Source organism: Sus scrofa, chromosome 13 (assembly GCF_000003025.6).
Source record: "Sus scrofa isolate TJ Tabasco breed Duroc chromosome 13, Sscrofa11.1, whole genome shotgun sequence".
Taxonomy (NCBI): Eukaryota; Metazoa; Chordata; class Mammalia; order Artiodactyla; family Suidae; genus Sus; species Sus scrofa.
In genome coordinates this window covers 78511770-78655948 of record NC_010455.5, presented here as the reverse complement: position 1 = coordinate 78655948, position 144179 = coordinate 78511770, and the positions used below count along the sequence as shown (strand labels likewise).

The 144179-nt window shown below is 42.0% G+C and overlaps 1 protein-coding gene across 1 annotated transcript; it reads right to left on the bottom strand.

The window, feature by feature from the left end:
• Positions 34247 to 35131, bottom strand: SOX14 (SRY-box 14). Its single transcript, XM_021071382.1, is given in 5 exon segments — positions 34247 to 34281; positions 34284 to 34559; positions 34562 to 34633; positions 34636 to 34734; positions 34737 to 35131. Coding segments are annotated over 5 exon segments (711 nt in total). The 5' UTR covers positions 34966 to 35131.

The window sequence follows — 144179 nt, the reverse complement described above, 5'->3', positions numbered from 1 at the left end:
AGCTCCCACTTGAAAGGCAGGATAATATCTAATTCTTTCCCATTACTTACAAATTTTACAAGGAAGGAATTGAGGTGATAGTCTTCTCTGATGGTGACAAATCACTTTTTTTTTTTTTTTTTTTGGTCTTTTCTCTTTTAAGTATCATTACAGACTGATGGATTTTTATATATTCAATTTACAGTTATCATGCATTTGATGCTTAAATTTCCCCAACTTTGACCAGTAGGAAATCCTTCAAGATGAAGCCTGTATCCTTTTGACATGATCCCATTTTTCTTTGAAAGCTTGCTTGATTTTTGGCTCAAGAGACCTGGTTTTTAGGGATTAAATTCCATTCATACCCCTCCCAAAGTATCAAGAGAAGAAGCGTACTCAAACAGGTATATCTAATACACACCATTTACACAGTTAGCCCAAACCTGAGTACTGGGAACAAGCCTAAAGAAATGTGTGTTGCTTAAGAACTGGTGAGAAGTTTTTACTCTGCTGCATAGATGAATGACCCCAGCACAGTTAGGGCAAAGTGGAGGGAGGAGTTGTTCTGGGTTGACTGTCAAGCAAGCACATGGGTCCAGTCATAAGCAGGAGGGAGGGAGGAACTCTGACTCTGGTTCCAGGGTATCAGCCCAGGGCAGGGAGACACAGGCTCTCTCCTGCTTCAGTGAAACCCAGGCTAACACCCAGTGTTTATCTGGTTCCGGGAGTGCTCACCTCAAACACTACCACTGAAATAGCACTCCTGGCAGGTGCTGGGTTTTTTGTTTTGTTTTGTTGTTGTTTTGTTTGTTTGTTTTTGGAGACCTTGGCTCTGGAGGGAAGCATATGGTTTCCAGGATGGGGAATCTAGAGTTGGGGGGACAAAGGGTGAGATGGTGGGACACTTTCCCTAGAATTTCACATAAGAGAAGAGGGTGTGTTCTTAGCAGCTGCAGATTGGTTTATATCACGTTTGTCTGCCAGCGGGCAGCAGCCTGCCCAGCTCATCTTCCTGTGCTCAGAGCCTGCCACCATGCCAGTTTAGTACATCAACAGCTACCAGATGCAAGTAACAACTAAAACCCATTGAGTTTAGTATTTGAAGGAGTCAAGAGAAGAGACAGATTTTAGGCAGAAGATTACAAGCTTGACATTGCAGTAGGCTCAAGGTTAGATCTGAGAGGAGAAGATATAACACAAGATAATTGGATAATAAATAAGAAACTTGGCTTTGTGCCCAGCAGGTAGTAAGAGTGAATCTGTCTTTGCATGTACTGGCTTGTATAATATTGGACAAATTATTTCAACTCCCTGAGATTCAGTCTCCTCATCTGTAAAATGGGGACCCATAACAGAATGAGCTTCATAGAGTCATTGTGAGGATTAAATGAGATAATGTACATAAAGTGTTGAATCCAGAACCTGGCACCAAGTCTCTGTCCCACATGTGTCAGTTGCTAGTATTATTACTGGCAAGAGGCAAAGTTGCATGCAGTCCCCAGTGTCAGAAGCTGCAGAGAATTTCAGAAAGTGAGAAACAGGAAAGCACCTTTAAAGTAGGAGCAGATGTGCTGGGTACATCTGAGGAAAGTAGTTCATTATAGTGATAAACAAATACATGAGGTCATAAGGTCATGAAAATGAAAGAAAAATGGAAACGGCAATTAGGATGCTCATTGGATAAGTCTTGTTGGGTGTAAGAAAGATTTAAACTGGTAGGTACAGCAAACATAAACTGAGGGATCATGTTGGTTTTAATAAAGGGATGACCTTTATCTATGAGAAGGAAGAAAGGAAGACTCAAGAACAGGAAAAGAAAATAAAAATGGGAAAGAGAGGAAACAAATGTGAGTTCAGTTAGTATTTGACACAGACCCATCTACTCTTCCTACTGTTTAATCACTGAGCTAATAAGAGAGAGAACAGACTTTCCTCCCCAACTACTGTCACAGTGTATTTATCAAGACTCAGCAAGGCAGTCAGTCACCCAAGTCTTAGGTTCTGCCTGTGCTCTGCTGGCCCAGTGACCTTACTTTGGTTACTTAGGCTCCCTGAAGTGCTTCTTCTCCAAGACATGGGAGATAATACTGCTAACCTGACAAGTTTGCCCCAAAAGTTAGAGATAATGCCAGCAAAACACCTGCCACTTAGTACTTGATCAGTCAATGGTAGTCTACATTATTATTTACAACTCCCAATTTTATAAGGCATTTTCTCAAAAATTTTGTACTTGTTATCAAACTTGTATTTGAAAAATTATTTAAAGGGGTCTTGTAAGGGAAATTTTTTTATGGCAACAAGATATATTCCATACTGGAAAACAGAAGAAGGCAATTCTAAGTTCAGGCTGGGTATCACCGCCAAGTAACTTGTGCCAAGTAATAGGTACATCAAGCACAGGGTGATTCCTCAATAAAGTGGGGACAGTTGGGTGGGAGCCAGAATGAATTCTCCACTTCTCCCTTTTTTCTCCTCCTTCTCATCTTCCTCTCCCCTTCCTCTCCTCCTTTTTCCTCTCCCCTCCCTCTTCTCCTTTTCCTTCTCACCATCATCTTGATGGAATATTATCAGATCTGGTGTTCTATTTAACTAAAGTTTTGGATTAACTGAGGTGGATTGTCATTTCCACATTTGTCAAAACATCTTTCTGTAAGACATGAACCCAGTCTGTTATAATAAGTGTCACCTAAAAACATACATAGGGCCTTCCCCCTGACCAATGGTTCAATTTACCATTTATCGACTTTATGATGGTGTGAAAGAAATATGCATTTGGTAGAGATTCTATGTCAAATTTTATGGTTTTTTTTTTTTTTTTTTTTTTTGCTTTTTAGGGCTGCGCCTGTAGTCTATGGAGGTTCCCAGGCTAGGGGTTGAATCAGAGCTGCAGCTGCTGGCCTACGCCACAGCCAGAGCAACTCAAGATCTGAGCTGCCTCTGTGACCTACACCACAGCTCACCACAACACCAGATTCTTAACCCACTGAGCAAAGAGGCCAGGGATTGAACCCAAGTCCTCATGGATACTAGTTGGGTTTGTTACTGCTGAGCCACTAAGGGAACTCACAAATTTTGAATTATACTCTTGTCCAGGGCCAGTGATCTGCTGTATGATACTCTCTTGTGATGCTGGGCAGCAGCAACTGTCTCAGCGCCTGGTCAGTCATGAGATCACGAGGGTAAACAATTGATACGACCATTCTGTACTCTTATGACTGTTCTGCTTTTCATTTTCAGTGTGGTATTCAATAGACTACATGAGCTATTCAACACTTTATCATAAAGTAGATTTTGTGTTAGGGGATTCTGCCCAACCATAGGCTAATGTAAATGTTCTGGACACTTTGGGGTAGGCTAGGCTGTGAAGTTTGGTAGGTTGGATGTGTTAAATGCATTTTCCACTTACAATATTTTCAGCTCAGAATGGGTTTATCAGGACATAACCCCATCGTAAGTGGAGGAAGATCTGTAATTTGATCTTTCTTTGATGATTCCGGAATCTACAGTGCCACAGGGTGGTTATTACAAACATTAGCAAGAAGTACAGTTCTGTAGGCAAAATGAAGAAGGTTGAAGGAATTGGACTGAATTTGTATTAACCCCAGGATGTAACCTCTTCCTAAATCCTCATTTTCGCATTTTTCTTCCAAAAGCAATTCAGGCTTACAACAGTACTTTGTTGGGTTCTGGTTAATTTAATTTAGCCAGTGAGTGAAGAGGGTGCCATAAGTACAGTAGTGTTTATTTCTCTTGGGCCCCGTGGTGAGTCCCTGAAAGCTGATCCTGTTTTCTGCCCAGCTGTAGGGTCTGACATTTGGTGCTATTGGCTATTTTGTTCCCTAATGTATCACCTTATCCCATTCTGCCTCATTATTGAATATACATCATTGTGATGAAGCAAAATTAAAATATCAGCACAGCATTCATGTTTAGGTACCTAATTAAGTGACAATGATTTTTTTTTCCTTGTGAGATATTTTGCCATTTTTGCAAGCTTGTAGGAAGAAGAATTTATTTGCATTTCAAAATAGAATCTTACTCATGGAGAATTCACACCAAGAAGACAGAATCACAGATCATTTTCTGATAGTGACAACACTGCAAGAACTGCACATGTTAGTTGAACAAACAGTTTTTATTGCAGTAACTTAGGTGCACACCCATTTTTTTCTTCCCAAGGGATAATAACAGGCATTCAGTCTTTAGTTAAACTGTACAAGAGGGAGGTTCATCAGACAGAATATTTATAGTCTTTTTTAATAAAATAATTTTATCGCAAGATTTTTTTTTTTTTTTGTGGCCGAACCTGTGGCATGTAGAAGTCCCTGGGCTAGGAGTCGAATCAGAGCTGCAGCTGAAGGCCCATGCCACAGCCACAGCAATGCCAGATCCTAGCCACATCTTCGACCTATGCTGCAGCTTGCAGCAATGCCAGATCTTTTACCCACTGTGTGAGGCCAGGGTTCAAACCTACTATTCACGGATGCTATGTCGCATTCTTAACCCACTGAGCCACAACAGGAACTCCAAATTTTTTTATTATTAACATATTGCTAAACTATATAAATTCTGCGCTGATTCAAACATTTCCCCAAATACTATTTGGTCTTTTAAAAATCATTATTGAAATCCTGCGTCTTCTATCCCAAACTCTAATACATGTCAACTGGAACAGCTATAATTATAAGAGGTTCACAAAGTTGATGAGCTTTCAATAGTGGAAATGTTGCCCTTTAAAAAGTTAAATCACAGAGCCTATTCTGTCTGGAGACAGCATGTTCATTAAAGTAATTTTTTCCCAAGGGTAAATCAAGTCACACAGCATGCCAAATCACCCAGAGTACAATGTTGCCACCTTATTGTATAACTGGAAAAAATTTTCTATTAGATCTCATATATTAATGATGCATCTTATAAACAGTTTTGCAATTAATTCTCACAAGTTCCCAAGATTTATTCAAGACTTCAAAAGACATGAAAAGCAAGCACTGCAACTTATCTACCCTCTTGACATCTTCAGGCATGTGGGAACCCTCTCAGCCTAGAAGTAAAAGAGCAGTAAAAAGACAAATTCTCATTTGTGCCTGGAGTTGGGAAAATGCAACTTTACTTTGGGTTGAAGCCACAGCATCTCAAGTGCCCACAAGATGGCACCATTTCCCTGGGCAATTAATGCAACCATTTTGGTGCATGTGGGGCAGCTGTAGCAGTGCCCAAAGAAGGGAACATTTTGGATACTGGTAAAAAGTGAAAAGCCAAGGGAAGGACACCCTGCACAGGAGGGAAGAGCATTGCACAGGAAATTAGAAAGCTTAGGAGTAGAAATTTGGGTCAGCTTCCAATTCAAGAATTGTGTTTGGAGTTCCCATCCTGACTCAGGGGTAACAAATCCGATTAGCATCCATGATGACTTGGGTGCGATCCCTGGCCTTGCTCAGTGGGTTAAGGATCTGGCTTTGCTGTGAGCTGTGATGTAGGTTGCAGAAGAGGTTCAGATCCCACCTTGCTGTGGCTGTGGCTACAGCTCTGATTTGACCCCTAGCCTGGGAACCTCCATATGCTTTGGGTGTGACCTCCCCACCCCCGCCCAAAGATTTGTGTTTATAGCCATACTACATACATATAAGTGCTGATTATTTCTTGAGAAAGAGAAGAGTGAAACATATAGGCCCTTTTGATTTTGAATTAAGTTTTCTTATGGATTATCCCTTTTATCACTTGCCTAGAAAGCCAACTGGAGGCAGAGATTTCTTTTAGGAAAAAAGTTTGGGGCAAACCTATATATAGCCAACATATCTTATCTGACCCCTAAAGACTTAATTACTGGAAGACAATTTTATTTTTATTTTTATTTATTTATTTATTTACTTGTCTTTTTGCCTTTTCTAGGGCCGCTCCCGCGGCTTATGGAGTTCCTAGGCTAGGGTCGAATTGGAGCTGTAGCTGCCAGCCTACACCACAGCCACAGCAATGCTGGATCCGAGCCGAGTCTGCAACCTACACCACAGGTCACGGCAACGCCGGATCCTTAATCCACTGAGCAAGGTCAGGGATTGAACCCACAGCTTCATGTTCCTAGTCAGATTCGCTAACCAGTGAGCCATGACGGGAACTCCCAAAATTGGAAAAATTAAACGTTAAACACTATATAAGATTAGTGATTAGATAGATCAAGGTACACCTAGCTACTGGATGAAGTTTTAAGTAGCATTAAAAATAAATAAATAAATACCATTTGAAAATGCTAATTTCAGGAGGTATCAGGGAAAGCAATAATTTGCAATAGGACAAGGAGCACAGTTCCTGTCCTGTGAGGCCAGGGCTATTCCAATTGGAGCAATGGGGCATCTCTCCAAACAGTGCCCAGTACCCAGTGTGTTCACAGGAAGAGTAAACAGATTGAGCCTGAGTCTGTGTCTCTAGAGCCAGTCCTGCAATCAGCAGCTGTGTGCCCAATCAGCAGACTTTTTCTTTGCTTCAGAGGTGAGCTTAGTATTAGGATGTCCCTGACAGTGGACTTGGCTTCTAAGTGATTGGCCACGTGGTCTCACAGACTCTCATGGTCTAGAAGGCCTCTCCTGTATTGCTGAATACGACCTGCAAAATGGGAACAGAGAAATCACAACTGCTCCCCACTGCCCCATCTCCTTACCCCCACCAGACACAGATCTGAGTTAGCCAAACAAAAGACGCTTTAAACAAGCAAAGGAACATCAACTTTTTCCTTATTACAAAGCAACATCCACTTTGCAGATTATCAACCCTGGGGATTATACAAGGTGATGATTTGATTTCCCCATGACTAACTACCCTCCCCCAGCCATCTAACCCAGTGCTCCCCTCCTCCCCTCCCTATCTACACAGACTACAACCAGATTTTCATAGGCGTCCAAATCATACACAACTAGAGAGGGAAACTGGTCGAAATATGAATCACATTACATATTCCAAAGACAAATATTAATGATTTATGGCTAGATTTATAAGTTCTCTGGGAGGGATTGTTTTCTGTTCTTCTCTTCAGAAGTCCAAATCATTGATAGTTAATTGTATATTGATTTTTGTGCAGATACAATATAATAAAGCTGATCAAGTTCCAGGATCCTAACTAACCACATGGCCATCAGCTTTAAAGCACTAGGACAGGGAGAAGTCCCCCTGACTCAGCAAGTTCCTTTCAATATTAGTTTTTTACCATGAGAAACAAAATGGCTCGGACAACTTTATTTCCCAATGATCTGACTGTAGCCACGCACCCTCCATCTGAAGTGAACAGTTAGTGTGAAGAAATTCAAGTCAATTGTGATTAACTCTAAGTGTCAGGGAGAGAAGCCGCCATTGTTTTGTGAATTATTTCCAGCGTAAGTTGGGACAAATACTATAAATTAGCTGGAAAAGGTTAATTCTGTCTTTGTAACCAATTTGGATGCAAAGAGGCTTACTGATGCGTTGTTAAAAATAATTTTAAGTACCATCTGACTTTGATCTAGAGGCTTTTATTTTTCTTTCCACTTTCAATGTAAGAGGTACTAGCATTCTGAATTGTCCTTTAGGTGCTGGCCGGCTTTTATCTTTGTCAAGTTTTGAGGTTTGAATAGAAAAATAATAGAGGTGCAGGCTGTGAATTAAGTACTATTTCAATTAAAAGTGACATAGAGGCCCTCTGCTACTTATCTGCACATGGTTTGCTCGTGGGGGAATAGATTGGAGATGGATGGGGGGATATTGGGCTGAACTTGAGAGGGTCACTGTCCAGGGACTGGTAGTATCATGTTGTTCTCTGAGGGCCTGGCTTCACACAGAAGCCAAGTTCCCAGCAATGAGGTGAGCACCTAGAAAGGAAGGAACGTTAAAACAAAACCCAAATCAGGTGTCACTTTTCTAGATGAACTTCCTTTTCCTTTTACTGCAATGGTTTTATACATGAATGGGCTACATCAGGCCTTTGTAGCCAAAATAATTTCCATCCAATATTATGCCTAAGGTGAATGAATTGGAACTCAAGCCTTCAGAGTTTAAAGAGCTGTTCTAGCTCTGTGTGGGAGCAAGGATTGAGGGCTGCATGCACTGTTTCATCACCACTGGGTTCTGGTCTGGTCCAAGACCGAGAATGTGACCAGCTTCCAGAAGGCAACAGAAGAGTCCAAGCAGTCTGACCTATCAGCAAGTTCAGGACACAAAAGTCGTGTACATTAAAAAGAAAAAAAGTCAGGAGTTCCCATCGTGGCGCAGTGGTTAATGAATCCGACTAGGAACCATGAGGTTGCAGGTTCGGTCCCTGCCCTTGCTCAGTGGGTTAAGGATCCAGCGTTGCCGTGAACTGTGGTGTAGGTCGCAGACGCGGCTCGGATCCCGAAAGTTGCTGTGGCTCTGGCATAGCCTCCAATTCGACCCCTAGCCTGGGAACCTCCATATGCCACGGGAGTGGCCCAAGAAATAGCAAAAAGACAAAAAAAAAAAAAAAAAAAAAAAAAAGAAAAAAAGTCAGATTCAAGAAAGAAACAAAAAGCATCACTCTGGACACTAGATGCATAATGTGTCTTCCTGTGCCTGCCAGATGATAAGCTAATGGTCTGTACATAACCTCTGCTCACTAATACCAAAACAACTTACTCCAGGCCTCACTGCCATGTCTCCCATGTTGGCAAATACAATCTTTCTTTTCTTTTCTTTTTTTTTTTTTTTTTTTGTTGTTGTTGTTGCTATTTCTTGGGCCGCTCCCGCGGCACATGGAGGTCCCCAGGCTAGGGTTCGAATCGGAGCTTTAGCCACAGGCCTACGCCAGAGCCACAGCAACGCGGGAGCCGAGCCGCGTCTGCAACCTACACCACAGCTCACGGCAACGCTGGATCCTTAACCCACTGAGCAAGGGCAGGGACCGAACCTGCAACCTCATGGTTCCTAGTCGGATTCGTTAACCACTGCGCCACGACGGGAACTCCCAATCTTTCTTTTTAAGCATCTTGTTCAAAGAAACATGGGGGTGGGGCAGGACTCAACTCTGCATCCTCACCACATTTTATTTTTCTTCTTTGGAAATTGCTTTTGGAATGGAGGCATAGTGGGAGACATGGCTGGATTATCTTATTCAAATTAGGAGGATTTAAAAAAAGTTAAACAACTATGGGAGTTCCCCGGTGGCCTAGAGGGTTAGGGATCTAGTGTTGTCATTACAGTGGTGCAGGTTCAATCTTTGGCCTGGGAACTTCCAAGTGTCAAAAAAAAATTTAAATTTAAACAAGTATGTAATCACTGAGAACAATATATCAAACTCATGTATTTAATAAATAGCATTTTTCTAAGAAATAAAAGATTTAGGAGTTCCCGTTGTGGCTCAGTGGTAACCAATCCAACTAGCATCCATGATGATGTGGGTTCGCTCCTTGGCCCCGCTCAGTGGATTAAGGATCTGGTATTTCCATGAGCTGTGGTGTAGGTCACAGATTCGGCTCAGATCTGGTGTGGCTGTGGCAGATGCAGCTCTGATTTGACCCCTAGCCTGGAAACTTCCCTATGCTGTGGGTGCGGCTTTGAAAAAAAAAAAATATATATATATATAAGATTTAAAATAAATATAAATTTCTCCATTTTCCTCCTCCTGGGCCCATTCTCTCTCCTTCCCTAAATAAAATGACTGTTGTGGACTTGGCGTATGCCTTGTCAAAGTTTCTTCTTTTTTTTTTTTGCTTTATAGGGCCGCACTCATGGCACATGGAGGCTCCCAGGCTAAGGGTCCAATTGGAGCTACAGCTGCCGGCCAACACCACAGTCACAGCCCCCAGGGATCCAAGCTGCATCTGCAACCTACACCACAGTTCATGGCAATGCCGGATCCTTAACCCACTGAGCAAGGCCAGGGATCGAACTTGCAACCTCATGGTTCCTGGTCAGATTCCTTTCTGCTGTGCCGCGATGGGAATTCCCAAAATTTCTTTATGGCAGCCAAAAATGTATCTGTAGTGAATTTTGTGGAATAAAATCATATAGATGGATGTCTTTATACCTTGTGTAATGCCCTCCAGTTTTAATTTTTTCTCACCCTTGTTTTTGATCTCCTCCATGTCCCTATGGCTTTGGTCAATACATTTATTCTAGCCTATGAACTCTGCCATAATCTATTCCATTACCTATTCCTGGACTTTGAATTATTTCCATTGTTTTTTTCACCTTTACAATTCTGTTTAAATGGACATTCTTATTCAAGTTTCCATGTACAACTACCCAGGGCTGGCTATGTAATTTGCTGGCCCAGTGCAAAATAAAACTGTAGGGCTGGCCCCTCCCCCTTTTCAAAACAGAGGGGGAAAATACTGTTAAAGGAACTAAAATATAAAACTTCTTTTCTTCCATGGTCTCCCTCTCTCTCAACCTGTCACAGTGTTTTCTATTTTCCATCCTGATATTGCTCTAAGAAAAATGAGAAATGTAGATTATTATTGGGAATTTTCCCTTTCATTGGTGTTATCATGCAATGCCAGTTTTAAAAGCAAAGCATATTTAACCCTAATAGGGAAGCACTGAAATCACACAACTCTAATGCTGTGGCTCCTATAGGTACATGTATTTCATTTGTACCAGAAACAGTGGAAACACTGTACAAAATGAATTGAACTGTCTTTTGTTTTTGTTTTTGTTTGCTTTTTAGGGCCACACCTGCAGCATATGGAGATTCCCAGGCTAGGAGTTGAATCAGAGCTGTAGCTGCCAGTCTGCACAACAGCCACAGCAACTGAGGATTTGAGCCACGTCTTTGACCTATACCATAACTCACGGCAACACCAGATCTTTAACCCACTGATCGAGGCCAGGGATCTAACCCGCATCCTCATAGATGCTAGTCAGATTTGTTAACCACTGAGCCGTGACGGGAACTCCTGAACTGTTTTTATTTCACTTCTTGACTCAGGCACCTTCTACCCACACTCTCTGCCTTCAGCTTACTGATGAGTAAGGAGGTACTAAGAAAAAAATGATCTGAGTTGCTCTGTCCTTCCCTTTCCTTCTGTGTCATCATTTTCAGGGTAAGTAGTTGGTTAATACAGGAAAGTAACTTGAATAAGAAAGGCTAAGACAGAGGTCCTTGGTTGCCCATGCCTTCTTTCTGCATTTGAAGCAAGTTCTTATTCAGGAGAAATGTGGCCTCTTGGGGCTGTCAGTATCACTCCCTTACCTGTATACATCATATGCTTACCTTGTTCTGGCTCTGAGCCTCCCTGAACTCCCCCACATCCTGGGTTCACTGGATTGCTGTGCTCAGGGGGCATCCTGGTTGCTGGATGTGAAGGTGGAGCAAAGAAGGGGGAGGCAAGTGTATTACGGCTTCTCCTCTGCCCAGGACGTGCTCCATCAGCCCACAGACCCTCACTTAAAAGCACAAGTTCAAAACTATTATGACATTCAAGATGGTGAAAGCAGAAGATTAAACCACACACAGGGCTCTCTGTGAGTGCCCTCAAAGCTGGTCGGATATTGTCTGCAAATGGGTTTCTGAGTGGTCATGTGCATTGTCCATCTTAAGCTGAAATGACCAAAATGGCTTCCATAACGGCCATACAAAATCACACAAAAACCAATGGTCTGTGAAAGTTTCTGTTGACTCATACTCTCACTCATACTTAATAATGAAAAAGAACTTACTTTTTGCCAAGTATTTTATTTTGTTGTTATTTCCCTGTGAGATTGAACATCTCTTCATTTGTTTGTTTATTCTGAGGGGTGTGCATTTCTCTTCTGTGAACTTCTTGCTCTATAATCTTCACCCATTTATTTCCTTCTTCTTCTTCTTCTTCTTTTTTTTTTTGTGGTCTTTTTAGGGCCACACACATGGCATGTGGAGGTTCCCAGGTTAGGGGTCAAATCGGAGCTGTAGCCACTGGCCTACGCCACAGCCACAGCAACACCAGATCTGAGCTGCGTCTGTGACCTACACCACAGCTCATGGCAACGCTGGATCCTTAACCCACTGAGAAAGGCCAGGGATTGAACCTGCGTCCTCATGAATGCTAGTTAGATTTGTTTCCGCTGAGCCATGACGGGAATTCTTACCCTTATATTTATTGGGTTCTTTGTCTTGGGGTATGGTTTGCCGTTTTTAAAAATACCTCGGAGTTCCGTCATGGGTATCATTTAAGGATTTGGTGTCATTGCTGTGGCTTGTGTTTGATCCCTGGCCCAGACACTTCCACATGCTGTGGAGTAGCCAAACAAAACAAAACAAAACCAAACAAAACAAAACCTTTCCTTCAGGAATTCACTGGTTGCTCAGTGGGTTAAAGATCTGGCATTGTCATTGCTGTGGTGTGAGTTCAGTCCCTGGCCCAGGAACATCTGTATGCCAAAAGCAAGGCCAATAAATAAATAAATAAATAAATAATAAATGTTAGGAGAAAATTCTCAACAGTTAAAAAAAGAATTCTCAATACATGATGTGTATCTTGTCAATATAGTCTCTCAGCCTGCCTCTTATCTCTTAACTTTGTTAAGTGAGGTGTTTCATTCTACAAAAATGTTTAAATTTATGCTAGCCTCATTTACCAATATTTCTCATTATTATTTCTATTTTTTGTTTTTTCCCTGCCTTAAGATCATAAAGATATTCTCCTATATATATTTCTTTCTTGTTTATACTTTCCAATATTTAAGCCACCTAGAGTTTGTTTTTATGTACAAGATGAGGTATGAATTTAACTTTAACATGGGAAGTCAGTTGCTCCAACACCATTTATTAAATAGCCTATCACCTCCTCCACTAATTTCTGATTTGAGCTATTTCTCAGATCCATATATGATTCCACTGGTCTATTTATATTTCCCACTTACTAGCAGAGCTTTTAGTGAGTATTCATATCTGATAGAGTGACAGCCTAGTACCATTAAGTAATATATCTTCTTAATTCAAAAACACAGAAACAATAAAACAAAAACAAACAAGTTTTCTCACTTTTCTGCCTGCAGTAAGAAGTTGTCCAATCTCCAAGCCTGTGAACACAATGGCTTTGAAATCAGACAGATTGGAGTTTTTATCCCAGGCTTGTCATTTTCTGGCTGTTTGAATGTGGGGGCACATTTCTTAACCTCAGAGGCTAGACTCTGTAATCTGTAAAATGGGGATAATAAGATCTACGACCTAAAGCTATTGAGAGGATTAAGTGAGTTAAGTGCCTGGCACAACCTAAACACTCAGAAAATATTACCTTTCTTCCCCTTTCCTGTCCTTGAAAAGAGCCGAGTGTTTCTTGGTTATTCTATTCACTGGTGGACTCTACAAAACAAAGGCCGTCCAGAGCTTGCTTAAAGGCAAATCAAAATCCATCCTAGGCCAATGATCTGATTCAGTCACCTTCCTAAAACCCAAATAATTTCCTGTGTTTTGGAACAGCAGAAGTTGCAAGGATGTCTTAATGTGGCTCGTCAGCTGGCTGCTGCTCTTATTAATTAAATGACACAAATAGGTCATAATCAAGCTGGAGCCAATCAGCCACCCCTCCAAGTTAAACAAAACTCAACTCTCCTGACAAGTGCTGAAAAGATCAAAAGGACAAGGAATCAATAGGATTAAGAGTTTGAAATTCTGACATCTCACCCATAGTGAGTCTGGAACCTCTGGACTCTCAGCTCCACTCAGACCAATATCATTTCCTCGGATGGAGAAAAATTCTTTAAACTAATACACCTTGAAACTTGGGATGGAGTTGAGAACATGCTTGGAATTTCATCATGTCCAGGTAGAAACCAAAATTGAAGTGGCTGTTCTGGAAGATCAAAGGGGGGAAAAATAAGTGCATCAAGGATAAATACATGACTAATCTCACAGCAGCAAAAGGAGGAGGCTAATGGGCCTAATGAAGTGGGTGGTCAGGCCTCTCCAGGAGCTTCGGGAGAAACAAGCCAGCAGGGGCAGCACAGAGCAGGCTGCGTCTGTGCAGCTGATGCTCTGGGACATCATCTGATGGGGTGAGTGGAGAGGCCCAGCTGAGAGGATGCTGAGAGCAGATGCTATGAAGAAAGGAGCCTATGGCTGCAATTGTGGAAGGCAGTGACCAGTCTCTCCAGGAACAACCATGGTGCTTTGGCACCTTCCATAAATACATGCATCTGTAGAGTGACACACACAGAAGAGAAGGCTTGGCACAGACCTGTGTTGAGATCCTGACTCAGGACTTGAAGTTATATGACCTCAGGCAAGTTCCTCTGCCCTTTCTGAGCCTCAGGTTCCTCATCTACTAGGTGGGAGAAAGGATTTCAAATTTAAAGCATCCTTTGAGAATAAACTGAAATAATATATCATCTATAGAGTTCTTAATACAAGAAGGGTTCAATAAATGGACCCATGATCGTGGATAAGATGTGACTGCCTTTGGTGGGCCTGGGGGACAAGCAGCCCTGAGTTTTGCTCCTTCCCCTCAGGTGCACCAAGCTTCCATTTTCCCAGGTTCTCTGCTCCCTTGATGAGTTCTCCATCCCTCTGATCCCTTCCCCTCCAGCTTCTCTGCAGAGCCACCCATTCTTGGCTCATCTCCACTAACAAGGCCAGGGTAAAATCTGAACTTATAGAAGGTCTCCCCCAAAGTTTGTAAAAGGGATGTTTGTGATTCAGAACACAGGACACCTTGGTCACATTGTTCCAAATCAATGTCTCCCTTGGACCTTCTGAATCAGTAGGTTGAGAGAGGGTCCAGGAGGGTCCAGGAGTCTGTATTTAACAAGTAACTCTAGATCCCTGCTATCAGCATGGTTTGGCTGCTCTGGCATCACCTGGGAGTTTGTTAGAAATGCAAAATCTCAGGAGTTCCTGCTGTTGTGCAGTGAGTTTAGAATCTGACTGCACAGTCTCTGTGGAGGCATGGGTTCTAGCCCTAGCCTGACACAGTGGGTTAAAGGATCTGGGATTGCTGCAGCTGTGACCTAGGTCAAAGCTATGGCTCCAATTCACTCCCTGGCCCGGGAACCTCCATATGCCATGGGTGTGACCATAAATTTAAAAACATTAAAAAATAAAAAAGAAATGCAGAATCTCAGGCTTCATGTCAGAACCACTGAGCCAGAGGCTGTACATTAAAAAGATACAGAGGCCAGATAAAATACAGGATGCCCTGTTAAATTTCCATTTCAGATAAACAGAGACAAGTTTTTTAGCATAAGTATGTCCCACAAATGTACATATAAAATATACAATATTTGCTAAATCTGGCAAACCTATCTTCAGGTGAATTTTAGGCACCTTAAAGTTTGAGAAGCACTGGTCTCCATCAGTAGATCTCAAACTTCCACATGTTTCAGAATCAGCTCGAGGCCTTGTCGACCAGATTGCTGGCCTCCACCTCCAGAGTTTCAGATTCACTAAGTCTGGGCAGGGGCTTGAGATTTTGCATTTCTAACAAGATCCCAGTTGATGCAAATGCATGTACTTTGAGTACCCGTAGCTCTACATGGCTAGCTTCCTAGGTCAACCCACAAGATTCTCTGCAGTCCTAGAGCTTAGGAGGAGATCAGGGCTGAGACTTCCTCCAACATTCATATCTGTCAATAAAGAGACAGAGAGATTAATAGTCTCTGATTCCAAGCCAACCGTCTATAAAACTTGACCACTATTTATAACAAAATCTATAAGGACAAGCACGGAGGACCAGCGGGAATAAGTGCCAGGAGGAGCTCATCGTCTTCTGACTTTGTGTGATCCTTCCCTGTTTCCAAGTTACTGGTTCCCAGAGCACAACAGGGAAGGATGGAGAGCTGGAAATGGATGGACTCAAAGCAGGGACAAATCTTTTAGGAGCAAGGACAAGAGTGGGGACAGATTTAGGGTGGGGGGAGACCAGCTAGGCAGAGTGGGAAATGGGGCTACCAGTGGTGGGCCGTGAGGAGGAGGAGGTGGAGGGATGGGGCAGGGCTGGCTCCTTGTTGGGACTGGGGGGCTCCCTTGCTGGAGTGACTACTGGAACTCAAAGGAAGGATCCCAGCTCCTGGGGTCTGAGACCTGCACAAAAGCCCAGCCCTGCCAGGGATCGGCCTTGTGATCTCAGGCAGGTGGTTCCATCCCTCTGAGGTTTAATTTCCTCAGGTGAGCAATGGTTCTCCTCCCTCGAAGGATGACTGTGAGGGATAAAGGAGACAATACCGAGAGAGAAAATTTCTGATCCCTTGAGTAGGCACTCGCTACCCGTATCAGTTGCTATTATAGCTGCAAGAGGTTTTAATGCTACTTTAGAGTAACATTCTATTTTAGAGGATCTCTTTATCTATATTTAATTTCCTAAGATAATAGGTTTAGGGGAAATGTCATGCATACTCTGTGGTGACAGAGGCTTCTTGTGAAAATTGTACTTTGTGAGAGGCAACTTCCTATCTGACTGTGATTTCCCTTTAGATGGAACATCAGGGCCCATGGAAGAGTTGGAGGCTGGACTTATGTGGAACAGACCCCTGGCCCTCAGCTGGTACCACAGGAAGTTCAGCTGGAAGGCAGTACAGTGAGAGGCCTTGGATGACAGACCAAAGAGTGGGCCAGTTTAACCAGATCCCTTTGTTTCCTGGTAAACACAGCCCAGGTGTTCTTCAGTGGGTTTCTGTGCATTGCTTTGTAACATTTTTGTTTTACTTTCCATAGGAATGTACAAGTACAATTGCCTTTTTGGAGGTAGAGCTCTATGCTGGTAATAGTGTATGAATGGGTGTGACCTCTCACACCTCCAGGACACAGAACAGTCCCACCACGTGGAAGTGTCCCTTGCTGCCACTTTGTTAATCACAATTCCCCGTACCCTCGACCCTGAACAACTGTACCTTTGTCTTTTCAAGAATGTCATGTAAGAAAAAGAAATTACCGGAGTTCCCATTATGGCTCAGCAGGTTAAGAACCTGACATAGTCTCCGTGAGGATGCGGATTCTGTCCCTGGCCTCATTCAGTGGGTTAAGGATCCGTTGTTGTCACAAGCTTTGGAGTAGGTCACAGATGCTGCCTGGATCTGGCGTCACTGTGGCTGTGGCCTAGGCCAGCAACTGCAACTCCAATTTGACCCCTGGCCCAGGAACTTGCTGCAGGTATGGCCCTAAAGAAGAAATTACAAGGCGATCCCTTGTGGCGCAGTGGGTTAAGGATGTGGCACTGTCACTGCAGCAGCCTGGGTGGCTGCTATGGTGGGGGTTTAATCCCTGGCTCAGGAACTTTCACACTGCCACAGACAAAATTATGCTGAGTGAAAAAAAACCAGTCTTGCCTTATTTTATATTCCTAAAACACACACAAAAAAAAAGACAGCAAACCTTATTATTAGACACAAAAAATAAATATAAGAAAATCCATTCTTAAATAAGTGTCACCCTCCCACCTCCCCGCCCCAACACACTTCCCCTCAATTCTTTACAGACTTACATCTTCCATGAAGGTTTCTTGTACTGGTTTTCCAGAACTTCCTTATCCTCTCCCTCTGGACATTTTCCTTCACATGCTGTACCTGTCTTTGGTCACTTTCTCAAAGAGTCCCTTCGGAGCACAAATTAAGCAGGACACAGGAAAAACCACATATTCTTTGAAGACGTGTAGACCTCAGGCCCAACCTGGGTCCTCTAGGACCATGGGCATATTTCACCTCCTTGAGCATCAGTTTCCTCAGGGCAGAATAACATCTACCCTGAAGAGTGGAGTGAGGATGAAACGAGAGGACCGACACAAAGCACCTGGCACAAAGCCGTCCAAGAGGCAGGCAGTTAGTGTTCGGCACCATCAGTAGTAAGAGTGCTCATTACTGTAAGCATTTACATCTGCTTGTCCATCACAGAAGCTCATTGATCATTCCTCCATAAATGCACAAGTACAAAAAAAAAAAAAAAAAAAAGCATTTGGTGGCAGAAAGGCTCAGAACAATGGACTACATGTTTCATTTTTTTTCATCTGTCATTCTGGTCACATAATCAAATGGTGCTCACAGAAGGGTAGGCATCAAAAGGTCTTGCTCTGCCATGACCTCCCTGTGTGACCTTGACTGTGGCACCTTGGCCTTCTTGGCCCTTGATTTTTTTTTTAATATAAAAATGTGAGGCTGACCTCAAAGCTCTCAGAGGTTTCTCTCAGCTCTGAACTTCTAAAACCCCCCACACACATAGACCACAGATTTTGAAATTAGTAAGTTCTTATATGCTCTTTCCCCATCCTATCTAGGTTGAAATTGTTTGCTGATCCTGAAGGTAAGGACCAACCCCTCTCCTTCTGTTTATTATTCTGACATTTCACTGGGTCTATACAGAAACACGAAGGATTATCAAGTGAATATAGGTTGTATAGAAACAATGATTTGATAACTGATTTAAAAATATACAGTGCTTTCCTGCCTGAATATGGTGGGAAAGGGGAAAAAAGAGAAGAAAAAGCCTGGATTAGTAAAGTAGTATACCTCATTGGTATCTGCCATCTAGATACAGTTTGATAATAACATATAACAGTCCTGACACTTCCGGGGCATTTTAGGATGTGCCAGGCACCAGACTGGGCACCCTGCATGTTCTCTCATTTAAACTTGATAACATATATGGACAAGGCATTGGGATTTCTGTTTTAATCCCCCTTTTAATCGATGAATAAGCCCACCCCGAGATGTATAGTCAGTAGCTCATAGTTACAGTAAGGACAGAAAACTAGACAGAGCTAAATAAAGTATAGGCAATTTCAGAACAGGAATTACATTCACTTTCATCACTAAAGGGAGGGGAGTAGCCTCCAAGAGTTGGCCTCTTCCACCTCTGATTCCTTAGCACCAAAAAGCACTCGAACTCAAAGGCAACAAACAAGATTTGTCCATTGAAACATTCCTAGGATTTCCTGCTGTGGTGTAACAGGATCTATGGCATCTTGAGAGTGCTGGGATGCAGGTCTGATCCCTGGCTTATCCCAGTGGGTTAAGGATCCAGCGTTGCCACATCTGTGGCTTAGGTCGCAGCTGCAGCTCAGATCAGATCCCTGGCTGGGGAACTTCGTGGGGCAGCCAAAAAAGGAAAAATAAAAGTCCTAAACCATGTCTCTACCCCTGATTGTGCTATGAGCAAAAGGAATAACCTGTAGAACAATGGACAAACTGAGGCTAGGTGGGATGGGGTTTTAAGCTGGGGATTCTCTTTGTGTCATTTTAGAAAGAAAAAGTATGACAGCCACTTTGAAAAGATGGACAGAGGACATGCTAAGCTGATATTCTCATTCACCATAAAAAAACATGGAGAAAGGGATTTGATTTGATTTGATTGTCTTTTTTTTTAAGGGCTGCACCCACATCATATGGATTTTCCCAGGCTAGGGGGTGAATTGGAGCTGTAGCCGCTGGCCTATGCCACGGCCATAGCAATGACAGATCTGAGCCACGTCTGTAGCCTATACCACAGATCACGGTAATGCCAGATCTTTAACCTACGGAGCGAGGCCATCAATTGAACCCGCAATCTTATGGTTCCTAGTCAGATTCATTTCTGCTGCACCACAATAGGAACTCCCAGGGATTTTTTTTTTTTTAAGTGAAAGAAAATAAATAGCAAATCCAAAATTACAGCTACTACTTATTAAGTGCATGGCCTGGTCCTAAGCACTTTACAACCATGATGTCTTTCAATCCTCAGAACAATCCTGTGAGATTAGTGCTATTTCTATGTCCATTTCACAGATAAGGAAATCGAGGCCCAGAGAGCAGCAGACCTAGGGTCTGACTCCAACACCCAAGTGATCAATCAAAATGATAATCTGAGGCCTGAAAAAGAAAAAAAGACAAAACAAACCCAAGGCAGAGGAGTTCTTAGGAGTTAGCAATTGCTGCAGAGGTGCCCGATGAAAGCCCCAAGGACTCTGGAGAAAGAGTGTGTTGACTTGAGGGAAGAAGGGCAGAGATGCAGGGACTCAGGTCAAGATGGCTGATAGGGTGAGTGCGGCAGCTGACTCGGGAGGGCCTCTTCCTAGTGGCCGTGACCACAGGCAAGTCCTTGAACTTCTCAAAACTGGGGTCTCATCCATAAAATAGAGATAATCCCTACAGACAGTGAGTAGTGACTGCAGAGGTAGGCAGAGTAAGCAGTTACGAAAGTCCTTGCTGCAGCCCGCCTGTAGGAGGTGTAGGGTTACAAAGTAGGCACCAGAGTTCCTGCTGTGGCGCAAAGGGATTGGTGAGTATCTGGAGCACTGGGATGCAGGTTCAATCCCCAGCCCTACACAGTGGGTTAGGATCTGCTGTTGCCGCAGCTGCAGCTTAGGTCAGGCAACTGCAGCTCGGATCTCATTCCTGGCCAGGGAACTCCATATGCTGAGAGTGGCCAAAAAAAAAAAAAAAAATAAGTAGATCCCAGGGAGGTATGTGGAGAAGGGAAAAAAAAAAAAAAAAAAAAAAAAAAAAAAAGGTAGTTTGTGAGAAGATGTCAGACTCTGGAATAAACAAAGAAAACCAGTATTGGTCTGCCACACAATACTTGATTTGTTGAGAGGTTTTTTTCATTGTTGGGGCTAAACTTCACCAGCTTTTTTTCTTTTTCTTTTCTTTTCTTTTCTTTTTTTTTTTTTTTTTTTTTTTACTTTTACTGCAGGCTACTTAGAACTCTGTGCTGGGAGAGTCAAATACAAGACCACCGCCTTTTGGAAACAAACACAGACTTTACAAGGCCATGGATGAAGAATTCAGTTCTCTTGGGCCACCAGGTGCTCCAAGTTCAAATAAATATCTGGTGGAAGCGTGGTGCAAGTGGGGCAGTGCACAGCCTTTGGATGCCAACTAATGGAGGAGCATGAATTTCCTAACTCGCTGCATCTGAAGCACAGACACTGGTAGCCGCCACCACTGGACTGCTTGTGGTTAGTGGCCTTCCCCTTCCCGCCTCCTGTCCAGCTAAACTTCTAAGGGAAATGGGCAGCTCCTGGTTCTCGAAGCCCATTCAGATCCCTCCTTTCCATAGAGCCCCTCATCTTCCCCCCACTTCCCTTGGAAATGTGTTGGGTTTTATATAATATAATTAGTAGGCTGAAGGTATTCTATATAAGGAAATAAGTCTTAGCATTATCAAGAAAGCATTTAAAATGTATGAGAGAACCAGGTGAATCTAAATACTCTCCTTCCCCAGGAGAAAACTGCCAACAACTGCCTAATGCTTTCTTTTAGCCTCTGAGAAAAATGAGAGAAATAGAAGGAAAGTGTACTGGGCCATGACCCAAAAGACTTGGGCTATAGACTGCCCTTTCCTGTTGCCAGGCTGTATGACTTTGGAGAAAGCACTTGACCTCTCTGATCTTTCTTCATTTTCCTCTGTGGTGAAGTGAGCAATTGAGATCAGTGTTTCTCCAAGTATGTGACTTGAGATAATATGATTTTTACAATATGATTTTTTCTTTTTTTTAGGGCCGCACCTGTAGCATATGGAAATTCCCAGACTAGGGGTCAAATCAGAGCTCCGGCTGCTGGCCTATACCACAGCCATAGCAACGCCAGATCCCAGCCTGCATCTATGACTTACGCTGCAGCTTTCAGCAACACTGGATCCTTAACCCACTGAGTGAGGTCAGGGATGGAACCCACATCCTTGTGGATAATAGTGGGGTTTTTAATCCACTGAGCTGAGCCACAACAGGAACTCACTACAGGGGAATATTTTAATTTCAATTCGTCTTACCCTCAAAAAAACTACCACCACAAAACTTCATGATTCATGTCTATGTAGGATGAAGCTAAAGTGAAAAAAATGAGTCAACTGAAAGAAAACGTAAAGTAACTAAAGTTATAAATGGATGGGACCAAAACTGTGAAGGTGATACTAGAAAGAAGGCCAGCCTTGACCTTCTGTCCCTTATCAAAGGGCAGAGACCAGGCCCTGCAAGCAGCCTTCTCTTTAACTGCTCTCCTTGGCACTCTCTCTGCTCCACCCTCCCAGCCTCCATAAGGGCTTTCTGCCAACGTTTATTGAAAAACCTGTCCCATGCACCCAGTCACTGGTCTGTAGTCCTTAGGTCCAAAACTGTAATTTGCATAAACTACAATTTGTAATTTGTCACCCACAGCACTTTACAAGTAAAAGTCTTAGGAAGCCCAGTCGCATTTCCAATCACCTTTTAAATGTTTATAAAATGATCACATCTTGCTCATAGGTTTCTGGACTCCTTCCTTTGGCTCCATACATTCATTTTTTAAGTGTGACTTTTAGGCATCATCTGTATGCCAATACAGGATGTGATTCTTTCTGAGTAGTTCTGTAACATTGCACTCAAAGGAGGGACTGGGCAACTAAGAGTCTTTGGAATGCCCTGACATTGCCTTAATCATAAACATTGTGACAAGCAAATTTTGGTTTATGGCATGCTTTAATCTTCCAACAAAGATGTGACAAATGCTAATGCAAGATAATTCAACACCCCTTGGTGTACCATGATTGATATGCACTTCAATATGGGATGAACAAGCAAAAAACAGTGTTTCCACCTTAAGGCAAAGACACAGAGGCTGGGTGGGTTTAAAGAATCTGGCTGAGGAATTCAGAGGGTTGAGAAGGGTAGCAGCTTTATTAAACCTGACTAGGAGCAGGAGAATGAGAAAAACGATTTGGGGAAATATTTCTTCTTTGACCTCCCCAACACATTCTACCTTCAATTGCTAAGCTCCCTGGCACAGGAAGGCCCTCTGTATGAGCATCATGAAATGAGCCTGGAAGGGACTGGGGACTCAACTGGTCAGCTCTTCAGGAAATCTGTGTCTGTGCACATGCCCTTCTGATGCAGGATTAGCTCAGTGATGTCCTGGTCCTGGGCTGTGTGAGTGTCTGCAAAACCTAAAAGTTGATAGTGATGCTTGAGCCTACAAGACTGAAGTATAACTGGTAAGAGGACTCCACCCACAGCGACAGGAGATGCTGATTCATTAGATTATGCATGTTCTTTTCATCCACCTGAGAAAAGGAAAACTTTATAGCTTTTCCACTGTACCCACTTTTCTCTTCTTCCTTGGTCTTGGGTCCTTTGCCCCCTCCTTAACCCACCTGGAGTGATCTCTTTTTTTTTTTTTTTTTTTTTTTTTTTTTTTTTTTTTTTTTTTTTTTTTTTTTTTTGTCTTTTGTTTTGTTGTTGCTATTTCTTGGCCGCTCCGGATATGGAGTTCCAGCTAGGGTGATCGGAGCTGTAGCCACTGCCTACGCCAGACCAGCAACTCGGTCCGAGCCGCGTCTGCACCTACACCACAGCTCCGCCGCCGTCCTTACCCCGAGCAGGCAGGACCGAACCCGCACCTCATGTTCCTAGTCGATCGTTAACCACTGCGCCACGACGGGAACTCCATGATCTCTTGATTTTATAGATAGTAGTGGGCAGACAGTGAGCCCTGGTATAGCAGTTCTGGTAAGAGGGCCACAAGCTCTTAGGTGAGTGAGTTACTCAACATCTCTGAGTCTCAGCCTCCTATGAGAAGTAGGGGTAATAGTTGTACCTACCTCTGGGTCCTCTATGGAGAACTTAACAACGTGGAGTATCTAAGGCATCTTATGTGCTCCTTTGCATGGCACTCTCAATTAACATCCAGTCAATAAATGACCGTGGTTCTCTCTTACTGCTAATAGAATACAGCTCCCCAGGGTGCATGAAGACAAATCTTCAGTCCTGAAAAGAAATGCCATCAATTAAAACCTATCCCTAAAACATTTTACTGGAAGAAAAAATAATCTCATTTAATTCACTAGCTGAGATGGTACCTAAACAGTTGACAATGTTGGCTCTTCTCACAATCACTGATTTCAGAGATAAAAATCTTACCCAGTTGAATCCAATGAACTTTCTTACCCAGACACCGTTAATGCCCCATGGAGTAAAACACAAGTTTTGTGACTTCTTTTTCTGCAACTAAGCCAAGGACTTCAGTAAGCAGACAGTCTGAGGCTTGGTGCTCTGACTTGGGTGGCCATGTCAATCACCAGCTCCACTGGGCTCTGGGAGTCTCCCAGCATTGTCTGGTCAGACTCCAGGTTTTGTGTCTTTCAGTACCATGGCTGTCTCCTCATAAGACAGTCAACACTTTTCATGCTGCCCTCCCTCATCAAGGGAAAGAGTATATGAGAGAATTGATGCCAACAGTAGGGCACTAAAGCCCCATTATCAAGACATTCCTGATTAATCAGCAGTGGCATGGCACTCCCCTTGTTATTCCTTTCCCACCCTGTTTTATTGACAGTGGAGTGGAACTTTCACATAAGGGCTCTGGGCAGTGGTGACTTTCCATCCAGGAAAGTCAGGAATTTGAACCCTAGAGGTTGCCAATGCATTTATGAACCAAGGCCTACACCCCCACCCCCCTGGTTAACCAAGGAATGCTGTTTTTACATCTAGTTTGTCACTCAGGTTGACTAGAAGATAGAAATTAACACAAATCCTTTTTAGTTTCAATCCAAATAATTTTTTTCTTTCTTTCTAACTTTATCCTACATTTGAGCCCTCCCCAACTGAGAAGAGTGAAATCATAATGGTAATTTTCTTTCTGGCAATAGTTTGTCACGGATCACATGTACCCATTTTCCTCCAGCTCATCTTGTAAGGGGATGATGGCTCCTCCTCTCAGTGGGTTTGATGACTCTGATGTCTATCATAGTGCACAACGGTGAACAGTGGCGATAATGTAATTTCTGTTTCAGTTAAGGAAAAAAAAAGGGAAGGCAAGAATCAAGTGTCCCTTTAGAATGTCCTCTGAGAGCTGACATGGAGAGCAAGAGGCTGACCCCAAAGAGGCAGACAGCCTTGGTGTGCCACCAGAGCTCCAGAAGAGGCCATCTGCAGAAGAATGGGGCTATGACACAGACAGACTTAATGACACGTGTGGCTTCATATTTGCTCTGGTGATTTTTCTTCCTAAAATAAAAAATATAAACCCACCTCCATTATGACTCATTTTACCTGTTTATTAGAAAATGTGTTTTCAAGAAAGATCGGAGAAACTTCAACTGTCTGCAAAGGGAGCCAAGGTAGTTAATTTGACAGCCCATTGACCTTCTGTCTGATACCAACCCCCTCCACCTAACAGGTGGACTAGGAATGCTGCTGCAGTTGGTTGTATAATAATACACTTTGAATGTCACCAAGCTGGTAGTAACAAGGGCAGGTCTGAAACCTGGTGTCAGCTGAAGAAGCCACCATGGCAGATGGAGAGTCATTTGTATTTACACCTTGCTTGTACTCAATTTAAATCAAAGTATCACTTATTTATACACATATGTAAATGGCACATTGTAAACCAAGAGCATATTTGAACAGAGAAAAGTTCAGCTCACCTGTTCAGCAGACGACAGAAGGCTTCAGTTTTTTTCTTGTCAATTCCCTTCTCAAAGAGAATTCAAAGCAAATGGATACTTCTGATTAAGTACAAGTATCACAAACATTCCAGAGAACCCAGGACATAAAAGACAATAGTAAGGAGAAAATCTAAAACATCTTAAGGGTGTCATCTCACCAGCTCATTTAGATTATAAGCACTCACTTCAAATGAGTCTATGGAGTTTGAGGTAAGAAATATACATGATACATTTCAACTTCTGGCCAAGCTGTTACTCCTTTTACCTCATATTCAGTTTGTTTGATTAAAAATTAGATGGGAGAGAAAATACATTATCCCAGTGGAAGGATGTGAGGCGAGGAAGTGCCTGACAACATGAAGAATGATGCTGGTAATTTATGAAGACCCATGAAGGAAATTTCTGATCTGATAGTAGTGTTCACATTTTAAGAAGAAAACTAAATGTGAGCAGGAGGAAGAAGAGGAGGAGAAGGAATGAGAAAGGGGAAAGAAAAGAATTAAAGAATTAATCTTCAGTCTAGAGAAGCCTCCTCTTGTGGGAATGTATTTACTGTCTTTCTCAGTTGTGAAAACCATCATCAGATACTGATGGTTGGTCTTGTCCTTGCTTAGACCCATAGATCTCCAATCATCCATTTGAGTGACATTGAAACAGAGGGTGATACTACATTACTCCTTTCTTTGGGTGAATGTGGAAAAAGTGTCATCGTTTTTTATTTCAAGAAAAGTAAAACCTGTTCTTAAGTAATCTTCTCCTCCACTTGAAAGCCCCCAAATGACAGCACCTTTCATTTCTTTCGTGATATATGCAAGTTTACTCCGTAATTATTTAGACCTGGCAACTTTTAACACAAAAGATATGATGCTGCTTATACCTTGACCAAGCGGGGAAGCCTCAGGGAAATATGAACTTGTTTGTACCCATAACAGCTCTTTTAATAAAACAATTCATTACTGACTCAACATCTGAATCTACATAAGGATTCATCCTTTGGTACATTTCTATGTTACGGAGAGATTTTTCACCTGGCAAACATCTTTCTGTTGCATGCATGTTTTATGGAAAAATAGTTGCATATCCTCTGCATACAATCTTTCAGTCTCAAACTGCAGCAAGAATGAAAGGTGACTATGGTTAAAATTTTGCTCTAAAATCACAACGCTAAATGGTCAGGGATATTTAAAAACAACAACAAAACCTTCCTTCTTTACCTATCTTTAGCTACTTCATCTCACTCTCACATTATTGTAAAGAAAGAAAACTTCATTGCATATTCTAGCAAAGTGTATTGGTAGCGAAAGATTTAACAGAGCCAGGGAGAATGTGCAAGGACTGAGAAAGTGAGTTGATGGATGGATGGTTAAATGAATATAAATGAACTGACACCTTTACAGGAAAATAACATTTCTTTTCTTTTTTTATTCTATAGATCAGTGGGTTTTGTATCTGTAATTCTTTCATATCAGCAAAGAGGAAATAAACTCTCATGTAAATCATTTTCCCCCCATCTGGAGCATATTAAAACCATGCCTTTTTTTTCCCTTTTAAGCAGACTCTTTTTTCCCTATTTGCTTATCAGTTCATCCACCATTACATTTTAAATGAAATTTCGAGACCCTTGTCCCTCCCCCAAATTTCAGCCTGATGTAGGAAAGTGGGAAGCAGACTTTTCTTGCTTTAGAATAGTGACCTAGATTCAATTACAGATAGACTCAGAAGAGAGAAGTGACACCTCACAATTTTCTTAGAAGTCTCAAAAAATTAGAAATTCCAAAACAATACTTAATGGAAAAGAATCTGTTTATTTCCCTCATCCTACCTGCTTACTTTTTCTCTGCATTAACTGCATTGCTTTGGTCTATTTAATTGTTTCTGATATAACATCACAATAGGTTTCTCCTGTGATGCTTAGAATCATAAAAACATGTATTTCAAGGAAATTTCTGAATTTGGTTTTTGAGGGGTGTCTGCATACAGAGTGTGTGTAATCCTGCAAACCTAATCCAAACAAGATGAAAAATAATTGTATAAAATATATTTTCCTTAAAATATCTTAAGGAAAAGATATTTTTGTTCTTAAGCAAACAAATTACAAAATCACACTTATTATAATGGCATTGCATACAAACATTGGACGGGGGAAAAACTAGGGGTATATATGTTTTACTGCTTTCCCAATTACTGTGAAAAAAAATGTGGATAAAGAAACAGAGGGGAGAATCCTTGTGATTGTGCTTATTGACTTTTATCACTAAATTAAGCATATAAATGACCTGAACGGGTGGCTTGGTATATTAAATTAAAAAAAAAAAAGAAGAACAATGATTCTCTCTTCCTTTTTCCTCTCTCTCTGATCTCAGCCTGAAAGGAGTCTCACAGAGATAAGAAAGATGGGATTCGGTCGCGCTGCTCTGGTCCATCTCTCTCTTCCCGGGGATAGGCAGGCAGGTGCCTTCTACGCAGGATTTCCGTTCGGATTCATAAGAAGCGGTCTCAAGCGGGAGCACATTCCCCGCCACCTACACAAGCTCCCCAAATGAACAAAAGAGCCAAAATTGGCTGTCCCAAGACCAAAGCGCTGGGGCAGCTTTGAGGCCTGAGAGCAAGGCAGGAGGCTGTGAGCGGGCGTGGATACCTCCACCCTGTCCGCGGGGTTGGAGACGCCCAGCGTAGGAAGAGGGCAGAAGAGGGCTTGCTCGCGTCTACGCAGGTATCCAAAATGAAAAAGCTGCAAATTGCGCAGAAGTCCGAGGTTGAGGTGCAGTAAACAGAGCAGGGACGCCGCCTTGGTTCTCAAACACTTCAGCTGGATGGGTTTTCCCCGAGAGATTATTTCAGATCCTGAAAATAGGGCTCCACTGGGCGCCGGCCACGGCATTGGGGATATGGGTGTTCGTCCGGCACTGCAGAAAGGGTCCCCTGGGTCGCACAGGGGAGCGCAGCAGGCTCCGGGCCCGGGGGGAGCCGGCGGAGGATTGTTTCGTTTCAAAGTGAAAATCTGCAGGCTTTGGGAAACGATATTCAAAAAGTATATAATCTCCATATGCCGCTCAATGGAGGATCCTCATAATTTACAGCAGCAGATAAGGCTAGAGGGTGTAATAAAAAATCTGAAGCCCTCCCCTCCCCTCGCCGCCTCCCCGGAATTGCACCTTGGGCAGCGGAGCAGAATCCGGAATGTGAACTTCTCCCGACATATGTTTCCCGCAGATAAGTAAACAATCTGGACGTGAAATGGAAATGGTAATTAATGCAGTAATGCTGTTACACCTCGAGTGTGCAAATCCCATTGACTCGCCGCGCCACGGGGGGTGCCGGGCGAACGGGACTAGAGGCGTGCGTCTCGGCCGCCGGCTCCCTCCCTCTCCTCTCCCTCCTCCCTCAGTCCTCGGGCGGGGCGTCGGAGAGCCCGCGGGGGGCTTGGCCTAGCTGCAGGAAGTCGGGAGCCGCTAAGCCGCTCTCGGGACTGCAGGCTCTCCGCCCTCCGCCAGCTAGGCGGGTGCGCTGCTCCACCTCTCCGGTGACACCGGCGCGCGCCTAACATCCACCTCCCCTACCTGTCACAGCGGCTCTAGCGCCCGCCAAACCTCGAGGCTCCGAAGTGCGGCGGGGCCCTGAAGCACCCCGGAGAGGCAGGGAGCAGCGGAAGACGCCTCAGGGGCCCCGCGCCCTTGAGCAGAGGGTCGCCCCGCGAGCGTCGGTCGAGTCTAGGCTTGCGTCTCCTTCCAGCTCCAGGCCGAGTGCGGCCCCGCCAGCTGGCAGAATTTTTCTGAAGTCCCTTCTGTTCCTGCCCCGAAGACGCGGATCCTGAATGAATTGCTTCTCTTCCCGACCCTAGAGTAAAAAGTTTGGAAAGGGCCTCGGCTGCCAGAGGCAACCTCGCCACATTGCAGCAAAGAGGAAACTCATAGACGCCTTTCGGTCTCTGTCCAGCCTAGGCATCCGCTCCCCTCCCCAACTGGAACCAAACTCTTGAGGCCTCTTGAGGATCGGAGAGGATGCCCTGAGCAGGGGTTCGAGCCAAGGGGAAGGAGAATCTAGGTAGGCTGCCCAAGAACGTCCCAGGTCCCTGGCCCTTGCCGCTTTCCCAGAGCACAACTTCCACACCCGGGCCCCAGGGACAGGCCGGGGGCTGGGCGAGGAGGGGTTGCCGAAGCTCCTTTTCTCTTTCAGGCCCTTCTCAGTGCCAGGGCAGGCACCTCCAAACTGCGGGCCCCAAGCGCACACAGTGCGGGGTTTAAGCGGTGGCGACCGCGAGTCTTTGGTTGTGGGTGAACGCCCCAGGATTTCTAGCAGTCGATACCCGCCTTCAACTTCATTATTTCTTAATTACTCTGCAGCGGCCCAACGCCAGCGCTTCAGGTTCCAGGGCAAGGCTTGTCCTAGCAGCGCCAAGAAAGAAACCAGGCCAAGTAGCGCCCCTGCACCTGGGTCTGCTAGGGTCTCAAGGCCAGGGCAGAGCTAGAGGTGGGAGGGCGCACCCCTCGGCGGAGTGGGGAAGCACCGGCCCTTACTTCACCCGAACCCAAATTTAATGGGTCCCTTCTGCCTCTGTCTTCCTCTCTAACACTCACACACAGGTACGATGTGCTCAGTAAATAAAGAGATGAGAGTTCTTAACACGAACCTTCTGAGTTCCATGATATTCAAATTCAAATGACTTGAATTCTTTGTCTGCTTGAACAATGGTGACTAGGCCTGAGCTGGAGAGGAGACGAAAAAAACGAGTCCTCAAGGGCAGTCCTGGCGCCACAGCTAGCCAAGTTTCCCTGCCCTGGCAGTCTCGGATCTCTCCAGAGAAGCTGCCTATGCCTGAGACACTTCTCTAGATGGTGTGATGTAATGAAAGTCCTTTAGGCCCCACCCTGTCTGAAATATTACCCGCTTTAGATGACTGGAGAGATTCCTAGAGGTTAGCTAGATCCAGTTTAAAATGCAAATGTTAAGGGGGTGCTCAGATGTCAGTCACTCACACCTCAGTATGATTTACTCTAAGTAGCTGGTGTTTCCCGTCAATAAACTTAGCAATTCTAACGAAACATTTCCTTAGAAGGGAATGAAAGGTTTTTGGAGAAGGATCCAAAGCTGGGGAAACTTAGGGAAAGCTGCAGAGGCTCTCCGGGAGAGGCCAGGAGCGGAAGGGAGCCAACGATACCGCATCTCCCAGAAGAATGTGGCCTGTGTGCCCTTGAGCCAGATGGCTGTCAAAGTTTAAGAAAACCTAAAATCCAAATAATGCTGCCCCTGCCGCTCCAGTGCCTCCACGCTGCAGGTCCTAGAAAACACCCAGTAATGGAAAGGCAGAGGCGAGCGCAGCATGGATTGGGGTCAGTTTTTGTTGTCGTTGTTCCCTGTAAGCAATCGCACCCGCAGGTAAGAGGCTCTAGTCTTCCCTGGAGCCCCAGCTCAAAGGAGGCCCAGGTTGCCGGCAGAAGTCCAAGGCTTTCAGGTTGCGAGACTCGCACCAAGCGCGGAGAGGTCGACAGAGCCTCCTGCAGGGTCTCCTGCAGGGTCTCCGGGCCCCGCACCGGAGCTCAAATTCTCCCGACCACGCAGTCTGTCCAAAGGAACCCTTGATTGCACTTTGCGGCGTAATGCGCGCTGGGGAGAAGCGGCTCTCCTCGACTCCGGGCGGGCGGGGCGTTCCTCTCCCTACAGGTTTGCTTTAATGATTTTCTTGAAAGAAAGAGACAGTTGTGAGCAAACAGGTTTGACAGGGACTGCTCCCCCTCCCCAAACACCCCAGGGGATTTCTTTTTGTCTGCGCCTAACTTCAAAGTCAGTAATCGGCCCCTGTCAGTGGCGTGACGAGGAGGATTTGGGCTGTTTGTTTGGGCGAGTCCCGGCCGCGCACCCGGGTGGAGGCTCTGCGCCCCGCGGGGCGCGAGAGGCAGGGCTCAGGCAGGTCCCTGCGGGGTCCGAGGCTGGGGCCAGGCCTGAGGAGCGCAGACAGCTGCACAAGCCCGACTGCTAGGGAAGGAGACGAGGTGTAATAGGCAGAAATGGCCCAAGCTAGGTCTGCGGCTTTAGGTCCCTGGAGCTGCGCCGGGCCCCCAGCTCTCTACGGCTGGAAAGAAGTCTCAGTGACCCAGCGTCAGGCGCACCGGCGCCTCCCAGGAACAGCACACTTCAGTTTCCCTTCCGAGTCCCCAGGGCCGGGCTCAATCTGGAACCTTGGCTTCAGTTTTCCAGCTGCCGCCGCCCGAAGCCTTCCTCACTCGGACCCACCAGGTGCCCCTTCCCAGCCTAAGCCAGCGTAGAAGTCGGCCGAGAGCCCAGGTGGGGCCGTGCGCGGGTTTCCTCCTTGGACTGGGACCCTCTGTGCGCCCAGGGCGCTAGTGCGCCGGGCTCTGCGGGGAGACACCCAGATCCTTGTAAGCTTCATCTTAGGAGATGTTAAGGGACACTGAGCTATGAGGGAGATCAGAGCGGTTGACAGGACTGTCAGCTGGGGTTATATCAGACAGCGAAACCGCGAAGCCTCCGCCCTGGGCCTCCTGGGCTTCCTAGGGGGCGGGAGGAGGAGCTTTCCCTAAGCGCCCGGAGCCCCTGGACCGGACGGCCACCAGAGGCAAGTCACTTCCTAATTGTCTCGATTTGTAAGAGGGTTTTGTGATGCTAAGTAAGCGTGGCGCAGCCCACCCGGTCTCCCCCCACAAGTCTCCCAGCCCGCCTTTGTTTACCTTCGCCTGATCGCTCATTTATTTATCTATCTATTATTTATAGGCGTCCCCTCCTATTCAGCTCCCGTGTATGTTAATTGTGTTATACCATTTAATTCTAACATCGGTCTCAAAAGAGCTCTTAATGAGAAAGCATACACAACACGGATCACTTTGCTATTCAGCTCAGCCAGATGGACAACTGCTAACTTTTTTTTTTTTTTAATAATGAAATCCCCTTTGACAAAGGGGCTTAGATGAATAGCCTCCAAATAACACCTCAAACACTTCTAATTGTTTTGAGGACAATATGCTAATCTGTGGTTTTCGGCTTTGGTGTCTGTCGACAATGTTTTCCGTGCACTTGCAGCCACCGACTCCTTTGGAAATAGCGGCAAGCACACAAATCCTCAACGGCAGCAGAAAGCAGAGGAGCCTCTAGGCTGTCCCCCACCCCCACCCCGCACCACATCAAAGCCAGAGAGAAAAGCACCCGACCTATGGACCCATGGAAAAACACTCGTGAACAGGGCTTTGGGGGGTATGATGCCGGGGGGGCACAAGGGATGAGGGGGCACCCTTCGATTTTGAGAACAAGTTCCAAAGAGTTGTCTTGGAAGGCATCAGAAAGTCCTTCCTCCCCACGAAACACAGAGCAGTCTTCAAGCTAACATTTACCCACCTGGGATAAGAAACGGATTCTTTTCCTCACTTGTTAAACACAAAGGGCTACGAGTTATTTCATTTGTATGATGTTTAAAAAACTCCTTGTGGAAGCTGTGCTACTAATGTCTTCCTTTTCCCTTTGCACCTGCAGGGTCTTAGTAAAGTCTCCCACAGTCCAGGGTGGGGACCTAGGACATGTTTTTCGGCATTTCTTAGACTTTTATTTTTTAACTTAGGAACCAATAGCGAGCCCCAAATCCCCAGAAGGGCTAGCAAGAGCGTTTCAAACACCTTGTTAAAAAAAAAAAAAAAATTCATTCAACCGCTCTTCCCCAGCATTGAACTTAAACACCCGGCTCACGACTCGGTGCTCCACACGCAACTGGTTCCCTGTAGTTACCAAGCTTCTCTCCATTCCTTTGGAGTTTGGTTAAGAAAGAAGGAAAGGAGATAAGAAAGAAAATGCACACAGATCTCAGAAGTCTGGGTCAGCCTTTGTCTTAATTCATTCACTCCTTAAGTGGTCTGACCACTTTGTGAAAAACCCAGGGAAAGAGGTGATGTCCTAGGGACAGATAACTTTGTCCAGCCTCTAAAGGCAAAAAGCGGATCAGGAGGGTGAGATCAGGACAAACCCTATACTCTGGTCCCCTTTGCACCCAGCCCGAGGGCTACCAGGCTTGGCCCACGCAGGCCAGCTACCAGCCGCCACTGCTGGAGTCGATCTATAAACTCTCCGTCTCCCAGGGGCTGGCCCCAGGTCCCATGGACCTGGTCTTTTGACTTCAGATTTTATACACATCAAAGGTTACTTTTTGCAATGACAGATTGTCTTTATTCAAAACGTCTTTGTTCAACAAATGAACAGAGTAAGGAGGTGAAATCCTTCTAGGTACATTTCCAAGACATTGTCAAAACATTTATGATCATTTAAGATGTTTTTATTCTTTTAGTTTTTGTTCACTTTCTACTTCCTGACTTCATAACCTGACATTCTGTCTAAAAGTAAACTTAGGTCTCTAGGAGCACTGCTTTATACAAAGTAAATAACCATGTGGGTCCTTTTGCTTTACCTTTAAAGAAGCAAACACTATCATAGCATGATTTTAAATAGAAATGTTTCCCTTTCTGTAGTTTTAAACTTTTAAGCCTTTTTCCCCACACATGAAGAGCAAATGGCACCTAGTTGTGTCTGATGGCAAAACACAGAGACACTCTAACTCTTTCTTCAGGTGCAAAAGAAAAAATGCATATTCTAGATATAATACCAGGATCTGGGCATTCTGGAGTCCAAAGCCCATCAGAGGAGAGAGAAGAGGACATAAATAAAGCAGAACTGCCTACTTTTTTTTTCTTTTCTTTTCTTTTTTTTTTTGTCCAAAGGGGGTACAGTCGGAGGTTTTTTTTGGGACAGTCGGGGTAGGGGCAGCTGGATAGCTGTCATAGCGTTCCCAAGTTTCTGGCACCTGTCTGCGCCTTGGGTCCAGGAGGACGCCCCTACCATCCCCTTGGAAGAGAGAAAGGCAGAGTCTGGGGTAGGGTTAGGGGGATGGCGGCAGGGATGACCCCGAGGCATCTGCAGGCCCCGGCTAGGCGCAGAGGACAGGGTACAGACCCCACTTCCAGGCCGCCCTCCAGGTCTGGCAGGCCGGGCTGGGGGTTACATGGCTGTGGCGTGGGCTGACGAATAAGGTCTATGCCAGTCTTGGTCATGCCGGGGAAGAGGATGTAGGCGACGGGGGGCTGCAGGGTGGAGGCAGACCAGGCGGTACAGTTACAGGGCACCACGTAGCCCGGGTTGGTGGGGGACGGGTGCGTGTGCGTGTGCTGGCTGGGGCAGCTGAGGCTGCCGAAGGCTCCGTTCTGGTAGCCCAGGGTGGACGCGTAGGGCAGCGCGCCGGTGGCCAAGGTGTGGGGCACTTCACCCATCTTCTGGATGGCGCTTGAGCTAAACTGCGCGGGGTCCAGCAGGAGTAGGGCGCAGAGGCGGGCGGCAAGAAGGCCCGGGCTTTCTCGGGCGCGCTCAGGAGGCCGTCGGAGGCCCCACGGGCAGGCCGGCCGCCTTGAGCGGGTCCGTGTCGCCCAGGTAGGGCAGGGGGAAGACATACCTGTCCTTCTTGAGCAGGTTCTTGGGCTTGCGCCGCGGCCGTACTTGTAGTCAGGGTGCTCCTTCATGTGCTGGGCGCGTAGCCTCTTGGCCTCGTCGATGTACGGCCGCTTCTCTGCCTCAGACAGAAGCTTCCATTCGGCGCCTAGGCGTTTGCTGATCTCTGAGTTGTGCATCTTGGGGTTTTCCTGGGCCATCTTGCGCCTCTGGCCTCGGGACCATACCATGAAGGCGTTCATGGGTCGCTTGATGTGGTCTGAAGGTTTGGACATGGTCCCGGAGGCTAGGCGGGTGGGGGTGGGGGGGGTGCAGGGACTCTGCAAGCGAGCCTGGACGCGGTTGTCAGTCTGCCTGTCTCTCCGTCCTGAGTCGGGGCTCTGCACTCCCCTCGCCTCCGTACCGCTGAGGGAAGCCAGAGAGAAGCGCTAACCCCGCAAAGTTCAGCTGATCATGCCAGTCTCGGCACCCAGGCAGGCCCCAGGGGGTAATGGGGGCAGGAAGGGCGGGGGAGGAGAGGGCAGCCAGCTGTGGGCTGTCTGCACCGGAGGCTGGGGCCCAAGTACCGGAGTCTCTGGGATTAAGTGGCCAGGTAATTTGCAGGCTAGGGCAAGAAGCTCCTCCTTCTCTCCCTCTGCACCTTCGCCTTCTCTGGGTCTCTTTTCTCCTGTGTCTACGGCCTGGCCCCCTCCCCCCACCCTTGGCTTTCCGGGAGCTGCCTTGCCTAGCACGGCACCTGGCTGAGAATGCGGGGAGGCTGGTGAACCAGAGCCAAAAGCGGCGAAGTTCAAAGGCGAGGTGGGCCCGGACGGCACGCACTCTGACATAAGCGCGGGGCGGTGACTCCCCAACCTGGGCGCCAATCAGCAGCAGAGAAGGCGAGGGGGCGCACCTGCCAGCACGCCCGCGTTGGAAAGAGGGAGCGCGGGGGCGGGGAGAGGTGTGAGGGAGAGACCGTGAGAGCGAGAGAACCGAGCGGTCAGCTCCAGACTGGGTACTTGGATTCCACATTGTTTCTGGCACTGTCAACAAATAAAATTCTTCGTGCTTTTTTCCTTTCCTGGTTGTGCAAAGGAGAAGTAGGGCTTCGAATACAAAGACCCGGGGAGGGGGCAGCAAAGGGAGAGAGCCGAGAGCGCGTGTTTGATAAATAGGACAGCCTTGCCACCAAATGCAAGGACAGCACTTTTCCCCTTGTCAAATATCCTTGGAAGAGAAAAAGAATATATCAAACCCGGGTTAAAAAGAGAAAAAAACTTTTCACGCCGTATCGGTACCCTCGTTGGCTCCTTGACGGCGTTCCCACGGGACGCCCTTCCGGGCTCCACCTCCGCCCTGCCCCAGGATGCGGTGCCCTGGCAAAGCGCTGGGCCCCGGGCTAGCTCAGCATTGCTTTCCAAAGCCGATGCCCAAAGGCTTCGCATCCGGCAGTGCAGAGTTTTCAAACCCTCGTTGGTGAGCTTTGAAGAGCAGGGCCACCTGCTCTTCACTTTCGTGGAGGGGTCGGGGGATGGGATTTCCATCACGATTGCTATTTGTTTAGTGTTTTAAAACCTCCAACTTTTCCTCCACATCTGTCCAAACCCGAAGGGCAATCCGGAGGCCCACTGGCGCTCGGCGGGGCTAGCGGGCTTTCCTGTACCACTTTCGGCAGCGGCCCTAGAGCGGAGTCTCAAGCTGTATCCGCACCCAGGGTCGATTTTTCTATGCGCACCTCTTCCCACCCAAGGAGAATGCGAAACTCGTTTCTTGCGTCAGATGAGCATTCTTCGGGTAAAGAGGACGAAATAACCCGCAGAGCTAACCTGCGCGCCTGTTTCTTTTGAATAATTGCCTGCCCGATGTGAAATGCCCTTGGGGAAATATTTATTAAATGGAAACCATTGTCCCAGGCCCAGCAGGACCTGCGTGTGTTCCAGGCTTATTGGCTTTTGCACCAGCCTCTCTCGGGAGAACCTACCAGAAACGCGCGGCTCCGCGGGCTTGGACAGGTTGGGGGTGGGGAGGTAAGCAGAGAGGGAGGAGGCAGGGCAAGAGGGTCTTTCCTTAGCATTCAGTATATCAAATTTGAGGTGAGGGCTTGGCTTCCCCTTCCTACAGTTAGGAAGACGCGTGGCACTTCTCACCCTTTCGTGCTCTTCGAGATGGGCTCTATGCCCATTTTACGGATTAGGAAACTGAGCTTGGGAAAGACTATGCAATTTGGTAAAAGTAACTCTGGTGGGAAGAGGTGACACCGGGTGTATAGGATTTGAAAACCCCTATCTATTTTTTTCCCACACGGTGCCACGTCTGAGGATTAGATAGTGCTGAAGCCAAACGCAGGCCCCTCAAGACTACTGTAGCCATCAAAAACTGCCATGCAAGTAAACTGCACTGGAGGACTGATCCTCACGCTTGCTCTTGATTCACTTAGGCTCTGGTTCAAAACCTGGCTTCCCTGAGAGTAGACCTCGTGCCAAGAGCTTCACCTCTACATGGCCCCCTAGGAGCAGGTGGGCAGGTGCAGTCTCCACATTCTTCTCAGGCGCAGCCCCAGCCTGCATCTATCTACCCCTGTTTTCTCTGCAAGAAGTTTCATTTAGTTTGGGGCACCAGGAAGTAGAAGCCCTTTCCAGTCCAGTCCTGGGACGGTTTCCAAGAGGGACAGGCAACTCCAGCTCCGACTGGACTAGCCTGAAGTCTGAGCGCTGTGATCAGAGCCCAGCAGGGATCAGAGGTCCAGGGGCCAGGCCATTCGGAGTGCCATTGGGCGATCTCGACAGATTGGGGAAGCTATGACAGAACTGCTCACATCTGTAGGGTCGGGTGGGACCCTCTAAATCTCATTCAGGAACCGTCAGGGCACACCAGCCCCCCATACAGAGGTTTGTGTTAATGCAAACCAACCTCTTGGAAACTGCTTAAGGAGGGGCTCTGGCACATCATAGACCCTTTCATTCATCCCAGCCTTCAGGCCAACTCAGTCGTTTTGCCCCAGGCAACTCTGGGCAGGGGCGCGCGTTCTCCTTCAGTTCTCCTTGTTTCCACCTCCTCCTCTGTCTGCGTTTCTCTTTAAACATCTAGGGCTCAGAGCTCAGCTGGCAGTCTGGAGCAGATTAGTGGAAAGGCGCGCAATGGTGGCATGGCAGTTTGTGGGCAGGGAGCCACTTGGCCACCCAGGACTCTGAAGCCTCAGGCTGTCTGGGTCACGATGCACTACTCTGACGGGAGCCAGCACTCTGCTGCACTTCTTGGCCTTGAGACTTGAACCGCCCTGCGAGGGAACTCAGTGTTGAGGGGCGTGTGCTCCCCGCTTGGCATCTCAACGTCTCCTAGGCAGACAGGGCAGTCGCAACACCCCTTGCACAGTGCGGGTTGACCACTGGTTTATTCAAGACTCCTTAGTACTGGCCCCCGAGCAGGAGTTCCTGTGATCCCTGGGCCTGGTCCGGTGCTGTCTCCAGCCCATACCATTATCTTCTTCTCAGCTGCTTGTCCCTCTGATCTTTGCCTCCCTATCGGGCTTAGATCTCAGGGCCGACCTCCTGGAGAGGTGGCCTCTGGGAGAAGCAGCAGTTTTGGTCACCGCCGCCAGAACAGGTCTTAGGACAGTGGTCGCCTAAACGCGCCTACTGCTTTATCCGCAGCCTGATGCTCGGGCCTTAGGCGTAAGGCAACTCTTCCCGTTCATAGTCCTCCCCAGGATGTGGCTTTTCCGCTTCCGCATTTGTCTAAAGAGTCAGCGCGCACGTCCTCAGTACGCGCCGTCTTTACACAGCGCAGTGCGTCTTTACTCAAGTCGCGCAGCTTGTGGGCCTAAACCTCGTGTATGGACCCCGGAGCGATCAGAATTCTGCCAGCGAACCGTCGCAGAAAGTAAGGCCCTTCCAGATTACCACCTGCTCCTGCTCCTCTGGCGTCCTAGCAAGGTCCAAGATGTGCCTTCCTCTTTTTTGGCTCTGCGCCCTTGTAGGGAGTATTTCCCCTCTCCATTTACTCCTGTGCGTACTTCAGGTCTCTAAAGGCTTCGCCCCCCTCGGAGGAGTCTCCTTGAATTCCAAGCCAGGCTAAGATCCCCTTCTAATTTCTCTCTCAGGGCTTCTTCACCTCACCCCCTCTTCCTTAGCCTCTTGTGGAGCCCTGTTGTCGCAGCCCGCTCAGTTCACCAGGTTTCGAACTTCTCAAAGGTGGTGGCTGCGTGTTATTCATCTTTGAGTGCCCAGTATCTGCACGACTAGGATAGTTTCCTACTGCTCAGGCTTAAAGTTTTCCAGCAGGCCTTTCTGTGCCTAATAGCTGAGGGGAGAGGTCCCCAGATGCAGCCTGGTAGAGCCAAGCGCGAGACTCACTGGCCCCCAGGCCCGTCCCTACCTGCTTGGCCTCAACGCTCTGCTGGCCCTTCAACCACCACCCCTCCTTTCTAGTGGGCAGAAGGTCCTCGCACCGAGGCCTCTGGACCCTTGCGACAAGCCCAACACTGAGAGGAAGGTGTGCCAAGGGACTGTGGCTTGGAGGAAGTGGTTTGAGGGGTGGAAAAGGGGGAAGCCTGACACGTGACTCTTGCCAGGCCTGTTTTCCAAGAGGCCAGGAGAGTCGCAGCATCTGGACAGGCCGAGTTGCTGGGCATCCAAAGGACACCAGCCCAGCCGGCTTTGGGGTTGTGAAGAACTGAGTGAAATTCCAAGTGCAGGGGAGCTGCACAGCCCAGGCTCGCGTTCGCTGCAGGGAGTGCCAGCCTCCAGGTGTTCGGTTATCCTGCCTGCTCCCTAGAGTTCAGTAGAAAGCCCAGGAGCCAACATTGCTGATTATAATTGATCTTGGGAAGTCATGAATTTTGGTTAAATCATAAACTTTAACTTTTTCTTATTACCAAATATATTTTAATGTTTGGGCTCCCTGCTCCCCCCCCCCTTTTTTTTCTGTCTATTTTCAAATTCAGATCATATAGCCCATCTCTCCAGAGTGCCTGGAAGGACCCATGGCTCTGGTACTATTAAGACATTTTCTGGTAATTGCTCTAGGGTCTTCCCTCTGGAACCCAGCATGGCCCAGTGGTGCATCTTGAAATTTTGTAAAACTCCAAGTTCCCTCCCAGCCAAGATGGCACAGGAGGGTGCGGCTTGCACCAGGAAACAATGAAAAACTGAACAAAACCAAAACGAAAATCGGGTCCCACAGCTGATGCCTGGAGTGCGTTAGATGCTGAGCTGCTTGGCTGAGCTGAAGGACGGTTCTGTCTCAAATCCTGAGTGCATTAAGGTAAGGAGATATTTTGATATTTCAGACCACCTTACCTTGAGTAGCTGGGGTCTGTTGGAAGCAGAAATCTGTTGGAAGCAGAAATCACTTGATTCACTGACTTGGTGCAAGTTAATAGAGGATTGCATATCTACAGAAAGATTAAGGGGTGGGAGCAGGGTAGAGCTTTGAAATCTTATTCATTCATTAATTGAGCACATTATATATGTGTCAGATGCTGGGTTCTGGGATACAGCAGTGCATAAAACTTGCAAATTCTTGGTACTTACAGCTCAGTGGGAGGACAGACATAAACCAAGAAACAAATCCTGGGGTGATTCCTGGCTTTACCACCAAGTAGTTGCATTATCTCAGGTAAAGTACTTAACTTGTCTGTGTCCTGGTTTCCTCACCAGGTATGATGGATTATCCAGGACTAATTGAGTTACTATGAGGAAAGCTTTTAGAACAGTGCTTGGCATGTGAGCCTACTCAATAAATAATTATTAGTTATTTAATGATTATAATTTATTGATAATTACTTTATCATTAAATAAGTATGGAGTTGATTTGTGATAGTGGTAAGTGGCCAACGGTGAATCTGGGTGATGAGACAGGAGCTGAGGGAAGGAGGGTGGTCACATTTACATTGGGTGCCCAGGGACTGAAACACTGAAAGGAGCCAGTGGAGGTGGGTAAAGCAGGAGAAACAGAAAATTACCACCGCTTGGGAGTGAAACTAAGGTACCAGAATGACTGAAATCCTGGGGGAGAGTATGAGGAAAAGGCTGGGTAAGGTTGGCAGGCTCCAGACTACCCAGGGCTTTGTAGACTCCATAAGGAGTTTGGGTTTTATTCTAAGTGTACTGGAAAGTCATGGGAATAAGAGCCATCAGAATGGTTTAATAACAGTCTCAGCAACCACACACACAAATTATTTGTTATTGAACACTCTACTTACGGAAAAAAAAAAATCTCACTTCCAATTATGAGCCAGAAACATCATAAAGGGACAGGTTTTATTGGCCCTGGGGTCAGGTGCTTGACCATCCCTTAAAGAATAATTTCACCCTGCTGACCGCTTTGGACTCCTCTCTTCTTTTCCCATTGGAAGCCAAGGAATAAACCAAGGGATGGTCAGTCACAACTGTTCATGATTCTGAAAACATGTCCATTGATATTCAGTAGGTATCAGCAGCCTGATGGGTCCCTGACTTACTCTTCCTGCTTTATATCAAGTGCATTTCTCCTGCTTCCCCGTGGAGAACCCCAAGCCTCTGAATTGACCCTTTCTGGAGACACTGAGTCCACATAGAGGAATCTGGCATCTCTCAGCCTGAGAAATATAGGAGTATGAGCAAGTTAAGTTTTGTAGGCTTAAAAAAAAAATTTCCCAGTGGTTATAAGAACAGGGCAGACACATTTTGTTTCTAAGAATAAAAGCCAAAAGAATGTCAACATTGTATGCCTCTCCCTTGGGCTTTATTGTGTTCAGGTGTTTTGCATGCTTTAGGGCTCCCCAACCCCATTCTTCTAATATAAGAATCCTTGGTCAGCTTTTATCATAAATAATACCCTTTAAGATTTCTGTGTTTGCCTAATGCAGTCAGCCAAGTTATTGGAGCATATGTTCTCTTGCCAATTTTATCACAAATTATACACTGCAGAGGATAAGACCAAACTCTGGCAACAAGCCCTGATGGAGGATCAGAACAACACGTCCTCTTTTTGTGGTACCTGCCTCTGCTCCCAACCTAAATGGCAGGAAATATTAGGGCACTCAGCAATTGCAGTGGGGGCCACCTTAAGCATGCTAATTTTCATGTACTTTCTGTTTTGGTAAGGCATCGTTTTTTACATGTTCTGAAGACCAACAACCCTGAACATTTTATTTAATAAGAAAGTCATTGAAACAATTGTTGAATGAGTTGATGGTTAAGTAGTAAAAGCGATAAAAATGGAGGTAAGGCTTCTAATTACTATGGAAACTTAGGCAGATTACTTGACTTCTCTTGGCCTCAGTGTGACAAATTATCCCAAAACTTAGTGGCTTGAAACAACAAACATTTATTATCTCATATGGTTTCCCAGGGGCAAGAATCCAGGAGCAGCTTAGCTGGGTGGTTCTGACTCAGAGTTGCTTGTGAGAGTGTAATCAGGATGTTTTGCTAGGGCAGCACTCATCTGAAGGCTCCACTGAGCTGGATCTACTTCCAGGCTCACTCTGTGGCTGTGGGCTGAAGGCCTCAGTTTCTCTTCACATGGACTCTCCCTAAAGACTGCTTATGAGCATGGCAGCTTGATTCCCCTTGTGCAAATGATCTGAGAGGGACAAAGACAGAGGCTTGGTGTACTGTGGGAGAGGTGTGAGTACCAAGAGAAGGGATCATGGGGGGCTGTCCTCAGAGACTTCCTACCACAGGACAGCAAAGGGGTGGGGGAGCTTTATAGGTAGCAAAATACCATGACTCTAAGTTACCCTCCCCGATTCTGTTTCTTCTGCACTTGATCACAGCTAGCTCTGTTCATAAATGTGCAGAGAACCATTTTATTTTATTTTAAATTGTACCACTTCCCTCTGTCAGGGCACATTTGGCCCTGCTCTGGGGCTGGCTCTTGCCCTTTTCCTAGTATTTTTTTTTTTTGTAAAACACCATCCTTCCCCTCACCCAATCTCCTTCCCAAACTGTTGGCTTTTGTGAGCTAAGAAGCGCAATAATTATTAAGGTGCCAATAAAGGACTCGAGGAGCTGTATTTTTTTTAATTTTTATTTATATTTATTTATTTTTTGTCTTTTTCTTTTTTGTTTTTTTAGGGCCACACCCACAGCATATGGAGGTTCCCAGGCTAGGGATCTAATTGGAGCTATAGCCACCGGCCTACGCCAGAGCCACAGCAATGCAGGATCCGAGCCACATCTGTGACCTACACCACAGCTCAGGGCAGTGCCAGATCCTTAACCCACTTGAGCAAGGCCAGGGATCGAACCTGCAACCTCATGGTTCCTAGTCAGATATGTTTCCACTGTACTACGACGGGAACTCCCGAGAAGCTGTATTTTTTTTTTTTTTTTTTTGTAAAGCTCCGACAGAAATTTGTTATAAAATGTGTTGGGGTGCTCAGGATTTGAAGGAAGGGTTGACTCAGTAGGGAAGAGCAAGGGAAGTTCTGAGACCTCACAGGTTCTTGGACTTTGTCTTTGGGGCCACAGACACTGAGTGGTTGCCATAAATACCACTTGGCTTATCTAGAGGAACTGGATTTTAGACGAGGACTGCTAAGGACCCAGGTCAGTGTGACTGTGATGGGGACATGGCAGTTTTGATGATACTGATGGAGCCCCTTGCAGCATTCCAGAAATGATGTCACACCACCCTCTCTCTGCTCTTTGGCTGGTCCTGATCCCGATGGCTACAGTTAAGTAAAATGTGAGAATTATCTCTAAGTGAAATGCCAATTAGTGATCATTTGATGAAGAGCCAGTGCACTGACTTAGAATATGCTGATTAATTTGATCTTTTTCTTTTCTTTCTGTCTTTTTATGTTTTTAACGACTGCACCCAAGGCATATGGAAGTTCCTGGGCCAAAGATAGAATCCGAGCCACAGCTGTGACCTGTGCCACAGCTGCAGCAATACTGGATCCTTTAACCCACTGTGCAGAGCCAGGGATGGAACTTGCATCTCCACAGCAACCAGAATGGTTGCTTTGCAGTCTGGGGCCTGGGATCTCCTTTCATCTTCACCCAGAAGATTACCTTCACGGCTCCTCTCTCTTGGAGTTCCAGGTTTTGTGTCGGGTCTTCCCCTCTCTGGATTCATTCTTCATGGTTTGGGTGCAGGAACATTTTCGCTCCTCTCTGGCCCCTGCCTCTCAATCTCTGATCTCCCCTCTGTCTTAGCTCTTGACCTTCTTTCTCCACTGCTTTCCAGAGGCCCCAGTTCTGCTGCCATGGGGCCATCCTTCCCTTTGTGAACATGCTTCTCTACTCTTATTAGGGCTTTTCCTAAAAATATACAAGTGAACAGGTCTATCTAGGACAGGCCTGGCTTTGGAAGAGTTGGCACTTCTGATTCTGGCCTGGTGGCAAGAGGGAAAGTTCATTCGGCACAAACCTGGTAAAACCTCCTCTGCCTAGGTGGTGAGGGACCCACAGAACTTGATGGAGGAAGTTGGTCAGAGAAGAGAAATCTGTCCTTCCTGGTTTTTATCCACAGGGATTTTGGTCAACCCAGTGAGGCAAGACATGGATTCCGAGAGTGTTTTGGGAGCAGAGAGTTGTAGTAGATCGTGGCCAACAATTATTGAATTCTTCTTCATTAATTTCCTGTTCCGGGTACTATGCAAAACCTCTTTACCTTAATTAATTAATTAATTAATTTTATTTTCATGGCTGCACCTGTGGCATGTGGAAGTTCCTGGCCTAGGGGTCAAATTGGAGCTCCAGTTCTAGCTGCATCTGAGATCTACTCCACAGCTTGTGGCAACCCACTGAGATTGTTAACCTGGATCCTTAATCCAGAGATAGAACCCACATTCTCAGGGACACTATGTCAGGATCTTAACCCACTGAGCCACAGAGGGAACTCCTCATTATTTTATTTTATATTTAATAAGCCTAGGTGGAGAAACCTGTCATTATCCCCATTTTGAGGACAGGGAAACTGATGCCCTGAACATTAGACAGATATAAGTGGTATTATATGATATTTGTCTTTCTCTTTCTGATTTACTTCACTTAGTATGAGAATCTCTAGTTCCATCCATGTTGCTGTAAATGGCATTATTTTGTTCTTTTTTAATGGGTGAGTAGTATTTCATTGTGTATATATACCACATCTTTTTTTTTCTTTCAGGTTTTCTGTTCATTTAATAGAAAATTCTTCCCATCTCTTTGTTTCTTTGTTTCTTACTTTTTACCACATCTTCTTAATCCATTCATCTGTCGATGGACATTTAAGTTGCTTCCATGTCTTGGCTACCATGAATAGTGCTGCAGTGAACACACGGGTGCACGTATGTTTTTGAATTGTAGGTTTGTCCAGATATATGCCCAGGAGTTGGATTGCTGTCTTGTATGGCAGTTCTATATTTAGTTTTCTGAAGAACCTCCATATCGCTTTCTGTAGTGGTTGAACCAATTTACATTCCCACCAGCAGTGCAGGAGGGTTCCCTTTTCTCCACACCCTTTCTGGCATTGTTATTTGTGGACTTATTAATGATGGCCATTCTGACCAGTGTGCGGTGGTACCTCATTGTAGTTTTGATTTGCATTTCTCTAATAATCAGTGATGTTGAGCATTTTTTTGTGTGCCTATTGGCCATCTGTATATCTTCTTTGGAGAAATGTCTATTCAGGTCTTCTGCCCATTATATCTGGAATCTAATATATGGCACAAATGAACCTCTCTACAGAAAAGAAACAAACTTTGACTTGGAGACCAGACTGGTCGTTGCTGAGGGGGAGGGAGTGGGATGGACTGGGAATTTGGGGTTAGTAGATGCAAACTATTGCATTTGGAAGGGATAAGCAATGAGATCCTGCTGTATAGTGCAGGGAACTGTATCTAGTTACTTGTGATGGAATATGATGAAGAATAATGTGAGAAAAAGAATATATATGTGTGTATATATATATATATATGTGTGTGTGTGTGTGTGTGTGTATGACTGGGTCATTGCTGTATAGCAGAAATTGATAGAACAATGTAAATCAACTATAACAGAAAAAATAAAAACCTAAAAAAATAAAAGCTGATGATTAAAAAAAAGAAGATAGACAGAACTTGCCCAAAGTCATAGAGCTAGTAAGCAGAGGTTCCAATATTTGAACTCATGTGTAGTCTGACTCAAGCCTTCATCTTGCTGTCCCACCTCCCCTCAGGATGACCCTCTGTGAACTTGAATGGCACCTAAGCGCAGTACAAGGCAGATGAGGGCTGTGTGGATGTTTGGGGGCTAGATCTTCACAGAAGGCTCCTTGAGCAGAGACCTTGACCCTGTTCCTTCATGAAAGGATGGGAATTTAGTGTAGGTGGAAGGGAGGGGAGATGGAAGATCAGGTGGAGAGATGTGTACATTGGAGCAGATATAGAGATGAGATGAAGGACTCAGTACAAATGGGGAAAAGGTCAAAGTAAAGTGGATCAGATCTTTATGGCACTGGGTACCAGAATGGGGGTGGGGCTGGCAGTCTGTAGATGGGCAACCAAAATAATACATGTTGGGGATGAGAAGTAAGAGCTTAAAAGTGAGACTTATAGAAAGACAAATATCATATGATATTACTTATATGTGGAATCTAAAATATAGCATAAATGAACTTATGTATGAAAAAGAAGCAGACTCACAGACATAGAGAACAGTCTTGTGGTTGCCAAAAGGGAGGGAGGAATGGATTGGGAGTTTGGGATTAGCACATGCAATCTATTATATATAGAAGGATAAACAACAAAGCCCTACTTTATATAGCACAGGGACCTATATTCAATATCCTGTGATAAACTATAATGGAAAAGAATATATATGTATAACTGAGTCGCTTTGTTGTACAGTAGAAATTAACACAACATTGTGAATCAACTATATTTCAACAAAGTAAAACTTTTTAAAAAATGAGAATTTTTGAAGTTCAATATGAGAGTGTTATGGAAATGGATGGAGATGGGAAGAAATTGGAAGTTACCCTGTACTTATTTACTGCCCTTATTTATTCTGGATAAGCATTTGCAATGTCTCTGCTGATGCAATATTTATTTTAATAAATACTTCTAAATTCTTTTATCAGAAAGCAGAATGTCTAGTCTGCTGATGACTATTTTGGTCTGTTATTATGGTTTTAACCAAATATATCTTGCAGCAGTTCTTTGCTAAAAATATTTTTGGGTTTGTACGTACTATGCTAGTGTGGATTGATTCCCTTATCAACCTATGTTCAAGAGCTAAATTCAGTAGGATAATTTTAGCAATGATTAGTCTTTACTATAAATCAGGGCAGTCCATTTTTAATCCTTGGATTATAATTTAGAAGATAATCTCAATCCATGTATTTCATAGTACTCATTACATACCAAGATTCTCTGTTTATTAATCTCCACAATAGACCCAAGATTAAAAGAGAAAGAAGCTACCTTGGAATGATGTGGTAAGGGTCCCTTATGTACATTAAAGTCATGAGGCCAGAATTGGTACATAGGTCTGTCTAATTCTACTCTACCAGACTGCCTCACTGATGGCTAAACAAAGGACATATTTATTGGTTATGTGAAGTCAGACTTGAGCTGAGTAACTAGGTCAGATATCTTGAAGTTCTTTTGTGATCCTTTTTGATGGCACAGAACTTGCTCTTCATTCGTGAATGTCCTGTCATGTGTCTTGGACTTGGCTAACAGCAAATCTGTGACAGGCAGTGTTGACTGCCCAGTCAACAGTCATTTTCCCCTATTCCTTATTAATCAGACCTTGATTTTTTTTTCAGTATCCAGTGCCTAGTGGTTGCTTGATTAAACCAATAATAGACTCACCATCTACTTGCCAGTGATTGGTTTAAAGGTGGACATGTGACCCAGTCATGCCAATGAGTGGGAATCTGCTTTGGTGTGGGATTCTCGAAAAAGTCTTCCTTACTCTACAAAAGAGTTGCACAGGAGGAGATGATCCCAGTTTTCCTGTTTTGAGATGTCATTGTCTTCATGTCCCCATTTCACCATGGGAACTAGGACAGTCTTCTTGAGACCATGAGATGGTATGAGAGGAATAGGACACATCAATAAGATGAGGATGGTAGTGGTGAAAGGGTGAGAATTTAGTTCCTTGATGACTTCATAGAGCTATTGAATTAACCAACTTTGGAATCTAACTTGGAAACTTTTTGATGTGTTAAGAGAATTCTTTTTCTTTATTGTTTAAGTCCTTCCTTGGTTAGGTTTTCTGTTGTTGTGGTCAAAATCTGCCTCTGTAATAGCAAATTACCCCACCTCAACTTCACCACATCAGATTTTGTTTAGAATTGGACTTGGCTGAATTTATACAACCACCGCTAAGCTTTTATGTGTGGAAGCTGAAGCTCTTTTGGTATGCACATCTGAATCTTCTTTTTATGGATTTTCTGTTCGGCTATACTCTATTTTCACATACTTTAATGTAGTAAAATTGTGATTATTTTTACTGGCTAGTTTATTTGGGTTGGCATCTGCTGGCTGTATAAATAACCCCTCAGTTTTGCAATTGGGGAGGAATAGGAATGAGCTGGGATGAGTTTCTCCCTGTAATGATCTTGGAACAGTAGCTACTGCTTTCTTTTATGGCTGCTGGAAAACATGTTGGACCCAGTAGGATTGGGGGTCTGGAGAGCCCTCTTCCCAACACATACACATTGTAGCTCATTGTAGGTTCTATCCTGAGTCCTGTGCTTGTGCTGGTTTTGCCAGCCCCGGTGTAGATGCCTGTGGCTGCCCAGCAGTCCCTTTGTTCATCTGTTGTTCTGACCACACTCCCTTTGATGAGGCTGCACCAAAGATCCATCAGACTCTACCCATTTCACCTTTGAGGTCTCTCTTAGCACCTCTCTGTGTCCAAACTTGGTTGTTTCTTGCCCGTCTTTTCCTTCCTTCCCAGTCTCAGAGGGAGCTATGCCTTCCTTTTGGCAAGTTTGCCATTCCTCTATCTTCCTCCTGCTATAGAGCCTGAACCCTTTATATTAACATGTCTTCTGCAAAGACGTCATTCTTTCTTGGTAGGGATGGGTTCTGGTTTCTCTTGTTTTTGGGCAGACTACAAGTTGACTCTGCTGTTCTTTCAATGTGCCACCCTCTTGCCCAGGAGGAATTGGGGTGAGCTGTGCTGACTTTCTCCCTGTCATGATCTTGGAAGAGTAGGTACTACTCTAGATGTCTGGAGCAGGAAGTCCATCCTTTGGCTCCAGGTCTTCCCTTCACCTCTGGTCCTTAATACCCTGTCTTCTGTTCCCTGCTCCTGCAAATCACTAAAAGGGAACTAGCAAATGTGGCTGGTCCCTCGTCATGGGCCCTCACTCAGTCCTGTTTTCCCTGAATCATTTGCAGCAGTTGGGGCTGCTCTCTATCCTCTAAACTTTTCTGTCCAACAGGCTTTGACCTCAGCCCATGGATTCCTCCCTTTTTACTCTTCTCTGGGACAGCCCAGGTATGTCCTGAAAACTTGTCAGCTGAGTTCAGATGATCTTCCAGTCAAGAACAGTTTGGTTAACCTTGTACCATGCAAAATGCAGGGTCTTTTACTTAATAGCTCAACAGCTGTCTGCTGAATGGACCCAGACCTGTCTTCCTCCCTGACCTCTTTCCCAACTACTAACGCTGTTTCTGTGCTTAGTGGGCATTTCTGTGTGGGTGTCTGGACATTGCTTCTTTTTCCTTCTGTGCACAGCAGAAGTTATCTTTCCTCCCACACTGACTGCTCATTCTTCTTTCTTCTTTCTTTTAGCCTGGAGTGACATGATCCAGCGAGGTTGGGGATATTGGGCTTCTCATGGACTCTTCCTTTCCTCTCTTCTCTCATAGGCTGTCTAATGTTTCCTCTCAACGCCTGTCCATTCATCCCTCCTTTCCTTTCCCATCTTTAGCTTTTGTCACTTTATGCCTGAACTGACAGGGGCTTCTCTTTGCTTCCAACTTACCTACACAATTATCAGACTTCTATTTTAAAACCAAACTTAATCCTTATTCACACCTGTGCTAAGATGTCTTTTGTAACATGGAGGAAGTGTCCACTGTTCTCCTGTCTCACAGGGAAATGTCTAGTTGGTTTTTCCCAGTCCACTTCGGTTAGGGGAACTTTTCCCCTCTGGCCATCTGCCACCCCAAGGTGTTGGGACTATAGGTGGTTTTATGTAGACAGTGGGTCATTTGGGCTGTGGAGCACCTGGCAGTGTCCTCAGGTTGGTGACACTGAGCAGGATTCATCTTGCTCCCAGCTGCCTGGTTCTTGAGATGCAAAGCCTCTCCCATCCCCCCTCAGGTAGAACTGAATTTCCCTTTCTTACCCGTGTGTCTCAGTTGTCCCACCCTTCCTCCTCTGGGTCTAACTTTGTTTTCTCCACTGGGTCTTTTTCTCCACTGGGTCTAACTTTGTTTCGGATTGTAGGAGAATGTCTCCGGACAAATAAGCACCCAATCCTTTGTCTTTTGTTTGGAGGCACTTGGTCATTGTAGTTGCTCCCCAAGTGGGTGACTCTCACACTGTGGCAGTGGCTAGGGGAGGGAAAATACCCTCAGGACACCTGTGAGAGAGGAAGAGAGCACGAAACCTGCTGAAACCCAGGGACGGTTACTGAGGAAAGTAACCTTCCACTCTGCTGTGACCCTCTCTGTCCTTAAAGTTGATTTCACGTGTCTGCTTGAGCTTCAGTGTCCTAAACTATAAAAGAGATAATAATGCCTTCCCCACAGGTTGACATGAGGATCAACAATAAAATACCATCTAAGGAACAGACCTGGCTTGGAACAAAATAGCAGAACCAAGTGTTATTTCTCCATTATTTCTCTTCCTCACTATGGCTCCAAATAACCTCTTGACTCTCACCCTGAAGTTACACACATCACGTCTGTTCTGTTTCATTGTCCAAACCTGAGTCACATGACCGACCTGGCTGTCAAGGGGGAATTGCAATCTTTGTTTTGGGCAGACATGGACTGTCCCAAATAATCTGCTACTATGGAAGAAGAGAGGATGCTGCTGGACAACCAGTGCTCTCTGCTATTTTATCTTGGTGCCTGCCTCCCTCCCTCCTTTCTTCCTTTCTTTCTTCCTCCCTTCCTCCTTCCCATCCTTCCTTCTCTCCTTCCTCTGTTTTTCTCTTTCTCTCTCTCTCTCTTACTTTCTTCCTTTCTTTCCTGTTTGTCCCTCTTCTCTATTTTCCTTGGGCACCAAACTTTAACAAGGAGTTCATAAGGATACCTTACACTGATCAAGAAATACATATCACACCCTTGCATCTTGCTGGCAAAGCCCACCTTTTCTTCTGGAGCCTAAAAAATGGCAAATAAATGCATTCATAGCCTCCTGCATCTGTGGGTGAACATGATACCCAGTTGTGGACAATGAGACATCACATAGTGGGTGTCTGCTAAGAACGTCATGAATGATTTTCCTTCATACCGAAAAGAGAAACTCTCTTGGACACCTAGGATGCACCACGTCACAATTTTCTCTGTCTTTCTGGTGAGGCAACCAGTTCTGGTGCAGGCCATTGCTTGGCTATGCACGTTCATTCTGGCAAGGCCTCACCTGGGACCAGGCACATGGTTCTCATTTCCTGTTCTGGGGCTTCTCTGAAGCCACAGACTTGGAGGTCCACAGGAGCCCTGTTCTTTGCAGGCATAACCTGGACATGTGGGGGAACCAAATCTCAACCATCAGAAGGTCAGAGGTGATAAACTTTCCTCCTTTCATCTCCTGTGTGGACATTTATGTGATGTGTTTTGTAAAGCTCCTCAGAAAGTCCCAATAGTTTGGGCCCATCTCCCATGGTGGTGGCCACATCAATAGTGCATCTCATATTGATTTTTCTGCTGTTCCTGTTTCACTGCCCATATCATAACCTCCTGTTCTTTATAAGAAAATCACATTCCCTAACAAATCTTTGTCTCAGATTCTGCATTCAGAAAAGCCCGGACTAAGAGAATCCCTTGAAGAGAAATACCCTTGCTCCCTGTCTTCCTCTTCTCCTCCTTTTTCCTCCCTGCCTTTCTTCTCTTTCCTTCCTGTTTTCCTGTGGGGATGAGGTATGTGAAGCAACAGCAGCCATCTCATGACTATGAGGAGAAAGTCAAGAGAATCAGTGAGAAGCTGATCCAGTATCCTTACAGTGGAGAGCTAGTGCACTAAGCCAGGAATGATATACCTCAGGTATTTCTGTTATGTGAGAAAATTAAACTATGATTGCTTAAACTGCTTTTTGTTGAATGTTATGGAACTTGCAGCTGAAAATATTTTAACAACACAGAATCCATAAATCCATTTGCCTGGAGATGAACAAATAATACTGTCACACATATTTCTTCACTCTTGTTTTTCAAATGCATGTTCATGAACTACATATTCATTTAAAAGGATGTGATAGGCACTATTGTTTGCTTGCCTGACATGTACTCCTCCCTTCTTCTTTGTAACAGAACCCCAATCCCCCCCCGCCCCGGGAATCCACCCCTTCTCTTGCAGCCAAATACTCAGGTGAAGCTGACGTCACTCCCAGCTCCAAGAGGGAACCTGATCTGTTTCAGTATAACAACCTAATCTCTGCTCATTATTGGTCCAAGAATGGGTGTGGGTATATATTTAAGCCAATGAAACCGGAGGGCAAATTTTCCAGGAGCTTTTGGGGACACATTCCTTTCTGTGAGAGAAGTTGGGGAAGAGATGGACTTCCTTACCTTTCTGTTGTGTGTCTGAATGTATGTGACAGCTGGAGCACCATAGCTGTTGTGTTGCCAGCCTAGGGGTGAAACCCATGGTGAGGATGCAGAGTGGTGTGGTGGGAAGACCCGGGGTCTGATGGTGATGCTGATCTGGCAAATCAGATCTCTCTGAAGTCCTTCCTCTGAACTTCCTGTTGTGTGAGATATATTTATCACACACATATGTATATATGTATATAATATATCTTTATTGGCAAAGCCAGTTGAGCCTGGATTTCCTTGTCTTGCCACCAAAAGCATCGTGTTTCAAGGTGTTACTAAATTCATTCTAACTTTTAGTTGTATGTTTTCTAAGTCAACAGATACTCAAAGCATATCCCCAATCATACTGAGGTCTGTGAAATATTTGGATGTTACAGTGGGGCTTGTATCCTCTAAAGAGTTGGCAACTGCTGCTCTAGAATATGTTTCAATTTATTGCACCCTTCCTCTTTTGGTTCTTGTTTGCTTCTTCTCCATTTTTGCTCCTTCAAGGGATGGGAAAGTATTCAGGATGAAGAAACAGGAAGGAATTAACAAGGGCACTGCCAGGCTACCTTTGCCAACTGGGAGGGAGAGGACTTATGCAGAGGAGGGCAGAGTGGACACTGCCTGAGACAGAGGCTGTCTCCTCATGGTCACTCAGTAACTGCCTATTGAATTTAATGAGCTTTTATTAAAGGGAAGGATGGGAGGGAGCCTTTGTGGCTTAGTGGAGAACTAGCCTCAAAGGTGACAAGTGCCTCATTCATGGCAGGAAAATCAATTCCCTATTCAGAAAATTAGTTCTGAGACCTAATATGTGCAAAGCATCATTGTCAGTGCTGCATGAGCTTCCACAGTATGTAGTTTATACTTCTGCCACCCAACTCCAAGAGTAGTTACATCCTACACAGGATGCCATGTGATGCTACATGCCACATGCTACCAATCCAGTTGATGAGTGAAATTGCAGCATCTGAAAAGCAAAAAACTAGTGACATCTCAGATTATCTTGAGACATTCTGATTCCACCTGGATGATGGAATTTTGCTTTATTGTCATCTTGCGGATAGACCAACAGAACTAAGAATATCTCCAGATTGGGTGAAAATGGCAAATCTGGTTCTTAGACTAGGTGTGCAGACACCAGCTCCATGAAATAATAGTAAGAAGTAAGTGTCCTGAAGTCTAATTCTTTTTAGGAAACTGTAGGTTAAAAAGTAGACATAAGCTTTCTTTACTGAAAGTTTTCTATGGCCTTTAATGTGCTAGTGGGCACTGAATCCTTAAGAGAAGAATGCTGTATTAATCTTTTCTTGAATTTATTTGGCCAAGGAATTCCTTCTTCAGTGATCTGACTTAATGGAATATATTTTGGGGATGCTCATCCAGCTTAATGCAATCAATAATAGAATCCAGTAAAAAATGAAACACCTGCAACAAGAAATGGTGGAATATCTATCAAGAATGTAAAATTCCCACATGAACAGAATTATGATCAACCTACTCTGTCTTCCCACGTTTCTGATACTGTGTTCTGTTTAGAATTGACACCTCTCTTTCAGGAATAATAGCTAACAGTGGGATCATTCTGCCTAGGAGTAACACTAAGTTAACACTCCCTCTGAGTATGGCCAGTGTGCTTTCTGCAATAACATACTGCAGTCAGAAATCTATTTGTGGGTTCCCTTAGCCTGGTGTTTGACACCCAGGATGACTGCTTCTGTTGAGAAGACCCAGACTCTTCTCCTTTGACTATTGTCTTCTGCCCGTGGAGGGTTAAAGAAAACCTTCTCTCTAGATTCCCAGAGATTCTTATGCCCCAAAGTGTGAGAAGACTTTGGATGTTCTGTGGGTAGTGGTGAAATCTTTACCCATGTGACTGAGAAGCACAGAGATGCAGGTGGATTACCCTAAACCTCACCAACAAGCCTTTGGGATAAATAAGATTGTTGGTTACACGACATACCTGCCTAAGTCCCAAAAGTACCTAGAGTTATTGAATTCTAAGAAGGCAGAATTTTGTGCAGACTTTTGAACAACATGACTGACTTCCCCATGTTTCATGGGTGAGTGGAGGAAGTGGTACATTGCTGGAGAGTGAGCAGAAGCTGTCTTGCCATCAGTCACTGGGTGTACTCAGTGGACCCACGCTCCAGAAAGTCAGCCTCTAAGAGGTCGACTATGAAGAGGACAAGGGGCAGTGATATGCCAGCTGATGTCCAATCCTTGCTGTGAGTGACATCACACTGGAACAAGATTAAGAGAAGAAACAACTATTCATGGCACCTAGAGCTGTAGTCCCAAATCACAAGCCAGTTTTTCTCTTGTGGAGAGATGAAGGAACTAAGAAATAAAAAGAATTATCACAGTGAATTTTTCATGTTTAAAACTTTAAAGTATGAGGTTATGTTTTTCCTAATCTTTAAAAATGTCGGAGTTCCTGTCGTGGCGCAGTGTTTAACGAATCCGACTAGGAACCATGAGGTTGTGGGTTCCGTCCCTGCCCTTGCTCAGTGGGTTAACGATCCGGCGTTGCCGTGAGCTGTGGTGTAGGTTGCAGACGCGGCTCGGATCCCGCGTTGCTGTGGCTCTGGCGTGGGCCGGTGGCTACAGCTCCGATTCAACCCCTAGCCTGGGAACCTCCATATGCTGCGGGAGCGGCCCAAGAAATAGCAACAACAACAACAAAAGACAAAAAAAAAAAAAAAAAAAAAAGTCCATGTTTGCAGGTAGGAAATGATAGCAGCTAGCAGCTGTTTTCTTTTTTTTTTTTTTTTTTTTGTCTTTTTTTGCCATTTCTTGGGCCGCTCCTGCGGCATGTGGAGGTTCCCCGGCTAGAGGTCGAATCGGAGCTGTAGCTGCCAGCCTACGCCAGAGCCACAGCAACGCAGGATCCGAGCCGCGTCTGTGACCTACACCACAGCTCACGGCAACGCCAGATCGTTAACCCACTGAGCAAGGGCAGGGATCGAACCCGCAACCTCATGGTTCCTAGTCGGATTCATTAACCACTGCGCCACGACGGGAACTCTCTTTTTTTTTTTTTTTTTTTTTTAAGTTTTAATGTACTTGGCAAAATAAACAGTTATCAACTCTTGTGTTAGTCCCATGGCTTTACATTTTTTGCATGTGATATTTTCCTTGTACTTTGTTTGCAGTTACACTGATCCACATGTGGGAACCACTGCTTGGCAGCACATTGAGAGCTTAGTCAAGACTTTCATGTTGGGTTGAAACATAGTGAGAATGGGCAAGAAAGAAGAATAAAAATGACTCAGAGGATGTAAAAGTGAAGGAAAGTCCAAAGAGGTGTCTCAGTGTAAATTTGAAATACAGTTGTGTTAGTTATCCAGAAATCATAACAATGGCTATGATGCCTATTTCAGGGCAGCTATGATGGTTCAGCTCCTTGAGTGTTGCTCCTGGTTTACTATCCTGAGCAGATCCATGCTCATGGGCCTGAGGGAAAGAAGTCAGTTCCCATGAGTCACTAAAGACTTCAGAAAAATATTCAGAGGCCTTATTAAGAGAGAGGGAGTAGAACTCAGTAAATTTGGAGTCAGACTTGCTTCAATCTCTCAAGCTTAGGTAAGCCACTTAACCTTTCTAAACTTCACATTCTTAAACTATAAAATGTGGACAATAAAAGTTCCAGCCTAAGGAAATTGTGTTCACTAGGATGGGTTGAGGGAACTCTAAAATCATCTACTCATACACCAAATCACCAAAATTGTAATAAAAAGACATACATAGCCAAGCCATAAAACAACAAAGGGGACTGTGTGTACTAGAAATGGGAAATCCTTAATGGAAAAAGCAGGACAGGAACCTTATCATTAAGCAGAGGCCACCATACTGCTACTAAGAGCTCAGGTGACCTCTGGGTTTTTATAGCATCTTCTCTGAGTCTGAAGCTGCCACTGTCATGAGACTGCCCCACCAAGAAGGGAGAGGCTATATAAGTGATGCACAGCAAACCTGACCAGTAACTCAGGAATGTCATCATTCAAAAAAGGGAGACAATATGACAGATTGTATTTCCTTAGTTTGTCATCACAGCAACTCCCAATTCAGATTCTCTTCTTGAGATATGTTGACACATTTCTAATTGAGAGATGGAATCTATGTTCTCCCTTAAATGTGGGCAAGATTATGGCCATGGCAGGAGTGGTTATGGTACTTACAAGGCTAGGTCATAAAAGATAATCCAGCTTCCACCTGGATCTCTCAGTATACTCACTCTTGGAAGTGAGCCACTCCATGAGGAGGCCCCAGCACCCCACTGTTGAAGTCCACATGAAGAGAAACCAAAGCCCCTGATAGCAAACATCAGCTGGCCAGTCATGTGAGTCTATCTAATCTGTCTACTTATAGCTATTGAAAGAAGAATCCTCAATTTATGTTTTGAGTAGCACACTGAACCAGCTGAAGAGTGATCAGTGAGTCAAACAGTTGAACTGAGGAATTCTTTCAGAATGTTATACAAAGAGAACAGGAGATGAAATGTAAAAAATAATGATGAGGGAAATGGTGCATCCCCAGTTTAATTGAAGGTGGAGAAACCAAAAGAAGGACAGGAGCAGCCATTTCCCACAGATGAACATCCCACAAGCATTTTGTGAGTGAGATCAAAATATTTTGTGGAAGATCCATAAGTAACTTGAATTGTCTCTTCAACTACAATGTCAGTGTGCCCCAGGGCACACAGTTTTAGCCAAACATCTACCAACGACATAAAAATAGGTATCATTTTCCATAGATGTGCTTAATTTTTCTTTTATAAACCCTGTCTCACTTTTTTTCCCCCTGGTAATCAATTATATATGTTTGATCCTCCTCTTAGTCAAGTAAATTTTAGGAGTGCTTTTAACTAAACCAAATGCCTCTACTTACTTTTTGACAAAAGTATGGAAAAAAGTAAAGAAAAGTTGAAAGTAGATAAAGAAATCCAAACATTCTGGTAAGAGTTTCAGGAGGAGAAAAGACAATGGAAGAAAGGCATTATCTGAAAAAATAATAATTGAGAGATTTCCAACACCTGAGATGGTCATAGTATTCAAATTTATAGAGACCACCAGTGCAGAACAGGGTAAATAAAAACAACCCATACTTAGAGACATTGTGTGAAACTTCAGAAAATTAAGAGAAAATAGAAAACTTAAAAGGTAACAATTCCAAAAGCATGCTGCCTGCAAAAGAGTAATAATTTGAGTGACACTGGACTTCTATTTAATAACATTTAATTCAAGGCAGCTGGAGAAATACCTTCTAAACCCTAATGGAAAATATTTTGGAGCTTATTTTTATACCCAGATCAATTGTAATTCAGATATACATGTTAATAAGTAAATTTTCAGACAATAAGGACTCAGAAATTTTATTACCACAGATACTCACCAAAATAATTTTAAAAGATATATTCCAACAAGAAGACAGTTAAATGAGATCATTCATAGGAAACATTTAGTATGATGTTAAATCTACTTTTTCTCTACCATTAAAAGGGATAGAAATACATAGCTCCATTCTTCTCCTTTGCACCTTATTTATGTCTTGAATATGGATGTGATATGTGGAGATACAGCAAGTGTATTAGGATCCCAAGGCTAAAAGAACAAAGAATGAGAGAACCACAGAAATGTGTATCTTGATATTTTCAGCCTCTTGTATCATCTCCAGCAATTCACCTACCTTCTTGTTATGGGAGAAAAATAAATTTATATTTATTTTGGCCATTGTTGATTGCACTTACTGCTATTTTACCCAGTGCACTCCTAAGTGACTTTCTTCTCTTCTTTATTTTATCTAAGGATGAGAAAATTATCCTTAAAGTATGAGCTATTAGGATTAAGTGGGAGATTAGGTTGCATTTTTCTAGTACCTAATAATTCTCCAATAAATATTAAGCCTCTTCTTAATCCTAAGGATTGTAAACTCAAGAGACCATACTGTCTTCATTATAGTATTTATCTCCATTCTCATCGCTGAAGCAATTCAGTCCAGTTCATTGGATAGTTATTGAATGCCAATTTGTGGGGTAGACACTTTGATAATTGCTAATGCATAGTGGGATATCAATAAATAAATATTGAATGGATAGATGAATAAAAACTGCAGGTAGGTCAATAGGAATTACTATTGATTGTTGCCTTAAATATTATCAAATCAACTACCTACCTTTTCTGTTTATTCCTCCTGTGCTTAGACAGCTTTTGAAAAGTTCAAGAGTGCTTCTTACCATCTTTTGCCATCTTCCTGGCTTCTTTGCTTCTTAATGTCTAACAAATAATTTTATTTCATTCTGAAGAGAGCTATAATTGGAAGGGGAAAGTGATTTCATTATTCTCTCTCAACTGACCCAGATTTTGTCAGTTTAAACTTATTTCAAGAGTTGTGAACCCCTTGAATTCCCAAACAAGTAACCAAAAGATAGCACATACAGAATGGAGAGCTTTTTGTTGAAATAATTTACACACAGGGACACAAAATGTTATGAGTGTTAATCTTTGAAAAGGAAGTGTCAGGGAAAAGGAAAAGGGAAGGACAAAGGCTGAATAACTAAAAAGCTACCCCAAAACATTATGCACAAATATTAAAGGAGAGCCATACTCATAAAGCAGAAATTGATGGAGGGGTAGATGAGGCTATTAAAAATGGTTTGTAGGAGGCTGTGAGAAATAAAATAATTTGATCAAATAGATAAGTCTTACAGACTATTTCACATTAAATACAGATGAAAATAAAAACAGGAACTAGCACCAGATTCCATGTAAGAAAAGAACCACATGTTTCCAGCAAGGGTATGGAAAACAGAAAACATGCCAACATGTCCTTGTCATATAGCAGAAGATTCAGAAATTTGGCTGCCCAGTAATAATAGAAACAAAACCAGAATTTATCAGAAAGCAAACAGGCTGAGCAGAAGTTTTTGATCTTGCTGACAGATGGACTTCCTGGGTGAGCAGAAAAGCCAAAACACAGTAAAGACTCAGGTGGGAAGTAACCAGTGGCACCTGGTCGTGGGTAGTTTGTTTAACCTACGATTAGATGTAGTTGGCTTCACCTCCTAGGTCACCTTACTAGCTATGTGACTTTGAGAAGGTTACTTACTCTCCATCATGATCTACAAACTGGGTTATTGTCAGGATTTAGAGTGAATGGATGTAAAAGAGATGATTAAAATGATAAGGGAAAATAAAGGTAAGAGAAGGTAGAGAATAGAAAACAAAAATGAGAACTGACTTTGTTCATAAGATAATGCTTACTGTTGGTCAGAAATGATTCTCTTGGTGGCAGGAAAAAGCAGTATATACAAAAAACATCTTAAGAAACATCTCTTAAGTGCTTACCACATACGAGGAACTACACTTAATGATTCTGCTATAAAAGATGGTCCCTTAGAATTTTATGTTCATCGTGGAAATTACCACACACATAGAAGTAAAAAATAATTTAGTAGAGTATGTGTGAAATCCTATCATATATATAAAATATATTTTATAGGGATATGTAACTGTAAGTAATTTGGATCAGGAATTAGGGAAAGAGTTAGATGTATTGGTCAGCTATTGCTGAAATAATGTTCCATAGAAAACCATTCCCCAAAGTCAGTGGCTTACAATCGGTAATATATAGTTTTCTTACTCATAGGTCTGCAATTGGTGGGGCTAATGCTGGACTCAGCTGAGATTAGCTAGGTTTATCATCAGGGCCTGTGGATTGGGTTCAGGTCCCTTCCACATGTCTTCTCACTGAGGAACCAGAAGCTACCTGGGGCATATTATTCTCATGACAGATGGCATGAGGGATGAGGGCACACTGTTTATGTCATTTAGGACCTTATCTTGAAGCTGTCATGCCATCATTTCTGCGGATAATCCATAGGTCAAGATAACTCATACGGCAAAGTCCAACTTTAGTGGAGAGGAAATATACTTTGCTCACAGAAGAAGACACTGCAAGATTACATGGCATAGGATGTGAAGTATTATCTTACCAGCAGAGAATGAAGAATTGGGAGCAATAATTTCAACCTAGCATATGTCTGCAAAAAGACACGTACTCAGTTTATAGTTGCAAAGACTGGAAACAACTAACATGTCTATCAACCAGAGAGCAGAAATCCAAAATGTGGGATATTCATAGGATTCCATTCTATGCAATACTAATAAGGAATAGAGTTCTGATACATTCTCCAGTATAGGTGAACTTCAAAAACATTGTGCTAAGTGAAGCCAGTTACAAAAGACCATATATCAGATGATTCCATTTGTATGAAATGTCCAGAAAGAAAAACCTATATATATAGAAAAATAGATTAGTGGTTGCCTGGGGTGGAGTTTGAGAATAGGGAGGGATTACAAATGAGCATGAAGGATCTTTTACTGGGGTGATGGAAAGGTTCTAAAATTGGAGTGATGATTGCTGAACTCTGTAAATTTATTAAAAGTCATTAGATTACTCACTTTTTAAAAAGGAGTGATTTTTATGGTATGTAAATGTACCTTAATAAAGTATAAAAAGAAGAAAGAAAATGGATTCATTCCTGGATCCCAAGAAATGGAAAATTATTCTCTCTCAAGGATTTTCCTGAGGATCAAATGAAATAATGTTTATAAAGTGGCTGATGTAGGGACTGGCACACAGCAGGTGCACAGTAAGTGATGACCATTATTGTTATCATTGCAGATAGATGGGCCAGCAATGTAAAGACTTAAGGGTGAGAGGAAGCAAGGCATGTTCAGGAAGCCAGTGGTTGGAGTAGCTAAAAGGAAGATCATATTGGGAGGGTAACTATAGAGGGATCTGCCCTGGGTCACCAAGCTGGGAGAAGGTAGAGCCTTTAATGGGGACTTGACTCAGTCTGACAGCAGAGTAAGTATTTGTCTCCTGGAGTGTGTGTCCTATGAAGAGCAATCTGAGGACAGCCTTAGGTTGTAAACTTTAATTATTGATCCCTTAAGGGAAAACAAAATAAACTTATTTGTGGCTGTTTGAATTAGTTTACAAACAATGAGCAAACCATTTGACTCGGTAGGGAAATTGCAATGTCCTTATGACATATCCAGAGAGAGGGAGTCAAGAGAACAAGTATGGACTAGATACCCTGTGCCCCCTGGCTGGAAATATCAGTGTGGGCTTACCTGGCTGTGGCTAAACACTAAAGTGTTAAGGTCCTCCTGATCACTTTGGGCTAGGGATCAAGGCAGAGGGTACACTTCCCATTGCCAAGTGCATCCCCTGGGGACAAACAAGCCCAGGATATGGAAGAGACCAGGATGTGCTCTAGAAGCAGCTCATAGTGTTCAAAGTGGAGCCAAACAATGATGTGGAGTGCTGGAGCAGGGACTTAAGCCTTTGGCCAGAAAGAGGCACAATGAAGGGAGGAAGAGGCCACTTCTGCACGCTGCTGAAGGCTGCCTTGGAGGTCAAAAATGAGCACAAAGATCAACAGGTATTTATGAGGAAAGACATGCTTGATAGACAGTAGAGTGAAAAAGAGCAACCTACAGAATCTTGTATGGTACTATCTCATTTATGTATTAATGTGCATGGATATGTCATCTGTCGCCTTCTGGCATCTATATTTCTTTCTTTCTTTCTTGTGTGCATCCCAAGTAGAATGCATGCTCCAAGAGAGCTGGGACTGAGTTTCGTGCCTAGGATAGGAGTTTCTGGGACATGGTGAGTACTCAGTAAGTAATTGCTGATTGAGCTAACAACATCTACAAGAACATACAGAACTCTGTGTTTTCTCTGGAGAGTATGACTGTGCATATGCACAAATATTCATGTGCATATATGTTGGGGAAGACTTTGGGGGATCATCTGGCAAAGATTATGGGGAAGAGAGTGCCAGAAGTCTATATCGACCTTGAGAACTAGGGGGTTTAAAAAGAATGAAAGCAGCAAAGGCAACAGAGGGATCATGAGTTGGGCAATTGGGAGACAGTGGGACACTCTTCACTCTTCACCTACTCAACATCTGTTCTTGCTTTCATTCGCAGCTTAGATGTTTCCTCTGGAGAGTCTCTTCTGATTCCTCCTCCCTGGGCAAGGTGGTCCTTTGTTAGTTCCTTCAGCATCTCTCTCTTTCTTTGCTGTAGCTCACATCACTGGGAATTGTAACAATTTTATTTGTCTGTTATGTCCACATACTGTGAGCTCTTTGAGAATAGAAACATGTCTAACTAACCTGGATATTATAGAATCCACACAGTGGATGGTATAGAGTAGGTACTTAATAAAAGTTGACGAATAAGTGAATGAATGGTATGAATTTGCAACTCATTAAACTGAGATTTGGATTTGGAATTGGAAAACCTTTGCTTAAATCTTGACCCCCTCCAACTTCTAGCTCTCTAACTATAGGCAAGTCACTTAACCTCTATGAGGCTTAGTTTTCACAGCTATGAAATGAGATACTGCTGTCTGTTTTGCAGGCCAACAACTCTAAACATACCTAATTTTGGAGTTCCCACTGGTACAGTGGGTTAAGAATCTGACTGCAGCAGCTGCAGAGGTGCAGGTTCCATCCCTGGCCTGGAACTTCTATATGCCGCGAGTGCGGCCATTAAAATCAAAACAAAGCAAAATGAAACAAGACAAAACAAAACAAAGCAAAATGAAACAAAATAAAACACTATATAATGTCTGACCATAAGTTCTTGTGGAGAAAAAGTATTACGGATGGAAAATCTCTTTGTGAAATAAAAAGTGATTTTCAAATATGTTATTAACGTTTAGAATGTGTGCATATGTGTGTATACATATGTAGTTGGTGAAGAAAGAAGTTTTAGTATTAAAAAACATTTATGATAAACAATAGTAGCACCTCTGCTTCTGAATATTTTAAAGTGTTTTTGATAGTTTATAACAGCACTGTCCAATAGAGCTTCCCACAGTGATGGAACTGTTCTTTATCTGTGCCACCCAGGACAGTATCCACTGGCCACCTGTGGCTGTTGAACAATGGAAATGTTACTGATGCAACCAAGGAACTTTTTTTTTTTTTTTTTTTTTTTTAGGGCACCCGCGGCATATGGAAGTTCCCAGGCTAGGGGTCGAAGCAGAGCTACAGCCACCGGCCTATGCCACAGACACAGCAATGTGGGATCCAAGCCATGTCTTCAACCTACACCACAGCTCACGGCAACACCGGATCCTTAACCCAATGAGTGAGGCCAAGAATTGAACCTGTGTCTTCATGGATACTAGTCAGGTTTGTTACTGCTGAGCCATGGTGGGAACTCCCTGAAATTTTTTCAATTTAATTTTAATTAATTTAAATAGCCACATGTGGCTAGTAGCTATCTAATTTGAGCAACATAGATGTTGAAAATTTCCATCATGACAAAAAGTTCTGTGAGAGCTGATTTAGAGTTTAAATTGGTGGTGAAAATCAGGGTTCCCATTGTGTCTCAGTGGTAATGAACCATGAAGAGAAGAGTTCCATCCCTGGCCCTGTTCAGTGGGTTAAGGATATGGCGTTGCTGTGAGCTGTAGTGTAGATCACAGACAAAGCTCAGACCTGGCATTGCTGTGGCTGTGGTGTAGGCTGGCATCTGCAGCTCCAATTTGACCCCTAGTCTGGGAGCTTCCATATACCATGGGTGCAGCCCTAAAAAATAAAAAAAAAATGAACAAAAAACAAAATTAAAAAATGTTGGTGAAAATGAATGGATTAAGATGTGGTACATATATATAATGGAGTACTACTCAGCCATAAAAAAGAAAAAATAATGGCATCTGCAGCAACATGGATGCAACTAGAAAATCTCATACTAAGTAAAGTAAGTCAGAAAGAGAAAGACAAATACCACATGATATTGCTTATACGTAGAAGCTGAAATATGGCACAAATGGACCTATCTACAAAACAGAAACAGACTTGTGGTTGCCAAGGGGAAGGAGGGAGGAAGTGGGATGAATGGGGAGTTTGGGGTTAGTAGATGCCAACTGTTACATTTAGAATGGGTAAGCAATGAGTTTCTACTGTACAGCACAGGGAACTTTATCAAATCTCTTGGGATAGAACCTGATGGAAGATAATATGAAAAAAATAATGTATATGTATGTAAGACTGGATCACTTTGCTGTATAGCAGAAATTGACACAACACTGTAAATCAACTATACTCTAATAAAAATAAGATAAAATAGAAAAAGAAAAATGCAGTTGACTTCCTGATTCGGTAGGTATTGTAAATATCAGAAGTGATTGGATATGAGACTGAAGGCAGTGATGTGGGCCCCACCTAAAAGGCTTTCCTACTTATAAAACTTTGGTTTTGGATAGTTGTCAGTTTTAATTTCTGGGCTAATACTTGGGTATATTTGCCAGGATAGAAGGAGCTAACCTGCCTCAAAGCCTCAAATCACTGTGGATCTAGAGGAGTTAGCTCTCACTTATTTACCTACCTAAGTAACTTACCCATCTACATCAATAACAAAAGGATGGAGTTGGGCTGTCTTGGACCCCTCCCATCTCCATGATTCCATCACTTTATTTCTAAGAAATTGATGAGTGTTATATCCAAGTCAATGACTCAGTAATCCGCATATATGATGATGGTGCAATAACTCAGGGAATATGCTAATAATTATTTAAGGATTGATAGGAAGACCTGCAGTGCTCACTTTATTTATTTATTTATTTATTTATTATTATTATTTTTTGTCTTTTTGCCATTTGTAGGGCCGCTCCTGCGGCATGCGGAGGTTCCCAGGCTAGGGGTCTAATTGGAGCTGTAGCTGCTGGCCTATGCCAGAGCCACAGCAATGTGGGACCTGAGCCGCGTCTGCGACCTACACCAGAGCTCACGGCAACGCCAGATCCTTAACCCACTGAGCGAGGCCAGGGATTGAACCCTCAACCTCATGGTTCCTAGTTGGATTCATTAACCACTGAGCCGCAGCAGGAACTCCAGTGCTCACTTTAAATTTTGGAATGAGTGCATGTATGTCTAACTGGGTCACCATGCTGTACAGTAGAAAAAAAATTGTATTGGGGAAATAGCTATTAAAAATAACAATAATAAAAGTTGAGACAATAAAATAAAAGAAAAAAAATAAATTTTGTGAGACCAGTATGAAAATCTCACAAGAATTTTCTCTATGCATAATCTAATTTGTCTCTTCAGTCTTTGTTATATAATAGATGCCACTTGGAAAATGTTGCTTATCACATGACCTCAACAGCAAGGAAAGGCAGGTTCATTGTTCATTATTTTCTAACATTTATATCTCACTCTTCTGATAATTCTGCCAGTGTGTTCTGTTGGGGAAAAATAATAAGGTCAAAATAAAGAGAGGATCTTGGAAGGAGTTCTAATTCCCAACCATATATGATACATTATAACCATCCTTCATTGTGGTGAGCAGCAGACACACTGAGGGCAAGCTTCTCCAGAGGTAAGTGGAACATTCAGAAAGGTCACCAAGTGCAGATTAATGAGAAGAGCACGGATCACCCACTTGAGTCTGAAAAACGAAATTCTACTTTTCCAGATGCAAATATCTTGCAGAGTCAGTGGGCTCTGTTTTTCAATAGTATTGCAAGATGAGTTATAGTGACATGTCTCTCTACTTTTAAAAGATATTTTCTGATTTTTCCTTTTCTGATTTTTTTTACAGTGATACCTATGTTTAGTCATGTCTAAACAAACAGGCTTACAGAATTAATCATCACCAAAAACCTAAGCCCAGTTTTGCTTCAGTGTTCAAGAATTCATTACAGTCAATTAGTCTTGGTGTTCTCAGTGACTTAAGTGAGTGGCCTTGGGAACTGAGCCTCCTGCTGGCCCTGCCCCTGCTTTCAAGGTAGGCGTGCACAGTCACAGCCTTAGGCTGTGGTCACCAGTCACAGGAGTTGATTCAAGGCTTGCAGATAAGCCTTCAGGACTGTCTGCAGCTTTGGCTTGGTCAGGGCTCCACTAGGCTTCAGGGGAGAGTGGCTCCTGTTTCAATTCAGTGAAGTGCATGGCACAGCAAAATACCACTGCTGAAGTACAGACCCTCTGAAGCTGCCTCTGTCAGCTCCCTGCTCAGTGATCTTGTGTGGGAGGCATAGGAGGCATCTGATGGGATGTGTGGACCTGGAAGCATAGATATTAGAGGACAGAGTGGGAACCCAAACTCAGCTTCATTTTATCTAACCTCTAGAGCAGAACCTCCTATATATATACATGTATAAAGAGCAGTAGAGACATTCCAAACCATTGTTAAATAGTAAATTATTGCTCAAAAGGACTTCGATAAGCCTTTGAAACATGGACCATGAGTGAGGAGCATATTTAAAACTCCAATCCTACAAAAATTTATTTTCCTACAATTTCTTTTCCTCTGTCTCCTGCTGTGAGTGTGTGTGGTATGTGCGTGTAGTGTGTGTGTGAGCCTCTAGTAAACATGCTAGAATTGTAACCTCTTTGTGACTGGAAATGTGCCCTCAAGTATACATTTTTTTTTTTTTTGGTGGGGGGCCACTCCCTCGGCATATGGAGGTTCCCAGGCTAGGGGTCGAATCAGAGCTGTAGCTGTCGGCCTACACCACAGCCAGAGCCATGTGGGATCCAAGCTGCATCTGTGACCTATACCGCAGCTCACGGCAACGCTGGATCCTTAACCCACTGAGCGAAGCCAGGGATCAAACCTGTGTCCTCCTGGATGCTAGTTGGGTTTGCTAACCATTAAGCCACGACGGGAACTCCTCCAAGAATACATTTTGTACTCTGGTTTCTATCCTAATGGGGGAACTCATTTATTTTTATTTTTATTTATTTTAATATTTATTTTATATATTATTATTAAAGATTTATATTATATATAAATATATATTTATATATTTATTTTATATTTATAATAAATAACTAATTTATTTTAATTTATTTTTATTTTTATTTATTTTTAGAGAAAATATTTATTTTTAGAGAAAAGATATCACTGGTCTTGAGAAATTACTCCTTTTTATTTATTAAGCAAATGAGATAAGCTACTCAGGGAGCCCAGGGTGACATTGGTTCTCTATAGCTCTGTCCCCCAGGTTTTGTAGAAATAGAAAGCCCACTTCTGTTTTTGGAATCAAGGAAGGCATAATGAGGAGGCAGCAGTGAAGATGTGCCTTGAAAAATGGGGCAGGTGTGTTTAGGGAGCATAAAGAAGGAAGGTAGAGGCTAGGGATGCATGGGGCAGCAGTTTGGAGAACTGGGGAGACCAGGGTGGGAAGTTTGTACTTAATTCAAAGGCAGAGGGGCTGCTGGTTACACTGTATCCCCAGTGTTCCCCTCCCCGCCCCAAATGACAGTTATAGGATAAAGCAGGGCATAAGCCCAAGGACAAAGGGAGTGCAAAGAGGTAGATGCTAGCTAAATAAGAGAAGATGGAAAGCTGATTCACAGGTGGTAACTGACCCAGTAGCCCAGAGAAAGCTGAACAGTGAAAGCCTGCAGAGGGTGTGTATGAGGGAGGTGTATGAAGAAATGACCCCATTCCTTTCACATAATTTAAAAAATCTTCAGGAATTAGGGGAACTGAAGGTGGGTGCTGCTGATGTTAAAAACATATTTGACTCAAGAAACAGTTAGAAGCCCAACCCCTGTCCTGGCCTCCACCTGGTTAAAAAGGGAAGGATTAGGGGCTCTGTACTTAGGACTTCAGGGATATGATAGAGGCAGGGAGCAGAACTGGGTTAGTCACTCAAGCCCCATGCCTCTGACAGCAACTCCAAGGACATTAGCAGCTAGGATTTTCTCTCCCAGCCAGAGATGACTGGAGAATAAGATGCTGAAGAGAAAAGATGCACATATATTGACAAAGGTAGTTCTCCTGCCCGTGGGCAAGCACAACCACACATGAGGGGCTTCCAATCAGTTTTTTAGTGCCTAATTCATTTTTTTTCTTTCTCTTTATGGTTGTACCTGTGGCATATGAAAGTTCCTGGGCCAGGGATTGAATCTACAGCTGTGAACTATGTTACAGCTGCAGCAATGCAAGATCCTTTAACCCACTGAGCCAGGCTGGGGATCAAACCTGAACTCTGCAGTGACCTGAGCTGCTGCAGTTAGATTCTTAACCCACTGCCCCATGGCAGGAACACCCTTTAGTGCCTTACTCTTGAATAGGAGGAGATACCCTATATCACCAGTCTTTCGAGGAAAACTTCTGTGAAGTATAAAGATCAAAATAAAGATACAGAAAAAAGGAAGTGTAGGATACAGAGACAGTGCAGAGTGAGCCATAGAAGATGGAACAACAGTAAAACTGTATGGCTAAATATCCTCAGAGAGATAAGGAAGGTATTGTATTCATGAAACAAGAACAGAAAGCTAATAAAAAGGGAACATTCTGAGAGAAGGGGAAAAAAAGTTCTTAGAAATTAAATATGAAGACAAATGAAAAATTCAATAGAGGGTTTGGAAGATAAAACAGTGGCACAAATTGGCAAGGAATGTAAAATAGAGAAGGAAATAGAAGGAAAGATAACAAAATTAGAGGAGCAGGCCAAGAAATCCAATATCCAATGAAGGCCTCTTCAGAAAGAGAACGGAAAAATCAAAGATGAGAAAATGACCAAAGAAATAATTCGAAACAGTTTCCTATGACCGTGGAACATAAGCCTCCTAGAATGAAGGAAAAACAACAATGGTAGCAACAAGACTAATATAAATTTGTATTATCATAAAATTTCAAAACTCTGGGGGCGGAGTACTTAAAAACTTCTGGAGGAGAGAAATGGGTCTTACAAAAAGAATTATAAGCAGGATGGATTCAGATGTCTCAGCAGCAACAGTGTAAACTAAAATATAATACAGCAAAATGTTTTCCAATCTAAATTCCTATACTTAGCCAAATTTGCAAAAAAAATTGTGCCTTGAATAAAAGTATTTTTTGGTATTCAGGTCTTAATTAACCTTTCATGCAGTTTCATGCTCTTCTGACATGGTAGGATCAGCTGAAGTTGCGAGATTTGGGGAGTGAGAATCCAGCCTAGGAGAGAAGTGAAAGGAACTTTCAGAATGATGGTCCCGGGATGACAGCAGTGTGGCAGGGATGGAGAGCAAATAGCTCAGATTAGATTAAAAATCAGTGGCCTTCAGGAGAGAGGGGAGGTTGAGGTTCTTACTCTCTGCATCTACTGAGAGGAGATGAGGCTCACAGAAAACTAAGTGAAAGTAAAAAACAAGACAGTTGTATAAGAAAAGAAAGAATAATACATTTCTTAACTATTCATAACATTAGTATAAGCATCATAATGTAAAGTCAGCCAAAATTTGTGATATCACTATATGGAAAGATTTGGAAGGTGAGAATGGATTATGTTTTACCTGGAGGTATTTTGTGTATTAAAACTTCATCTTCCAGGGAGTTCCCATTGTGGCTCAGTGGGTTAAGAACCAGACATAGCAGTCATGAGAACTGGGGTTCAATCCCTGGCCTTGCTCTGTAGGTTAAAGATTTGGTGTTGCCACACGCTGTGGTGTAGATCACAGACGTGGCTGGGATCTGGTGTTGCTGTGGCTGTGGTGTAGGCCGGCACCTGCAACTCCAGTTCTAGCCCAGGAACTTCCATTTGCTGAAGGTGCAGCCTTAAAAAGAAAGAAAAAAAAAACAAAAAAACAAACCAAAAAACAAAAAAACAACTTCATCTTCCATAGCAATAAATCAAGAGATAATATCTTACACTGCAATTCCAGCAATGACAGTATATCATGTATCATATCGTGTTATACCATATAAGTAACATAAGGAAAAAAAATAGCAAAATAAGTGCGCTAAAAAGATGGAAGTGGCTGCACTTGGGTGGCTGGACTTTGCCGTATTGTGGGGGAGGTTGGGGCCTCTGCTGTGTCCTTGATAAGCCTAGTAAAATTTTTTGGCTTTTAAAGTAATTACATCATTATATTGATTTTTAAAAAGCAGAAGAGAAAAAGGTGATAGGAGTTGAGTCCTGGCTTGTGACTTGGGAGTGACAATATCCGAGTTGAACTTTGGGCGGGTTGTCAAGTGTTGGATGGGCCTGGGTCAGTGAGGGAAGGTTGGTGAGTTCAGGGAGGAGGTCTTTGAGGTGGCCCAGCCAGCAGACGTGGGGCCTGAGTCAGGAGAGGCCTCTTGTAAGGGTAAAGGGATTGAGTCTGAGACCCTCTGTGAGTCTGAATGTGTGGGACTTCACCCTCCTCATCCGGGGTTAGGAAATTAATTTCTGAAACAATTATGCAGGATCACACAGTTTATCCTTGTGGAGTTTAAATATCACAGTTCCAGTCCAACCTTCCAGATAGTTTAAAGTTGTTATTATTTACTAGATTTATTTAAAATATATATGTAGTGAAAAATTGGAATGTTATAAAAATGTATAGAAAAAATAAGTTTTTCTTCTGACTCATACCCCGGGGAATTAGTTCCTGTCCCTAGAAACACTCACTCATCAATTTCTTGATCTTCTCTCTAGTAATTTACCTCTGCAGCAGTTATCTATGTACAGACTAGCAAAGACTATAAATAACGTCTTTGTTTTCACAGGAGCATAAACACACTATGCACTCTCTTCAGCACCTAGCTGTTTATTTTCTCTCAATAGTCTATCTATCTATCTATCTATCTATCTATCTATCTATCTATCTATCTATCTGTCTATCTATCTATCTATCTATCTATCAAAAAACATCTTTTGAGTACCTTACATATGCCAGGCAATGATCCAGACATTTGGAGATACAACTCCAGAGATCATGTTATATCCACATATGTGCATCTAATTTAATCTTTATGCAATTACCTAGAATCTGATAGGGTTGCACCACCATTCTGCCTATCAAATTCCCCATGGAAGGATATCTGAAGAATTTACAGATGTTGAGGGTGTTTTGATTTTGAGATGATCCTTGCTGTGTTAGTATTCCTCCCAGGTCTGTGCCACTGGAAAATCTGATTCATACGTCTTTTTCATGATGCTGAAAGAAATGCTGAACTTTATAGTGTGACTCGGCACTGTCCCAGGGAATCCCATGATTTTGCTATGGGTTCTAAATTCTCATTGTAGGGTTTTACTGGCTTCCACTGAATGCCTTCTGGTGACAAGTGCTCTCCATTCCTTTCTGAGCCCACTAAGGAGTATTTTGCAGCCTTGGGTATGTCTGAAATTGATGCTTTCCAAAAGTTAAGCGTGTTTTTCCCAAGCCTTTTTACACCAGTTGTTCTTGCTACTGTAATTATGTAAATTAATTATCATCTGAACCAATGAAATAGCATGAGAAGGAAAAGCTTTTTATCTGAAAACTGAGCCAAATTCTTGGAAAAAATATGAGAAGGCTGAGTTGAATTTTAAAAAATTCTACCCATTTAGATGTGGGTGAGAGAACTGCAGAAAATTGTAAAACAAACAAGATAAAATCACAAAAGCCTGAAAAGAGTTTGCATTCAAATTATGAATGTCTTTAAATCTTTGTTTGCTTAAAAAAAACCTCCAACAACCTGGAAATCAAAAATGATTTATCAAAGCTGTGCTTTTTGCGAGAAAGAGAACAAAACATGGACCTTGATCTTAACCCAAAGAGAGCCAAATGACTATACATTTAATATATTTTAGCATCAAAAATTTTTAAGTATATAGGTATAATTTTTTTAGTGATGTTTCCATCCAACTGATTTGTTTCTTCAGTTAATGAGTGAACTACCAGGTTTCTACTGTAGTTGATAAATGATTTGAATTCACCTGATAATAATATTAATGAGTCCACAGTCATTATTTTATTCAAAATGGTACCATGGACAGCAGTTTCCAATGCTTATTGATATCAAGACATAGGTATGAGTGATTTAGCATTTTCCTTGCTTATAATAACTCCAGGATTGGGGATAATGTAATATGGTTTGTTCCTTATAAACTCTTTTATTCTGATTGATTATTCCCTCCCCTGCCTTTTTTCCTAAAAGATCACCTTTATGATGTATTGCAATTTCAAATCCTTCTAATAGAAATTATTCTAGTCTGAAATGCTAGACTTCTAGTCTAGATTCTTCTAGTCTGGGATATTGGGCTTCCATTCATTGGCATGTCCACTGTTTGTGTGGAGTAATTGGTCATATCTATGTGAAGAAGTTACATAAACATGTTTGGACTGTTGAAGCCCCAAGGCTGCAATTGCAGAGGAAAGGAGAGGCACTAAAATGCAAGCTCTACAGGGCTAATGACTTTTCCCTGGAATTTGACTGCACATAATGGAAAACTTACTGGTAAACTTAAATGTGTCTTTTAACTTTTTAAAAAATCGGAATAGAATTTTCTTGTGTTCATTCTTCTGGTCCCATTACTAACATTGAAAGTGACCCTGAGATGATCCCTACCTACCTGTAATTCAGGATTTGGAGACCTGAATTCAGATTCATTAAAGGGCACAGGGCTTTGTTGCCATTTCCTAACTCATACGAGGAACAATTACATTGTGATGTTTCTTGCTTTTCACTTTTCATTTGAAGAGAATTCTCCATTCTGGTTATTTTGGAAATAAAATAGAAAGTGTGGTACAGTGGAAAGAGTCAGGAACCAAGACACAGAAGAAATGTTCTATTTCCTATTATTTTTGACCATAAAAATTTCCCAGGAAAGCACAAGCAGTTGAGAATTCAAGAAACCCCTATGATTGTGGGAACACACTTCATGAAGGAGTCAGGCATGGCCTTCCTTTAGATTTTCTGCTTTTGTTCTCCTTAAGAAGAATAGTAGTAAACTCCTGGTTTCTCAGTATCTGCTGGCTGTTTCCCCTCCCCCTCCCCATGTCCTGGCACTTCTCTATTCTTTGGCCTACTTTTCTTCCTATCTCCTTCAAATTAGCTTATTTCTGATTTCCATTATGTCTACTACTATACTTCTTATCATTTTCAGTCATATTGTAGTGGAGTAAAGTGAGCAAAACTTGACATTTTTTTAAGGAAGAGAAAATGCCACGTAAAAGATATCCTCCTGTTTCTCAGACTAAATTCTAATGTCGCCTTTCTTTCCTTCTCTCCTTCCTTCCTTCGTCTTTCCCTTCCTTCCTCCCTCCTTTCTTCATTTCTTTTCCTCCCCTTTCTTTCTTTCCTTTTTTTCTTCTTTCTTCATTTTCCTTCTTTCCTCCATCCTTTGCTTTCTCCTTCCTTTACATCTTTCTTCCTTCTTCCTTCCTTTTTTTTTTTTTTTTGAGAAGAGTGACTCAAATGGCCCCTCTAATTTATTCATTCATCTAACAACTCTTTATGGAGTTCCTCCATGTACCCAGCCCCAGGTAGAGTAACCTAAAATATGAACACAAAGCTGTGAAAAGTGGGTGAGATGAAACTACTTTAGATGGTACAGCTCATTTAGCCTGACTGAGAAGGAGATGAGCTTTAAGCAGAGAAAGAGCCAACCATATGAGAGCATCCAGGCTATAGGGATACACTGTGATGTCCTTGGAAGGAATAGAGTCAATATTTTAGGAAGGAATGAGGTTGGAATCCAACGAGCAGAGTGGGAGACAAGGCACAGTGATGTGAAATGAGGCAGGTAGGGCCAGATAAATCAGGGCAAGACCACATTCACATCCCTAAGGTGTACATAGTCACCTGTTATGTTTGTTAGTAGTATATCACATTAGAACAGCTAATGTTTAATAACAGCTGGTGGCAGTGGAGCCCCCCATGATGTGTGAGGTACTGTCCTAAAAGTGTTACATTTATAAATCACTTATCTTCAGAACATCCCTATGTGGCAAGTACGTCACCATTCCCATTTTACAGATGAGGAAACTGAGGCACAGAGATAACTTTTCCCAAGTCCTATAAGCTAGTAATATTAGCATTGGGATTCAGACCTAGACAGTCTAGCCCCAGGGCCTGAAGTCTGAATTGCTTTGTTCTACATTAGAGCTGCTACAGGGGCAATTGCCATGCTCAAGTAGTTAAAAATGACTTTGATTGGATCACTTGCAGGCAGGCAGTCTGGGACTGAAAGTTAGATTTTGAAACTTGATGATTCAAGTTAAAGAAGTTAGGCTAGAATATATCATAGGTGATAGGTTTATCCGGGGAAAAGTTCCTTGACATTGGTCTTAGCAATGAGTTTTTGGATATGACATCAAAAGCAAGGCAACAAAAGTAAAAATTTATAAACAATAGTATATCAGTCCAAAAAGTTTCTGCACAGCAAAGAAAAAAAATTCAACAAAATGAAAAGCCCACCTGTAGATTGGGAGAAAAATATTTGCAAACTCTGATTAGAGGTTAATATCCATAATATATAAGAAACATATACCTCATTAACAAAAAAACAAATAACAATTAAAAATAGGCAAGGGATCTAAATAGACATTTTCCAAAGAAGACATGTAACGGGCCAACATGTACGTGAGCAGGTGTTTAGCAAAACTAATCATCAGGGAAATGCAAATGAAAACTACAATGAGAAATCACCTCACACCCATTAGTCAAAACCATGAGTTTTGACTTTTATCAAAAAGAGAGATAATGAGTTGGGAAGGATATGGAGAAAAGGGAACCCTTGTGCACTGTTGGTGGGACTGTAAATTGGAGTGGTCATTATGGAAAACAGTATAGAAATTCCTCAAAAAAAAAAAAAAAAGAAAAAGAAAACTACCATGTGATCTAGCAATCCCACTTCTTGATATATTTCTGAAGGAATCAAAATCAGCATCTTGAAGAGATACCTGCATTCCCATGTTCATTGTGGCATTATTCACAATAGACAAGATATGGAAACAACTTAAGTGTCAGTGGACAAATGAATAAAGAAAATGTGATATATCTCGGTCTCTATCTATCTCACTATGTCTCTATAGAGAGAATTTTCTATTCTATAGAATTTTTTTTGGCCACACCCACAGCATATGGAAGTTCCCTGGCTAGGGATCAAGTCTGAGCCACAGCTGGGGCCTACGCTGTAGCTGTGGCAATGCCAGATCCTCAACCCACTGTGCAACAGTGGGAACCACCATACCAATAATTTTTTTACTGAAGTATGGTTGACATATAATATTATAGGAGTTTTAGGTGTACAGCATGATTCACTATTTGTATATATTGCCAAAAGATTACCACAATAAATCTAGTTAACATCCATCACCACACACAGTTACAATTTTTTTCTTATGATGAGAACTCTTAAGATCTACTCTCTAAGTAACTTTCTGAATATACAGTACAATATCATTAACTGTAGTCACTGTGCTATACTACCATGGGATATTATTCAGCCATAAAAAAAGAAGAAAATCCTGAAGTTCCATTGTGGCTTAGTGGAAACAAATCTGACTAGTATCCATGAGGACTCAAGTTTGATCCCTGGCCTCGCTCAGTGGGTTAAGAATCTGGCGTTGCCGTGAGCTGTGGTGTAGGTTGCAGACATGGCTCAGATCCTGAGTTGCTATGGCTGTGGTGTTGCTGTGGTGGCTACAGCTCCAATTCAACCCTTAGCCTGGGAATCTCCATATGCCGCGGATGCAGCCCTAAAAAAAAAAAAAAAAAAAGATGAAAAAAGAAGAAAATCCTGCCATTTGCAGTAGCATGAGTAAACCTGGAGGGCATGATGCCAAGTGAAATAAGTCAGACAGAAAAAGGCAAATACTGCATTGTATTGCTTATATGTGAAACCTAAGGAAAAAAAAGTTAAACTCAGAAACAGAGTAGAATGGTGGTTGCCAGGGAGTGGGGCAAAGGAGAAGATGTTGGTCAGAGGTTACAAGTTTTCAGTTATAAGATGAGTGACTTATGAGAATTTTATGTACAGCATGATGGCTAGAGTTAACAGTACTGAATTGTATTTCAGTGTTGTATTGAAATTTTCTAAGAGATGGCACGCTCACCAAAAAAAAAAAAAAAAAAAAAGGAAAAAAGGTAAACAGGTGTGGTGATAGATGTGCTAAATAACTTGATTGTGATAATAATTGAACAGCATATGCATATGTCATATAATCATGCTGGACACTTTAAGTGCATGTAATCTTGGTAGTACCTAAATAAATCTAGAGTGAGATCATCTTCTCTGTCTTTCGATTACCTGAGGTTTCATAAAAGCTGAAACTCTCTTTAAAAATTCACCTAGTTCCCACTTCCTTCTCCTAAACCACCATTTCAAACCTCCCCTCTATTCTCTTTCCAACAATAACTGTTGTTGCTACTTTGAAATTAATTCTGTTTCCAACTCAGGATTATTCAAATATTTACCTAAATCCTCCTCCTTGGTTTTAAGTTATGACTGTGTCTTCTGAAATTTAAGAAAGATAATGTAGCTCAATATTTAATCTTTCATTGTTACCCAGTAACTCATTTTTCTCTTAGAAAACATTTCTTTTCAGGTTGGAGATTCATGTAATTTGTGATTATTGGTATAAGTGTATTCTGAATCCTTAAAGAACATTCGTCTAAATCCACACCCACGCTGTCCTTTACCTTTGCTTTTTAAATGTGCTTCCTATGCAGTTTTGTGTGTATAAATGAATGTGTTTCTTAGGGCAGGGACATCCCTCCATTTCTGGTTCGTGAGGACTGCAGGGAATTCTAGTTGGTAAAGCCTTTCCAGGACATGCTGTTTTTTCCCTCCCGGGCCCAGGGCTGCAGAGCCCTCTGGTGAAGGCTGTTAAGGAAAGTCCATAGGGAATTAAACGAAAGGAGCCTCTGGCTAATGAGCCTGATCCTGAAACTCTCAGCAGGTCTTCATCACCAGCGTCTTATGGATGACACTTGATGGATGGGTTGAAGTTGCCAGGGGGCTGTTTTGTTAAGCTTAAAGAAGTGCAATGGATTAAAACTGAACAGAAGTCTCTAGCAAGACTAAATTACACTTCTGGGGTTAATGTATCTATTAGGAAATTTCTAACTAATTAGTAAGGGCCTGACAGACAGTCTGGAATAGGAGCAAGAGTTAGAGGGACCAATAATAGTTGTGGAAAAAGATCTAGGTGAGGGCAGCCCTTCTTAAGATTGCAACAGTATAAGGGTCTGTAGTGGGAGACCACTACTCTCTCTGGTCTCCTCCGCTGGATCCATCAGCTCCTCTTTCTTCTCATCAATCACCATTTTGGCTCATGCCTTAAATGTCTACCCCTAGGTGTTTTTCTCAGACCACCTCTGTTCTCAATCTGCATACTCTCTCCAGGGGCTCTTACTCACATACTGTTTCCGGAGCATGCTGGTGACTGTTCATTCAGCTGCTTGCCAGACTGCTCTTCTGATTTACCTCTGTACCTTGACCCCAGCACATCAGAAGCTAAGCATTTTATCTTCTCTCCTCAGACTTTTCTTCCTCCTGTATTTTCTATCTTGGATAAATGGCCCAATCCTCTACCTGTTGTCTAAGCAGTGATCTTTAGTGTCCATAGACTCCTCCTTTTCCTGTCTCCTTAGCTCTGTTTATTGTGCCTCCTGTTTTACCTTTTAAGGCTGTTCACTTACTTCCACTGCACTTTCACCACCCTAGACTATACCTTATTTTCTCCCTCCTGGACTACCCTAATCCACCCTTAACATAGCTTAAAACCATTCAGTGTCTCATTATTATCACCATGATCAAGTATCTGCCCCTTAATTTGGTGTATGGCTGTTATGATCTACATCCTGCTTATATTCCCAGCTTCAGTTTCCTTAAAGTCTTAATGCTCCAGCTACATCAAATGGCCTGTCATTCTTAGAACAAGTCATGGTGTGTCATACTCATTTACCTTTGCACATCCCTCTACCCAAAATGTCCTTTTTCTGCATTCACCTGTAAATGACTATTTCTCAAAAATCCATCTAGAAGTCACTTATTCTGTGAAGTCTTCTTGGATTACTGGTTGCTCACAGAGTAAATTGCTTTCTGCTCTGCATCACCTGTATGTCTTGTGTATATTTTATTTTATAATTAATTAGATTATATCGATTTTGTGGATTCACTTTTTGTTTATCTCAATAAAGTTTGACTTTGAGGGGAGGGACCTTGCTGATCTACCTCTGATATTCCAAATTACACAGGTACAGAGGAGGTCCAGGGGGCCCATAGTACAAAAGCATTACAGGGAAGCCACAGAAACTGAATGGAGATATATCAACTGTAGCTCAAAGTATGAAATACAAAGTTTGCAGTTGGAGTCCAGACATAATGTACAGCGAAAGAAAAAATCTAATGATTTCTGAACTTAGCCAGATCTAGAGTTGCTGCAGTGTATTAGTTATGATGTTCAGTTTTCAACCAAAATTATGGAAATGCTTCTTTGCATTGTAGGAAAGTGTGCCTCATACTGTGGAAAAAACTCAATAAACAGAAATTGTCTCTCAAATGGACTTAGCAGACAGACAACAAAACAGCTATTATAAATATATAAATATATTCAAAGTATCAAAGAAAAAGATACTTTAAACGATTTTTAAAAATAGTTTTTAATGAATGAAAATATAAGGATTTTATCAGAGAAATGGAATCTATATGAAAATTTAGGAGCTGAAATTACAACCACTGAAATGAAATATTCACCAAATGGGCTCAAAAGAAAATTGGCTCAATAGACCTGTGGGAGAATATGAACTGGTACAATACATGTCATTACAGCACCAGAAAGAAAGGTTAGAAAGAGACAAAATGTTTAAGAAACGAATTTGGCTAAAAAGTTCCCAAATTTGATGGAAAATACTAACTCATAGATGCAAGAAGCTTAACAAACTGCGAATGATAAATACAAAAAAAACTATTTTTAGAAAACTACCTAGAAAACTGCTCCTAGGTACATTACACTTAAACTGTAAAGATAAGAGAACATTTTCATGGCAGCTAGAGAAAATGATCCATTACACAAAGGAGAATAATAATAGTCAGCCAAAGAGCTGACTTCTCATCAGAAACAAAAGTGCCAGAAGATATTAGAATAACATATTCAAAGTACTGAAAGAAAACAATAATAATTAAGAATTACATATCCAGTGAAACTCTTCTTTAAGAATGAAGGTAAAATAAGGACATTTTCATATAAATGAAAATTAAGAGAATATATTGCCAGCAGACCTGTGCTATAAGAAACCCTAAAGGAAGTTTATCAAGATAAAGGGAAATAATACTAAATCTATAGGAAATAAGAGGAATGAAGAATGGGTACATATATATGTTATATATAAAATTATATATTATACAATATTTTTAAAAGATGTACAAATATTTAAAACAAAAATTATTACACTGTTTTTCTGTTTATAATGTATGTAATTACATATGACAAGAATAGTGCTAAGGATAGGGGAGGTAAGTGGAAACATACTGTTGCAAAGGTTCTGTCCTACATGAAATAATTCAATATTAGTTCTAAATATATTTGGATAAGTTACAGATACAACCACTATAAAGTAATGCAAATTAATATAGTTCTAAAGTCAATTAAAATATAACACTAAAAATATTTGGTTAACACAAAAGAATGCAAGAAAGGATGAACTGAGGAACAAAAAATAAATGCAACAATTAGAAAATAGCAAAATGGCAGACCTGCATAAAAACCTTATAATTATATTAATCATAAATGACTAAATTTTACTATCAAAAGGCAGAGATTAATTAGACTATATTAAATAAGTAAAAGCCAAGTAGATTGTGTCTATAAGACACACTTTATTTATTTTTTCTTCTTTTTTTTAATTGTTATTTCCCCAATACATTTTTTTCCCTACTGTACAGCATGGTGACCCAGTTATACATACATGTACACATTCTATTTTCTCACATTATCATGCTCCATCATAAGTGACTAGACATAGTTCCCAGTGCTACACAGCAGGATCTCATTGCTAATCCACAAAGATACAAATAGGTCCAAAGAAAAAAGATGGAAGAAGATACCATACAAATCATAAAAACAACAGCAGTGATGTCCAGGAGTGGTACTTATATGAGACAAAATATACCTCAAGACAAGGAGTGTTACTAGGGACAAGCAGGTCACTTCATGATCACAGGGTTAATATTTTCAGGATGATTTAACAACTATATATGTATGTATAGTTAAAAAAAGCAGTAAGCAATAAAACTTAACCTTTTTTCAAAATTAAGAATCTTTTTCAAAAGTGATTCAGGAGTATGTGAAAAGTATAGATAACAAATATTGTGGTTGGAAAAGGAAACTGTTATCTGGTCCACAGACTCACCTAGTCATTTCAGCACAGGGAAAGTTCAAATCATCCTTCTAATGATTTGTAGTAACAAGTTTCTAGACCTCCTTTTATTTATGAATCCATCACATTTAATATACCTTTCAAGGTTTTTACACATTTTATTTCTTCCTTCAAGTTTATTCTTGATAGATATTTGAAGTCCAGGAAATAAAGTTAATTTCTTTCATCCTTCTGATCTTCTTTCATGTTCTGCTACAACCAGCAAATTCTTACTTAAGACAAAATTATTCTGTCCTCTTCGTGACAAATAAAAACAATCCATTATCTTGCACATACAATTCCTTAACAGCACACTCATTCTTTTACATTTCTTTAAAAAAGAACATGAATTTAATAAAACTCAGAGATATTTGTGCATCCTTTTTTTTGATGTATTATCAGATGCCTATTTTATTATGTTGAAAAAAGGGTATAAGTAATAAAAATTATATTGTCTAAGTGTTCAAATGTTAATTAAAAATTAATATCAATTCAAGATCTTAAAATTAACTAAGGATGTGAAAATTACAGGCTTAAGTTTGCACATTAATCTATCCCTGGCCTCATTCAGTGGGTTGGGGATCCGGCATTGCTGTGAGCTGTGGTGTAGGTCACAGATGCAACTCAGATCCCGGGTTGCCATGGCTGTGGCTGTGGCCGGCAGCTGTAGCTCAGATTTGACCCCTAGCCTGGGATCCTCCATATGCTGTGGTTGTGGCCCTAAAAAGACAAAAGACAAAAAAGCCAATAGGAACAGAAGTTGCACCATTAAGGTTTAAGAGAATTTGTAACCAGATTTATTCCTATTTTATATTAGATATGTTTATCTGGACTATAGGTTCTTAAAGTTAAACACAACAGAACAATTTTTAAAAGACTATTTAATCTCCAAAGTTTCTTGAGGGAGTAGGAGAAAGTGAGGAAAAGGAATAAAAGAGGAAGTGAGAGGGAGCTGGCTATAAACAGATATGGAAGGCACTACAGATCATCAAAGAAGTGTTGGATGCAGGAAAATACATTTTCATACACACACAGGGGAAGGGTGGGGAAAGAGAGAACGAGAGAAACTGAGAGACAGAGAGAGAGAAAGAGAGATTGAAGCTGCAGATGGTTTAAACAACTCATGACCTTGATAATTCCTGGGGGATCAGATGAATAAAAGCTGACACTATTTCCCAAAAAAGGGTGATCTTTCATATTAAAATGATATGTCTTTTAGGCAAGCAAAGCAAGAAATTTCTTCAAAATGATTTCTTCCCATTTGTTCTAAGGTACCCATTTCTTTTGGGGTCTTCTGAGAAGCAGGCAGCAAAATTGACTTAGATGTGAAAGTATTTATTGGGGGAAAAGTCCTAAAGGGAGAGCAGGCATAGACAGGGAGAGCCTCTGACTGCAGTGTAAGTGTGACACATGTGGAGGGAGGGAGGAAGGCTGGGACAATTGGATATAAAGAGCCACAGTACTACTCTAAGAATGTGTCAGCCAGACAATGGAGGTGTCCCAGAGCAAAGACTGCCAGTTAGAGAAGCAGGAATTTCGCACATAATTGTACATTTGCAGTGCTAAGTTATCGTCTAGAAGCTACCTAGGGAATGTGGTGGCTCTTGAAAGTGGGGCAGGTCAGTTGATTGCATTCCTTTCAGAAGTTCTCTCTTAAAGGGAGATCTGAGCAGCTCTCTGCAGCAGAACATCTCCAGTGAATAGTTTTGGTTGCCACTGCAATTATGAACTGTCCTTGGTGAACTTATGACATTTAGAAAGATAAATCTAAGAATGAAAATGCATAAGCCAAAGTTCTTCCAGGAGGAGCACAGCTTACTAACAGACATGGCTGACAGTTGGTTTGACCCTAAGATTAAATTCATCCTAACTTCTGACTCAAGAAATGAGCAGCCCTTGCAGTCCGAGTGTATGAAGAGAAGAGCTCTCTCAAAGCCCTGTTCTTATATACAGACCAGACTGAGAAATGTACTTAATAGGTTTTGATGGTGGCCCAAGGCAAATTTTGTCCTAAAAAGAATGCCAGTCTATCAAGACCTTTTTTTGCTCACTGGTTTTCAGGGCCAGATTGGAAGATAGAATTATTAAACTTATATCCATCTTCTCTCTGGATTTCTTATAGACATATAATAGCATAGATAATAGACAGATGGTCATACAGATGATTAATGATAAATTATGGCTTGGGTGACCTTTACCAATTAAAGCTTGATTGAAATCAAACCTTTTCACTATACTGTTTCCAAAAGTTTTAAAATTTTGACTTCTATCTTTAATTCACTTTGAGTTTACTAAATAGCACTTCCTTTCCTTCGTGATTATCATAGCCATCTTAATTTTATACCAAGTTTCTATGTATGCATTGGTTTGTTTTTGAGCTCTTCATTTTGTTCTACCTGCATATTTGGCTGAATCTCCTCCAATACCATATTCTCTCAATAACTGTTGTTTTCGAATTTTGAAATCTGATGGAGCAAGTCATTTTACATTGTTGTCTTTTAGAAATGTCTTGGCCATTTGTCATAATCATTTGCTCTTCTATATAAATTATGAGTGGGACTGTCAAGTTTCAGAAAGTTCTTTCTTGGATTTTGGTCTGAAATTTAATTGAAACTATAGATCAATTTTGGGACACCTGGCATCTTTACAACACTTTATCTTCTTATCCATGGACCTAGAATAATGCTACATTGATTTTATTCTCCGTTAATGTCTTTCAATATCATTTCATAGTTATCTATAAACAAATTTTACTCATTCCTTATTGGATTTACCCCTCACCTCACTCTTGTTCTCTCTCTTTCTCTAATTTATTTTCTTTTATTTTCTTTGCTTGGTTTATATCAAATAATACTCTCACAAAATGACGTAGGATGTATTTCTTCTTTTTCTATGGAAGTATTTGTATAATTGATCTGTTCCTTAAGAGGTTGGTAAGAGTGAACTATAAAATCATCAGGTCTGGTGTTTGTGGAAAGATTTCAAACTATTGATTCAATTTCTTTAGTAGATAATCATAAAGCATATTCATTCATGTTTTCTGGTTCTTTTGGAAACTATTTTAAAAAGTTATAGGTTTGAAAAAATATGTAAATTTTAACTAAGCTTACAAATTTATTGGCATAAAGACACCAATGGTATATTCTCATTATTTTAAATCTCTGCTTATTTCATTGCATCTCATTTTTTATTCTTAATATTGAATATTTGTGCTTTCCTTCTTTTCTCTACCCCCAGATTAACTTTACCATGAATTTGGATTAGTATATTTAGAACAAATTTTGGCTTTGTTCATCTCCTATATTTTATTTTGTTTTCATCTTATTATTTCTGCTCTTATTTTTATTGTACCATTCCCCTTTAGATTTATCTGGATGTTCTTTTTCAAACTTAAATTCTTAACTTTTAAGTGGGATGCCTATCTCTTTATTCTTTCCTAATATAAGCACTTAAGGTCACAAAATTTTTACTCAGTACTGCTTTAGCTTCATCCTATAAGCTATAACTTTTATATTATTTCCAATTATAAATGTTTTCACATTTCCACTGTGATTTTTTTTATCAAGAAGTTATTTTCAAGAATCTTTGTAAATTTCCAGGTGTATTTTCTTTTGGGAAACTGCCTTATGTTATTGATTTCTAACTTAATTTCATTGTGGCTAACAATGTGGTTGAACGATATTGATTTTTTTTGAAATTTGTTGACATTTTATTGCCTAGAATGTGGTCAATATTTAAATATTCCACATGGTACTGAAAAGAATGGGTGTTCTAATTGTTGAAAAACAGAAAGCATTTTCTCTAAGATCAGAAACAAAACAAAGCTTTCCACTCTCACCACTTTTATTAAACATAGTGCTGGAAGCCCTAGCCACAGCAGTCAGACAAAAGGTAATTAAAGGAATCCAAATTGGAAGGGAGGAAGAAAAATGTTACTGTTTGCAGATGAAATGATACTATACATAGAAACTCCTAAATACACCATCAAAGAGCATTATAACTAATAAATGAATTCAGCAAAGTTGCAAGATATAAAATAAATACACAGAAATCTGTTGCTTTTCTATACACTTACAAAAAACTATAAGAAAGAGAAATTAAGAAAACAATCCTACTTATAATTGCATCAAAAGTATAAAATAAGGAGTTCCTGTTCTGGCTCAGCATAAGTGAATCCAACTAGTATCCATGAGGATGCAGGTTTGATCCCTGGCCTTGCTCAGTCAGTTAAGGATCCGGTGTTGCTGTGCGCATTGGTGTAGGTTGCAGACGTGGCTCAGATCTGGCATTACTGTGGCTGTAGCATAGGCCAGTGGCTACAGCTCTGATTTGACCCCATGCCTGGGAACCTCCATGTGCCTCGGATGTGGCCCTAAAACAAACAAACAAACAAAATAAACCCAAAAGAATAAGATACATAGGAATAAATCTGTCCAAGGAGGTAAACGACCTGTACTTGGAAAACTAAAAGACATTGATGAAAAAACTGAAGATACCACAAACAAATGGATATACCATGCCCACGGATTAGAAGAATTAATATTGTAAAGATGACCATATTTCTCAAGACAATTTACAGGTTAAGTACAATCCCTATGAAAATACCAATGGTATTTTTCACAGAAATAGAACAAATAATTCTAAAATTTTTATGGAAACACAAAAGATCATGAAGAGGCAGAACAATCTTGAGAAAGAAGAACAAAGCTAGAGATATCACATGGTCTGATTTCAGATGATATTACAAAGCTGTAGTAATCAAAATAGTAAGGTAATGCACGAAAACAGACCCAAAGATCAATGGAACAGAATAGAGAACCCAGAAATAAACCCATGCTTATGTGGTCAGTTAATCTACAACAAAGGAAGTGAGTAAATGCAATGGGGAAAAGAGCGCCATTCAATCAGTAGTGTTGGGAAAGCTGTACAGCCACATACAAAATAATCTAACTGGACTACTTTTTCACACCATGTACAAAAATAAACTCAAAATGGATTGAAGACTTAAGTGGAAAATCTGAAACCATAAAATACCTAGAAGAAAACAGAGAGAGTATATGCTTGACATCTTCTATTTTAGCAATATTTATCCAAATCTGTCTCCTCAGGCGAGAGAAACAAAAGTGAAAGTAAATGTGGGACTCCATCAAACTAAAAAGCTTTTTCGTAGTGAAGGAATCAAATGAAAAGACCATCTACTGAATGGGAGAAGCTATTTGCAACAATATATCGGATAAGGTTTAATATATACAATATATACAAAGAATTCATACAATTCAAATTAAAAAAAACCCAACAACCTGATTACAAAGTGGGCAGAAAACCCGAATAGACATTTTTTTCCACAGAATATATAAGATGGCTAACAGACACATGAAAAGATGATCTACGTCATTACTCATCAAGAAAATACAAATCAAAATTACAATGAGCTATCTCCTTACATCTTTCAGAACAGCTTTCATCAAAAAGACAAATAACAAGTACTGGTGAGGATGTGGAGAAAAGGGGACACTCATGCATGGTCAGTAGGAATGTAAATCGGTGCAGCTGCTGTAGAAAACAGTACAGAGATTTCTCAAAAAATTAAAAATAAAGCTACTGTAAGATCCAGAAATTCTACTTCTCGGTGTTTTTCAAAAACCAAACAAAAATGCTAAATCAAAAAGATATAATTATCACAGCATTATTTACAGTAGTGAAGATATGGATGCAATGTAAGTGTTCATTGATAGATGAATAAAGATGTGATGTATATATATAGTATATATATACATACACACACACAACAGGATACTACTCGTATAAAAAGAATGAAAATCTTGCTGCTTGTGACAAGATGCATAGATCTAGAGGGTGTTATGATAAGTGAAATAAATTAGATGGAGAAAGAAATACTATATGATTTCACTTGTATGTGGAATCTAATAATCAAAACAAATGAGCAAACATTACAAAACAGAAACAGACTCAGATAACAGAACAAACTGGTGGTTTTTAGAGGTAGGGGGTAGGAAGAATTAATAAACTAGGTGAAGGAGGTTAAGAGGTACAAACTTCCAGTTACAAAATAAATGGAGCTGGGATGAAATGTACAGCATGAGGAATATGGTCAATAATATTGTAATAATTTTGTGTGGTGACAAATTGTGGTGATCATTCTGTAAAGCATAGAAATATCAAATCACTGTGTTGTGCATATGGAACTGACATAGTGTTGTAGGCCAAATAGACTTCATTAAAAAAAAAAGTAGGTAGATGTGTAACAAACTTTTCCATTACCATAGTGTATTTATCAATTTCTTTTTATAGTTCTACCAGTTTTTGATTTATATATTTTGAGCATTTTTGCTATGTTTATGTATAGTTAGAATTATTATATCTCTTTCTGCTGAATAAAATCTTTTGTCATTATGTAGTGATATATGACCGTAGTAAAATTTTTTTTGCATTAACTTCTATTTCATTTGATTTTACTATAACTAACTCTGACTTACTTTTGTTTTGAATTTTATTGTAATGTCCTTTACCTTCCTTTTGCTTTCAGCCTTTAGAGCCACATGCATTGCATTTCTTCTCTTGTAAATAGTACCGGTAGATTTTTTTTTTTCTATTTAGTGTGATAATTTCTATGCGTAACTGATGAAATTATGCATTGTGATTATTAATAAATCTGAACTTATTTCTGCCAGGAGACAATTCTTCATGGGTCTCTTCTGTTTCTGCATGTTTTTTGAGAGGGGTACTGAGTGCCTTTTGTTCTAAACTACCTTTTCAAGGATGTTTGTGTAGTGAACAGCTTCAGGAGAGATAGTGTCTCCCTCTGGAGCAAAGGGCATTTTACTTACAACCTTGGAAGATAGAGATGGAGTCTCTCTCCAGAGCAAAGAGCAAGAATGCTTACTATTCATCATCAAAGATTCAGGTTTCCTAAGCTCAAGGTTCTTCTCCTGTAACACAACCCACTTCATGTGCAAGTGTCATCTGGCCATCTTCTATCATGCTGAGAGAATTTGGTTTGGAGAAGAGGCACAAAGATCTTGATGTATTGGCTGCTGCTACAGCTGCAAGTAATAAGTCATCTCTTGTCTTTGACCCAGGAGTTGTGTGTCTTCTGTCAATATTCATGAAACTGTGGCAGGCTAACTTGTTAGCTTATAAGTAGGATAAAATCTCAGTCTCTTTACAATCCTTAATGATTTCTGCTTTATTATTTTTTTTCCCATTCTATTTCCTCTCTTCTTTGGCCTTTTTTTTTTTTTTTTTTTTTTTTTTTTTTTATTGGTCACACCTGCAGCATATGGAAGTTTCTAGGCTAGGAACTGAATCTGAGTTGCAGCTGCAACCTACACCACAGCTGTGGCAATGTCAGGTTCTTAACTCACTGCACCACAACAGGAACTTCCCTTCTTTGCCTTCTTTTGGATCAGTTAAGCTATTCCCCACATTCCCTCACCTTCCTTTCCTCTCCACTTGTTTGAAAGCTGGATTCTCCATTGCTCTTCTATACTCTTCTGGTACTTAATATAATAACTCTAGAGTTCCCATTGTGGCTCAGCATGTTAAGAACCCAACTATGAGGGTTCGTATCCATGAGGATGTGGGTTCAATCCCCAGCCTTGCTCAGTGAGTTAAGGATCAGGCCGTGAGCTGTGGTGTAGGTTGCAGGCACATCTTGGATCGAGAGTTGCTGTGGCTGTGGTGTAGCTGGTGGCTCAGCTATAGCTCCAATTTGACTCCTAGCCTGGGAACTTCGTATGCCAGGGGTGCGGCCCTAAAAAGCCAAAAATAAATAAATAAATAATAATAATAAATCTGATCACCCACTCTTTACATGTATACTCTTATTATTCAATATTTATATTTTGTTTTTTTTCTCAATCTCTCAAACATTATCATCTTCATTTCACAGAGTCAATATTTGTTTAGGTTTATTTACATATTAACTAATTTATTCATTCATTATTTCTTCCTACATATCAGATCTTCCTTCCTATTTTCACTCCATAGTAAAATTATAAAACATCAAGGATAAAGATTTTAAAAGCAGCCACAGAAAAACAGGATGTTACTTCCAAATGAATGAAAATTAGGCATGTTGAACCCACAGACATAGACAAGAAATCCAACATATAATAAGCCATGCAAATATGAACAAGTCCACGCTTAGACATGGGTCTGCAAATGTCTTTTCAAGTCTTTATTGGAAAGTGTCCTTGGGCCTAATTTTTGACATAGTTATTCTGGGTATTCATTTCTAGATTGATAAATATTCTCTCTGAACACCTTGAAAGTATTGTTTCACTGCTTTCTGTGTTAATTATTCAATCAGAATTGTGCTATTTGTGTAATTGTAATGCTTTTAAAGGTGATCTCTCTTTTCTCCTGTTGAAGTGTTTAAGTTCTTTTCTTTATTTTTGGTGCTTTATAATTTCACTACAGTGTGTTGAAACACAACTTTTTTATTTATAGGCTTTGGTATATGTTTGGTTTCTTGTTCCTATAGATTCATATTTGACAACAGGTCTGGAAAATCTCTTTGATTTTTTACCTCTTTCTCATTCTGTTTTCTCATCCTGGAATTCTGATTAAACATTTTCTCTCTTGTATAACCTCTCTTTTACAAGTTCCATTCTTTTTGTTTCTCTGTGCTATAATCTGGGTAATTTGTTTTGATCCATCCTGCTATTCATTTTCTTTTCAGCTGCATCTAGTCTGCTCCATCATCCAAACAGTTTTAAAAATTAACTTTTTATTTTATTTTTATTTATTTATTTGTCTTTTTGCCATTTCTTGGGCTGCTTCCGTGGCATATGGAGGTTCCCAGGCTAGGGGTCTAATCGGAGCTGTAGCTGTCAGCCTACGCCAGAGCCACAGCAATGCAGGATCCGAGCCGCGTCTGCAACTTACACCACAGCTCACGGCGACGCCGGATCATTAACCCACTGAGCAAGGGCGGGGATAGGAACCCCATGGTTCCTAGTGGGATTCGTTGACCACTGCGCCACGATGGGAACTCCAACTTTTTATTTTTTATTTAATTCCTTCGTTAAATCATTTTAATAGTTTTTTATTCTTTGACTATTTAAAATTTCTATCATCTTTTTAAAGCATTTCATGTAGAGATACTTCATAAGCGTTATCCAGAATTTAAGTAACTGAGTTACCTGGGGGGAAGGATGGCTATATCTGTGTTTTCTTATTTTTTGCTGAATCTCCCTCATGGTGGCTCATTTCCTAGTGTAATTTTTTCATTGTTAATTGTGAGTTCATGCTTGAGCCCACTAAATCTGTGTGAATTCTGAACTAGAGCATTTACTTTTGTTTCACCAGGTGCCACAGGGTTTTATTAATCTTGAACTACTTTAATTTCTAGACTGAGTGGATTCCTGACCTATGAATATCATGCATCTCATAGGATAGCAAATTTTCTGGAGAGGAAGGATAATTACTATGATTATTGTTATTGCTGCTGTTGTTCTTTTCTACATAGAACCATCAGAGCAAACAGAATTCTTCTTTTTTCTGGTAGGTGGATAATTTTACCCCTTCTTTCACCCTTGGTGCCAATCTTTTTAAGGGTTTTAGCTTGAGATGAGAAACTTCAATGTATTTCCACACATTTTTCTTGAGCCCAAGGTTTATTCTTTCATTTCCCTGCCTAGTAGGTAATCTCCAAGGTTTTGGTTCCTGAATTGGCTTTTTCTTTTAGGACTTCACAAGATTTTGCTCTTGGTTATCATTTATATTTTGGTTTTGTTTTTTAAAAATTTCAGCATGTGCTGTTTTGTTTTGACTTTATTATTTTTTTTTTTTTTTTTTTTTTTTTTTTTTTGTTTTGGCATAGGTATTTTTTTTTTTTTTTTTTTTTTTTTTTTTTTTTTTTTTAATTTTATTTTCCCACTGTACAGCAAGGGGGTCAGGTTATCCTTACATGTATACATTACAATTACAGTTTTTCCCCCACCATTTCTTCTGTTGCAACATGAGTATCTAGACATAGTTCTCAATGCTATTCAGCGGGATCTCCTTGTAAATCTATTCTACGTTGTGACTGATAAGCCCAAGCTCCCAATCCCTCCCACTCCCTCCCCCTCCCATCAGGCAACCACAAGTCTCTTCTCCAAGTCCATGATTGATTTTCTTTTCTGAGGAGATGTTCATTTGTGCTGGATATTAGATTCCAGTTATAAGTGATGTCATATGGTATTTGTCTTTGTCTTTCTGGCTCATTTCACTCAGTATGAGATTCTCTAGTTCCATCCATGTTGCTGCAAATGGCATGATGTCATCCTTTTTTATGGCTGAGTAGTATTCCATCGTGTATATATACCACATCTTCCGAATCCAATCCTCTGTCGATGGACATTTGGATTGTTTCCATGTCCTGGCTATTGTGAATAGTGCTGCAATGAACATGCGGGTGCATGTGTCTCTTTTAAGTAGAGCTTTGTCCGGATAGATGCCCAAGAGTGGGATTGCAGGGTCATATGGAAGTTCTATGTATAGATTTCTAAGGTATCTCCAAACTGTTCTCCATAGTGGCTGTACCAGTTTACATTCCCACCAGCAGTGCAGGAGGGTTCCCTTTTCTCCACAGCCCCTCCAGCACTTGTTATTTGTGGATTTATGAATGATGGCCATTCTGACTGGTGTGAGGTGGTATCTCATGGTAGTTTTGATTTGCATTTCTCTTATAATCAGCGATGTTGAGCATTTTTTCATGTGTTTGTTGGCCATCTGTATATCTTCCTTGGAGAAATGTCTATTCAGGTCTTTTGCCCATTTTTCCATTGATTGATTGGTTTTTTTGCTGTTGAGTTGTATAAGTTGCTTGTATATTCTAGAGATTAAGCCCTTGTCAGTTGCATCATTTGAAACTATTTTCTCCCATTCTGTAAGTTGTCTTTTTGTTTTCTTTTGGGTTTCCTTTGCTGTGCAAAAGCTTTTCAGTTTGATGAGGTCCCATGGGTTTATTTTTGCTCTAGTTTCTATTGCTTTGGGAGACTGACCTGAGAAAATATTCATGATGTTGATGTCAGAGAGTGTTTTGCCTATGTTTTCTTCTAGGAGTTTGATGGTGTCCTGTCGTATATTTAAGTCTTTCAGCCATTTGGAGTTTATTTTTGTGCATGGTGTGAGGGTGTGTTCTAGTTTCATTGCTTTGCATGCAGCTGTCCAGGTTTCCCAGCAATGCTTGCTGAATAGACTTTCCTTTTCCCATTTGATGTTCTTGCCTCCCTTGTCAAAGATTAATTGACCATAGGTGTCAGGGTTAATTTCCAGATTCTCTATTCTGTTCCATTGGTCTGTCTGTCTGTTTTGATACCAGTACCACACTGTTTTGATGACTGTGGCTTTGTAGTATTTCTTGAAGTCTGGGAGAGTTATGCCTCCTGCTTGGTTTTTGTTTCTCAGGATTGCTTTGGCGATTCTGGGTCTTTTGTTGTTCCATATAAATGTTTGGATTGTTTGTTCTAGTTCTGTGAAAAATGTCATGGGTAATTTGATAGGGATTGCATTGAATCTGTAGATTGCTTTGGGTAGGATGGCCATTTTCACAATATTGATTTTTCCAATCCAGGAACATGGAATATCTTTCCATTTTTTTACATCTTCTTTGATTTCTTTGATTAAGGTTTTATAGTTCTCGGCATATAGGTCCTTTACCTCTTTGGTTAGGTGTATTCCGAGGTATTTGATTTTGTGAGGTACAATTTTAAAAGGTATCGTATTTTTGTATTCCTTTTCTAATGCTTCATTGCTGGTATACAGAAATGCAACTGACTTCTGAATGTTAATCTTATATCCTGCCACTTTGCTGAATTTATTAATCAGTTCAAGGAGTTTTGGGGTTGAGTCCTTAGGGTTTTCTAGGTATAGAATCATGTCATCTGCATACAGTGACAGTTTGATCTCTTCTCTTCCTATATGGATGCCTTTGATTTCTTTTGTTTGTCTAATTGCTGTGGCTAAGACTTCCAAAACTATGTTGAAGAGCAGTGGTGAGAGTGGGCATCCCTGTCTTGTTCCAGATTTGAGTGAGAAGGCTTTCAGTTTTTCCCCATTGAGGATTATATTTGCTGTGGGTTTATCATAAATGGCTTTGATTATATTCAGGAATGTTCCCTCTATACCCACTTTGGCGAGGGTCTTGATCATGAATGGATGTTGAACTTTGTCAAATGCTTTTTCTGCATCTATTGAGATGATCATATGATTTTTGACTTTTTTCTTGTTAATGTGGTGTATGATGTTGATTGATTTGCGTATGTTGAACCATCCTTGTGAACCTGGGATGAACCCAACCTGGTCATGGTGTATAATTTTTTTGATATGTTGTTGGATTCGGTTGGCTAAGATTTTGTTGAGAAGTTTTGCATCTATATTCATCAATGATATTGGGCGATAGTTTTCTTTTTTGGTGGTATCTCTGCCTGGTTTTGGAATGAGGGTGATGGTGGCCTCATAGAATGTCTTTGGGAGTATTCCTTCTTCTTCAACCTTTTGAAAGAGTTTAAGGAGGATGGGCACCAATTCCTCTTTATATGTTTGATAGAATTCACCTGTGAAGCCATCTGGTCCTGGGCTTTTATTTGTAGGGAGTGATTTTATGACCTCTTCAATTTCATTTCTAGTGATTGGTCTGTTCAGTTGGTCTGTTTCTGCTTGATTCAGTTTTGGCAGGCTGTAAGATTCTAGAAAATTGTCCATTTCTTCCAGATTGTCAAACTTATTGCCATATAGTTGTTCATAGTATTCTCTTATGGTTTTTTGAATTTCTGCTGTATCCGTTGTGATTTCTCCTTTTTCATTTATAATTTTGGTGATTTGGGTTCTTTCTCTCCTCTTTTTAGTGAGTCTGGCCAGGGGTTTATCAATTTTGTTCACCTTTTCAAAGAACCAGCTCTTGGTTTTATTAATTTTCTCTATTGTTTTTTGAGTCTCTATTTTATTGATTTCTTCTTTGATCTTTACAATTTCCTTCCTTCTGCTGACTTTAGGACTTCTTTGTTCTTCTTTTTCTAATTCATTTAGGTGGAGGGTTAAGTTGTCAATTTGGGATCTTTCTTCTTTTTTGAGAAAGGCCTGGATTGCTATAAATTTCCCTCTGAGCACTGCTTTCGCAGCATCCCATAGATTTTGAGAGGTTGTGTCTTCATTATCATTTGTTTCAAGATAGTTTTTAATTTCCTTCTTGATTTCCTCATTGACCCATTGGTTTTTTAGTAGCATGTTGTTTAGTCTCCATGGAGTAGGTTTTTTCTCTTTCCTTTTCCCATGGTTGATTTCTAATTTCATGGCATTGTGGTCAGAGAAGATACTTGAGATAATTTCTATGCTCCTAAATTTATTGAGATTCGCTTTATGTCCCAATATGTGGTCGATTCTTGAGAATGTTCCATGAGCATTTGAGAAGAATGTGTATTCTGATTTTTTTGGATGTAGTGTCCTGAAGATATCAATTAAGTCTAACTTTTCTATTGTTTCCTTTAGGATCTCTGTTGCTTTATTGGTTTTCTGTCTAGAGGATCTGTCCATTGATGTGAGGGGGGTATTTAGGTCTCCTACTATGATTGTATTCTCATCAATATCTCCCTTTATGTCTGTTAATATTTGTTGTATGTATCTGGGTGCTCCTATGTTTGGGGCATATATGTTGATGATAGTAACATCCTCTCCTTGGATGGATCCCTTAATCATTAAATAGTGTCCTTCTTTGTCTTTCTTTATGTCTTTTGTTTTAAAGTCTATTTTGTCTGATATGAGCGTTGCAACTCCTGCTTTTCTGTCATGTCTATTGGCATGAAATACTTTTCCCCAGCCTTTCACTTTCAATCTATATGTATCTTTTGTCCTAAGGTGAGTTTCTTGTAGGCAGCATATTGAAGGTTTTTGCCGTTTTATCCACTCAGCCATTCTGTGTCTTTTGATTGGGGCATTCAGTCCATTGACATTTAAGGTGATAATTGATAGATGATTATTTATTGCCATTTGATCCTCGTGTTCCAGTTGATTCTATGGTTCTCCATTCTTCTTCTTTTTTTTTTTTTTTTTTTGGTTGGATGGTCTCCTGTTATTATCTGCTTGAGTGTATTTTTTTTTTTCATTTTTTGCAAATGCAATATTTGGTTTTGGCTTGTGGTTGCCCTGTTTTTTAAGTATGCTAACCCCTTCCCATAATTGTGTGTTTTAGCCTGATGGTCCTGTAAGTTCAAACACTTCATTATTATATTAAAATTAAGAAGAGAGACATACATACAAACAAAAAGGATTATTTACCTCCTAACATCCCTTGCCCACATTTTATGGTTTTGATGACTCTTTTATTTTTTTCTTTTTAATTTTATTTTGTTTGAAGCATGTTCATGATTAAATCTGTATGCTGGCTTATTTGAGTGACTGCTCTCTGATTGTATCTTCCTCAGTCCTAGTTCTTCCTCTTCTTCTTCTTCTTCTTTTTTTTTTTTTTCTTTTCTTTTTTCTTCCCTTTCCTTCCTTTCTTTTTGGTTTAGAGAAGCCCTTTCAATATTTCCTTTAACCTGGGTTTTGTGTTGCTGTATTCTTTAAGTTTTTGTTTGTTGGGAAAAATTTTTATTTCCCCTTCTATTTTAAATGATATTCTTGCTGGATAAAGTATTCTAGGTTGCATATTTTTTCCTTTGAGCACTTTAAATATCTCTTGCCATTCCCTCCTGGCCTGTAGTGTTTCTGTAGAGAAATCAGCTGATATTCTTATGGGGGTTCCCTTGTAGGTAACATTCTGTTTTTCTCTTGCTGCCTTTAGGATCCTCTCTTTATCACTAACTTTTGCCATTTTTATTATGATGTGTCTTGGTGTGGGTCTGTTTGGGTTCAGTTTGTTTGGGGCCCTCTGTGCTTCTTGTATCTTGAATCCAGTATCCTTTAGATTTGGGAAGTTTCCAGCGATAATTTCTTCAAATATATTTTCCATTCCTTTATCTTTTTCTACTCCTTCTGGAATTCCTATTATGCGTAGATTGGCCCGTTTTATATTATCCCATAGGTCTCTTATATTGCTTTCCAGTTTTTTGATTCGGTTTTCTGTCTGTTGACCAGATTGAGTGATTTCCATTATTCTATCTTCCATATCACTGATTCGTTCTTCTGCATTATTCATTCTGGTTTTTACTGCCCCTAGTTCAGTTTGCATCTCTGCAAATGAATGTTCTAGTTTTTCTTGGCTCCTCCTTATATTTTCTAGCTCCTTTCTGAGGGTATCTGCATTGCTGTTCATATCTTCTCTTAATTCCTTCAGTATTTTCACTATTTCTCTTTTGAACTCCAGGTCTGTCAGACTGCAGAGATCAGTTTCATTGTTGACTGTTTTAGGTGAGTTCTCCTGTTGGTTTGACTGGGGGTGGTTTCTCAGCTTCTTCATCTTGCTTGTTGTCTTCTTTCTCCTGAGGGAGTTGTACTCTCCGTTATCGGGTAGTGTTTGCCTTGTCACTGCCCTGGAATATTTCCTGAGGGCTGTCGTTGTTGGTCAATCTTTTTTTGAGGCAGTGTGGCTTTTCTGAAGTGTTGATGGGACTAACAGTGTTTCTTTGAAGCAAAGGAGGACTTCCTGAGGGCAGACAGGACTGGGAGGTCCACCCCACGATGGTAGCAGATTTCACTTGGTTCTCAGCACCCCCTGGGGTCTTGGGCGGGTAGCAGGGCCCTTGGAGACTCAAGAGGTTCCTCCCCAGGGCAGCCCGACTCAGAAAGACCGTCTGAGATCTTTTCCCGATTCCGCCAGGCTTGTTGTAGCTTTTCTGGGCTGCAGGGGGTCCTGCCTGGAGCTGGCAGTCCTATGCAGCTGGTCCACTAGGTCTCAGCACCCCCTGGGGTCTTGGGCGGGTAGCAGGGCCTTTGGAGACTCAAGAGGCTCCTCCCCAGAACAGCCCGACTCAGAAAGACCGTCTGAGATCTTTTCCCAAGTCGGCCAGGCTTGTTGCAGCTTTTCTGGGCTGCAGGGGGTCCTGCCTGGAGCTGGCAGTCCTATGCAGCTGGTCCACTAGGTCTCAGCACCCCCTGGGGTCTTGGGCGGGTAGCAGGGCCCTTGGAGGCTCAAGAGGCTCCTCCCCAGGACAGCCCGACTCAGAAAGACCGTCTGAGATCTTTTCCCAAGTCGGCCAGTCTTGTTGCAGCTTTTCTGGGCTGCAGGGGGTCCTGCCTGGAGCTGGCAGTCCTATGCAGCTGGTCCACTAGGTCTCAGCACCCCTTGGGGTCTTGGGCGGGTAGCAGGGCCCTTGGAGGCTCAAGAGGCTCCTCCCCAGGGCAGCCCGACTCAGAAAGACCGTCTGAGATCTTTTCCCAAGTCGGCCAGGCTTGTTGCAGCTTTTCTGGGCTGCAGGGGGTCCTGCCTGGAGCTGGCAGTCCTATGCAGCTGGTCCACTAGGTCTCAGCACCCCCTGGGGTCTTGGGCGGGTAGCAGGGCCCTTGGAGGCTCAAGAGGCTCCTCCCCAGGACAGCCCGACTCAGAAAGACCGTCTGAGATCTTTTCCCAAGTCGGCCAGGCTTGTTGCAGCTTTTTCTGGGCTGCAGGGGGTCCTGCCTGGAGCTGGCAGTCCTATGCAGCTGGTCCACTAGGTCTCAGCACCCCCTGGGGTCTTGGGCGGGTAGCAGGGCCCTTGGAGACTCAAGAGGCTCCTCCCCAGGACAGCCCGACTCAGAAAGACCGTCTGAGATCTTTTCCCGATTCGGCCAGGCTTGTTGCAGCTTTTCTGGGCTGCAGGGGGTCCTGCCTGGAGCTGGCAGTCCTATGCAGCTGGTCCACTAGGTCTCAGCACCCCTTGGGGTCTTGGGCGGGTAGCAGGGCCCTTGGAGACTCAAGAGGCTCCTCCCCAGGACAGCCCGACTCAGAAAGACCGTCTGAGATCTTTTCCCAATTCGGCCAGGCTTGTTGCAGCTTTTCTGGGCTGCAGGGGGTCCTGCCTGGAGCTGGCAGTCCTATGCAGCTGGTCCACTAGGTCTTAGCACCCCCTGGGGTCTTGGGCGTGTAGCAAGGCCCTTGGAGACTCAAGAGGCTCCTCCCCGGGGGAGCCCGTCTCAGAAAAACCGTCGGAGAATTAGGTCGATCTATTCACGGCCTGGCTAGGCTTGTTCTAGCTTTTCTGGGCTGCAGGCCTTTTCTAGGGGGCTGGTGGTGTTTGGTGCTGCTCTGTGGAAGTGTAGCCCCTCCAAAGGGCAAGCAGGCCTGTGCAGGGAGAGCCCCTGCGGTGGTAGGCTTCAGGCAATTGTTGAGGCCAGCCCTCCTGGATGGCAGGCAGTCCCAGGTTCAGCGAGAGCATAGGGGGTGGCGGGGGTGGGGGGAGGGAATGCACTGGGAAGCACAGCTTTCTGCTAGCTAGCGGGCCTGTAAGCTTGCTGTGGCGTGGGGGGTATTCTATGGGGACCCACCCCTTCTTCTCTCCCCTCCCCAGCACGGGCGCAGACCAGGCTCTTCTCCCAGGTTCCCTCTGCGGCGGCTTTCCACTTCCCCGCCCCTAGAGTATTGCTCCCTTCCTCTGCGACAGCTTTGTTTTCTAGTCTCCCAGGCAGTCTCTGCCCCGTTAAATGGTTTAGAGACCTCCCAAGCAGTTTCCGCTCTTCCCCGCCCCCCTAGCCCGGGGACTAATCTCTGGAGCCGAGGTCTCGGTGCCCAGCCCCCCCCACCAGGCGTCCCCCGGCCCTTTCTTGGGGACTAACCTTCGGAGGCGAGGTCTCGGTGCCCAGCCCCAACCCAGGCGTCCCCCGGCCCCCTCTCGGGGACCAACCTTCAGAGCTGAGGTCTCGGTGCCCAGCCCCCACCCAGGCGTCCCCCTGCCCTTTCCCGGGGACTAACCTCTGGAGCCGAGGATTCGGTGTATTATTTATTTTTTAATTGAAGTCATATAGCACGAGAATTTCTCTTTATTTTTAGCTCAGGTAGATGTTTAAATGTATGTTTAGGGTAACATATTCAGGAATAGTTATGTTGTAAAGGGAAGACATTTTGGAATTGCTAGTCTTCCAGTCTGTCAGAATGGAAGTCTCTAGGCTTGGACTTTTGCCTTTAATAAACCCTGTCTTCTTTATGAACATCTTTCTTGAAGCTAAATAACAATCTAGAATCTTTGTGTGTTGAGGAAAGGCAGAGGGAGAAACCATTTCCAAATAACTGATTTGCAGTTTTCAGAATCTTAATCTTTTTAGTCAAAACTGAGACCATTTCAGTCAATTTCTGTTGAGTCTCTTGACAACTTCCCCAGTTTCCATGATTCCATAAAAATGATCGATTGGTAATTTTCCTCTCTGTTTTCTGAAGCCCCTCTATGTAATTCATTCTCATGCCACTTCCTCGTCTCTCTCGGAATTCAGCTTTTCTTACTACCTGATTGCAGATTATTTCTCTTGATAGGGAAGGCAGAAGTCTTGTTAATACACAAATTGTGGAGGAGTTGGCAGTGAAGGATTGCCTTATGAGTGGCTCATCTTATCAGCAAGAGAAATCCATAGGCTATGGGTCTTATGCTCACATAGCTCTATGTCATTTAACTTGGTATGTGTCCTTTCTAACTTGACCTTCTGCTTGATGCAGATATCTGGGTGGTTTTCAAGGGCATCTGCAGCCCCCTGGCCTCTCTTTCTGGACTTTCCCTGCTACTTCTGGGTGAGTTTCTCCTAAAGGAAGGTGTGCTCTATTCTGCTGAAGCCTGGGCCCATTACCAAACTCTCTATTTTGGTAGTGTGGGCACAGGGGCTCTTGGATCTGAGTTCTACAAACTGGGGCTCCAGGCTAAGCATTATAAGATCCTGGTTTGGGGCATACAGTTGAGGTTTTAGAAGTAAAATACTGATGGGTGTGGGCAACATCGGGCTGGTTCTGAAAAGCTGGGCAGGAGAATAAGGATGAAGTCAACCTGTGGTCCTGGTCTTGAGATTAAGCCCCCCCCCACCACCACCAATTTCAGGGAGAGCCAGCCGCAGAGGTGCCTGGATACCCTAGTGATACCATGAAGCTTGAGGTGATAGCCCAGGGTCCAAGGCAGGAGCTTTTTGTTTGCTTAAGGCCTGCCACAACTTTTAAGTTAGCTTCTTTTTTCCTTTTTTTTTTTGGCTTTATGCTTTGCCCATGTGCCTCTAGTTTAAAGCCATGGCCACATTGATTTCCTCATGGTCAGAGGCAGCCAATGTGGACTGAAGGGCGGGTCAAGAGGATCTGGCCAGTCCAGGGACCCTGACCTTCTGTCATCTTGTTATTTTTGCCACATAGAATTGGGCAAGGATCCTGCTCAGCAGCCCCCAAAGAGCAAAGGCAGATCACATGTAGGTAATGGAGGGAGCTTTTGCTTGAATTCTGTTGGGAAGTTATGACATCAATAAGGGAAAAGAAAAGAAGAGGAAGTGTTTTATCCCGCTGCACTTTTCTGCAGCTCTAGCATTAGATGCGTACTGGTGACTGGGTGCAGTGCGTACATCCAGCAGTAAATGCCGTGGTACCAGATTTTCCATGTGCTCATCTGCCTTTCTCTACTAGAATAAAAGTATTTTTAGGGCAGAGACACTGTTTTGTCTTTAAATCCTGACTACCTCATTTAATCAATGTGGGGCCTTGGGCAGTTTCCTTAATCATTCTAAGTCTTGGTTTCCTCATCTGTAAAATGGGAATAATAATAATAGTACCTACTTCATAGTGTCATTTGAATATCAGAGCATATCAGATGAATACACAATGAATGAAATGTATTTGCCTTCCATTTTAAATCCCTGTCAAGGAGTTCAAGCCCAGTGGTCTTAATGCTGTCAGGCAGAGATTTTGTTCAGTGGTCCAAGTTTGCCCATCAGGAGCTGTTGGAGAGAGAAGCCAGTGACCCACCCTTCCTTGACTTCCCCATTTCCCCAGTTTTCACAGGTTGGCAGTTGGGTAGGGATGGGGAACCCCATGCTGCTGAAAAACTGCCTTTCAAGTCTTCGGAACCAAAGGCAAGGAGCCAGAATCAAAGATTACCTTGTTTTTTGGAGTGTATCACTGGCTATTGTCCCCATCAAACAAAGCCCTTTCATCAGAGGTTCTTAAAACACTTTTTTTCCCTCCTTTATTTTGCTTTGAAATAAGCTGGGCAACAATTAATTTCAGAGAGAGAGAGAGAGAAAGATAATTCAACAAGGATCTATTACTACTCTCAGCTTCTATTGCTGTAATGAAAATCTATTTCCTTTCCCTTTTGTGTCCCATATAATTTAATGCCCATTTTATTAATGGTCTGAAATAATTACGGAACCCTTTGTGATTCTCAAGTATGTTTCATTTAATTGTGCAATAAATGCCTAATCTCTTCCTCCATCTGAAGCTATTATGGCGTTAAAATTAACAATTATGCAGCAATGCGCCGGGGTCCATAGAAATCACTCCAGATAACTAGACATATATAAATCATTCATGAGAACAATTTCTGAAAAGAGACGGAGGGGAAAAAAAAATTGTGTTGAAAATGACATTGGGAAGCCAAGGGCCCAGCCTGTAAGAAGATAGTAACACCTTTAAAAAATCTTTTTTCTTTCCTTTTTTGTTATTATTATTTTATTAATTGTGTATGTGGCATAGCCCTCCCCCCCACTTCTATTAGCCTGACAGATATTTTCAGAATTAATTAACTGTTAGCTCTGAGGATAAATTGTTCATTATCAATTTTCCCCCCACTTTCTTTCTTTCCTTTTATAGTTTTTCTTTTTCTTTCAGGCCAGCAATTACACTCCCTGCTTTTCTCCAGCAGCTCCTGCTCTGCACAGCTATCCAAATGGGGAAAGTGCTTTTTCTTTCAGCCCTATTCACTCCTCCTCTTCTCCCTTTTGTGGGATTTAATAACCATGGCTGATAGCCTCATGCTGGACAGAGAGGTTAAGTTTGTTGTCTCAGCACTTTGCTGACAGGGGACAGTGCAGGAATTCTGTTACTTCCAACCAGCCCTATGGGGCTGCCTACAGCCTGGCCCACACAAGCTTAGCCTGTAGACAATGTTCAGAAGCCCTGCAGCCCCAAACATCCTGCTTACCTAAGAGAATTTTCATTGGTGCTGCTAAAAGCCCGCCTCCATCTTTTAAAACATTGCTGAATCCTAAGAGATTCCCAGGAGATATCCTCCAGCCCACACCCTCCCCCAGGGCAAACATACACACACGCTTGCTTTGGAGCAAGGGACAGGATCAGAAAGCCAAGTGCCCTCAGGGCCAGGTAGGAAATAAAGATGAAGTAGGTGGGATGGGGCAAACTGGAGATTCCATGCCCTGCCTGAAGGAGGCAGCTGTTACTCAGCTTCCAGCGATTGCTGCCTGTCCGGAATGTGGGCCTGACGTGGCCAACTCTTTTGATACTTTCAAGAGAAGTTAGAAATTTTAATGTGTCATATAACTGTTGACAACCAATTTAGAAAAATTGAAAACAGCATAGGCTAAATGTGTAGGCTGGATTCTGGCTGGGGCTGCTACTTTGGGGCCCCTGCTCTAAAGGACTGATTTTATTTCCTGAATTTGGTCCAGCTGAAGGTTCGTAGAAGGGACAGGCTGAGCGCACTGTCCCTTGGCTGTCTATGCTTCACAGACCCCAGGCTTGGGTCTTTGGGGTCTGAGGAATGTCTGAACTTGCTCTGAAGGTTGAGCTCCATAATCAAGAGGGTATTGGAGGAGGCACGGGTCACCTTTGATTTCCTGTCAAGTGTCACCAATTCTAAACCATCAGTTTCAGCACTGAACAATCATCAAGGTTGTCATTAAGGGTGACACGTCCATTTATGCTCATGTTCCTGGTGATTTCACAAGCGATTTGGCTCAGTATTAATTGAGGGCTCATGGGATTCAGAGTCCAAATGTGCCTGCTGTGAGAATGCCAGCAATAGAGGCCCTGTTGATGATAGTTGATATTTATGGAAAGCATACTACATATTAGGCCCTACTCCATATAATTGATATTAGATTAATTCTCTTAATCTTCATAACCCTATTTGGTATCATTATCATTCCCATTTTTCTGGCAAAGAAACCGAGAAGTTAAGGAACAGGCACCAGACAGCAAAGGCAAGATTCAAAGCCATGGCCATCTCAGTCCAGAACTTGCTTGGCACTTGGTAGAACTAAGCAAGATCCAACACAAAGGTAGGACATGACTGGAGAAAATTTAGTAAATACTATCAATAAAAGCACAATTCTACAGAACCAAACAGTACAGAACATGTTTGGGTTTTTTTTTTTTTTTGACTTTTTGCCTTTTCTAGGGCCGTTCCTGTGGCACATGGAGGTTCCCAGGCTAGGGGTCTAATCGGAGCTACAGCTGCCAGCCTACGCCACAGCCACAGCAACATGGAATCTGAGCTGCATCTGCAAACTACACCACAGCTCATGGCAACACCGGATCCTTAACCCACTGAGCAAGGCCAGGGATGGAAACCAAAACCTCATGGTTCCTAGTTGGATTGATTAACCACTGCACCATGACGGGAACTCCCTTCCAGAACATGTTTTAATGTTCATTATCTAACTGGTGTCTCCCAGTGTTCTGACTACTATGAATAGCACATTGATAAACATCTCAGTATTGTTGTATTTCTCTCTTTATAGATTGACAGTATTAGTTTCTTAAAATTAAGTCATGGTGATGGAATTATTTCATCAAAGGATATGCAAATGTATAAGGATTTTTAATATATACTGTTGAGATTGCCCCCAGATTATTTGTATGTACATTACCACCAACAGGTCTGCCATCATCTTTATTGACTGCATAGTATTCCTTCACAAGTTGGAGAAAGACTAATGATTTTCATCTAACTCTTTTTTGTAAATGGCTATGGAAGTTCCTACACACAGCCTCCCATATACTTTATTTATTTTTCTTTTTATAGCTGCACCTGTGGCATATGGAAGTTCCCAGCCAGAGGTTGAATGGAGCTGCAACTGCTGGCCTATGCCACAGCCACAGCAATGCCAGATCTGAGCCACATCTGTGACCAACATTGTAGCTTGCTGCAATTCTGGATCCTTAACTCACTGAGTGAGGCTGGGTATCAAACCTGCATCCTCACAGACACTATGTCAGGTTCTTAACCACTGAGCCACAACAGGAACTCCTTTCCCATATACTTTAAACTATCTCTAGATTGCTTATAATACCGAATACAATGGAAATTCTATGTAAATAGTTGCAGGTGTGTGTGGCATATTCAAATTCCACTTTTTGGAACTTTCTGGAAATTTTTTTTCCCAATTTTTAAAAAAATTTTATGACTGCACCCACAGCATATGGAAGGTCCCAGGCTGGGGACTGAATCTGAGCTGCAGCCCACACCACAGCTGTGGTAATGCTGGATCCTTTAAGCCACTGCACTGGAACCGGGATGGAACCCACACCTCCGAAGCAACCCGAGTAGCTCAGTCAGATTCTTAACCCACTACGCCAAGGCAGGAACTTGCCAGCTAACATTTGTTTAAACTTTTTTTTTAGAAGAAACTCTGATTCTTGCTCCTAGGGTTAAGTGAAAAGTCAACTTGATTCATGCTGACACTTCCCCATAGAATAAAAACATCAATAGGTCTTGCAATTTGGGACATAGGGGAAGTTTGACATCCAAATCCCTTATTAGAGCTCTGCTACCATGGCAATATCCTTTAATTAACTGCTTATATGAATCAAAGAGCAGGAATTAGTTCTTCATATTTCAGGCTAGTTATTTTACTCTAGTGTTTGTCCCTTTTTAGAAGTCCTATCCCTGGTTTTCTCCTCCTGCCAAAAAGAAGCATCCTGTCTGCATAGCTGCCTGTAAATAGCCTGGAAACACCTGTAGCAATGTTTCAATTCAGAATTTTGTGATTTTCCTGGTCAGTGGCATCTCAGCTACTCAACAAACAGCACTATTCAGTTTTGTTACCAAACTCCTAACTCAGATTTCTGACTCTGTAAGTTTGGCTTACAGATAAAATGCCTTTTAGAGAAACACGTTAAACATTTAAACAGAATATCCACTTCTAAACAATAAATCACCTGGGACCTGCTTTCAGTTATAGAATATCTATCTCACCCTGAAGACCTTTAAAAAATAGAATAATAATAAAAGCTGACATTTATTGAGCACTTATGATCTGTGAGGCACTGGGCTTTGCAAGCATTAATTTATTTGCTTTCAGAGTAATCCTACGAAGCAGGGTTTTCTTTTTTCTTTTTTCTTTTTTATCCTATTTAACAGATAAGGAACCACAGCTTAGAGAGTTTAAGTAATTTGCCCAAGGTCACCCAGGTAGTAAATGGAAGAACCTATATCCCCCACAAGCCTGTCTCTTAATCACTGTGTTACAGCGCAGTGTCTTGATTGGTGTGGAAACTGTTCCAGGGACAAAGGCATCAGGAATCCAGGCCACAGGGCATTTGAAGTGGGTGCAGAGGCCCTTACCCACGTGTGGCCCAGGCATTTTGAGGAGTCGATGTGCAGTTTTGAGACCATTTATCAGCCTGGTGGGGTACCAGCGAATGGACACAAGAGCCATAAGCCCTGTCTATCCCAAGGCTGCAAAGACCTGGAGTCCAGTGCAGGTTCTCTGGGACTGCTGTGATCTTGGGGATGGTAATAGATTCCTCTCAGAGGCAGAATTCAGGGGCGAGGCATTATTATCTTTCCTTGCAATTGTTTTTTTTAAATTTCCATTTAAAAATGTATTTCCTGTGAGAATGAACTGACTAGAATTCATTTGTGCCAGGGAAGGAAGGTGAATTTCTTATTAACTCTCCCAGGTAATGGGCAGCTGGAGCTTGGGCTGTGGGGAAGACTTGAATTACTCGGGGCCAGGGAGGGCGAGCGAGGGAGCGCTTGCAGAGGGGGTGATGGATGCCTGGCAGCCCAGGCGGGAAGCAATGGGCTGTGGGCTGGGTGATGTGGTCTGGGGTCTGGAGAGCAATACGCTGCTTGAAGTTTTATACAAAAATCTAGACAAGGCAACTCATTCCTTAGGGAGGAGAATCCTGTCTTTTTCCCTGGCTGAAACAGAGACCATATTAAGGAAAACAAACAAAATGATTTTCGGCAATTATAAAAATCCTTTTTTTGAAGCAACGATTGTCTCCCTTCCAGTGGTTGGCAGACTTGGAGCTGGTGTTGATTGACAGGAGTTCTATAACAGAGGAAAGGCATGGAAAAATGTCAGGACATCTTGCTCATGTTTTTGCCTACGAACATATCTGAGTGGGCTGTGGGCAACTGGACCTCTGTCCTGCTCTGGCCTTGGCTCTCCTTTCCTGATGGCCTTATCCTTGGACAAGCTAGATGGCTCAGACTCTGCCAATGTAAAACCTCAGAACCTACCCTGCCAGCACTGCCTTCCAGTGAGTGGCCAAGTGCCGTCCACCCTCCATGCCAATGGACCTAGTGTCTATCCCTTCTGCATCTACTGCTTGTACTCTGTTTAAATCTCTACCCCATCCTGAGCCTCCTGCCTCCAATCCATGGCCTTTGAGACTGTTTTACATGCTGGTGCCAGATTCAGCTTCCTAAATGTGGTTCGCTGATATCACTCTTCTTTCAAACTTTGGTTGGCTTCTCATTGGGTAAAACAAACATCTTAGGTTGGTATTGGATGATGTTTCAGCCATATTTCCCCATGATCTAGACTCATCTGACTCAAAGCCATCATCCCTAGACGTGTCTCTGGCCTTCATCCCCCTTAAGCTCAGAGGCAGAATTTAAATATCTTAGGGACCAGACAGACCAAAAAATGGTATCCGGACTTGGTCCCTTTTTAGAGGAGCAATAGAAAAGCCCATTGTGGACTGTGGAGAATTAGACAACACACATCCCATGTCAAGGGGGCAGCTGCTACTCAGACCTGATGCAGGTATTCTTTTCCAGTGTTTCTTAGAAAATGTATAGAATTCTCTGAATCCTGAATCCAGACAAAAATTAGTCAAAAAATCAGGGAAATAAGAAAGAAAACATGTTACAAGTCTTTGTTAAGAATTAAAGTTTAACAATCAACATGGAGATACAAATGTTTCAAAGGAATTTACTTTTGCCAAGTTGACAATGAGCAGGAAATGCTGACCTGTGGAATTGAGGGTTAAGTGTGTGTTCATGGTTCTGTCTGTTCCTTACAATGAGCCAGTTTTGCAAATAAAATAAATATTAAGGTTATACGAATTGTATACTTAATATAAATCTTATGGATGGTGTTCCAAAAAAGAACAAGTTTGGAACAAAGTCAGTTCTAAAATTGGCAATTTTGACATACGATTCTGTGTAGTGTTGGTAAGATCTAGTTGAATACTACAGTGATTTACCCTGCTCTTCACCTGTGTTTAATTTAATTTAATTTTGGCTTTTTAGGGCCGCACCTGCAACTTATGAAAGTTCCCAGGCTAGGGGTCAAATTGGAGCTACAGCTGCTGGCCTACACCACGGCCACAGCAGTGCAGGATCTGAGCCGCCTCTTTGACCTATACCACAGCTCATGGCGATGCTGGATCCCCAACTCACTGAGCGAGGCCAGGGATCAAACCTGTATCCTCATGGTGCTTATTACCACTGAGCCACAATGGGAACTTCCTACCTGTTTATTATGGCCTACATTTATATGTAAATACTGCCAAGCTTAATATTTATTATTTATTAAACAAAATGTGTTAAAATATCCACAATCATAATGATTTTGAAGAACTGTGAAGATATTTTAAGAATAACTTATGAGTTAAGGGAAATATTTGAGAGTTCCCAGGGATTCCAGTTTCTCCTTTTCCTGAATTCCAAAGATTAGTATCTACAGGGAATTTTGAAACCTAGACGCAGCTGATTGTTGCCACATGGCATAAAGGGTGGGTTTAGTGCTGTTGGGTCGCTCCTGACCTTATAAGAGAAGTTAGAAATATGAACATTTGTATAAAAATATTAAATCAAAATATTTTACAATGTTTAATTTTAATGATCTAAGCTGTTGATCTCACAGAGCTAAAAGCAAAAGCACAACAGGAGAGTCATGAATGTATGTTTTACTCAGGATCTTACTGAAGACTCTAGCTTGGAAGACAGCCACTCAATAGCTCTGAGTAGACTGCTCTAAAGAGGTGGGGGAGGAGCCAGGTATGTAGGAACTTGATGGTTAGGAGATACATGTGTCGCGCATACACCTTGATAAAAGATTACTCCTAGTCACAAGGAACAACTAGTACGACTTTAGTACTTTTTTATGAGACGATGCAAGAATCTGGGGTCGTTGAAATTTTTCCTGAGATATGCATCTAATTATCTAGGAGTCCTTTTATCCAAAGTCATAGAGTGCCCCATCCTGGTTTTCATACTGAATTCCTCTCAGGGTGCACTGTCATGGGTGAGTGCAGTGAGTTGTGACTTAACCCCTGTGTAACTGGTTGATGAGCAACACACTTGGTTCTATTTTGTTCACAGTATCAACATTCCCTCTACTTAAGAACATCTTTCCTGTCTCCACACTTCTAACCCTACAGACAAAAATCCTCCCCATTTTCAATCCCTTTCCTCTCAGCTGTTACTCCCTTCAGGGAGGCTTCCTCCTTACCCTCCACCCTTTAACCTTTAGAGATCCCCAGCCCATTTCCTTGGTTCCACTGGGCATTGTTGATATTTGGGGCCACATGTGACAGTGGAATTTAGATTCTTACCTGGCTGGAACTGTGCTGTCTTCAGATTTGGATAACCAACAGACCCAAACACTGCAGAGACTCAGTAAATATTTGAGTAAATAGGTGAAAGGATGTAAGAAGCTTCTGGATTATATATAAACCCACAAGTCCTAGATTTTGACCCCCTAGGACTCATCAAGAGACAACATATACTATTTCAATCAGAGACCACTTCCAGGGAGTGACGGTTGGCCAAAGGCCAAACAGGAAATTGCAATTAGCAAATTCATGAATATCCTGTTTACATTTCAAATAAGCTCATAGCTTGGTTTCTGTATCTAAAGGATTGTGCTAATTATTTATAGACCACTAATGACTATTAATAAGTGGAACCGCGGTGGTTGAATTTCACCAATGTTACAATTGGAGAACAAACTCAGTCCACCCTGTTGTATGGAAATTACTCTGATTAGAGCGTAATGACTAACTAAAGAGTTGTTTGTCTATTCAATTGCAGGGCAGAGAAGGGTAATGAGTTTACTTGCTCAGGCTCTATTCTTCTAGGAGTTAGTAGGAGGGAACTTTTGGTCTTTAGACACAATGGACTAGCTGTTAAGAAGTTTCAGTTGACCTCCCAAGAAACCACTTCTCCCGACCTTCTCCCTCTAGGAACAGGAAGTTGATCATCCTTGTGTTTCCCTCACATCTATCACAGATCCTTGAACTTAATGGGTGTTTAAGAAATGTTGGAAAGAACTCCAGAGTCTTATATCTCACCTCCATTTATTTGGATCAAGCATTTACTATGTCCCTACTGAGTATGATGGGCTAGGGACACAGAGAGAAATAGGATATGTCCCTTCCCTTAAAAAGCTCACATTCTTTTATGGAAACAGGCAGACGAACACACGGTGGCATATAACTCAGTGAGATAAATGGTAGGACAGCCCAGGCTCTTATAATGTTGGGCATTATGCACTGTATCTTTTATGTAACTTTAGTAAGACCTTCAACTGCTCTGTACTGCAGTTTGTTTCCTCATTAGTTTCCTCCACTATACTGTGAGCAGCTTGAGGGCAGAGAACATGCCCTGTATAATAGGCATTCCATAGAAGTTGAATGAATGAATGAATAGATGGTTGGGAGTGTCACAGATCTTTGACACTGCAAGCTCACAATGCCTGCAGAGAATGGAAAGAGCAGAACAGCCCTCCAGGAAGTCTGCCAGGGATTGTGTAGTGGGGGTAATCTATCAAGGAAGCATGCCAGGTCTTACAGGGACGTTTCAGGGACCACTGCTCAGTCAGAGGAGTGAATATGACCTCTAGCTTGCTGTAAGGCATGTGCCTCCAGACTGGGAGTTCTGGCCTAAAATGTCTCACTGTAAATTAATATATCAGCATCCTAGCAACTCTGTGATGGTTGTGTCATGAATTGGCTTCCCTGAAGCCCCTCCTCTCTGACTCTGGTCAGATCAAGGATCCAGGTCAGCAGAGCTTAAGGATTAGGTTTGGGGCCAAAAGGATCATGTGAGCTGGAGTTGCCTACATTCATCTTCCATTGTTGCCTGAAGAAGAAAACCATTTTCAATAGGAAGGAATGAGGCCAACAAACAAAGAAAAGCAGAGTCAAGAGTTGGCTCCCTGATAACGTTGTTCCTGCATCTGGGTGCCTGAAAATAGCTATCCTCTGGATTTTTCAGTTATGGCAACCGATAAATTCCTCCTCCTCCTTTTTCTAGTTTGATTTTCTGTCTTCTTCAACTTCTTAGAAAACACCAGTATAGGTAAAGACCTGTGCTTTGGAGTGAGACAAATCTGGTTTCAAACTCTAACCACTGCATTGTCGGGTGTCTATTACAGCAGCTCAGGCTCTTACCTTAGCTGAATATCCCAAGTGAAAAATGATTCAGGCCTGAAGTGAGGTAGTGGCAGAGGACAGAAAGAAGGAGCTAGATTTGAATGCTTTTAGGGTGTTAGAATTAACAGAACATGGGGTAGTTTATTATATATGTGAGAGCAAAGGGGTGGGGTAGAGGGAGTTGTGGTGAAATCTTGGTTTCTGGCTTGAGTGACCAGTGGACAGTGGTACCCTGGGCCAGCTCCACGGGCATGTTTCTTTCTTTTTTTTTTTTTTTTAATTGAAGTATAGTTGATTTACAATGTTAATTTCTGCTGTACAGTAGAGTGATTCAGTAATACATATATGTACAATCTTTTTGTGTTCTTTTCCATTATAATCACAGAATATTGAATATAGTTCCCTGTGCTATACGCTAAGACTTTGCTGTTTATCCATTCCATTTGTAATAGTTTGCTTCTGCTAATCCCAAACTCCCAATCTTCCCTTCCCCAACCCCTCATGTCCATGAGTCTGTTTCTGTTTTGTAGATAAGTTCATTAGTGTCATATTTTAGATTCCAAATAGAAGTGACTTAGGGTATTTGTCTGACTTACCTCACTTAATATGATAATATCTAGGTCCATCCAAATATTGCTACAGATGGCAATACTTTGTTCTTTTTTTATGTTTTTTTTTTTTTTTTAAAGTTGAGTAAGTGAATGAATGAATGGGAATATCACAGAGTAATTGTATATATGTACCACATCTTCTTTATTCAATCATCTGTTGATAGACATTTAGGTTCCTTCCATGGCTTGGTTATTGTAAATAATGCTGCTATGGACATAGGGGTGTCTGTGTCTTTTCGAATTATATTTTTGTCATGAGCATATTTTGTATACTCCTGATAGACCTCGTCCTGGCCAACTTCCAGATGTTCCTTCCATTCTTTAAAGGCAGAATGATCTTGAAGAGTCAAGAGTTCTGAAAGACCCATGCACTCTTGCTTTTTTCTTCATTCATCAGCCCTTATTGAGTGCCTAGCTTGAGCTTCCACGAAGACACAGAACTGATTAAGGCACACTCTGCCTTCAAGTTACTCACAGTGTAGTGGGGTCAACTGATGAGACCATAGACTCCAATAACAGAGCGGTCAAAAGCCTTGATTAAAGCCACAAGGGGCTTCACACTTGGTTTAATGCTCTGCTATTGTTGTCTTGAAATTCCTAGCAGTTTTTGAATGAGGGACTCTACATTTTCATTTTGCATCAGGCCCCACAAATTATGGAATCAGTGCTGGTGTACCATTCACTTGGAAAAGGCATGATGGCAGAAAAACAGTTTAGGGATGAAAGATACTGGGTTTGGTTTGGAAGTGTGAAAGCAGGAGGCTGACAGGCACGGTCTGGGATGGCCGGGTGAGGAGAAAGGGCAGCAGTGGGAGTGGTCAGACTTCTAGAGCTTGAGGGGCAAGAATTGTGAATTTCTTGTGGGCCAAGATGATGTGGAGCCATGGAGCTGTTGTAATGGAAACATAGGGCTCACAATCCCCTTGGCTTCTGGGAGTTTTCCTCTCATTTCTGAAGACTCCACAGACATGTAACCAGACATGTTTATGGGAGGCAGAGCAAGGGATTGAAGGCAAAAACAAAGCAACTTTCATAAACTTTTGGAGGTTTATAGATGAAAGTTAATATTCTCAATATCTTGCTCATACAGATGTTGTGAAAAGAACAGAAATGACTGCTCTTAATCTGTTGCTGTATTCCTTGGCAGGTAGTATTTTGTTTGTTTGTTTTTGTTCCAGCAATTTGACAGTTTGACTATGGATACTATATCTCTCTGGCAACAGGGCTAGAAGCAGTCCTCTGCAGCTCATTGGGGGAGTGGCCAATATTTTATCTTGAGAATTATTAAAAAAAGCCTTTTGATTGATTTAATTGGATGCAAGCCATAATATTTTGAGGCATAGTGAGAAGGTTCCCGGCTTTGAAATCACATGTCAGGTTCAAATCCAAGTTCCACCAGTTGCAAGCTGAGGGAGCCTGGGGCAAGTCTCAGAGCAAGTTTCCTCACCTGTGAAAAATACACACCTTGCAGGGTGTGTGAGGATTGAAAGAGAGGATGTCGAATGGCTGACAAAGCTGGGGAGGATTTTAAGAGATCTTACAGATCTTAAAGGGCCCTTAGCAAGATAAGGGCTTGCTAAGAGGCAGCCAAATTGATGTAGTAACTCTCTCCTCCAGTAGCCTAAATAATAGACCCTTAGAGGGAGCATTGAGGGAGAATCTTGGAAGGGAATTTGTAGGCACAGAGCACGCAGAGGGGAGAGTCAGGACTGTTTTTCTCCTACCTCAGCCAAGTGAGGAGCAACCCAAAAGGATGACTTAGCAAGATTGGGGTTGCTGAGAGGAGGAGAGACCCTCATTTCAGTCCTTGCATTACTGGCAGAGTGTGGCTAGAGAGAACCCTTGGGAGACCCTCATAGTTCCCCCGAAGTTCCAGGGGCCTGAAAACTGCTGCCTGGAGAAAGGGCAGTGGAGGGAGGGATTTTCATTTTACTCGATAGCCAAGGGTCCATGAGCTTCTTTATGGCCTATTAGGATGCCTGGGGGTGGGTGTGATCACAGCTGTCTTGAAAGGACCATGGCAAGAGGGCTGTTTTCTGAAAATAGGCTTCATTGAGCACACAGCTTTATCCCTAAAGCAAGTGCTTAGGATATTTGCAAGAGGAAACTGCTAAAGAGAACATCAGCTGTATCAGGAAATGAGATGGTGCATAAGTCCTCACTCCTGTGTCGGGCACTTTGTGAAAGAGGGGCAGGCTTTGGGCTCCTACACTGAGAAGGACATTGACAACAAAAGGAGGCTTGCCAATGATCCCACCTCAGGTAGAAGGGCATTTGCCTGTGTTTCCTCTAACTCCTCCTTCCTGATGTGACCCCAGGATGGTTAGAAGGTGGAAGCGGTTGAATCAAAGACAAATGTAAAAAAGTATCAGAGCTCGGACCTGAATGTGGAGGTGGGGGCAAGGAGATCGAAGAAAAGGTATCCATGAAATAACACAAATTACACTAAAGGTTTTAGTTAAAGAGGACTTTTTCTTTTTACTTTTAATTGTGGAAAATTTCAAATGTATTCAAACATTGAACAGAGGGTAAGAAGCTCTCAGGTATCTGTCTCCTAGCTTCAGTAATTATCACTTTGTGGTCAGTCTTATTTCATTGATAATCCTAAGCACTCCCGTCTCCTGTATTATTTTGAAGCAAACCCTAGACATGATACCATTTCACCTTACCAAGTTTTCAAGTACAAGATGTAAGAACTTTAAGCATTACTACAATATTATTATTATGCCCAGATATTTGACAATAATTCCTTAATGTCATCAAATATCCAGTCAGTGTTTAAATTTTCCCATCTGTCTCATAAATTTTTTTTTTTTTCACTAGAGGAGGTGAGCTTGAGTCTTCTTCTCTGCCCTCTTGGCTCTGAATCAGTCCTTACTGTTTTGTTTTACAAAAAGGAAATTGCTGGCAATAAGAAATGGAGTAAAAGAATGCGGACGGTTATGTCAAAAACATCCCTACTGGACATTCCTCTTTCTCATCGTGCTCTCTTGGCCAATCTCTCAGCTTCAGCCTTTGCCTTGGAGATACTCCAAAAACAAAAAAGGGTGTAAACTCCAGAATAAAGTTGCCTGAAGTTGGGAGGTCCTGTTATGGCTCAGTGGTAATGAACCTGACTAGTATCCGTGAGGATGCAGGTTTGATCCCTGGCCTTGTTCAGTGGGTTAAGGTACCAGTGTTGCCGTGAGCTGTGGTGTGGGTCTCAGACCTGCTGGGATCCCAAGTTGCTGTGTGCTATAGCTCCACTTTGACCACTAGCCTGGGAACTTCACAGGTCCTGGGTTTGGCCTAAGAACCAAAAAAAAAAAAAAAGGTTGCCTGGAGTCAAATTTTTGGTGACTGTTTAGCTGGCCTGGGGCTACCTATCTGTTCTGGGTCTGATTTCATCTCTGAGAGGCAGCTAATCACAGCGCCTTTCTTCTAGGGATGCACTGTGAGCAGTTGCCAAGTTATTTTGTTCTTTTTAGGTAGAGCTACTGTCTATCCTGGCCTTCCTGCTCCCATCCTTGACCTGGAGCCTGGCCTGGGAGCCCTTATAGTATTTCTTCTTTTATAGTAAGTTTGTTTGAACTAGGTTCATATATTACATTTGGCTTATTGGTCTTTGTACTGGTTTTCCAGGTCTGCTGAAACAAAGTACCACAAACTGGAGGGCTGTAACAACAGAAATTCATTCTAATCTCACAGTTCTGGAGGCCAGAAGTTCAAATTCGAGATGTTAGTAGGGCTCTGCCCTCTTTGAAGCCTTTAGGGGAGGGTCCTTCCTGGCCTCTTCCAGCTTCTGGTGGTCCCAGACATCCCCGGGCTTTGACAGTTTAACTTCAGTCTCCACCTCTATCTTTAAGTGGCTTTTATTTTTTTAATTAATTAATTAATTTTTATTAGGATATAGTCGATTTACAGTGTTATGCCAATTTCTGCTGTACAGCATAGTGACACAGTCATACATGTGTATATATATATATATATATATACACACACACATTGTTTTTCTCACACTATCTCATAGAGATTAAACACAGTGCATTAAACATGTGCTGTACAGTAGGACTTCATTGCTTGTCCATTCTAAATGTAATAGTTTGCTGTCTTCTTTGTGTCTCTGCCTTTGTGTCTCTTATCATAAGGACACAGTCGTATCGGATGAGGGGCCCACCGTAATGACCTCATCTTAACTTGATTACATTGCAAACACCCTATTTCCAAATAAAGTCTCATTCATAGGGACCATGCCTTAGGACTTCAAAGTGTTTTTTTGGGAGGGAGACACAGCTTAATCCATAATAGTCTTTTTTATTTTGTTTTATTGAAGTATAGTTGATTCATAACATTGTGATAGTTTCTGCTGTACAACAAAGTGATTCAGCTCTACATGTACACATATCTGTTCCCTCTCAGGTTAAACTTTTAGAATGTTTTAATCTATTGATTGCTCATCCTTCATCTTTTTCCCCCTTGAAATTTTTCTGCTAAGGAAATGAAATCATATGTTCCAGAGAGCTCCTTACAGTCTGAATTTTCCTATGCATTCACATAGGGTTATTCAGCACATTTCCCTATAAACTGCTATTTATTTATTTATTTATTTATGTTTCTTCAGCGAAGACAGCAGATAATTTATTGTACACGTTACATTCAGCCACAACTGAGAACAGAACTAGTCCAGAATGTCACTAGTCCAGAATGTCACAGGTCCAGAGCAAAAAACCAAAAGGGACTGTTTTGATATGAGCAAGGTGGGTCTCAACGTGGTCGAGGCGATCAGAATGGCAAAAAGTTGCTCTAGATCCATTGAGACATGCTCTAGACAGAAGGCATGCAGTCCAGCAAACTGTACCAGTATTGCTGGCTTCTGGGCTTTCCTTATTTCTGCTCCTGTGGCTTCCAAGTTGACTTGGACCTCTGCCTCATCTTTCTTCTTTTGTGCTTCAGGCTATGCATTCACTCGTTCCTCCACTTGGCTCTCCTGGCATGGAGGTTTCTACGGGTAAAGAAAAAAAGTCTACAGTTAGTTCGCTGTAGTGATGGCAAGTGCCTATCAACTACTTTTTAAATCTAGATGCTTGGTCGTATCCAATTTTGATTTTTCCCAAGAAGTGTTGTATTGCAGATGTTGTATGCTTCTGTCAGGTGACACATAACTTTCAATTTAGACTGGATTTGTCATGATCGGAAAATAAGAATTTTAAAATGTAAAAATGACTAGCAAACTATAGAATTTGCCTGTGATGTCGCTCAAAAACTGGGAAGGAAGTTGCGATATGGAGGGTGAAGGAAGTGGAACAAAAAGGAGAAAGTTAGGAGTTCCTGTTGTGGCTCAGTGGCAGCGAATCTGACTAGTATCCATGAGGATGTAGGTTCGATCTCTGGCCCTGCTCAGTGGGTTAAGGATCCAGTGTTGCCATGAGCTGTGGTATAGGTCACAGACATGGCTCAGATCCTGTGTTGCTGTGGTTGTGGTATTGGCTGGCATCTGTAGCTCCGATTTGACCCTTAGCCTAGGAACTTCCATGTGCTGTGGGTGCTTAAAAAGCAAAGCAAAAAAAAAAAAAAAAAAAAAAAAAGCTGTTTCTAGGCACATCACACCCTAATCATAATATAGATCAATGCTCTTCTGCCAGAATGCTTGGGTGTGAATGTCCAGCTCCATTATTTACTATCTGTGTGATCTTAGGCAAGTAATTTAACCTCTGTGTCTCACTTTTGTCATCTGTGATATGGAGGTGATGGGTTATTGGATCAAGTGAATTAATATAAAACATTTAAGACAGAGCCCAGCACATAGTATGTACTGTGTGTGTTTGTTATTATTACTGGTAGTGTTGTGGTAGCTGTTGTTGTTGTTTGTTGTTGTTAATGTGCCTGATATTAGTAGGTGTTCACAAGTAGGTGTTCTCTGATTTATATAAAGATTTTTGTAAAGTTTCATATAAAATGACATTGGTATCCCCCAAAATGAGTTGTAGCCATTGAATCCACCCTTTGGCTAAATAATGAAAGTTAAAGTCTACCTCTTTTTTTCATCCCTTCATCTTCCTTCCTGTCTTTCCAATATCTTTTCTAGTCACCAACATTCTTGAGCAGGGCCTGAAAGACCATATGAAAGTTGCCCTGCTCATTGGACCAGGGCTGTTAACTCAGCTCCGCCATAAACTACATGAGTGCTCTTGGGTAAATGCAGGCCATTCTGTGTCTTTGTCCTCCTTTACAAAATGACAAAGTAGTATCATTTCTCTTTTAAAAAGTAAATGTTTCCTGCCTTATCAGAAAGCCTATAACAAATCCTCTCTCTGAAGAGGCCTCACGGTAGACTAGGACACTTGGGTGGTGAATTTGGGCATACTCTACCTTCCCCATTACTGTCTGGGTCCTCCTCATGCCTGACAAGTTCTCTACCCTCTTTCTAGGATGGCTCAGATCTCCACGTCAGGTTGGTAGTGACACCAAGACCTGGGAAGAAGAGGAGGTAAATTAGTCTGAATGCTAAAAAGTGATTCCTAAAGCCTTTTATTTAAATCTATTTAAGAAACACCTATACTACATTTATTTTCTTCCAATCATGGGACCAAGTGCTTGACAAATATTAACTAATTTAATTCTTACAACTACCCTGTGAGATAGGTACTAATAGTCTAATTTAACAGATATGGAATCTGAGACACATAGATTTTTAACATGTAAAGTCACACAGCTAAGGTCAAAGTATATTTAAAACAGTTTAGGAAATTCCCTTGTGGCCCAGCGAGTTAAGGATCTGGTGTTGTCACCACAGCTGTGGCATAGGCCACAAGTGTGGCGTGAATTTGAACCCGGGCCTGGGAAGTTCCACATGCCGCAGATGTGGCAAAAAAAAAAAAAAAGAAAAGAAAAGAAAAAAGAAAAACAGCTTACAATATCTTATGTAAATATTGAGTGAGTATGTGTCAAAATTGGACTCATTAATAAGGGACCAGCAGGATGATAAAGGTAGTTCAGAGAGCATTTGGAGAACAGATATTTCTATAGTCAGTTGGGAAAGGCATGCTAAATTAAGTTTGCTAAATTAAAAACAAAACTGGCTAATGTCTTATAGGGCAATAGAACTGTAACCTTCGGAATTATCTTCTCTATAAGACAGAAATTATTTGCATCTCTGAGGACAGTTTATAAGTTAGCACATAACACAGAGAATCTGGTTCTTACGGAAAAATGATAATTCAAACAATGGTTGTTTTCCTAGATAATTATTAATATTTTTGTGGCTGTGCCCATGGCAGGTAGAAATTACCAGACCAGGGACTGAACCTGCCCCACAGCATTAACCAGAACCACAGCCGTGACAATGCCAGATCCCTAGCCCACTGAGCCACCAGGGAACTCCTTTTCTAGAGAACTAAGTGGTCCTCTGGCTGCGTGCTAGACGAGGCTCCAGCGCATATCCAAAAGACATGCACTTCTCCTTATGTCTCAGTTCCAAGTTTTGGTTTCCAACCCAGCAGTTGGGTTGTTGGAGCTCAACTTGGAAACCACTACATTATGTTGCAATCTAAATGACAAGATTTCCCTTCCCAGTTAAGCCATGGCCAATAAGAATGTGTAAGGTATAAAAAAGAACAAAAAATTTTGTATAGTTTAAATTTGTAAAAGCACATTCATCTCTAAAGACCTGCATTTTTAAGAAAATTCATTTTTTCCTGTGATTCTCCTTTCTTTTCCATTGGGAGGGGACAGGTAGGAAAGGGGTGAGAAAGTCTGTTCCCAGGAAGATTAAACATTCTGCAAATTGAGGTAGACCTCTGACTGGGGTAGAGGCTGGTTGTTTTGGAAGGAAGTCTGAGGACAGAGAATCTACCTCAAGGACCCTCATGCCTGTCAGAGTTAGCCTTTTCCATCTCGAGGAGTGGGCACTGACCTTTAGTTTCTTAAAAATATTTATTGTGATTACCTACAAACATTGTATAAACAACAAATTGATAAATGCTATAAAAAAGTGTCTTGTTGGCCGAGGCTTGACTGGTGGGAGTTGGGTAGCTGATGTGGGTATAGAGAGAGTTGTATACTAAATACAGTGAATTACTTATTTCTAAGAAAAATAGAACCATGGAGTATCTTTCAATATGCTCCATTCCCTAGAGATCTCTTCAAAACCCTGACTCCTTGGCGATCTGTCCTTTATCAGCTTAGTTGTTTAATTCCTGCTGCCCTTTTATTGATTCTGGGCATGTGTTATCTTAGTAAGAGTTGGTTTCTGTCAATTTCCTCTCACTCATTGTTACTGGGAGTACATTTAAGATCTTCCAATTCTGTGGACTTCTTTGGGACCCGCCATCAATTTCATAGAATAATTATCCCTTTCTTGACTTCTCTGTTGCTAAGTGCCTAGCGCAGAAAGTGTTGTCTATCTCAATAGGGAGGTAAGTTACCACTCCTCATTGCTGCATCTTCCAGGGACCCTTGATTTCATATTACACTTTAGAATTGAAAATGTTTCCTGACAGAAGTGCAGAAAGACAAAATGATAAAAGATAACTCTATCCATTTGTAGAGCCCTGGAAATCAAGAATATGGAAGAAGTTAAAGTTGAGAGGGAAACAAATGAATAGTAGGTGAAGAAAAGATTTGAGGAAAAAAATGTAAAAGGTGAAATATTGTATTCATTGGCACAAGTTACAGGATTCCAAGCAAAAACATGAAAAGGTTTCTCTGTCCCTGGGTAAACAGGTAGCGAGGGTAGAGCTGTACTATTTGTAAAAAATCAAGCGAGAGGTGAGCATGAGCCATTCTTGCCTTGACTCGGGCTCACTCTGTTTCTCATTCTATTCATTTTTCATTTATTGATTCATCATATATTGGGCATCCAGGGACAGTAAATTCAGAATGGAATGATGAGCCTCCCATCCTCATAGAGCTCATGGTTTGCTCCTTCTTACTGAGTTTTCCAGTTTGTCCATGTACCACAGAAAACAGTTACCTAAAAATTGGTCAACAAAATCCTATCATCAGGCTTGGTAATTTCGCCAAAGTATCATAAACATAGATACACCTATATATACATATGCATAGAGATATTTGTAATGTATAAATATGTATTTATAATATACAGTGCTTTATAAAGTTGTAATGTTATAATCTTTTATTGAATTATTGTTCCCATTTGCCTCCCTATGAATTCATTTTTTTAATCTCCTGTGATATGACCACTAAAAGGGCAGAGCTCATCTCCCAGTTGTCAGATGCAATGACCTGTTCTAATTCTGTCCTGTCCTTGAATAGGGGACATGTTCTCTGAATGTTTTCAGAGCATTTGACAGTGTTGCATATTTGTCCTTCCTAAGCTTTTTCTCCTTTCCTTGCCTTCCCATCCTGGGTAGGCTCAAGGGCTTTAGCTTCTGGCCAAACTCACTTTGAATCCTTGCTCTACCAATTTCTGACTTTATGACCAAGGAAGTAGATACTTCAGTGCGATGCCTCAGTAGGAATAACATTACTCCTTATTTCACAGGGCTCCAGAGGGTGAGGATTGAATGTGATACCGTATGTGAAACGATGTAGTGAGTCCTCTGGCTCCATCTCCTTTCTTCTCTCCATGTGTGTCCTTTGTTTAGTCCTTGAAATTGAGCCTCAGGCATCTCAGCCAACACACTGCCTTTCAGATCGCATCTTTTCCTGTGGCTTTGTTCCTCCCTCTATGTGAGTGAGAGTGACTCTCTAATCATCTCTAATTCTAACCTCTATCCCAGGAGTCAGTCCCACCTCACTACCCAAAGGGCTTAGTATCAAAGATAAGGGCATGACCTCTATTTTTAAGAAACAACCTAGGTTCACCCCTGTTGCTACAATGGCAGAGAAGGAACACCAGCCTGAGCAAGATGGGCTAAAGCTAGGGTGGTCATCTGTCCCTCATTGCTGAGGCCACTACTGGATAATGCAGTGTCTTGTCCAAGGAGCACCCCTTTCACTCTCACCCTCAATAGTCCCACAGTTAGGAAGGTAAATTATTTGACCACCTTAGTTAAGAGGCTAATGTTGGAATACAAATGGCTGATTGAATTACTCCATTTATTTGCTTGTTCATTTGGTCTTTTTTTTTTTTTCCCTTTTTCTTTTTATGGCTACACACATTGCATATGGAAGCTCCCAGGCTAGGGGTCGAATCAGTGACCTATGCCACAGCTTGCAGCAACGTGGGATCTTTAACCCACTGAGCAAGGCCAAGGATGAACCTGAATCCTCATGGACACTATGTCAGGTTCTTAACCCCCTGAGCCACAATGGGAACTCCCTTTTTTTGGCCACTCCCATGTCATGTGGAAGTGCCTGGACCAGGGATCGAACCTGCGCCACAGCAGTGACAATGTTGCCTCCTTAACCCAGTGCACCACAGGGGAACCCCGCATGTGGCCTTTTACTTGACAAATATTGAACTTTTCCTCTGAGTCAGGCCCTGAAGCTAGAGAACTGAGCAACATGTGATCCCCACTCAAGAAATTCATAGTCCAGGGAATAGGACATATGGTAAGACAATGATTACAGAATAGTGTGATCTGTGCCAGGACAGAGGTTAACCCAGGATGCCACAGGAATGCAAAGGAAGGAGACAGACTGACAGACAAAGCTTGAGGGGTGTGTGAAGGGTACAGGTGGTTCTGGAGTGGGGACAGAAGGCTTTCCAAAAGAGGCTCCACGAAGACACTGGTATTATAAGGTTAATCTATTAGAGTAAAGGTTTAGGGAGATGGGGAAACAATTTGGGCATTTTCAAAGATTGGGGTTTTATCTCTGTCACATCCCAGGCTGTAGAGAATGTTTTAGCAAAAGGAAAAAAAAAATCCTCAACTCCAGGAATGTTTCCTTCCCTCCACAAAGCTCTTCACTTTCCCCCGCTTGATAGCAGTGTCCCAAAGAGCTGCCTTATAAAGAGAAGGTTAAAAATGGCCTTCCAATTAAGACATAATTTCCACACCATTTGGAATTTTTCGTTAGTTTTTTAAATGTAGTTCATCATCTAAGGGTTTTTATTTTGCTGATTTCCTCTTCAAGGAGAATAGGTACAGGAAAATGTCTTGAACAGCCCCTGGTGATTGTTGGCGATGGGGTGAGGAATGAGGTTCCGTGCTCCAAGTTAGCCACATCTCTCATGTGGGCAGAACCTCATGTACTGGTGTTTTAGAGGCCATTCGTCCATGCTGCCCCTACAGCCTCCACACCCATCACCTTTCGGACAGGCCGGCTTCCCATTAGCTGTCTCCAGCCATGGAGAAGTTGAGGGAAATATTTGAACAATGCTTGAATCCTATTTAATGAGGCTGTGTATCACTCTCTAGCTTCCAGTGGGCATGCAGCTTTCTTAACAGACATTTTGGGAAGTTTTGAATTTGTTGCTTTTACCAGACAGAAGTCTTCTTTTTCTTAATTGAAAGATTTACAATGTTGTGCCAATTTCTGCTATATAGCAAATGACCCAGTCATACACATGTATACATCAGATGGAATTCTCACTCTCAAACAGAAGCTGAGCTAACTTGAACAGAAAGGGAAATTAGTTGGAAGGATATTGGGTAGATCACAAAATCCATAAGAAGACTGCAGAGCTACATTTGAAGACCTGGCAAACAAGGCCACACTAGTGAGTCTGCTCAGGACACCTTGTGGCATAATTGCTAACAGCCAGCTAGTCTGTGCTACTGGACTGCCCTGCCCTAGAAACTCACATTTGTATTTCTGGACCCTTGGCTCCCTCAGGGCCCAGCAAACTCTCTCTGGTTCTCTCTGTGCCTTTGTGGCACTACTGTCCACTCAGCTCAGGCAGGAGCATCTCGTTGACTGAGCCTGGCTTGCTCATGTTGTAAGCAAGCTAGGAGAAGAAAGATTTTCTCTTCCTTAGGGTCTATCTCCCACCTGTCTTGGGATTTCTCCCCAAAATAGGACTGTTGTGATGCAGTAGAAAGAAAGAGAAAAAAAGATAATCCAGATGTATTACAGCCCTAAATATGAAAGGTAAGACATTAAGGCTTCCAGAGGACAATTTGTAAAACTTTCCTCGTGATCTTGGAGTAGAGATTCTGAAACAGGACACAAGAAGCAGTAGCTGTAAAAATAAATTTATAAGTTGGACTTCAATAAAATTAAGAATTTCTGTTTACCAAAAGACATTATAATTAGACTGAAAAGATAAGCCATAAAGAAGGAAAAATAGAGGATATTTGAGATATTTGCTATATATAATATATAGAACATATATGTATATGTATATTTAATAAAATATCTATCTATCTATCTATCAAACAGTTGTAAAGAATAAGTAAAAGATAAGCTTTTTTTAATGGGCAGAGGCTTGAATAGGTACTTCACAGAAGAAGATATCCAAGTGTCTAGTGTTCAGCCTCATCAGCTATCAGAGGGATGCCAATTTAAACCATAATAAGAAGCCACAATGTATATATTAGAATGGTTAAAATAAAAAAGACTGATAGTAGTAGGTGTTTGTGAGGATGTTGAGAAACTGGAACACTCATATATTGCTTATGGGAATGATACAACCATAGTGAAAAACATTTGGCAGAATCTCACTTGCACCTACCTCATAACTCAGCAATTCCACTCTTAGTTGTAGAGCTGATGTGTGCAGATGTCACCAAAAGACAAGTACATGAATAATCATAGTAGCTTTAGTAGGTTTATTCATAATAGCCCCAAACTGGAAACAACCTAAGGGTGTTGTTGACAACACACAAAATAAATTTTGATATATTCATACAATGGAATATTGCTTGGAAACAGCTACACACATAACATGAGTTAACTTTACAGACACGTTATTGAGAGAAAAAGCCAGAAACACAAGAGTACATATGGTATGATTTTAATGATGTGATTTTCAAAAACAAGTGAAACTGATCTATAGTGATGGAGGTCAGGAGAGTGGTTTCATTTGGGGTTTTTGAGAGAGATCAGAGGGACCCTCCTAGGGTGTTGGAAATGTTCTCCGTCCTGATCTTGAGCTGGGCACTTGAGATTTGTGCACTTTACCATACGTTGGTTATACTACAATAACAACTTTTTTTTGGGGGGGGTTTAATTCTTGTTCCACCGCTTTATTTTTTAATGAATTTTATAATATATATAGTTATACAACCATCATCACAACCTAATTTTAGAAATTCCTTTCCCAAACCCCCAGTCCACCCCTACCTCCCCCCAGTCTGTCCCCTTTGGTAACCATAAGTTTTTCAAAGTCTGTGAGTCTGTTTCAATAACACATTTTTAAAAGGTTGCTCACAAGATAGCAAACATTTGGTTTTTTATTAAATAAATACATCTACATGGTAATAATTAAAATAGGACAGAAAAATCTGTAATGAAAATTGATGGTGTTTTGTCCCAACTCCCCTTTTTTTCTGATTTCTGGATTTAATTTTTTTTAAAAAAACAATTTCTTCTTTTAAGCCTTCTGCCATTACTCTAAATAAATGTTTACATTTTAATTTCCTGATTTATATACTTTGGATAAGATATATGGATTTTCACTAGGAGTAAAAGATGTGGGTCATGTACACAATTTCCACCTTCACTCTACCAAACATTTTTAATTTTATTATTATTATCTCTTTTTGTATTATGACTTTAAGGAATGTAATAAGCTATCATGTCTAATCCTGTCAACATTTGACAGTATCTCTCTACTACCAGCTTTATAAGATAAGGATAATAGCAGCCTACACTTTCTTTTATACTTTCTCTCCAATTCTACCTCCTTCCATCAGCTCACTTTTTTTTTTCTATTGTCAAGGTTGCTAATGTTTACATTTTCCTGCAATCACAAGCAAGTCTTCTGTGCTTTGTCCATAGACAGATGCTGAAATATTAAGCAATAAACACTATTAATATTATTACTACTAGCACAGGGAATTATAGCTCTTATCTTGTAACAACGTTAAATGGAGTATAATCTATAAAAATATTGAATCACAGTGCTGTACACTTGAAACTAATATAATATTGTAAATCAGTTACTCTTCAATTAAACATTTTTTAAAAACTATTTTCCTACGTAAATATTGAACTTTAATGGCCCAAGTAGTGGGCTAGGATTTTATTTCCTTCTCTATAGGTTCAGTGCAGTGATCACTGAGCTACTAAACAAAGGATGCTTCCAGCCTTAAGGTAAAAACAAAAGATTTCACTCTATCAGTTGCTTTAACACGCTGCCTTATTCAGAGACCTATGGACTAAAAAGACAATACATCCCCTACCACACCCAATTAACAATGATGAAATACAAACAGGATAATCAAAATACAAACTGCCACAGACACAAGTCTGAAGCAATCCTGAAATCCTGTTGGTAGGTGCTGCATGGGACCAGACTCCTAGGGGTGAGGAAGGTTCCTAATTCTATGCTCAGGGAGGAGCTGCCCATCCACTTTTCTCTGAGGTTCTTTCCCTTCCTTTGTCCTTCTTGGCTATGTTTGAAGTGAGTGTTGGAGAATATGTCCCCCTTAGTGTTTCAGCAGCTTTCTCAGCCCATTTCCTTCCATAGAATATTGGAAGCCCAAGAGTTGATTTAGGTCTTTAGCAACCCTTAATGTTTTGATCCAGCACATTTTGGTGAAGGGGGAAATAAATAGCTTTCTCAGAAATTTAACCAGTTTCTTATCTATTTGATTTTAATCAGCATTGTATGCTAATAACTACATCCATAATTAAAAAAAATTTTTTTCCCCTCCTGCTTCACTTCTTCCCCACCTTTCTTCCTCCAACTCTCTTTCTTTGTCTCTCAGTTTAAAGGTGGGTAACTTGAATCTGTCAGGCTTAGGTAGGAAAGCCATACCTTTGTCATCTTCTTTCTGAGTTATTTTAACCAACTGAAAAAAATTACTTGTATCACAGTCTTGACTGGGTATTTGTTCTGAAACATAATCCATTTGGAGGTTAACAATGGGTGTAACAACCGTATGTTTTCATTTGCTTTTCTCTTTTATGCTGATTGTTCTCCTTTTCGACTGGGGATCTTTGTCTTTCTGTTTGTTCCAAAAGGAAACCTGACTAGGAGCTCTGAATGTGGTAGAGAATGATAGGCCATTTATACTTCACTTTTGGGAATTCCCTATCATTTCCAAGGGATTGACATATCAAGAGATATAATAAACATTGTTAAAAATACTTGAAATTCTGCACCCAGAACAGTAAAGACCATGAGGATAATAGGTGGGATTTGTGTTTATGGTCACAATAACAGTAAAAAATGCCACCTCTGGTGCGGTTGCTTTTTCTTCATGTTTCAGCACGAGCCTTGGTTGACCACTGGCCTCTGATTTGGGCAGACAGAGGGGGAGAAAGGATCAAGGGAACAATGAGCTGAAGGATGGCTTGGCACTCTGGTAATTCAGCATGACCCTGCAAGAGAGAAAAGACTTTGTGATACAGGGATTCTGCACCAGGAACAACAGATCATAGAGAGTGTGGGATTTGTAGGTTCTTGACACTGAAGACAGCCTGGTTAGGATCCATGCGAGTTTGTAAGACAACCAGAGACAGGATGGGGTGGGTAGGGATCTGTCTGATGTAAGGTGGTACATCACAGTCATCTCTCCACTCAGGAACCAGTGGGAGACAATCTGCCTTCCCCAGGGACACTGCTATTGAAGCCCAAGACAGAATTTATAGGCAGCATCCCAGTAGTTCAACCTCACAGCCAGATACAGGGAGGTAAGTAGAGAGTAAAGGGCAGTGAGAGGAATGGCTACTCTTGGAGATGAGGAAGGCAGTGATCTGTGAGCTGGGGGGATAAGAGCCTCCTGTCTATGGAGCTGTGTCCAGAGGGAGCAGTATTTGAACTAGGTCCAGAGTGGGCAGTGGGGGACATGGCCAGTACTTCTCCAATGAGAAGAAGGGTATCACTGAGGATGGATGATAGTTATTTCTAAACTAGCATAAACTGCTTGGTATGTGGGAAGCAATGGAATGGACTCTCTTTCCCCAGCTGTGGTAGAAGGGCATGTGTGTCAGTCCCTTTACCATCACTTGAGTGTGGCTAGATGGGATTGTCACTATTAGGACAGCAGAGGGGAAGAGAGTGAGAGATTTGGGGTGTGGTATCCTGGTTCCAGTTCCTACTCCAGGACATTCTAGTGCTGTGGCCCTGGGCAAGAAGCCGAGGTCCTCTTGGCTTCCTATTCTCCAGCAGTAAAAAGCAGATAATAATATTAGTATCTATATCATTTCACATATGTGTATCAAATCATATGTCAATTATATCTCAATAAAGCTAGAAAAAAAAGAGAACAGTACCTACATCCTAAGGATGTAATAAAGGTTAAGGCAATCAATGCAAAGTTCTTGGTACAATGCCTACCACAGAGTAAACAGGAATTAAATGTCAGCTGTTATGAATGTTTATCCCCTACCTCCTGGAGCTGTGTATGTCCCAGGCCAAAGCAATGATAGGGTGCTCTTCGCAGTTCACTTCAAAGCTGAGAAGGAGACAGTTACTCCCTTGGTATAGTGAGGCACTGTGAGATGTCTTATGGATGAGATGTGTCATTGGCTCACTAAGATATCCCCCCTCCATCTCTCCCTCCTAAACTCCCCTACCTGGCAGAGAAACTAGTGGAGGCAGGGAATGGCTGACAGCCTTTTCTGGGACCTGGAACACAACTGGAGGTGAGAACTGGGTGGAGTGTTTGGAGAAGGGGTTTGTGACTGGGGGACTGGGGAACAAGGAAAATGACCCAAGGAAAGGATTCGTGACTATGCTGACTATTTGACATCTGAAGGAGTGGCCACAATGCCTGGGGAGAGGCCCTGAGGCTATGAATGGCACAGTGAGGCAGGCTGCCTCTGCCAGGAACAGTACCCAGAGGAATAGTACTCAGAGGAACAGTACTCAGAAAACAGTACCCAGAGGAACAGTACTCAAAGAAACAGCACTCAGAGAAACAGTTTCCAGAGGAATAATGGCCAGAGGAACAGCACTCAGAGGCAGCCTGCCTCTACCAGGGTGATCCCTGGGTTCTGTGACCCTGGGGTCTCCGAATGCAGTGAGCTACATAACCTGTATCTGAAGCCGGTTACTGATGGGATATTATTGCGGCTGCCAAGGGACACATTGGTGTGAGGTGTGGGTACGTGGCTGATCTTTTTCTGCAGATGCCTCCAGCCACTTCTGGGGATTTCTCTTGGGTGGAAGGCAGGTTGTAAAGAACTTGTATGGGGCAATATCCTATCTATTTAGTTACTGGGTGTCCGTCGACTCCTTTCCACGTGACAGTAACACTGACTGAGTTAACACAGGGAAAGGTTAATCAAGGGAGCTTTGATAGGGAGTAGATCCCAAGAAGGGAAGGCAAGATACACTTAGGAAGTAGAGAGAAAAGGGCAAGCAGGAATGAAAGGTAGGGTAAGTGGGGAGTCTCGCCATCCTCAAGGGGCGTGTAGGGAACCCTCCCCCCTCCCCCCATCTCTGTGTGTTTCCTATCAGTCGTGATTGGCAAACCTGTTAGCTTTAGGGCCTAATTTCTGCAGCAGCTGAGCTGCCTGGAACCACTACTGCTATTTATTTTCTCTGAGCCTTGTGTTTAAGGCGTGATGAAAAACAACCTAACGGCCCAAGCACAACTGCCCCATATGAGAGACCATTAAGATAAAGTCTTGCGTAAGTGGCCCTAATAAAAGAAATTTATCACAAGACATGGAGAGGAAGGCGTCTTTATTCACTAGGTGAATAACACCAGGCATTGTCAACGTAGCTTTTCAAGGCTTAGAAATTATCATTCATTCTCCAAATTACCAACCGCACAAAAATTACTAAATGGTGCGTTATCACTCCCTCTCAGCGAGAGAATGTCTTTGTTTCATGTCTGATTACAAATGGCTTTCCTACGATTATCATCAATAAATCACAGGTAAGTGTAGCCTTGGCTGGGACCGATGCAGAAAGACTTTCTGAGCAGCTGGGAAAAGGAAAAACAAAAGCATGCAATAGCGGGACACCTGAGGGAGGGCTGGACTTGGAGGACTGACTTTGCTGGGGGCCTTGTGGGGATATCTCGGAAACGGGGAATGGACTCTGTCCATTCAAAGGAGGTGGCAGTTCTGTGGGGGTTTGACGATGTGCCGTTTGTCCTATGACATTTGGAGTCGGAGTTTCACCTTTGAGGAGGACAGTGTATGCAGAAGGGAGAGAAGTCTTAGTCTGGACACATTAGAGGGGACTTGGTGTGGGGCAGCTGGTGGGAGGGAGAAAGAGGAGGAGGAGGGAGGGAAGAGAGGGGATGAGAGGAAGGCAGAAGGAGAGGTGTAAACACAGGGGAAGAGAGGGGACCAGGCTGAACTCTCCCCCTCCTTGGCTTACCTCCAGTCTGTGCCTTGGTTGGCCCACCAGCACCGCTCCTCCTGGGGCACATTCCCAGGCCTCCTGCCCACTCTCAAGTCCCCTCCCTACTGACTCTCAGCCCTCAGCTGCTTTTGCTTGTCTCCTTGGCTCAGTTGCCATCACTAGACCCAGGCTTTGGGGATCTGCTTATGTCTCTTACACTTAGAATTTCCTATATGTCCTTTTCTTCCTTTTCTGTGATTCACACCCCTCCCGCAGGCCCCCTCCTCCCAGCACATTTTTCTTAACTCTTCAGCCATCTCTGAAGCTTCAGGTGAGAAAACCTCTCTTACAGTCTGGCCCCAGGAAACTCCAGAAGTCAGGGTTTTTAAGGCAGGGGGAGTTTTTAACAGAGCTGGGTGCAAGGTTGAGTTGGTTGTAAGTTCAGTTCTGTGACACCTGCAGTTGCCATAGGTGAGCAGAGGACATACTTGTCTGAAGACCGTGATGATACAGATGATGTCACGATAGAGCTGGCTCTGAAGAATCAGGCAAGCAGTGGTGCCAATAGCCAGATCACAGAGGTTTTGGAAAGTCTGCTAGGGTTTATGGGTACAGAAAGGATAAAGCACAGCACTCGTGACATCCTGGGAGAAGGAAAACAGTTTGAGCAAAGGTGAGAAAATGCAAGCCATGTGGGAGAGAGTGTGAGGGTTCCCATGGAATCTTTGGAGAAATATATCAAAAGAAAACATTGTTGGCAAAGAGACTGGGTGAAATTTTAGGAGGCCTCGAAGGAGAACTTGGAAAGTTTGGATTTGATTTCTTTGGTTATTAAGAATCTTTGAGATGAAAGAAAATTAAAGCAATGGAATTATGATCACTGTTAGGAAAGAGAGTGATTCAAGAATGGTCTCATTCTTTGTTCCATTATTTCATTCCATTATTCCTTCATTCATCCAGTCTTTCAGTCAGTAGATATTTCCTGAAGTCCTACTATCTGCCAGGCACTGTCAAGGGGATATCATGGGAAAGTAAAGAGACAGTCCTTGCCTTCATGAAGCTTATGCTCCTGGAGGGAAATAGACAAATGAGATAATGACAGTTTGTAATGAGTGCTATGCAGAAAATAAACAGAGAGTAACTGGTGTGTGGAGAGATGTTGATATTTACAGTGCTCAGGGTTTCACCTCCCTGGAGAAGTATAATATTTGAACTGAGACACTAAGGGTGAGATCAATAAATCTCCCAAAAGAACATTTCCAAGAGTTTGAAGGACACAGATGAAGCAATAATCTAGAGGAAGTGTGATCAGCTTTGGACTCAGGTCCAAGAGTGGGACTCAAGTGTCAATAGGTTATTTGGGGAACAAAATTGAAAATGGAAGGAATCCTTTAACTCCTCACCTGGACCTGCTGGCAGTGCCTCCAACTGATGTGCACACTTGGCCACTGCTTTTTACCCAGGTCTCTCCAGACCTTCTTGGAACCTGGATGTTCTTCTGGTGCAGGTTTATAACAGAAAGGCTTCACCCTGATGCAGCAGTGTCTGCTGTTTGTCTGCCTCTCTTGTAAACGTGTTGCTCCCAGGCCTGGTTCAGATTGTGCAACAGATACTACAAATCAGGACACTAGTCAAGGTGAGACAGTTATTTTGCCAAAGTAGCAAAATATAGGCACCAAGGAACAAAAAGTTACTCTCTTTCCTTTTGCCACAAGCATTTATCTTAAATCCTCTGCTTCTATTTGTGAAAATTTGACAAAATGTAATTTTATTTTCTTGACAATTCAGAGATGGTTGACAACGAATTGAGAACTACCCACATGTTAAAATTAAATGTGCCCTCAACTCTCTGGAAACTCTTGAGAGCTGAAATCTGTTGGGTGTTTGTGAGAAAGACAAAGGAAGGGAGTTCTCGTTGTGGCTCAGCAGAAACGAATCTGCCTAATATCTATAAGGATGTGGGTTCGATCCCTGGCCTTGGTCAGTGAGTTAAGGATTCAGTGTTGTCTCAAGCTGCAGTGTAGGTTGCAGACATGGCTCAGATCTGGCTTTTCTGTGTCTGTGGTGTAGGCCAGCAGCTGTAGCTCTGATGTGACCCCTAGCCTGGGAATCTCCATATGCCACACCTGGGGCCAAGAAAGATGGGAAGGAAGGGAGGGAAGAAGGGAGGGAGGAAGACAAAGGAACAAGAGAGATCCTACAAAGAGTGAAGGAAGGAAAGAACCAGACTGTGGAAAAGAGACAAAGAGAGGTGGCCACAGAGAAGTACAAAAATGGTACTAAAAGAGGTCAGCATACAGGGAAAAGAGATCCAGAGAGACAGAGCCAAGAATGGGGAAGGAGGGGGTGGGCAGCAGGGCTGCTGCGGTGTGAAGGGGACAGTGTGGAGATTAAGATCTCTATCTGAGCTTGTGGCTGTAGTGATTACAGTGTATTAGGGTCCTGTCAGTGTTGACAAACACTGCCCCAATTAGGAATTAGTTCCACAAGGCATCAGATATGGAGGCTGCCGTTGACCTGTAAATAGATGGGCCCTCCCTCCTCCATCTCTTATTCAAATAGGCACAGCTGTTTCCTAGAATAGTCCAGGAAGCCTAGCCCTCCAATGCTCCGCCTACAGCAGTCACCGGGGAACAGAAGTGAGTATCAATCACCTGGTGTTCGAAAATAATTTTTTTTAAAAAAACACCAGTTCTGGTAAATTCAAGTTCTTGCCCTAAGAGTACATGTCCAACAACCACAAGAGTTCATTCTCCCCATACTTCATCCATCATCAACCCGAGCCCATCTTTTTATCATTGTTTCAAGGATATGTACGTACTGTCTAGGGGAGGTACCTATTTCATGATCAATAGTCAGTAGGCTATTTTATTTTATTTGGTCTTTTCTAGGGCCGCACCAGTGTCATATGGAGGTTCCCAGGCTAGGGGTCTAATCGCAGCCATAGCTGCCGGCCTGTGCCAGAGCCACAGCAACGCAGGATCTGCGCCTCATCTGCGACCTACACCACAGCTCATGGCAACCCCGGATCCTTAACCCACTGAGCAAATCCAGGGATGGAACCTGCAACCTCATGGTTCCTAGTCGGATTCATGAACCACTGAGCAAGGACAGGAACTCCAAGTAGGCAATTTTAAATTAATTGCCAATAACTGGATCAAGAGGGCAGCTGAGCAAACACTGTGGACTCATCGCTCTCCCCAAGTCTGTGGAAATTATAGAAAAGAGGTACAGTTCTTGGAAGGAAAACTCACAATCAGAGTGGAAAATAAGAGGTTTCACTGATGCATCCCAAACTAGGGGAAATCTCAGGGGGGTGAAAGGTGGATGAAATCAGATAGAAGCAGGAAATGTCTGCAGAAGAGCATTACAGCAAAGGAGAATATGGCTGGTGGGGAAACCCAAGCCTCCAGAGGCCAGATTCTCAGAAGAGGAGGGGCTTCTGGGTCTAGGGCAAGAGCCTCGTCTGGCAAGAGAAATGTCTTCAATTCCAACTCCCCAACCCTCTCTCTCGGTCAAGGCAGGCAACACTTGGTGAGGGTGGGCTTTTGCCCACAGAGGAAGGACAGTGCCTCAGAAGGCTGGTGCTCCTTGAGACTCAGGAGTCCAACCACTGGTACACACTGCCCAGCATGTGTTTCGTGCCTCTTCAATAACCTTTGGAGTCAGGCTTTCACCTATAGGCTAAGGGGAGCTGAAAATACAGACATGAGCACACAACCAAGACTCATTAAATATTTGAGGGAAGTCAAAGCTCTGAAAGTGAGGCACCAAACTCAACAAGTGGATGACCTAATATCAGGAAACTGGACTAATTAAAAGCAAAAAGAATAAGATATTAGAATAAGCATAATTAAATCATTAGAGGGGCTTAGAGGATATTACATCTGTAATAATCAACTAGAGATTTGGAAATTAAAATGCTCATTTTTGAAATAAAAATTCAGTAGACAGTTTGAGTAACAGGAGGGAAACAGCTGAAGAACAAGTGAGTAAACTTGAAGATTGAGCTGAGAAATTCCCCTGGAAAGCAAAGTATGAAAGAAAAATTAAGACACATGGCACATGTTCCAACATACATCTAATAGAAATTGAGGGATGGGTTATTAGAAAGACTAGCTGACTCACAACAAAGCAAAAATAAACAGAAACACAAGGATCAATTGATAAGGCCATTTCATAGTGAGAAACCTTAACTTACTGAACTCGCAATCATAATGTTGCAGAAAAAATTGAAATGAAGTGAAAAGATGTAGAGAAATTGACACAATTAACAATCTTGACTTACTCTAATGAAGAACACATATTATTTTTATTTTTATTATTATTTTTTGTCTTTTGAGGGCCGCACCCACGGCATATGGAGGTTCCAGGCCTAGGGGTCCAATCAGAGCTGTTGCCGCCACAGCCACAGCAACGCCAGATCCGAGCCACATCTGCAAGCTACACCACAGCTCATGACAACGCCAGAACCTCAACCTACTGAGAAAGGCCAGGGATCGAACCCGCAACCTCATGGTTCCTAGTCGGATCTGTTTCTACTGTGCCAGGACGGGAACGCATATTTTTATTTTTAAAAATATTTTAATTAATTTATGCCTGCACCCATAGCATGTGGAAATTCCCAGGCCATGGGTCAAACTCATGCGGCAGCAGTGATCCAAGCTGCTGCAGTGACAACGCTGGATCCTTAACCCACTGCACCACAAGAGAACTTTGAAAACGTATTATTTTTAAACACGAAAAAATGTTGCACAAAATTGATCATCTTTTAGCTATAAAAGAAATCTCAATAACTTCCAGAAATCAAAAATCATATGATTTGTAGATCAGAGGGCAATGTAAATATAAATTAAAAACCAAAGAAAGCACTGTCCCAGAAAATTTAAAATTATGATTCTAATTTGTAACAAAAAAGGATGTAAAAAATGGTTTTTGCTACTCTGGAAATGCAAAACGTTAAGAACACAACTTTCAAAGCCTATAGTTGGGCAGAGACAAAAGAGGATGCATGGCAATACGTGCATTTACCAGAACACAGGAAATATGTAAATCAGGAGTTCCTGTCATGGCTCAGCAGAACCATGAGGACACATCCCTGGCCTCACTCAGTGGGTTAAGGCTCTGGTGTTGCTGTGAGCTGTGGTGTAGGTTGCAGACATGGCTCAGATCTGGCATTGCTGTGGCTGTGGCATAGGCTGGTGGCTACAGCTCCAATTTGACCCCTAGCGTGGGAGCCTGCATATGCCGCCAGTATGACCCTAAAAACAAACAAAAGCCCCCAAGAAATATGAAAATCAGTTAATGAAGTTTTTGGTTTAAGAAGCTAGAAAAATAATAGTAAAATAAAATGATTTCAAATAAATTAGGAATAACGAAGTAGCAAGAATAAAGCAAAAATTGTTAAATTACAATATCAAAAATAGAATAGATGAATACCAGCAGAAGCTGGTTCTTTGAAAAGATTACTCAAATATACAAATATGTAGCAAATCCTGTAGGGGAAGAAAAATAATTTTCCTTCTGCCCAGTTAAGGAAAACAGAAAGTAAAATAAACAACGTCAATTTAAAAGGGATATAGCTACAGATAGATAGAAAATAAAATTATAAAGGATAACTTTATGCCAATAAATGTGGTATAGATAAAAAATGTCTGGGAAAATATATATCATAAAAATTTTCTTAGGAGTTCCTGTAGTGACTCAGCAGGTTAAGAAACTGACACAGTGTCTATGAGGATGTGGGTTCAATCCCTGGCCTTGTTCAGTGGTTTAAAGATCCAGTTTTGCAAGCTGCGGTGTAGGTCACAGATGCAGCTTGGTTCCCGAGTTGCTGTGTCTGTGGTGCAGGCCAGCAGCTGCAGCTCCAATTTGATCCCTAGCCTGGGAACATCCATATGCCTCAGGTGCTGCCATAAAATTAAAAAAATTGCTTGGAAAATAGGAAATCTGACTATAGCAATAATCAAGAAGATGTTGAAAGAGTGAAAAAACAATTGTCTATGAAAAAGGCACCAGGTCCAGACATGGTAAGGATGAGTTTTATAAACATTTGAGGAACAGATAATTTTCATGTCATATAAATCATTCTTAAACATAGGGGAAAAAAAAAAGATACTGAGATAAGCCATCCAATTGTTTTATCAGGTTAGCAACCCCAGTAACAAGTAACTATTATTTGTGCACAGCACACTCCCACTGGCCCATGCAAGACCCCTTAATTTGTCATTTAGTCTCACTTTCATTTTTTTCCCTTTTCCCTTCAACTCTGCTGCCTGCATCCTGTTCCCTCCCCGGCCCTTGTCATGAGTTAGCACTCCACTATATTTGCAGCCTTATAAATTGGGTTCTGTATGCCTGTGTTTTCCAATCCCAAATTCTAAATGACATGCTGTAGGAAAAAAAAAATTGTACTGTTAGGGCAAGAAAGGAAAATTATTGGTTAATCTCCTATGTGAATTTAGATGCAAAATTCTATTATAACTACTTTTCCAGTATGCATATTGGTATATTATATGCACTGTTATGCTCAGATGTCCAAGATATTGTTCAGCAAAAAAAAGTACATGATATTATGCAGCTTTTTTGTGCATATCCTGTAAATTTGTAAATTGCCCTGATGTTGCCAGAAGGCGACTCAAGATGCTGTTGATAGAGGTTACTTTGGGACAGTGGATGTGAAATATTGGGTGGGGTGAGGTAGATGAGAATATTTACTTGTCACTTGGTACCTTTGGTTCTTTTGAACTTTTTTTTTTTTCTTTTTAGCCATAAGTGAGTTGACTTTTAAATTTTAAAAGGAGAAAAAGAGGTGGGATATAATGCTTTTATTGATCACTGGTCTAAAGTGTGATTTCTAGGACTTTCTCTAAGGCTTAGTGATTCTTTCATTTGTGAAGTCAAGAGTCTCCTTAACTTGGGGAAAGGTAATAGGAATAATTCATTATCCCTAATTTATTTGTTTTCTGGGACTCCCAAGGAGCAGTACTAGGAAGTGCCAGGAAGAATGGGTGGGGACTCCTAGCAGAGGATGTCAGCTCCCCTTGAAGAAAATGTTCTTCAAATTAGAGAGAGCCAAAGATAAAGTGGACCTCCCTGTTGGTTGCTGAAAGTTTTTTCCTACTCAGGGAGAAGTTGGATGCGGCCAGCTGGGAGTAGACAGTTTAACCCTGAGGTTTCTATTTCTTTCCTTAAATCTGATTATCCTGATCTAAAACACGTGGGTTTATCTTTGTTTTGCTGGCTCTGTAGGCTTGAAATTCTTCACTAGAAATACTCATACTACTCTTTGTGAAATTTAAAGTGATCCAAACCAAAGATATGTTATTTTAGCATAGTAATCAGTAAGAGCCTTAATTACTTACTTAATTCATACTTACATTATTTGTAAATTTCAAAAAAAAAAAAAAAAAAAGAAGTTCTGGAGTTCTCCTAGTGGCACAGCAGAAAGGAATCTGACTAGGAACCATGAGGCTGTGGGTTCCATCCCTGGCCTTGCTCAGTGGATTAAAGATCCTGCATTGCCTTGAGTTGTGGTGTAAGTCCCAGAAGCAGCTTGGATCCTGCGTTGCTGTCACTGTGTCATAGGCTGGCAGATGTAACTCCCATTCCACCGTTACCCTGGGAACCTCCATGTGCCATGAGTGGGGCTGTAAAAAAAAAGCAAAAAAAAAAAAAAATCCAAGTTCTTTTTTTTAAATCATAGTTTAAAATCCTATGACAATCAACAATCTTGTTTGCAAACAGAATGAGTATTATTATCTCTTTTTCAGAGTCAAACCGCTAAACTGCTTGCTCAGGTTTGCATAAGCCCAGTTCTGTCTAGTTTAGGGAAGGCGACCTCATTCTTGACACTAAAACTTAAGGTTCCTGGTGAACTGCAACATTAAATTAGATCACAATATACAGTCTCTGTCAAGAGAATCTCATTTGTCTGTCACAAATGGAATGAGTTGGTGGGATACTCAGAGCCAAAGAAAACTCTGTATTTGTCCTTCCTAAATGATTTACCTGCGTGAATAGGAAGGGTTGTTGCCTAAATTTTCTAGGCATTTTTTTCGGCAGTAGTTTACCTCTGTTTAGACTTGGGCTGGCAGAGCTGCAGTTCTGCCCAGAGGCAGGTGAGTCTCCACGTCTGGTGAAAGCCAGGCTGTTTTGATCTACTCCTGTAGCCCTGGAGGTTTCAGACAATTCCCAGCTCGGGCTCCGCTTTGTCACCGGCGGATGAATCATTCATTGGAAGTTGCTAATAGCCTGGGAAACAGCAACCGGAACGGTAAACGGTTGAGTGGTGTTATTCTCGCGCGTTGTTTACACTAGACGGTGGAATAACTCAAAGGCCAACTGGCCTTAAGTGAATTGCTGACACAACCAGCGCTAGGCCTGAGGGAGCTGCAATTAACGCATTAATCACACGGAGCCCCGGGGCCGCGTGTTAACACACGGGATTTAGTAGCACTCCACTAAGTTGTTGATGAGGCCTGCGGTGGGATGAAAACCCTTAGAATACAAATGTGACATCCCGTGCCCCTTTATTTGTTAGTCAATAATCTGAATAACCCCAGTTTCACAGCTTCTATGTTGGATTTGCTGTTCCTTTCTCTCCTCCGCTAATCGCCGGCGAGGCGCGATAGGGTAGAGACTTTAACTTTGATTTGAACCCCCCTCTCCCTCCCCCTAAATAAAAGCACAGGTTTTTATCCACATGCGTATATTGCATAGACATCAAAGAAAAAAAAAAGCCTCATGCATTTCCATTAAAGCCGCGCGGACCAGGGGGAGGCACCAAGCTGGGTGCGGGCTTTTGAGGCGGTGGAAATTGATAAGGTTCATCTGCATACAAAAGGCTGAATGGAGAGGCAGCAGGGTGAGCGAGGTCGGACACCCAGATGGATTTTTTAATTCTGGGGAAAATAACACCACGCTCACAAGTGATAACTGAGCCTTTCTTCCCAACTCAGACCAAAATATGATTTCCATTTGTGCATTGGAGGAGAAGAAAATTATACAGAATTTCATTCTGCAGCATAATAAGGCTTCACACTGAATAATGCTACCATAAGGCAGTGTAATTACTGAAGGGCAGAAAATACACTTTCAGTTTATATCTAATCACAATACCACATTGTCTGCTTTGAAAAAAAAAAAAAATCTGGGGTGGGGGTGCAGCTCCTTGCTAGATTGTGAGTGGGACCCAGGGGAGGTTGTTGGTCGGGAGCTTATCAGAGTGCTGAGAAAAGGTGATGTGGGTGCCTTGGTGCCTTCATCTAACACTGGATGCATCCAGGAGGTATGTTTCTTCTGAGGATCTCTAGATGTTTCTCCTCTTCTACAGTGACTTGTCCAGCTTAATACCAGCCCATTAATACAGTTGCTAGTGCACACTGATCAAATAAAAAGCAGAGTCTCTTTAGGGACTGAAAGAGAAAGACTCAGCCAAATTGTTACTATTTGATTGGCCTGACTATTTGAAAGATGGAAGAGAATTTTTGGTGTTTCTTGTTTGTACATCATGTACTACAAATTGCTCTTCCATTTTGCAATATATTTCTTAGTCACTCTAAAATAATACATGTTTTATAAAGTGTTTCAAAAACATGGAAAGGTCTAGTGGAACAAAACATCTATTGTTCTGCTACCTAGGGAAGAAAAAAACCTGTCATTATTTTGGTGACTTTTTCTTCATGGTTGGGTGTGCTGTGTTTTGTTCTGTTTCTTCCTGGTTAATAGAAAAAAGTTTTCAAAACATCAGAACTTGTTTGCACGGTAGCTATTAAAAGCAATTCTAGCAGTGTATTTTAGAGTTATATTTTAGATGTAGTGTAAGAAACCTCTAGTCTTAATAGTTCCAAGCCCAGTGGTTCTCACTCAAATTTTTTTTGTTTGTTTTTTTTGTTTGTTTTTGGCTGCACCTGGGCATGCAGAGGTTCCTGGACTAGGGGAACTAGAGGTTCCTGCACCACAGCAGCAACCTGCACCGGCAGGTTGGATCCCTAACTTGCTGAGCCATCAAGGGATTCTACCCAGTGGTTCTGAAATGTGTACACATCAAAATCACCTGGAGAGATTTTTAAAATGCAGATTGCTGGACAACAACCCCAGAATTTCTGAATCTTCAGGTCTGAGGTGGGGCTGAGATTATACATTTATTACAAATTCCCAGATGATGCTGGATGTGTCACTGGTTTGGACACCACACTTTGAGAACTATTGTCTTTGAGTGGTTGAGGGTGTGGTTAAGGGAAGCACAAAAAAAGTAAGCCCAAAAGGCACCTGAAGAGAAATACACACATTTTTGGGAGGTTTTAAAAATATTAAGTAACTTTTTTGTGAAAAAGATTTACTGAAGTAATCTAATCAGTGTGGTAGATGGAATAGTAGTTCCTCAAATATGTTTACATTCCTCTCCCCAAAATTTGTGATTAGCAAGAAAGAATTAAGGTTGCAAATGAAATTACAACTGGTAATCAGCTGACCTTGAGATGGAGAGATTATCCTTGTTTACGTGGATGGGCCCAGTGTAATCAAAGCATCCTTGTAAGTGAGAGAGGGAGACAGGAAAGTCAGTGTCAGAGTCAGAGAGAGACTTGAAGATGCTGTGATGCTGGCTTTGAAGATGATGGAAGGGCCCACAAGGCAAAGAATGGAGACTTGGAAAAGGCAAGGTGGTGGATTCTCTCTTAGACTCTGCAGAAGGAATGCAGCCCTGCTGTCACCTTGATTTTAGCCCAGTGAGTCTCACTTAAGACTTCTGACCGCCAGAACTATAAGATAATAAGTTTGTGTATTTTGAGCCACAAAGTTTATGGTAATTTGCTATAGCAGCAGTAGGAAGTTCATGCCAGTACCTATCCACTCACATACACACATACACACAAGGTGCTGCGACACATGGATCCCAACATTATTTCCTGAGCAACTTTTCATCAGTTAGCCTTGTTTAGGTTCACCTAGCACTTGAACTGGCCAGCCCTGAGGAAATACCACTGCCTAATGCCAGTTATAAGGAAGGCTCAGAAGGAGTAGGCTAAATCAGAGACTCCAAGGGAAACCTGGTGTTTTTGGCCTGGTTCCTGGCAAGTCCAGTTGATGTGCTCAAAGACTGGAGGCTCGTCTGTTACCACTAAGAAGGAGAAAGTTGTTTATAAACATTTTATTTCTTAATGGACACAAGGATTGGTGGCAAATAGTTTCTGCCTAAAGCCAGGTGATTGTAGTAGAGATGGTACAGTAAGAAGTCTGGGCCAGACTGTGTAGAGTTTGCTAAGGATTTGGGGGAGAATAGGCTATCATTTATTGTGGTCTCAGGTTCCCCTCAGAGACTGTCTCCAACATTGGCTGTAGCAAGTAGACCTAGCAGATCCCATATGTGTCCATCCCTTCCCTCTGCCAATATCAGTCTTGATTGCTATAACTGAATACTAAGTCTTAAAATTGGATAGAGCGTTTCCTCCCACTTTATTCTTCTTTTTCAAAACTGTTTTAGTTATTCTAGTTTCTTTTTAAAAATATGACTTTTAGAGTGGTCTTGTCTATATTTACAAAAAAAAGCTGGCTGGTATTTTGATGCGAATTGCATTAAAACTGTATATCATTTGGGGAGAATTGACATCCTTACTATGTTAAATCTTCCAATCCTTGAATAAGGTTTGTCTCTCTATTTATTTGCCTTTTATTTCTTTCATCAGCATTCAAGCCATGTGCATATTTTGTTAGATTTACACTTGAGGATTTTCTCTTGAGTGATTATAAATGAAGTTGTATTTTAAATTTTGGTTTCTACATGTTCATTGCTGGCATATAAAAATACAGCTGGTTTTTGTATTCTGCACCATCCTGAACACACGCTTATTAGATTTAGAATCTTTTGGTAGATGTGTGTGTGTATGTGTGATTTTCTATGTAGACATTCATGTTATCTGCAAATAGGGAATTTTATTTCTTCCTTTCCTGTTCTTGCTTTATTACCCTGGTGAGGTGTTCCATGTTGAATAGCAGTGGTGAGAACAGAAATCCTTGCCTTGTTCCTGATTTGGGGGAAAAGCATTCAGTGACTCATAATTATGTATAAAGTAAGCCATAGGTTTTTCGGTAGGTGCTCCTGGTCCTTTGGCCAGAGAGAACAGACTTCTTTTGGCATTGTTGTTTTTTGTCTGTGCCCATTGGCATTTCCAGTTTGTTGGCTTCTCATATAATACCCAGGGGGATATTGAGGCAAAAAGAAAACCCAAGGAACTTACCGTCTCAGGTCGCAAGGTCCCCAGCCAGTCCTTTTCCTACTCTCTCTACATTTCCATGGCCTGCTTTTGGTTTTCCATAACGTCCAGGGTGTTTGGCTGTACTTTTATGCAAGAATAGGAAAAAGTGTATCTACTCCATCTTCTAAGAAGTAGAAGTCTTAACATTTTTTTTTCCTGCACCTGCAGCATGTAGAAGTTCCCAGGCTTGGGCTTGGATCCATGCCACTGCGGTAACCAGAGGCACAGAGTGATAATGCCAGATCCTTAACCTGATGAGCCGCAAGTGGACTCCCGGCACATTTCTATCATAATCATGGTCACATAATTCAACCTCTGTGCCATCTGACATTGGTGTCCTCATTTTCCTTTTCCAGTGAGTTAAGACTTCTCTGGTTGTTCTTGTGTATCCTGGACATTTTAATATTATGTTTTGAGATTCAGCATCTTGTTTAAATCACGTGAAGAGTGTTGACATTTTTGTCTTGGCAGGCAGTTGAGGCCAAAACCTCAGATCCACCTTCTATGGGGTCCAATGTCAGTTCAATCTACAAAGTCTTTGTTGTGCTCTTCATATCTGTCCTATGTATATGTTATTCAGTGGCCAGACTGGGATCTGGGTGGTGATCTATTCTGTAACTCAGTTGTCAAAGTCTACATATGCTGTTTAGGATCAAATCAATGCATGCATCACTGATGAGTAAGCCCAAGATTCCATAAACAACTTTAGGAAGTCAGTTTTCTGAGCTCCTCCCTCTCCATGATCTCCCTGCTACTTTCTGGTTTACCAAGCCTCTTCCTTTTTGATCCTCTGACCAGAGGTTGCAGCTTTGTTAGCCTGCTCAGATGTCCATTTCCAAGGTCGTTGCCACATCTCAGGCCAAAGGGTGGGATGGTAGGGAGAAGAAAAATTATTAGGAGTTTTCTTATTCCCTTGTGAAATCTCTTCTAATTAGAGAGGAAGTTTCACCCTCAGAATGTTTGCCATTTTGAGTTCCACTTAATACCATTGCTGCTGATACTATAAGATAGGTTTATAGCTGGAGCACAAAAAAACAGAGAAAAGAAGGGGCAAGTTGGAATTTCTCCTACTCTCTCTTGGAGTTTTAGGTGTTTCCTTTACCTATTCTTTGAGCCAGAGATAGAAGGATTTTCCTGAAGCTTTCTCTCTCTGTGCCCTGATGCCCACTTCTAGGTTTGGGGCTATGTTTTGTTCAGGTTGAAAGAAAAAAAAATACACTTACTATTGGTTAAGTTGTACTTTATTCCTTGGTTTGCCTATTACTTACTAGTTTTCAGAGCCCACAAATATCTGCTCCTTGCATTCTGCTCATGTTTTCTGATCATTTTAGAGATAGATAGGAAGAGTGTACCTACTCCATCTTGCCTGGAACAAGAACTCTTCTATGTATATATGATTTCTAATCTTTCCAGTGATTTAAAAAAAAAAAATCCATCAGGATACATGGTGTTTTACCCTTAGCTGTCCTCTGGGAAACCTTGTGAAGCTTTTGATACCTATTAGTTATAATTGTTAGGCCACGTTTATCTATTGTCCTAGATATCAGTGTGGGTCAGGCTGAGGAGTTGCAAAATAATGCTATAGAAACATTTCTGGGAAGTAAATTATCCCTTATGAAAAATGAAGTGACAAAGATGGATTTGCCTTTCTCCTAAGTCTGTATCCTTTTATTGTGTCTGCAGGATGAAAAATAGTAGATGAGATTCTTAAACTGGGTCCTGAAATCTAATGACCCCACATTGACTATGACAGTAGCAATGCATACTTTGAAAAATACCAGATCTGACTTATCCAGGAGCTACACCAAGGTGAAGGGGATCAACTGTTTATGTCCTTATGGTTACTCTGAATTGCTCCTACACTTATATCTGAGGCCTGTGAAGGTAGTACGCCCTTTTATCTTTAAGAATTTCACAGGGTTGGAGTTCCCATCATGGCTCAGTGGTAATGGACCTGACTAGCATCCATGAGGACATGAGTTTGAGACCTGGCCTCATGCAGTAGGTTAAGGATCCAGCGTTGCTGTGAGCTGTGGTGTAGGACACAGCTTGGATCTGGTGTTGCTGTGGCTGTGGCGTAGGCCTGGGGCAACAGCTCCAATTAGACACCTAGCCTGGGAACTTCCATATGCCACAGGTGCAGCCCTATAAAGAAAAGAAAAAAAAATGTCACAAGGGGGACACAAGAGTGCCCAGAGCTTTGAATTTAAGACAATTTGTTCTCCAATTTTTCTTTTTTCTTTTTTTTTTTTTTAAGGCAAGAAATAGATTTATTAAGATAGGACACTTGTGAGAGATGCAAGTGGTCAGACAAGGAGGCTCTGCTTCCAAAATTTTATATCCTGTAAACAAACAATGTCAAAATACAAGAGTTTTGTTATCTAGGGCTTTCTTTATATCTGTCAGTGAAATGATTCAGAGTTTTGTTACAGCTCTTACACAGGTTGTTTATAATTTTTATTTTTTGTTGTTAGTATAAAAAAAAAGATTTCCATTATATTTTTAAAAGCAGTGAGTTTTAAATCATACTCCATGGAGCCTTATTCTTGGTAGTCCCTTGGAGGAAGGGACAGCGTAGGAACAAGCAGGCTGGATGCTGAGATCCTCACACCTGCTTCAACCAAGCAGTGCCATGTTTGTTTACATTTTAAGAGTTCAGATAAACTTTTGTTTAAGTTCTTTGTTGGAAGAACTATGAGCAAAATATAGCTTTAATTTGTTTGAATTTATTACATTATACCAGAAAGCTAGTGAATTTGAGCTGCTTATTCTTTTTTTTTCTTGTTTTTTTAGGGCCACACCCAAGGCTTATGAAGGTTCCCAGGCTAGGGGTTGAATCAGAACTGTAGTGGCCGGCCTATGCCACAGCCACAGCAAGGCAGGATCTGAGCTGCATCTGTGACCTATACCACAACTCATGGCAGCGCCAGATCCTTAACCCATTGAGTGAGGTCAGGGATCGAACCTGTGTCCTCATGGATACTAGTCAGATTTTTTCCGCTGAGCCACGATGGGAAATCTTGAGATACTTATTCTTTTTAACTTTATTGAGATATAGTTAATATATCATATAATTCACCTATTTGAAGTGTGTAGT